At 47.7% G+C, this 140,332-nt stretch overlaps 5 protein-coding genes, 3 long non-coding RNA genes and 4 other non-coding genes across 21 annotated transcripts; 7 read left to right on the forward strand and 5 right to left on the reverse strand.

The window, feature by feature from the left end:
* The first annotated feature begins 1,022 nt into the window (after positions 1-1,022).
* LOC126062598 (uncharacterized) lies at positions 1,023-5,720 on the forward strand. The gene is made up of 3 exons (XR_007514099.1): positions 1,023-1,101; positions 1,426-1,573; positions 5,101-5,720. It is a non-coding gene; the product is annotated as an uncharacterized LOC126062598 (long non-coding RNA).
* Positions 5,721-7,763: 2,043 nt separating this feature from the next.
* On the reverse strand, positions 7,764-18,751 carry CYGB (cytoglobin). Its single transcript, XM_049861115.1, has 4 exons — positions 18,413-18,751; positions 12,976-13,207; positions 12,472-12,635; positions 7,764-10,226 (listed from the first exon to the last, which is right to left on the reverse strand). The coding sequence occupies exons 1-4, from the start codon at positions 18,724-18,726 to the stop codon at positions 10,193-10,195; spliced, it is 744 nt and encodes a 247-aa protein (XP_049717072.1). The 5' UTR covers positions 18,727-18,751; the 3' UTR covers positions 7,764-10,192.
* A 2,440-nt stretch (positions 18,752-21,191) lies between these two features.
* PRCD (photoreceptor disc component) lies at positions 21,192-37,689 on the forward strand. Its single transcript, XM_049860494.1, has 8 exons — positions 21,192-21,387; positions 21,766-21,834; positions 27,031-27,091; positions 27,438-27,508; positions 32,167-32,648; positions 34,439-34,670; positions 34,894-35,054; positions 35,863-37,689. The coding sequence occupies exons 1-3, from the start codon at positions 21,314-21,316 to the stop codon at positions 27,050-27,052; spliced, it is 165 nt and encodes a 54-aa protein (XP_049716451.1). The 5' UTR covers positions 21,192-21,313; the 3' UTR covers positions 27,053-27,091; positions 27,438-27,508; positions 32,167-32,648; positions 34,439-34,670; positions 34,894-35,054; positions 35,863-37,689.
* LOC126062715 (uncharacterized) lies at positions 22,866-40,594 on the reverse strand. The gene is made up of 4 exons (XR_007514121.1): positions 40,544-40,594; positions 31,270-31,546; positions 30,021-30,217; positions 22,866-24,911 (listed from the first exon to the last, which is right to left on the reverse strand). It is a non-coding gene; the product is annotated as an uncharacterized LOC126062715 (long non-coding RNA).
* A 95-nt stretch (positions 40,595-40,689) lies between these two features.
* LOC126062463 (uncharacterized) lies at positions 40,690-45,344 on the forward strand. 3 transcript variants are annotated; one of them, XR_007514062.1, is made up of 7 exons: positions 40,690-40,729; positions 40,876-41,115; positions 41,257-41,433; positions 42,018-42,113; positions 42,771-42,868; positions 43,384-43,474; positions 45,186-45,344. It is a non-coding gene; the product is annotated as an uncharacterized LOC126062463 (long non-coding RNA). The 3 variants fall into 3 exon arrangements; XR_007514063.1 differs by lacking the exon at positions 40,876-41,115 and having other exon boundaries at positions 40,695-40,729; XR_007514061.1 differs by having other exon boundaries at positions 40,702-41,115.
* LOC126063341 (small nucleolar RNA R38) lies at positions 41,862-41,938 on the forward strand. The gene has a single exon (XR_007514281.1). It is a non-coding gene; the product is annotated as a small nucleolar RNA R38 (small nucleolar RNA).
* On the forward strand, positions 42,613-42,689 carry LOC126063344 (small nucleolar RNA R38). The gene has a single exon (XR_007514284.1). It is a non-coding gene; the product is annotated as a small nucleolar RNA R38 (small nucleolar RNA).
* On the forward strand, positions 43,225-43,301 carry LOC126063342 (small nucleolar RNA R38). The gene has a single exon (XR_007514282.1). It is a non-coding gene; the product is annotated as a small nucleolar RNA R38 (small nucleolar RNA).
* Positions 44,995-45,074, forward strand: LOC126063345 (small nucleolar RNA R38). The gene has a single exon (XR_007514285.1). It is a non-coding gene; the product is annotated as a small nucleolar RNA R38 (small nucleolar RNA).
* An 815-nt stretch (positions 45,345-46,159) lies between the features above and the next one.
* Positions 46,160-67,891, reverse strand: ST6GALNAC2 (ST6 N-acetylgalactosaminide alpha-2,6-sialyltransferase 2). 6 transcript variants are annotated; one of them, XM_049860038.1, is made up of 11 exons: positions 67,649-67,736; positions 64,425-67,357; positions 64,200-64,301; positions 64,053-64,113; positions 58,196-58,370; positions 57,061-57,229; positions 56,507-56,645; positions 54,680-54,783; positions 52,811-52,894; positions 51,190-51,289; positions 46,160-50,387 (listed from the first exon to the last, which is right to left on the reverse strand). In XM_049860038.1, the coding sequence occupies exons 4-11, from the start codon at positions 64,104-64,106 to the stop codon at positions 50,220-50,222; spliced, it is 993 nt and encodes a 330-aa protein (XP_049715995.1). In that variant the 5' UTR covers positions 64,107-64,113; positions 64,200-64,301; positions 64,425-67,357; positions 67,649-67,736; the 3' UTR covers positions 46,160-50,219. The 6 variants fall into 6 exon arrangements, with proteins under 6 accessions (XP_049715995.1, XP_049715994.1, XP_049715992.1 ...); XM_049860037.1 differs by having other exon boundaries at positions 57,142-57,229; positions 64,421-67,357; XM_049860035.1 differs by having other exon boundaries at positions 64,421-67,357.
* On the reverse strand, positions 52,895-53,779 carry LOC126062462 (uncharacterized). Its single transcript, XM_049860041.1, has one exon. It carries the CDS (start codon positions 53,777-53,779, stop codon positions 52,895-52,897), a length of 885 nt encoding a protein of 294 aa, XP_049715998.1.
* A 27,767-nt stretch (positions 67,892-95,658) lies between the features above and the next one.
* Positions 95,659-120,317, reverse strand: ST6GALNAC1 (ST6 N-acetylgalactosaminide alpha-2,6-sialyltransferase 1). Of its 3 annotated transcripts, XM_049858796.1 has the most exons (10): positions 120,252-120,317; positions 119,578-119,988; positions 99,254-100,022; positions 98,312-98,480; positions 97,998-98,169; positions 97,625-97,763; positions 97,309-97,409; positions 97,035-97,124; positions 96,853-96,952; positions 95,659-96,558 (listed from the first exon to the last, which is right to left on the reverse strand). In XM_049858796.1, exons 2-10 carry the CDS (start codon positions 119,706-119,708, stop codon positions 96,364-96,366), a joined length of 1,866 nt encoding a protein of 621 aa, XP_049714753.1. In that variant the 5' UTR covers positions 119,709-119,988; positions 120,252-120,317; the 3' UTR covers positions 95,659-96,363. The 3 variants fall into 3 exon arrangements, with proteins under 3 accessions (XP_049714753.1, XP_049714752.1, XP_049714754.1); XM_049858795.1 differs by having other exon boundaries at positions 119,578-120,311; XM_049858797.1 differs by having other exon boundaries at positions 96,531-96,558; positions 96,740-96,952; positions 119,578-120,311.
* Between the last annotated feature and the right edge of the window lie 20,015 nt (positions 120,318-140,332).

The following is a 140,332-nucleotide window of genomic DNA, read 5'->3' on the forward strand; positions in this document are numbered from 1 at the left end:
TTTGAGCAGTGGCTTGAGTGAAGGGAGTGAGGGAGCCATGAGATGATGCAGGGGGAGCATTCCAGGCAGAGGAAATAGCAAGTGCAAAGGTCCTGGGGTAGAAACATGCAACCATGTTTGGGGAGCAGCAAGGAGGCAAGAATGAGGGCGAGCATGGGGGAAATAAGGCTGGAGAGATAAGCTGGGGCCAAATCACGCCAGCCTGTGGGGCCAGCCCAGGACTGTGCATTCTGTTAATGTGTAATAGGAAAACTTGGGAGGGTTTGGATGGGGCAGGAGGGCTGTCACACAGTGGAAGCATCCTCTGGCCGATGAGTGGAGAATGCCTGAAGGGGCTAACAGTGGAAGCTGGAGGCCAGTGACGAAGTTTTGCAGCCACCCAGGGAGAGATGATGGCTTCCTTCCCTGGTCCATTCAAAACTGGGGGCCAGCCAGAAATCCCTAGGAGGGTGACAGGCACGTATGTGCTGGCACCGAGTCAACCGCTCTTAGTGTCCTTGTGTGAGCTGAGCACAAACTCATTTACTGTGCGAGCTCAAGGGGGCTTCTTCCTGACCCCAAAGGAATCACAGCAAAACCAGTATGTATGACGTGATCTCAACCCAAACTCAACCAAACCCATTGCCATCAATTCCAACTCATATGATCTCGACTTACTGTGAAATATTGCATGCATATACATGTACATATACATGTATGTATATATATGCCATGTATAATTTGGGTGTGCATAGAGAAAAAACTGGAAGTACAAACCCACTGCTGTCGAGTCGAAAGTATATTTGTAACCAAATGGGGTTCTTGTCCTGTCCTATTAGCAGATTGAAATAAGGGAACAGAAAGTGGGTGTTTATTGTTTGCACAAACAAGGAGCAATGTGGGGCCTAGAAGCCAAAAGACCATCAGCTCCCTGCATTTATGTCCTCAAGTTCCCAGGGGGCAGGGATTGGCGCCTGACATCCGGAACCCCCAGCCCTCCCACGCCCAAATTGGAGATCTTGGTGCTGAGTCATGTGGCAAAGGAAGTTGCGTTGTGAGACATCTTGCTTTGCAAAGGGGCTCAGATTCTTCCCCTCCGGTGATGCTCATGTCCAGGGTCAGGTAAGGACACGGTTCCTTAGGTCCTCTGCATGCACCAAGATTCTGGCTTGCACATTCACAGAAATCCAGCGCCAAATTCAAATTACGGTGTAGTAGGGCCAAACCACAGCTTGGCAGGCTATGAGCGGAAGTGAGAGGAACGGCTCCGGAGCAGGGGAAGCCTGGTGGAGGCTTCATACGCACCAAAATATTAACTGGTTGCCATTGAATCAGTTCCGACTCATAGTGACCCTATAGGACAGAGTAAGTAGAACTGCCCGGCAGGGTTTCCTAGGCCGTAATCTTTACAAAAAAAAAATTTTTTTTTTTTTTTAATCTTTACAGAGGCGGGCTGCCACATCTTTCTCCTGCAGAGCAGCTGGTGGGTTCCAACTGTCAACCTTTCAGTTAGCAGTTGAGTGCTTAATCACTCTACCACCAGGGCTCATTCTAAAACATTAACCATGATCATCTCTGGTCAGAGGGAACCCAGGTAATTTCTATTTCTTCTTTGTGCTTTTCTTTCTCCCAAATTTCCCACAATGATCATACATTGTTTTTGTAATTATCCAAGAGCCCCAGGAATGCTATTTTTAAAATTACATATAAAAATTTAAAGCATCATAAATGTTTTAAATTGTACAAATTGGGGAGATTGGCTGAGGGCAATGGCTTGTGGGTGAGCTCTTTGTCTCTCCTTTCTTCATTTTCTGAAATGCGCTTACGTTTTATTTATTTATTTATTTTTATGTAATAAATTGGTTCTTTTAACAATGAACATTATTGCACTCTCCATTTTGGACTTAAATGAGGCGAAGGACTCATGTCCCCTCCCCTTCCCTGGATAGCTGCTCCCCACATCATAACCTACCCCTCTGCAGAAAAGGGATGGGGGAGGTGGAAGATGGGGAGGTGGGTTCCCCAGATCCCCAGTTGGAATCTGAAGTCTCTTTACCCACAGAAAAACAAAATGCAGGTTGTCGTTGAACTAGGGGGTTGGTTACTCAGACATCCCCACTGTGTCTGGGTAACACTTGGGGGCTGCTGTGGGCAGCAAGCCTGTTGTTCTTCCCTTGGGGAAATGTGGGCTGAACCTGTCCATCGCTCATCTTGTGAGAGACCCAGCGCTAGACCTGCCAAGGCTGCCCCTGCACAGTTATTTAGGGGCCCCCTGGCTCTCAAGGAACTTGCTGAAACTTGCTGCTCCCCAGGGGGAGAAAATTACGCTGGGTGCTGGCTGCTGGGTGCTGGCTGCTGGCTGCTTTCTCCCTTCAAGTTCATAGCACACATCTCCAAGAATCATGAACCATCCCCTCTGTATATGTACTACCACTTTGCATAGTAAATTCACTTCTCTCCCTGCTCCAAGACTTTTCTCACGTCCCTTCACCAAAGGTTCGGCAGTTCAAATACACTAGCCACTCTATAGAAACCCTATGGGGCAGTTCTACTCTGTCCCATGGGGTCGCTATGAGCTGGAATCGACTTGACAGCAACGGGTTTGTTTTTTTTGGTTTTCTCTCCTCAAGCCTCCTAAATACCCACATCCAGCGGTAACGACTCGTCCTTCACTGAGAGGCCTTCTGCCTGCGATGCCCTTGCCTGCCCTCCTCATGTCTCCCCCAGCCTGACCGGGTAGGCCCTTTAAGGGTAGTCCCTTCTTCTCCAGCACTTCTCTCCTGCACTCCTTCTCCACTGTCCCCTTCCTTCTCCTGGGCCCATCACCTGCCTCTCCAGGCCCATCACCTCACTGGTATCTTCTGCTGACTCCTCTTCCTCCTCTGCCCTGTGGCTCTCCTTCCCACCCCCACCTCCCCCCAGTCAGCCTCCCAGCCCCTCCAGCTGCCATGAACAGCCTTGCCCCAGTACCCACGAGACACCACCTTGCCATCTGCCCTTGCTCTTCTGGACTGAATAGCAGCCTGGCACAGCTGGCCACAGCTCCTGCCAACACTCTTCTTGAGCCTCCTCCCACTCGCTGGTGCTCCTCCCTCCTGCCCGTTGGAGGTTCAGTGCTCCAGGGCTCTGGCCTCACCCTTCCTTCCCATACCCTCTATTTTTAATTTAATGTTTAAGATGTAAAGATTATCTCAGGGCCATAGTTTCAGGAGTTTATCCAGGCTCAATGGCACCATCCACTTCTGGTCTCGTGGTAAAGGTCTCATGGTAATGGAGGTAGTTGTTCATGGAGGCAATTACCCACGCATTCCATGTCTCTCCTTGGTGATCTCATCCAATCCCAAATCTAGATCCCAGCACTGATGGCTCTGCTGGGCTTCAGGCTGGCATATCCAATGGCTCCCGGACATCTTCATGTTGAGTATGGACAAAGCAGAATGCTGGATTTTCCTCCTATCCAACTATTCTTCCCTGGTTTTTTCCCATGGAACATGGCGGCTCCCTTCACCATGTGAAGCCAGCCCAACACCCTGGATTCATCCTCAACTGCTCTTTCACTCCCTGTGTAATAAAGGATTTAGGCTTGCCCAAAGAGAGATCTGGCCTTTGTCCTGGCTCCTGGGAGGTGACCTCTAAGCCCTTGGAATGTCATGTCTGATAGGAGTATCTTTGTCTTGGTTTGCCTATTGGCCTTGGATCATATCAGATAATCTAACACTGTGATTAAGGGTGGTGGCATTGGGTCACAGCCCTCGGAGGGTTTGGATACTGAGGTCAGCCACATGGGTGGTCAACCAGGTTTACATGATTGATCTCAATGAAGACTTGGACCTTCCCTGGTTTGTCAGTACTAGATTGTGGGGTGCCCACTGGCTGAGGAGCTCAGACTGTCTTTGGGAGGTAACCTGAAGCCACTAGAGATTCTTCCACAGGAGCAGGGCCATTTTTGTTCCCAGTAGATGGAGCTGGCAGGGAGACTACTGCTGGGGCTAGGCCTGAAACAACTAAGGCCTGTACCAGGTGACGCAGAGGCCAGGGAAGAAAAGGACAGAAGGTCAGAATTGGGGGTAGAGGAGGGATCAATAGGACTTGCCTGCTGGTTCCTGTGGGGTGGGGTGTCATGACCATGCCTTTGGAGCTGGCAAGAAGTTTTCTGGGATAATGTCTCTGTGCTTTGCCAGAAAATATTGAAATTGACCCTTGGTGCTGGTACTGTAGCAGTAGCCATGTTCTGTATCATATGACCTGGCACCCTGGCTGTAGCTGATTGGACCACAAGAGGGCACCTGACACAGGGCAGCCAATGGCCTTAAGGTAGCCTTGAATGAGAGCTTTGTCCACTCAAAGGAACTGAGAAAAACTGGACCAAACAGCATCTCTCTGCCGGGGAGTTTGCGAGATTTTTCCTCGGTAATGGGGTGAAGTGAGGATGTTGAGAAGCCAGGCCAAGAGGGGCAGTCCCAGGGACTGGGCCCAGTGCCACTGCTGACGGGCATGAGATGACGGTGCCTGGAGCTTTGCTCTCCTGGTCTGCCGCCCAGTTCCCAAACCATCCCTTTGACCAGGGGGGCAGGTACTGTGGTTTTTCCTGATTCCTAGTGACCCCGAGCGACCCCGACTCATAGCGACCCTATAGGACAGAGTAGAACTGCCCCATAGAGTTTCCAAGAAGCGCCTGGCGGATTCGAACTGCCGACCTTTTGGTTAGCAGCTGTAGCACTTAACCACTATGCCACCAGGGTTTCCCTTCCACCACCAGATGAGTTTATAAGGGTTGACAACACAAGCTAATACATTGGGCAACTTGGAGCTTTACGTACAGTCTTTTTTTTTTTTTTTTTTTGGTAGAAGGTTTATTGACTTTTCCCATTTGGTTCAAAATATGGGAGAATATTTTGCTAAGTGCCCGTAAAACCCCAAAAACCCAAACCTGTTGCTGTTGAGTTGATTCCAGCTCATAATAACCCTATAGGACAGAGTAGAACTGCCCCATAGGGTTTCCAAAGAGTGGCTGGTAGATTTGAACTGCTGACCTTTTTGTTAGCAGTCAAACGCTTAATCACTGTGCCGCCAAGGCTCCAACTGTGAATAGGGGTACACTTTTTTTTTTTTTTACTTTAGGCTCCAATATGATCCTGGAGGGTGCTGCCCGCAACATGGTCTGAAACAAAAGCTTCCTTTCGTGAAGAAAGAAGGACATCAGATGGAGTTGGGATTTACGTGTACCAAAACTAGCTGGTTTTCAGGAACACAAACAGATATTTGTACACCAATGTTCACTGCAGCACTATTCACAAGAGCCAAAAGATGGAAACAATCTAAACGCCCATCAACAAATAGATGGATGGATAAACAAAATGTGGTCTATTCGTGCAGTTGAATATTACCCAGCCATAAAGACAAATGAAGTCCTGAGACATGCTACAACATGGGTGCGTCTTGAAAACGTTATGCTGGGTGAAATAAGTCACAAAAGAGCAAATATTATATGAATCAGTTTATATGAAATAAACAAATGTATAGAGACCAAAGTTTACTCATGGTTACCGGGGTGGGATTGAAGGGGGAAATGGGGCACTTAGGGGTTACTGAATTTCTGTTAATGGTGGTGGGACAATTTGGAAACAGACAGGGGCGATGGTTGTACAACATGACAAACATAACCAGTGTCACTGAGTTGTGCACATAAAAAAATGTTGAATTCGTGCCACTCAGGGACTCCGTATATATTTCTACCACAATAAAGGTATTTAAAAAGAAAAAAAAAACTAGCTGTTTTTAAAATGTAGACGTAAAGGTCCCAGACATAGTGGGAGAAAAATATCGAACAAAATTCAAACCCACAAAAAAAAGACCAGATTTATTGGTCTGACAGAGACTGGAGAAACCCCTACGGTATGGTCCCCCGACACCCTTTTAACAGTACTGAAGTCACATCTGAAGTTCACTTTCAGCCAGAGATTAAAACAAACAATAACACATGTAGTTCAACCATGTATACGAGACCAAATGGGCATGCCAGCGCAGGGGCAAGGAGGAGAAGGCAGGAGGGTACAGGAAAACCGGACGAATGGAAACGGGGAAGCAGAGACAGAAGAGGAAAGAATGTAGACACATCTTGGGGTTGGCAACCAGTGTCAAAACAATTTGTGTACTGTTTATTGATAAGCTCATTTGCTCTGTAAACTTTCACCTAAAGCACAATAATAATTTTTAAAAAATGTAGACTGAAGACCTTAGAGGAGAGGGGGGCAGCTGCAGAAACTGTGGACCCCAGCTACCCGTCACCGCTGGAGTCAGAACGGAGGTGGCCAGTGGTCAGCTGCAACCACAGGCTGGGAGTGGTTGCCCCGGAACTCTAGCAGGAATGAAAGTTTCAGGACTGCAGGCCCCTTTAAAATTGAGGAGGAAGGTGGGGCCTTGGGAGGCGAGGCTCCAAGAGGAAGGAAGGTAGCAAGGTCACGACCAGCTCCCGCAGAAGCGTCCTCGGGTGAAGCTCCCGTCGGGGCCAGCAGGGGTCGCTGTAGGGCCGCGCGCGGCCCGGACCGCTTTGGAAGGCGCGAAGCTTCCCACCCCAGCCCCCGCCCCACTCCTGACACCCCGTCGTTCACAGCCTGAGCACGCCGGGGATGGCTGACCCAGATGCTCAGCTCTTCAGCGAGAAGGCCATCTCTGAGCGGAGGGAAAGCACAAAGCAAAACCCCATACGTTGTTCCCCTGCCCACCCCTTGCAGCCCTCCAGGGACACCTGGCCCTGCCCCCGCCCCGCATCCCCTCCCTAGGCCTTGCTTCTCCAGCTCCGAGCAGCAGCCCCAGCCCTGGTCTGGGGCGAATGGCTCATTTCCAACGCCCTCAATCTAGCGGATGGGGAGAGCCTTTTGCAAGGGCTACATTCCAGAATGATTCCAGTTTTGACTGGTTCAGAGGCTCCTTCTCATCCACTCATGCCAGCTGAAGTGAAGTGGATGGGGGTGTGGGGGAGGGGGTTCCTCCCAGTGACCACCCGCGACCTCAGATGCCCTTTCTCCTCCCACGGTCCCAGCCCCAAGCCCTAGTCCAGCTCAGGCTGGGCTGGAGTTCACCCTCGGCCATGAGGCCTCCCTCGCAGGCCTCCTGGGTTGCCTCTACGGGGTTTCCCTTTGCCCTCCACCTCCTGAGACTGCCCTGGTTCATTCACCTCTCGGCCCCTTTCCACCTCTGCCCCTTCTCTCCCACGGCCCCTCCTTCCCTCCACGGCCTCCTGATGGCCTCCCAGTCACCATGTCCTGACCATCTCCTTGTCCCCAGCACCGGCACAGCTCAGTGGCATATCTTTTTCCTCCCCTGGTATCTGCCTGGTAAGGCAGGCCTCATTTATCCAAGTTGAGGTATAATTTATGTACAAAAATGTACATATTTTCAGTGTCAGTTTGATGATTTTCATGAATATATGCCACCATTTTTGTCTCCCCAGAAAAGTCCTTCCTATCCTTTTACAGTCAATAACCCCACCCCATCACCCGGCCCCAAGGAACGACTGATCTTATTTCTATAGGTAACTTTTACCTGAGGAGCCCTGGTGGCACAACTGTTAAGTGTTTGGCTGCTAACTGACAGGTTGGTGGTTCAAACCCACTCAGGGCCTCCCTGGAGAGAGACCTGGCGATCTGCTACCGTAAAGATTACAGCCTAGAAAGCCTCATGACTTTCTACTCTGTGACATGGGGTTGCTGTGAGTCAGAATCGACTCGATGCACTTAACAAGAAGTTTTATTTGTATAAATGGAATCATACAGAATGTAATGTTTTGAACCCTTATTTTAAATGAGGGTGACCAAGGCTCAGGAAGGTTGGGAGACATGCCCAAGGTCGAGTCTCACCCCCAGCTGGTGCGCTGTCTTGGACAGCCTTGCCCACACCGCACTCTCCTCTGGCAAGGATGTCCTGGTCTCACACAGCTCGCTTTTGGCCCGTGTGCTGGTCTTGCTTTCTAAGACTTGGATTTATTTATTCTTTGGACATCTCTCGATCACCTCGCCGTGCCAGGCCAGGAGAGGAAGGCGAAGCCTGCATTCGAGGACTCACTGTCTGGAAGACTAGCCTCGTCTCTGTGTCAGCTGTATGTTCCCAGGCCGGCCGGAGATCTCCCAGGGGGAGAGACTACTTCCTGCTTCTCCTGCAGCCCACCCGGGGGTGGTGACCTCCTGGTCCCTCCTCGGGGAGCTGACGCTGCTGACTGCTGCTTCCATCCTGAGGCGGGGGCTGGGCAGGCTATGGTGTGCAGGGTGGAGGGCTTGGGAGGGGGGTCTGGGAGCTGGGAGCTCAGAGAGGGAGTTGGGGGTTTATGGTTGATAATAGCTGGCTTCACTGGGGCTGGACTCAGCGTTCCCCATGTGGAAGTCCCAGGCTTAGGTCCAGAAGGTCCAGGCTGATCCTTGGCTTTATCACTGGAGTCCCTTGGTGGCACAGATGGTTAAGAGCTTGACTATTGCCAAAAGGTTGGTGGTTCAAACCCACCCAGAGGCGCCTCGGAAGATAGGTCTGGTGATCTGCTTCCAAAAGGTGGCAGCCTTGAAAACCCTGTGGAGCAGTTCTATCCTGCACAGACGGGGTCGCCATGAGTCAGAGGCGACTTGATGGTAACTAACGACAAAATCTCTACTCGGACAAACAGGGCCCTTCTGAAAATTTCTCCCCGATTCCTTCTTCACCGAGTCTATCCTCGGCAGGGAAGAGATTTCTAGGGCTAAAACTAAGAATCACCCGAACTTTTTAACAAGCACAGACCCACCCCACTTCAGGCTCCCAAACTCCAGCTTCTAGTCTCTGGCCCTGTGTTTCTGATTAAGCAGGTGCAGGGCCCCAGACTCAGAGAGGGACCTATGACCAGCTAAGGCTGAGACATGGGTGAGGGGTGTCGCCTTGGTTGGGGGAACTTTCAAGAAAAAGCCAGAGCCCAGGACTAAGGAGGGGAGACAGGAAGAAGACCAAGAGAACGTGCATAGATACGGGAAGAACAGCCTGTTTAATGACATGGTTGGGTCTGCTTACAAACATCAGAAACTACAAAAAGAGGACAGGCAGTTACAGGCATGGCTGCGTGAGGGAGACAGGCGGAAACACAGGCACTGTAGCCACAGCAGAAAACATCCTTGAGGACGGTGCACGTGACTCAGGGGCACACATGGGGGGTTCCCAACAAGGCTGATGCAGATGGGTGGACAGGACTGACTGTCACCAGGAGGGAGGCTGGAGGGGAGGCCCCTTGGCCTCTGGACCCACCATCCTGCAGCCTGGACCACCCCGCCCACCCCGCCCCCGCCGGTGCTCTTAGTGGCAAAGGCAGGAAGGGTTGGCCTCTGAGGTGCCTTCATGGAAGCCCCTGTCCCAGTTCCATCATCCTGTCTGAAACTTCAGACCCTCTGTCTGCCCTTGCCCACTGTGGGGCAAGTTGGTGAGCCAAATTCTTTTGTGGGGAGGGTCCTCAGGAATGCAGGAATGTGGAGAGCTGGGGCCATAGAGAATAGCCTGGGCTTTGCCTGCTGGTGGGGTCACCCTATCCCTGCTCATCCAGGTCCAGATCCTCTCTATGCTGATGGGGGACTCCGCCTTTGCCAGAACCCTCCATTCTCTGCCCAGATCACGGCCAGGTTCCCTTCCTGACCCACACACAGATGGGCAGAGCCGAGGCCCTTCAGGTGCCTCTGGGCCCTGCAGATACACATTATAGATATGTATGTGTGTATATATTTATATATATATATATATTATATTTATATAGAGATTGTATATAGAATATATCTGTATATACGGTAGATGTGTGTACATGAGACTATAGATAGGTGATGAGGCCTGCATGCCGGTCGGGCCGACAGATGCGGGGCTGGATTATTCCTGGAGCGGTTTCTAGACCTGCCCCTGCTCCCTGCCAGCCGCTCAGCTAGGTCTCGCTCTAATAGTGAGTAGAAAAGCTAAGAAGGGTGGGCCCAGCTCTGCCAGGAGGAAGGGCCCCCCACCCCACAGGCCTGCCGCTGGGGTCAGCATCTGGGCAGCCGGCGCCACCTCCAGGCAGCTCCGGGGACTGCGGGCGACGGCGGAGGCCCCCTTCTCGGAAGTCGAGTCAGGATTCCTCCTGCGTTCTTGGCACCCAGGGATGGAGGGTCAAGGAGGGTCTTCCAAACTCGGCCTTCTGCTCAAGGTGCTGCCAGGGAGGGGGGAAAGAGGAAGGGGAGTCCTATGGTCCGGAAGAGGGCACTGTGGCCGGTGGGCTGTGGACGAGATAGAAGATGGCCGTGATAGGTTACATGGGGCAGGGAATGGGGCCCAGAGACCTAGGGGGCAGGATCTAGGGATGGCACAGCGGGGCCCCAGAACACTCTGCAAGAGACCCAGCACTGTGCAGTTGAGGGCACACCCACCAGAGGCAAGTTCTAGTCCCCCTCCTGCTACACAGGGACCTCTAAGCCCCCGGCTCTTTCTCGCTAAAATGTGAGTGTTGGTTGCTCTGCCCACCTCCCTGAAGATCTAGTGACATGAACTGCAAAGCACCAAACAAATGGGAGCTCTTTTCCCACCCACTCTGCAAGCCTCCGAGGTGGTCTGTTTGCATGCCTCCTTGTTGCCTCTGTACACGCAACCCCCTTCGCACACCACATCCCCTCCTCCCCCCACAGTCCTGACTCCCCCACCCACATGAGCGCTCACACACCCTCAAGCAGAGACGGTCCAGCAAACAGTGGCGTCTGGCCCACCAGTGCCGCCCTGATAAGAAGAGTTGGATGGAGCCTTCTAGAACTCCATTCTTTAACTCCATCGTACCCATTAGGACCCTGGCCATGTGTTGGGGCCAGGCCAGGGGTCCAGGGAGACAAGCCTCCTCAGGGGCCCACACCTGTGTCCTCAAGAGGCCAGAGTCGGGGGTCTAGGGTGTAAGAGGATAACCTAAGAGTGGGGTGCCAGGCCCAGAGGGGCTGCAGCTGGGGGAGCAGGGCCCAGGCCAATCCCTATCACAGCCCATCTCCCTCCTTCCAGAGCAGCAGAGACCGGGGCGGACAGGAGATTCTGACCGTTTCCCAATGCTTGGGGCTTGGCGAGATCTAAGTCCCTGGGGTCCAGCTGGGGCAGGGGAGGGGGGGAGAGGGCGTCATGTCGGGGAAACGTTTCCATGTGTTTGTGATTCATGGGGGCCTGGCTGGGCCAGCTCTGTGGTGTCCACACCCCCCTCCCGTCCCTCTAGGCCCCTGTAAAAAGCCCTCTTCTCTAGAAGCAGGAAGTCTTGTCTCCTGCTGTAAACAAACGCATCCCTGGCAGCAGAGCCTAGCCGGGGGGAGGCAGTGGGAGGGTGAGCCCCCTCCCCTTCAGTCACCCTCCTTGGCCCTCGGCTGCCTCCTTCAGCTCTCCAGGTCCTGCTGGCGCCCTCCTCGGGCAGGTAAACACTCCCACCTGCCTCCCGTTCACTCTGCTTAGGGCCGACCAGGGCCAGCTGTGCACATCTGGAGCTGGCCTGGCTGCAGCCAGCCATTCCCGAGGCCCCCCTCCTGGGGGTGCCGATGCGGGGGCAGGAGCAGCTGGGGGCCAGTGTGGTCAGCGGCAGGAAGGTCGGGAGGTCTGGCCTCCCAGGCCGACCTCATGGGACCTCCCCTGAGGGGCTGGGCCGGGAGGCCTGTACGCAGGCAGCCGGGGGCTCTGGGGCCAGCATGGAGCTGGGGGAGGGGGCCCCGGCCTTTTCCATGGGAAACCACTGGGAACGTTTCTGGACAACATGTGTCCTGAGCTGCTGGCTGACCCCTGGTTCCCATTCCCGCCTCCGCTCCTCTGCTCCTGGGCTCTGGCTCCAAGTGCTCCTTCCTACTGGGCCCAGCCTCCGCCCCACCATTCAGCTCCCAGAACGGGCTGCCCCTTGGGGGCCCAGGGAGGCTGGAGTGTTCCCAGGCACCATGGCATCGGGTGGGGTGGTGGCGGCGGCCCTCTGCTCGTGCTCCAGGTCAGCTGGATCCCCAAGGCCAGTCACCCTCCTTAAACCATCTCCTGGACCCCCGGGGTCAGCCCAAAAGTGGACACTGCCTGCTAGTGTGCGAGTGAGTGACCTCCACGCAGGGCTGCATGGGCCAGCATCCACATGTGCACGTGTATGCCACTGCCTCGTGATGTTCCTGGCCCCTGTCCTTTGTCACTGGTCAGCCTTGGATAAGCACATAGCCCCATGTGATTGGTGCCCAGGGAGGAAGTGGCCTGAGCTGGCCTGGGCTAACTTGGAGCCTCAGGAGCAACCTTCCTGCCAGGAGCCCACTATGGTGCCTCTGCCCTGGTGGCCGTTGTCTTGGGGTGCTCTAGGGAAACGGAAATGTTGGCCTGGGGCTCCTGGCCCTGGACAGACCAGCACAAGCCCCTGGGTGAAGCAGCCTTGCTGACCATTTCCTATCTTGCTTGTTCTTAGCACCATCTGACCCCAGATCCGGCTGCCCCGACGTGGTCCTGCCCCAGTGGTGCCCTGCCCACCCGCCCCCTCCTCACATGGTGACGTTGGGGACCTGCTGTACCCAGCCCACTTCCTTGTAGGCAGCGGTCACATGGCTGTAGATGAGGCCACGCAGCTTGGCCCAGGCTCTCTGCGTCTCGGGCGGGAAGTCGTCGGCAAACTCCTCAGCCACCACTTCCAGAATGATTCCAGAGAGGATCTGGGGGCAGAGGGAGGAAGTGGGAGTGAGCACCTGGGCGCTTGTCCCTGGAAGCCCAGGGCCCCAGCACCCCGTCTGCCTCGCCTCTGGCAGAGGGGCTCTTTCAGGGCACACAGCCTGGTGGCTCAAGGAACAAGGCATGCTTAAGACAAGGGCTACCGGGCCCCAGCCCTCCTCCTGCCACCCCTCCCTATCGCAGCTGCTCCAGGCTAGGCAGGGCAGTCCAATGGTCACCTCTGCTGCCTGAGGGAGCCCTCCCAGCTTGTAGGCTGCTGGGAGCACTGGAGTGGAGCAGCGGAGTGGTGCGGCACAGGTTGGCAGCACTGGTCCAGGTACATACCTTGAAGTACACAGGCTCCACTTTGTGCTTGAGGGCGTGAGCTTTGCCCAGGAGGGCCAGCACGGAGGACACCTTGTCAGGGTCATGTAGGTTCTCCACGACTGTGTTGAGGGCCCCCATGATCCGGCAGGCGTGCTTCCGCAGCTGGGGGCTCCGCTCCATTTCCAGGGGCTCCACCATGTGCTTGAACTGGCTGAAGTACTGCTTGCTGGACGGGAAGTTCACAAAGAACCTGGTCGGAGGGAGGAGGGTGAGTGCTGAAGCAGGGGGCTGCTTGGACCCCACCCCAAAGTGACCAGGATAATGGAGGGCAGGGCTGAGGAGGCAAGAGCCTTCCCCGCTTCAGTGATTATCTTCACTGCTGTACATAGCTGCCCATCAAACACAGACCCTCCCTCTGGCCAAGCTGGTTTATATACAGTCCCTACCCAGGATCTGGACGTTTCCATCCACCAGACTTGCTGAGGCTGCCGGCTTCCTCTCCCAGTCCTTCTTCCTTGATTTTTTTCTTCTCTTCCAAACCCTACACACCCTTCAAGACCTGCCCCAGTCATAGCCCAGAGGGCAAGAGCTTGGGTTCTGGATTTACAGGCCTGTGTGACCTCAGACAAATTATTTAATGTTCTGAGCCTCAGTTTCCACATCCATAAAATGGGCATCTTTGTTCCTATCTCATGGGCTCTTGTGAAGATTAAATGAGAAACTGCATGCAAAGTCCTCATCAGAGTGCTGGACACATGGAGGCCCTTACATAGCAAGGTCACCTCGTTCTTTATAAGCAAAGAAAGGGCCCAGTCACTTGGCTAAGGCAGCTCAGTCAATGAGGGGAAGAAATGAGATCCAGCCCTCCTCCTCCCAGCTCTTCATCACCCTGCTCCCCTTGTTAGCCTGATTGGTTGATTTAATTAAAGATAACAATTGATTTTTACCTGCCTTACGAAGCTCTCTAATTACTTCATGTTGCAAAGTCTTCCCTCCCCAACGAGTCTGTGAACTTGGAGCAAGAACAGGTCTTCCTAGCTCTTGCCTCTTCCCTCTTTAAACCAAAACCAAACCTGTTGCCGTTGAGTCGATTCTGACTCATAGCGACCCTACGGTTTATCTTAAATTGTCTAGTTTCCCTAATATACCACTTTCATGAGGTTGCTCTCCTGCTCAGGAGCAGTTAATGACTCCCACTGTTTACCAAAGTCAAAACTCAACCTGAAATTCCAGGTTTCTTACAAACTCTCCCGCACACTCTTTTCCAGCAAGATGTCCACATTCTCCCTACACTCCAGGCATCTCCTCTTCAGCCCAACAGCTTTGCTCACTGTTAGGAAAACATCCCGTGCGCTGGTGTCCTCGACACAGGGTGGAGTGCCTTTCTTACTCTCTCTCCCTTGAAGACTTGCCTCCCCTGTCCCTGCCCAGGCTGGCCTGGTCGACTGCTTTTCCTCCAGGGCATCTGTCCCTTTCAGGTGTCCTTCCTGCTGCTGCCGCTTGTGTCTCAGACTAGTTACCACAACCCCAGGGCAGAGCCCAGGCCTCGTGTCCCCGACCCATGACCCCAGCCCAGGGTCTGGAGTGACATTAATGACATTGGCACCTCTCTCCCCACCGGGCCTCCTGTCATGTGAGGCGTATGCAGGGACTCAGTCAGAACTTACATAACTTAACTGAATCCTCAGAAAATACAGAGAGTGTCTCAGACCTGTTATTTCAGGCCGTTTCACACCTTTGGAGTGTTCCCCTTTGTGATCAGAGTTGATAATTTGCTAAACCAACCCTTTGGCCAGGACTCTGATCTGGGAGCTGGAGCAGATGCAGAGAGCATGTGGCCTGGGCTGTCCCTTCGGGTGACAAAGCTGCTCCTGGCAGGGGAGATTCGGACAGTGATCTGGGCTCAGTCCATGTGGAGACCAGAGAGGCCCCCCTCAGACGCTGAGTATGACCCTGGACAAACCACTTCACAACCCATCTGGCTGCAAAAGACAGGAGTCCCTTCAGCTCCAAACTTCACAAATGAGGCAACGCGTCTGAAAATGCACGGGATTGTTCTGGAGATGCATTGTAAAAGCTATAAAACCAAACCCACTGCCGTCAAATCGATTCCGACTCATAGCAACCTTATAGGACAGAATAGAGCTGCCCCATAGCGTTTCCAAGGCTATAATCTTTATAGAAGCAGACTGCCACAGCTTTCTCCTATGGAGCAGCTGGTGGGTTTGAACCACTGACCTTTTGATTAGCAGCTCAGCACTTAACCACTGCACCACGGGGGCTCCTTTAGAAAATAATAGTAACAATACAAAAAAAAAAAAAAAAAACCTGTTGCCATCAAGTAAATTCCGATTCATAGCAACCCTATAGGGCGGGGTAGAACTGCCCCATAGGGTTTCCAAGGAGCGGCTGGTGGATTCACCCTGCCGACCTTTTGGTTAGCAGTCGAGCTCTTAACCATAAATAAAAACATTTATTGAGCATGTACTGTATGATCTCATTAATCCTTGCAATACCCTTCTGGGGGTGGCACTGTCTTTCCCCACCATATTGTTGTTACGTGCCTCCAGTCAGTTCCGACTCATAGCGACCCTATGCACAACAGAACAAAACATGCCCAGTCCTGCGCCATCCTCACAATCATTGTTATGCTTGAGCTCATTGTTGCAGCCACTGTGTCAATCCATCTCATTGAGGGTCTTCCTCTTTTCCGTTGACCCTGTACTTTACCAAGCATGATGTCCTTCTCCAGGGAGTCTCCCCATCTTATGAATTAGGAAATTGTCACCCAAGGTGGCCCAGTGAAGTAGGCGGTGGCACTAGGAACGACCCAGAGAGCCCCTGCTTTACAAGATGCTGCGCCAGGGGGATCATTGCCTGGGACCCAGGCAGATCTCCTGCCTCCACGCCCAGCACCGCATATATGGGCTTGAGCAACGACAACCTGGGAGTCCCAGCCCAGGGCCCCTCACTGGGCCATGGGAAGCTGGGAGCCACGAGCTCTGCCCCTTCTCTCCCCTGTGCCTCTACTCCTGACCCCCCAGCCCAGCCTGTGCTGTCAGGGAGAAGCTTGGGGAGAAGCCAGTCTTGGGGAGTTTCTCAGCTCCCAGAGGCATCTGGACTTCCAAGAGAGCCAGAAATAGGCTTGTCTGAGTGTGAGGGGGAAGGTGTCAGAGTTACAACTGGGAGGGGAGCCTTCACAGAGCATGGGTGTTCCCTCACTGCCCCCTCCTCCCAGGCAGGGAGGTGTGGGGTCTGACTCAGACCCCTAAGGCAACTCCTCCACCTCTACCACCTTGGCTGCCTCCTCCTTGGCCTGCGGGCTGATGAGAGCTGAGGGCACTGGCCAGGCCTTGGAGGAGTGAGGGGTCAGAAGGTGTGTCTCAGGCTCTAAAGGGGCCTTGCCCTCCTGGATGTAAGGGTGATGAGGGAGTTGTAGCAAGACAGGGGGATGAGGACAGGAGCAAAGGATCTGGGGAGGGGAGACCCCCCCCACCAGAAGCTCATCAACCATGCTGTCAACCCTCCCACCCTCCCCACTGGCCAGGCCCTGGGCAGCCAACAGGAGACAGAAGAGATGGAAGGTGGCAGGAGGCATTGAAATGGTCCACACAGGGGTGGGGTCAGGTGAAGTACATGGGGGCGGGGGTGTCAGCAGGCCCTTTCTAATTAAGACTTGCCAGCTCTCTTCCGCTTTCTGGGATTAATGCAGGACCTCTGAGCACTTTGGTAAACACCCTCCAGCCCAGGCCCAGTCTCCCCTAAGAGTCGGGAGTGGGGAACTCAAAGGGGGTGTAGAGAGAGACAGGAAACCTTACCAAGGACTTCACTATCCAGATACAGCCCCGCCCTCAGCGTGCAGTCCCTTCTCCTGCCTCCCACCCCCTGCTCCACTCCTGGGGGCCTTCAGTGGTACCTCAGGAGATGGATCTTGGACCTGTCCCCTATCTGTCTTCCCTGGCAAATGGCAGGAGTTGAGACAAATGATCCCCAGAGGTCCTTTGGGCCTCTTCACTCTGGGGCCCTTGCCTTGCACAGGGCCCCCCACGAAGGCAGAGTGGTGTGTCTGCAACTCTGCTCCCCACTGCGTGTGGGGTGCTCACACGTGCGGGGCTGCATCTCTGGTGTCTGAAGGCTCCACAATCTGAATCCCCCTCTCGATCCCCACTCCCAGCCTAGCTGGGCTCCTGGGCCTGGGAGGACTGCGTGGGTTGCCCACATGGCTTCCCCCTTCCTCAGGGGCCTTCCTGAGCTCTTTTGAAGTGCTTCTCACTCCTTTTCCCCTAAAACTGTGTCTAAGTTGGAATCAGGGCATATCAGTATGGAGCTGGGTAGGTCCCAGGCCGCTTGGGGGAGGTGGAAAGAAGAGAGTGAGTGAGGGGGAGAAAGAGGAGCTGAAGTGGGGCCAGGGGAAACAGGGTATGCATTTCAGCAAGGCTTCCCCCTTATTTTCAAAGAATAAGACTGCCCTGCTCTGCCCCATATTTGAGGCTCCCCCTGCCAAGGACAGGGTGTGAGGGCGACCATGGGTGGGAGTCTCTCCGCCTGCACCCCAGGGACTAGCCCGTGTGGGAAGAAGGCACTGGTGTGTAGCTATTGTGCTTGGCTAGCTTGTGGGGCTTGGTGACATTAAGTATATAGGAATGGGGCGTGCGGCTGATGTGTAGGTGTGTGAAAAACCGTGTCACCCTATGTTTTTGGGTCCCTGAGGGGAGTGTGGTGCCTGAATGACCCCTAAGCCCAAGATAGGGTCTTTCCTCCCTGGGTAGGGGTTTTGGGCTGGGGCTCTGTCTCCTTCCACCCAACTCAGCGGGACTGTACCTGGAGGGTCTGGGGGCTTCTCCACTCACCTGTGCCTGGCCTCCAGCTCCCTGCTGGCCCACCCGCTCCAGGCTAAAAGGAGCAGCTGGGAGCCCTGGACCTCAAGATCTACTCCTGATTTCTGCTCCCTTGATCTTTGCTCTACTCTTCCACGAGGCTTCCAAAAGGGGCTGAGCTGGAGAGAGGGAGCTGCTCCCCTTTGCCCCTGTTCCTGGCTGAGACTCAGTATTCTCATCTCTAAAATGGGAGACCCGGCTAGTCCCATCTGAAGCAAGAGTAATATGTGTATGGGTGACGGCTGGGCTGGGTGGTCGGGTGAGGAGGTCGCTGGAGAGGAGGCACTGGCTGCCTGGGCAGGAGTTCTAAGACCCAGGAGAGAAGGATAGAGATGCTCTCCTTCCGCGTCCAGTTCCTCGTTCCTGGGGAGCCCCGCGCCCTGGAGCCAAGAAGGGCTCAGCCAGCACTTCACCCACCCCAAGGCAACCCACGCTGCCCGAGCCTCACCGGCCTGGCCTGGCCCCAATCGCAGCTGGGGAAGTGGCGATGGAGCTCGGACCCGGGCCGAGTCCGTCCGTGCCCGGAGCCGCTGCCGCGCTCCCTCTCCCGGGCCCGCCAGGGCCAGGGCGACACCTACCTCACCAGGATGGCCACCCCCACGTCCTCGCAGTTGGCATACAGCCGGGCCCACGTCGCCTGCACCGCCTTCCTCTCTGCCTCGGACAGCTCCTCGCTCCGCTCCCTGCGCTCGATCTCCATCTCGCCCGGCACTTTCTCCATGAGCAGCTGCAAGCCCAGCCCGGCTGGCTCGGCGGCGGCGGGGCTGGGGGCGCGGGGCCGGCTGCGTGCGCGGCGGGCGGGCGAGGGGTAGAGCGCGCCGGAGGGCGGGAGCGTGTCTGTCTGTGTCTGTGCGCGCTGGGCGTGAGTGAGTGAGTGAATGTGTGTGTGCATGTGTGTGTGTGTGTGTGTGTGTGTGTGTGTGTGCAGGGTATATGTGCGGGGGGCGGGGGACCGCGAGCGGGGGGCGGGGATGTGGTCTGGTCTGCAGGAAAAAGCCTTAAAAAAATAAAGACGCTCCAAATCCCCAACCGCGTGTCGCCAGCCAATTCGGGCAAGGTGAAGGCTGGGCGGGATGGGGGCGTCGCTGCTGCCGCCCGCCCTCCAGGCCGCCGCGGAGTTGGCCGCTGGGTAGGTGTGGCCGGTCTGCCGAGGGTCTCCGGAGCAGGGGGCGTTCACGAGGCGCGGGGAGGCGCCGAGCGCACAGAAGTGAGCCCCGGGGCGGGTGTGCACGCTTCACAAGGCCGGGCACTGATTCAAAGTCAAACACTGCCAGGCGTTCGCGCCGGGTCGCCCACCGCCGGCCCGAGGGACGCACACGAGCCTCCCCGGCAGCGGCCGCGGTCGGGGCTTGGCTCGCCCTCGTTCCGGGCCTCTCCGGATCCAGCGCTGGGCCCACGCGGACCCCGGGCCCCTCAGGGTTTAGGACTACTGCTGCAGGGATGGGGACGGCTGTCGGAAATGGACCACACCTCGGAACCTGGCCCTCAGAGGCCTGCGCCCCCTTTCCTTCCGACTAACACAACCCCCCACACCGCGGTGCTGGTGGACAGAGTCCGAAGGAAAGGCAGCCGGCCGCAAAGAGCAGCAGGGGGTCGAGAAGTCTTGGGGGAGGCGTCATTGCTGGAGATATCTCACCACCACCACCAAGGCCCCATCAGGGAAGGTCCTGGTGGGCCCTGCCCGGGGAGCAGGACAGATAAGGTGTGGGTGAGACTGGGCCAGAGTCCCCGGGTGCCCACCTTGTGAAAAGTCACTAGTGCTGGGGACTGCCAGGTCCCACTTCTGGCTGCAGGGTCTGAAATGGATGCCACAGCACTGGGCTGTGCCGTCCTGCCTGAGGCACCCTGGTGACCCTTGTTTTTCGCAAGACTGTATTCCGCAGCCTAAGCATTGCAAGGGGCTGGCTGCTCCTTTCAGTTCTGGTTGTGTTTATTTTTAAAATCCTGTTTCCAGGTAGAGAACTGACAGGTGCAGTAAGCACGGGCCCAGGCCTTTCGAAGCTCAGGGTCTGCTTACCTTAGTGAGAGTCCGGGTAGGAGGCCTCCAACCCCAGGAGAGGGGAGGAAAACCCAGTGCCTTCCGAGGAGTCTGGGAGGGGGTGGAGGAGAGGGGTGACTCAGGTTCTCAGATGGCTCTCAAACCCATGCCCTCCTCTCGGGCTGGACAGCCATGGCCATCTCAGGCCCCATGTTCCAGGCGGTGCAGGTCTGATAGTTTCCCAAAGCTAGCATGTTGGCCTTCAAGAGGATGTGGAAAGAAAGTAGAGCTCTTTCTATTCATTTTTAGCTCATCCTTTACAAATTTTATGTATGTTTTATGATATAACATATTTGCACAGTAGGAAAGTATATAACTTATAATACCAAACCCACTGCTGTTGAGTCAATTCTGACTCCTAGTGATCCTATGGAATCCCTGATGGCGTAGTGGTTGAGTGCTACCGGGACTAACCAAAAGGTCAGCAGTTCAAATCCGCCAGGCGCTCCTTGGAAACTCTATGGTACAGTTCTATTCTGTCCTATAGGGTTGCTATGAGTCGGAATCGACTCGACTGCGATAGCTTAGTGACCCCACAGGACAGAGTAGAACTGCCCCGTAGGGTTTCCAAGGCTGTAAATCTTTACAGAAGCAGACTGCCACATCTCCCGCACAGTGGCTGGTAGTTTCGAATCACTGACCTTTCAGTTAGTGGCTCAGCTCTTTAACCACAGTGCCACCAGGGCTCCTGATAAGTGGATGCATATATCTGTTTTGTGAGTGTACTTAAATTCCACCTTTTACTGAAAAGATGTGTCATCAGAACAGTTCAGAGAGGACTGTCCAGAAGATGAAACTGGACCCTGAGCTAGACGCCTGGGGCCCCTTGCTCTCTCACGTCTTTCTGGCCTTATCTAATATTCTCTTCCTCCTCCTCCCTGTCCCGAGGGCTCCACTGGGACACCAGTGTTCCCCCACCGGTCCCCCACACCACTCAGCTTCCAGTCCTTTCCTCCCCAGCCCTTGCAGATCCTTCTAAGGCCATCCTTCCTGGTTCACCTGTAAGTTAATGTGCCCCCAGCTCTTCTCGGGAGCTTTGCCTGATGCTTGCAACTCCCCGAGTGCTCTGCAGGTACCTTTAATAGCACCTCTGTCACTCTTGTAGGCATTTGTTGAACTTGACAGTGCAGTTGTCTAGACTGTTGGCCCCTGGAGGGCAAGCCCTGTGTCATTTGTATTAACATTCAGAATAGGTGCTCAGTGTCTGTTGAACGCATCGACTGAGGTGTGTTTACTCTGCCACTCAGGGAGGACCCTGGGCCCAGTGAGGTTAATCAGGCCTCACAAGGTCTGGTCGGCTGACCTGGCTAATCAGCTTGAGTTTCCTAATCCATCACCACCAGGAACCTTGGCTAGAGAGCTCGTCAGAGCTGGTGGGGGCCATTTTGGGCCCTCACGGAGGCCTTCTTCTGCAGGCAGGGTTCTGGCCTGGGGGTGGGGCATGTGCACCACCCTCTTCCTGCTGAGCACCTTGGCCATGCTCTGGCGCCGCCGATTCGCCAACCGGGTCCAACCGTGAGAAACTGCCGGGCCCATGGGCTGGGGCAGGGGTGGGGAGGAAGGGCTGGGCTGGGCTAGAGCCAGCCTGAAGGTGGCCAGGGGCTGCCTGGGCTCCAGGGAGGTTGGGAGGGTACTGGCCAGGAATCCCTGAGAGGCTCACTCTCAGAATGGAGACAGGTGGAGGTGCGGAGACTGGCGAACCAGGAGAACCGGAGCCTCTCTGTGTCTCAGCTTCTCTCTTAGTCCTGGAATAGGAAGAGGGGGCGTGGGGTTCTTGGAAGGCACTAGGGCCGAGGCCTCCAGTCCCACTGCAGAAGGTGGTGAGGTCTTGGAGAAGTAGGAGAGAAGGCGTGGGTGCTGGCACAGCTCTGCCTGCTGTTCTTCCTCCCACAGAGAGCCCAGCGGTGTGGACGGGGCAGTGGTGGGCAGCGGCTTGGAAGCTGACCTCCAGGCCTCAGGCAGGTAAGGCAGGGGAGAGGTGGGTGGGGGAGTAAGGCTACTGCAAAGGAAGCTATGGTGGCCCTGCTTGGGGTGCACACGTGGTGTATGTGTTCATGTGTGTGTGAGTATGTGTGTGCGTGTGTGCATGTGTGTGTGTACTGTATGCTGTCCAGGAGGTACAGGCCCCTTGCCCCAGTCACCCAGGTCCCTGTCTGCCTGGTAGGAAGGCTGGCTGTTTTCTCAAACTGGGAGCCCCAGCCCCCACTGCTGGACCAAAGCTGCTCTCCTTGCTTGTCTGATCTGAGCCGCGCACCTTCTGCTGGAAGGGGCAGGGGCGGCAGACAGAGGGACAAGGCAGATGCCTCTCTGCCTGGCTTTGCTTGCCTTCCCCTTCCCCTCCCCCATCGCCTCGACCTGCCCAGCCTCAGCGGCTCCACTGCCTGATCCTCCAGCCGGATTCGCTGTCCAGTCCCCAATGGAAGGCACAGGAGGAGCATGACATCATCAGCATCAAGCGCCATTGGCTGGTTGGCCCCTGCCGGCAGGACCAGGTCTCCTGTGGCCGGAAAATTAACTCTTCCCTGGGATGAGGCCATGCGGCCTTTGGGGGTGAAGTCTGGGCAACTTACAGGCTTTTCTGTCCCTGGGTGACCAGTGTTTTCTTGGATAGGGGCTCCTGTGGCCAAGAAATCACTGAAAACCCAACTCATATGCATTAAATAGGTGTCAGATGTTTTTTATGGCCTGTAGACCCCCGGAGAGTGGATGTCTGTCTGAAGAGTGACGTCACCTTATAAGCAAGTGTCTACTAGGCCCTGGGCATTTCTTCTTTACAGAAACAGAACAAAAATGATTACAGGCCCCCCTCAGGCTGCAGGGCCCCTTGAAGGAGGGTGTCCCCACACAGGAGCTCCAATGGCTGGGATGGTCGGCCCGCACGTCTGTGAACACCCGTGTCTCTTCCTGGGTGGGGAACCCGCCACAATGTATCCCTTAAATCTAAGGCCAAACCCGTTGCCATGGAGTCGTTTCCGACTCACAGCGACCCTATAGGATAGATAGAACCGCTCCACAGAGTTTCCAGGGAGCAGCTGGTGGATTCCAACCAAGCTTTTGGTTAGCAGCCAAGCTCTTAACCATCATGCCACCAGGGCTCCAATGTATCCCTTCCCAGAAAGCCCAGTGCCATCGAGTCGATTCCTTTAGAGGTACAGAAACTGGCCAACCAGGAGAACTTGAGTCTGTCTCCATATCTCAGCTCCTCTCTTCTCGGTCCTGGGATTCTCCAGTTACCGAGTGTCAAAAAGCCCCAGGGAGAAGCCCTGAACATGTACGAGAAACAGAGGCAATTCAGGAATACCCTTCCTCTCCACGGTGCTGTCGTTGTTAGTTGCCATCTAGTGGATTCTGACTCCTGACGACCCCATAAGTGCAGAGTAGAACAGCTCCAGTGGGTTTTCAAGGCTGTGACATACCCGGAAGCAGATCACCAGGTCTTTCGAGGCACCTCTGGGTGGGCTGAAATCTCCAACCGTTTAGCTAGTAGTCAAGTGCTTAACCATGTGCACCACTCAGGGACTCCAAGACTATCATAACAGTGCCTAACTGAGGCTAGTAATTAAATGGGCTGACACCTATAAAATAACCAACATTGGCTCATGGACAGGAGGCACTTGAATGTCAAGTTCCGCCTGGAGCTGGGCAGCCAGAGTCCAAATCCTGACTCCCCTCTAACAAGTGACTTTCGGCAAATAATGTAGCCTTGTTATATATATATGGAGCCCTGGTGGCACAGTGGTTAAGAGCTATGGCTGCTAACCAAAAGGTCGGCAGTTCGACTCCACCAGCCGCTCCTTGGAAGCCCTATAGGGCCATTCTACTCTGTGCTATAGGGTCGCTGTGAGTTAGGATTGACTTATAATGAATTTATTATATATATGTTAAACGGGGTTAATAATATAGCCTTATTATATGTATAGTAAATGGGATTAGTAGTGTAGCCTTATTATATATAGAGCCCTGGTGGTGCAGTGGTTAAGTGATACAGCTGCTAACCAAGAGGTCGGCAGTTCAAATCCACCAACTACTCCTTGGAAACCTTGAGGGGCAGCTCTACTCAGCCCTATAGGGTCGCTATGGGTTGGAATTGACTTGACAGCAACTTTTTGTTTGTTTGATTTTGTATGTGTTAAATGGGGTTAATAACAGAGTGGTTGTGAGGATTAAATGGGACATCATCCTTGTTAAGCACGTGCCACAGCATCTGTCAGTTTGTAGTGCTGTGGTGGCTTGCGTGTTGCTGTAATCCTGGAAGCTATTTCAAATACCAGCAGGGTCACCCACGGTAGACAGATTTCAGCAGAGCTTCCAGACTAAGACAGACTAGGAAGAAAGACCTGGAGGTCTAGTTATGAAAAAAAGATCAGCCAGTGAAAACTTTATGGATATAGCAGCAGAACATTGTCTGATAGAATGCTGGAAGACGAGCTGCTCAGGTTGGCGACGACAGGCTCAAACATAGCAACAAGTGTGAGGATGGCACAGGACTGGGCATTTAATTCTGCTACACACACAGTCGCTATGAGTGGGAACCAAACGGATGGCACCTACCAACTGCTCAGTAAATGTGTACTATTCTGGCTGCAGTTTTATACGTCATTAGTGTTTTATTCAGCTCTTTTACTTCATCATGTCTTCCTTTAGCTTCAGCTACTCTACATTCAAGAGCAAGTTTCTTTTCTGTCTTATTAATAACCTTTGCTTTCTTCACGTATGATGTCCTTGATGTCATCCCATAACTCGTCTGGTCTTCTGTCCATTAGTGTTCAATGTATCAAACCTGTACTTGAAATGGTCTCTAAATTCAGGTGGGATATGCTCAAGGTCGTACTTTGACTCACATGGACTTGTTTTAATTTTCTTCAGCTTCAACTTGAACTTACATAGGAGCAACAATGGTCTGTTCCACAGCTGGCCCCTGGTGTTGTTCTGACAGATGATATTGAGCTTCTCCATTGTCTCTTTCCATGGATGTAGTCGATTTGATTCCTGTGTATTCTGTCTGATGACGTTCATGTGTAGAGTTGCTGTTCATGTTGCTGAAAAAAAGAGATTTGCAATGAATAAGTTGTTGGTTTTACAAAATTCTAACATGCAATCTCCCATGTCCTTTCTATCACCAAGCCCATATTTTTTAACTACTGATCCTTCTCTGTTTCTAACTTTTGAATTCCAATCACCAGTAATTATAAATGCATCTTGGTTGTCTGACCAATTTCTGACTGCAGAAGTCAGTAAAAATCTCCAAGTTCTTCATCTTTGGCATTAGTGGTTGGTGTGTAAATTTGAATGAGGGATATCATTGCTGATGTCAGGTTTATCTTGGCTGAAAACAGAGAATACCAGAAAGATATTTACCTGTGTTTTATTGACTATGCAAAGGCATTTGACTGTGTGGATCATAACAAATTATGGATAACATTGTGAAGAGTGGGAATTCCAGAACACTTAATTGTGCTCATGCGGAGCCTTTACATAGATCAGGAGGCAGTTGTTCAAACGGGACAAGGGGATACCGCATGATTTAAAATCAGAAAAGGTGTGCATCAGGGTTGCATCCTTTCATCATACTTATTCAATCTGTATGCTGAGCAAATAATCCGAGAAGCTGGATTATATGAAGAAGAACAGGGCATCAAGATTGGAGGAAGACTCATTAACAACCTGCGTTATGTAGATGACACAACCTTGTTTGCTGAAAGTGAAGAGGACTCGAAGCACTTACTAAAGAAGATCAAAGACCACAGCCTTTAGTATGGATTACACCTCAACATAAAGAAAGCAAAAATCCTCACAACTGGACCAATGAGCAACATCACGATAAACGGAGAAAAGACTGAAGTTGTTAAGGATTTCCCTTTACTTAGATACACAATCAATGCCCCTTTACTTAGATACACAATCAATTTTAAATCAAGCAGCAGTCAGGAAATCAAATGACATATTTCATTGGGCAAATCTGCTGCAAAAGACCTACTTAAACTATTAAAAAGCAAAGATGTCACTTTGAAGACTAAGGTGCGCCTGACCCAAGCCATGGTGTTTTCAATCGCCTCACATGTATGCGAAAGCTGGATGAGAAATAAGGAAGGCCCAAGAAGAACTGACGCCTTTGAATTATGGTGTTGGTGAAGAATACTGAATATACCATGGACCGCCAGAAGAATGAACAAATCTGTTGTGGAAGAAGTACACCCAGAATGCTCCTTAGAAGTGAGGATGGTGAGACTTTGCCTCATGTACTTCAGACATGTATCTGGAGGGACCAGTCCCTGGATAAGGACATCATGCTTGGTAGAGGGTTAGCAAAAAAGGGGAATGTCAACGAGATGGATTGACACAGGGGCTGCAACAATGGGCTCAAACATAGTAATGATTGTGAGGATGGCATAGGACCAGGCAGTGTTTCATTCTGTTGTATATACGGTCGCTATGAGTCAGAACCGATTTGATGGCACCTAAAAACGTTTTATTCTTTCCCAGAAGACCAAACCAAACCCATTGCCATTGAGTTGATTCTGACTATAGTGACCCTATAGGACAGAGTAGAAGTTCCCCATAGAATTTCCAAGGAGCATCTGGTGGATTCGAACTGCCAACTTTTCCATTAGTAGCCAAGCTCTTAACCACTACACCACCTTGGAAGTCTCCATAAGCCTGGAGGGTTGGCAGAACAAGTGTCTTTTCTGTTGTTGATGGTTGGAGGAAATGAAAGAGCAGGGAGGTTTGAGTGACTAGTTCATGGCCGTCTGTCCAGTTTGTTGCAGGTATCAGGTCCCTGGCTTCCAAGCAACTCGTCTCCCCTACAAGAAATGGGCCTGGACCTCCCATCAAGGAGGAAAGGCCAAATCTGGGGACCATCTGGCCAAGCCTAGCTGGTGTGGCCTGGCCAGAAGGAAGCAGCTTGCCTATTAACTCCTTGGGACCCAGTTACTTGGAAAAATTGTCCTCACATCAAGGAGCTGCCTGCCGGTAGGGGCTTCCCACAGAGGGCTACCCTGGGGCAGTTCCACAGTCATAGATTCCAACTGGTTCCTTTGGTGCTCCTGCCCTCAATATTGGAGTGAGTTGCTAGGCATGGGGGTGGAGGAAGAGAGCCGGAAATGCTGGAGGGTCACCCCTTTGCATCCCCTGACTCCAGTGCTTTGCTCCTTTTAGGGAGAAAGAGCCTCTGAAGTAAGCCTTCATCTCTTCAGGTGGAGCTAAGCCCCAGGGGCAGGTAAGGCAGGGCCAGGAGCCGGGAGGGCAGAGGGCAAGACTGGGATAAGGAGGCAACAGCTATGGAAGACCTGGCCACGTGGGGGCAGAGCAGGGTGCCCTCAGCTCTTGAGGTCAGTGATGGAGGTTAGGAGTACAGGGTGGGCCCCTTTATTTACCATGTACCTTGAGCCTGAATGTTCCAGGCCACAGGGCAAGGGTTCATTCTCCTTACAAAGTCAGGTGTGGTCTTGAGCACATTCCAGACTGGGGTTGAGGGCAGTGCTCTGGGGTGGTCTCTGAAATAGAAGCCCTTCTGTTGTTTGGCATGGGAGAGTGTGACAACCTCTTGTGGTTTTCTGTTTCAGCTCAAGTCCCCCCAGGAGGACACTGTGGTGGCAGAAACAGCAATGAGAGAGAGAATGGGAAGACACAGCAGGTGAGAAGGTAGACTCCTCCCTTTACCCCATGGGCCTGCCCGTCTTCACTTCTCCTGGCTGGGGCTGGCAGGAGAGCCGAGCTGTGCCCATTCTAGCACTGAGCCCCTTTCCTTAGCATCCTTGGAGGCTCCTCTAAGGGATGGGGCCTGAGAAGGCCCCAGGGGAGGAACTCAGTGAGATCCATCAGCTAACTCTGAGGCACTCCAGCAGTCCCCGGGCTGGAGGCAGGTGCGAGGAGGAAGCCCGGAGACTCTAGAAACAGCCTATAGCTGTAGCTCAGTCTGCTAAATACGGACTTCCCATCCATTCTCTAATTTCATCCTCACCATAACCCATGAGACTGGTCATCTCCACATTTTATAAACAAGGAAACACTTAAGAGAGGTGAAATCATTTGCCAGTGTCACTGAGCTTGTAAGTGGACGACACATAGCTCCCATCTAGGCTCCAGAGTCCACGCGCATGACCACCATGGCGCCCAGCCTCCTGAAACCTATGCGCAAGTCTGTAGCTGCCTGGTGGAAGCAGGGGTTTACTGGCCTGGCCCTTATGAAACCTCAGCAGGTGGCCCAGCCCTCCCCCGAGCCCCCAGAGCTCATCCTGTCACTGGCTGCTCTGCCGAGATTGTCAGCAAGAGATGCCAGCTGGATCTGTAACATGTCTGCCTGCATCTGGGTGGAAGCAACTGACAGCTTGTCTTCTGAACATATTTTCTGTGTGTGTGTGTGAGCATGTGCACACACGTGCCAGCGCTCCAAATGGGGGAGGGAAGAGGCCTGACACTTGTTTTTGTCAGTTTGCTGACTGCTCAGTAAAGGCGCTGCCTCCCCTGCCCCCAGCTGCTCTGCCATTTCTCCCTTGGCACAATCCCGCCTGATCCTGAGCAGAAGTAAAAGCAGATTTCCGCTTCTGCTTCCCGAGATCCCCGCAGGCCCTACAGGCAGCTGCTCCCGATAGTCTCAGGAGCCATTCATCTTCAAAGTCCTCCAACACACCGGTGCACGGCTCTCCTGGCTGGCCCCTGCCCTTGAGGCAGCTGGAGATGGAAGCGTTCTCTCTGGAGAGCGACACCAGGCTGCCTCTGCTCCAGATCTGCAGGGAGGGAAGGAGGCGGCAGGAGGGGGAACCCGCTCAGGAGCGCCGGGAAGCTGCATCCTGCTGCCTGCCTACCTGCCTGCCCGCTGGCCCGCCCAGGGCGGGCTGTGGTGCTGAAGAGAAGCCTGGCTCCCCAGGCATTCACAGGCAGTTCTGTGGGAGCCAGACAGTCACTGTCTGAGAAAGTCAGGCAGGCAGGAGGCAGGGGACAGGTCTTGCCAGGGGAAGCAGCCCGTGCTTGTCACCATGTCAGAACCTGGCGGCCCACCTGGCGAGGACCATGAGTTTGTGACCACCTGTCTCAGCTCCCTCAGCCTGTTGTTCTCCTGAGAGAGGCCTCAGCCTTCCTGGTAACAGGACCATTGGGCTGAGGGCCAGGGGCACTGTCCCTGGGACCCCGTCTGTGTCCCTGATCCTATCTTGCAGTCATTCTCTGATCTGTTTGCCATGCTTCTGTCACCTCATCCTTGCTGCTGTTCTCTGCCAGTTCTGACTGCCTGCTTCCTCCCCCTGGTCTGTGGCAGTGCCAGGCCAAGGTCACCTCCCTGGACTGGGGCTGGCTTCCGGCCCAGACGGACATCTCCAGGGCTACAACCCTTGTCAGTGCTGTTCTAGGAACCTGTTCCGAAGATGGTGGCTCCTCCAGGGATTAGTTTCCAGATGAAGGGAGGGAAAGACAGAGAAGGGGCTGCTGGAGACAGGCGAGGCGGCCACCTGGACCCTGGCGGCTGGTGGGCCGTGTGGGCAGGGTGGGAGGCCCCTTCCTCAGGGTGCAGACTGCTTTGGTGGGAGCAGGTTGTTCACACCTCCCCACATGCCCATCCATGCGCCTCTCCTCCCGGTCCTCTCTCGCCCCAGGCTCTCAGCATGGTCTGCACATTTGCAGCTCCTGCTGCAGAAAGTTGCCTCCCTCAGCCCAGAACTCCGCTACCGAAGACTGGCCGGCGCCCAGGTGCCCCTTTGTTGCCCACTCTCTCCCGTTGCAGGGGTAGTGTGAAGCCCATGGTGACAGCAGGGTTTGGGGAGTCACTTAAATCCTATGACAGTATCCCCAGAAAGTCCCAGGCCTTCTCTCCTCCCGTGCCCTTGGAAGGAGTTGCTGCTTGGAACGGGAGCAAGGATGTCAGGGGCTGGGAGAGAGGGTGTGAAGGGGGACTAGCCAGCCAGTGGAGGCAGAGAGCTGGGTCTCCTTCCTCCAGGCCCAAGGTGCTGGCTGTAGGAAATAAGAATCGAGGAGCAAGGAGTCCAGAGCCAGAGCGCCTGTGTCTGAATCGACTCTACCACCTTTCCTATTCTGTGGTCTTGGGTGGGTTCCTGAACGTCTCTGTGGCTCAGTTTCCTCATCTGTAAAATGGAGGAGTACCTATCTCAGAAAATTGTTTTAAGGGTTAATTAGGTAGCATGATAAGTGCCTACCTCGCTTAGTAAGTGCTCGATATAGTGAGCTAGTATGCTTATTGGGCACTGTCAACTATGGAACCCTGGTAGGTTTAGAAGAGCTGATGAGCCATCGCCTTCCCACGCCTCCTGTCTGCTGTCTCCCCACATACACAGAAGCTGGGCAATCGGCATCTCTGATCTCTGGACCGGAGACAGGAGGGCTGAGAGAGGACCTGCAGGGAGAGAGAGGAGGAAGATTGGGGTTCCCTGAGAGCACTGTCCTGCCTCCTCTGCGCCCAGGCCCTCCCCTGCTCTGTGTCTTGAGTGAGTCTCAGCTCATGGAGGAGACAGGAGGTGGCTGCCCTCATGCTTTTCCATCCTGTCTGAATGTCCCTTTCACGGCTGCTAAGAGCCTGAGTGACAGGGGCAAGGGTGCCGGAGCTACGGGTGGCCAGGGACAGCAGCAGGAGCAGGGCGATGCTGTCATCTGCTCCTTCTGTGGCGGAGAGTGGGGTTGCTGCCAGTCTCCCCCGGCGATTGGAACATGACCAGAGAACCAATGATGGTGGGGGCAGGGAAGTGGCATAGCAGCTGCAGCAGCTGCCCAGCCTCCCCGGGGTGCAGATGTGCACACAGGACAGATGTGCGCACAGGACAGTCTGGCTCAGAGCACACAGCAGTGGCCCCCAATCTGAGGCCTGCATGGCATGAGAGAGGCACACACCACAGGACCTCAGTTGCCAGGGTTCCTCAGTGGGCGCTTCTCTATTACGAAGAAGCCCAAGACCTTGAGCTAGAGGAAGAAATGCTTCTTTGGGAGTCTGGAAAGGAGAAGGCAAAGCGACGTACACTGAGGTTTACATTAGTGCAACGATAATGACACTCATACTGCTACTAGCAATGGTTAACGTGGTAGTTATGTGCTAAGCACCGTGCGAAGGGCTTTGTTTACATGCATTGTCTCATCTAAGGGGCCATAACTGTTGTTATTCTCATTGACCCAATAAGGAAAGTGAAGTTCACAGAAGTGCAACAGCTGCTCAAGGTCACTTGTGGCCAGCAGTGAGGCCAGAACGTGCACCTGGAGACCTGAGTCCAGAGCTGGTGACACCATTCCAGCAGGGAAGACCCCAGCCTGAGAGCTGGGCTTGCAAGCCGTCTCCAAGGGCACAGGAACGCGAGCTAGGGGGGGCCTGGTCCCGTGGCTTGTCCCATCTACTCTCTCTTCAGAACTCATCATTTCAGGGGAGACCAGACTCTGGGCCCTCAAAAGGCGAAAGCTCACCTGCGGTTGAGGGCGTAAAGAGCTGCCTCTCCAGGTTTTATCAGTGGCCAGGATGCGCTGCCCCAAAGTCAATGCCAGATCAGGTGGTGTCACTTAGTCACTGAGGCCACCACTCCACCCTCAATCAGGGGCAGAGCCCTGGGGAGTGGAGAGGGTAGTGACTGGTAGCCCAGAGAGAGAAAGGAGTTTGGGGAGGAAGGCTTTTTTGTGTTTGCAGGAGGAGGGTGTGGGGCTTCGGACCCAGGAGGTGCCTTCCAGAGGTGTCCACTGGCTTGAGCTAAAAAAAAAAAAGCAAGCCCTAGTACCTAGCAAAATCCGCCAGGCGCTCCCTGGAAACTCTATGGGGGCAGTTCTGCTCTGTCCTCTAGGGTCGCCATGAGTCCGCAGCGACTCGACGGCAGTGGTTAGTACCTAGCAGCTACAGACCCGCTCTGTGGGATACATGCGCCCCCTAGTGGGGAGTGAGGCTAAAGGGTGGATGTGGAGAAAATAAAAAGAAAAAGATTAGCAAACTACAAAGCTGTGAGCCTAGGTTGGAACGGCCAGTCCTGTCCATCCGTGAAAACATACACACACGTGCACACACGCACACGCCATTTAATACCACATGCACAGGCAGAAGCTATTGGAGCTAAGCATTAACAGAAGTCATTTAATTTTACATCTGCTCGATTATTTAACAAGCATGTCTTGGGAGTCTACAATGGACGAACACTGTTAAGTGCTAGGAGTGATACAGGGATGAGGGAGACAATCCCTGTCCAGCTGACTGGCACAACAGAATGACCCTGGCAGAGGAATCCCAGACTGCCAGCTCAGCCACTGCCTGGTCACGTAACCTTCCTTCCTTTCTCTGGACCTGTTTCCCCATCCAGTAAACATGTGTTGAACCCACAGGATGTAAAGGAAGCGACCATCCTCAGGAAGAGAACTGTCAAGCAAGCGAAGGAGATGGACCAGATGACCTCTAGCGGCCCCACAGATTCTCCCAATTAAGAGGCTATAGTGGATGGTGTCTGGAGCTGCTAACAGATTTACTGGCTCAGCAAACGTGCAGTGTCTGCGTGCCAGGCACAGTGACTACAGAGATGGGTTAAGACCGTCCTGCCACAACAAACAGAAAATTGAACAACGTATAAGGCACGGACACTTGACAGCAGGCCACACATAGCCGGTGACCCCTACAATTGCCGCAGCTTCTGCCTGGACACAGCTCCCTGCCTTCTGCGCGGGAAAGGGATGCCCAAGGGGACCTCGGCAGTCTTGCTAAGTGAAGAAGACAAACTTACAGTTCCAGACAGTGTGGTAGTCTTAAGGACATACATACAAACCAATGGAATCCCAAAACAGATGCGGCCAGGTAATCCAATGGCGAAAAGGTGAGTCTTTTCAACAGGGCCCAAAAAGCAGTAACCGTAAAACAAATATTGGTAGGTTGGACTTTATCAAAATGAAACTTCTGCTCTTGGAAAGACTGAGAGAAAATATTTGCCAAACATACATCTGAGAAGGAGCTTGTATTCAGAATATACAAAAAAACCTTTTGCAATTCAATAAGAAAACAACCTACTTAAAAAAGAGGAAAACGTTTTTTTTTTTTTTTTTAATTCTGCTTTAGGTGAAACTTTCATCATTATGAGTCTCCACAGCAATGGGCTTTTTTGTTTAGGTCAAACTTTACAGAGCAAATTAGTTTCTCATTCAACAATTTCTACCCAAATTGTTTTGTGACATTGGTTACAATGCCCACGATGTGTCAGCACCCTCCCCTTCTACACTCCAATTCCCCGTTTCCATCCGCCCATTTTTCCTGTCCCTTCCTGCCTTCTCATTACTGCTTTTGGGTAGGCGTTGCCCTTTTGGTCTCGTATACTTGATTGAATTAAGAAGCACATTCCTCACATGTTTGTTTTATAGATCTAGCTAATCTTTGGCTCAAGGATGAACTTCGGAAGTGGCTTCAGTTCTGAGTTAGCAGGGTGTGCAGGGGCCATAGTCCCAGGGGTTCCTCCAGTCTCTGTCTGACCAGTAAGTCTGGTCTTTTTTTGTGTGTGAATTTGAATTTTGTTCTACATTTTTCTCCTGCTCTCTCTGGGACCTTCTGTTGTGATCCCTGTCAGTGAGATTGGTGGTGGTAGCTGGGCACTATCTAGTTCTTCTGGGCTCAGGCTGCTGGAGGCTGTGGTACCTGTGGTCCATTGATCCTTTGGACTAATATTGACAGAAAAGGTTTTAATAGTCATTTCATAAAAAAAAAAAAAAAATACACACGTGGCCAATAAGCACATGGAAAGATGCTCCACATCTTTAGTCATCAGGGATGTGTAATTCACAACCACTATACATATAAGGGTCGCTATGAGTCGTAATAGACTCAACGGCACTGGGTTGGTTTACTGGGTTATACATCCACTAGAATAGTTAGGATTAAAAAGACAGACCATAGTAAGTGTTGGCAAGGATGTAGAACAACTGTGAGGCTCGTACATTGCTGGCAGAAGTATGAAATGTTACACCCACTTGGGAAAACAGTTTGGCCGTTTCTCATAAAGTTATCCATGAGGAATGAAAAGTTAGGTCCACAAAAAGATCTGTATAAAATTGTTCACAGCAGTTTTATTAATTATAGCTCCAAACTGGAAACCCAAATACTCATCGACATGTGACTAGATAAACTAATTATGGTTTATTCATTCAACGGAATAACACTCAGCAATTAAAAGGAATGAACTACTGATATAAGCCAGGTCTCTGGGTGGAGCAAATAGTTTGCTCTCGGCAACTAACCAAAAGGTTGGCGGTTTGAATCCACCCAGCAATGCCAAAGAAAGGCCTAGCAAAACAACACTGGGTTAACTGAGACAAGCTAGACACATGCAGAGTACCTACTGTATGATTCCATTGATATGAAATTCTAGTGCAAGCAAAACTAATCTACAGTGACAGAACCAGAGACTGATGGTTGCCTGGGGTCAGGTTTAGATACAGAGAGTGCCTGTAAAAGGGTACAGAAGGAACTTTTTGGGGTGATGAAAATGTTTGCAAACTTGATTGGGGTTGTGGATACATGGGTGTATACTTTTATTGAACTGTACATTTAAAATGGATACACTTTATGGCATGTAAATTATACCTCAAGTTGACATAAAGTGCTTAAAAAAATTTTCAGGAATGAAGACCTGACCTTTGTCTTGCTCATGGCCTAGAGGAAAACCATGCAAGTGAATCATCATAAAACGGTGAAATGAGTGTTATGAGAAGTATGTTCAACGTTTTAAGAGCTTCTCTTCACTGAGCGCTGACCTGTGGCAGGCCCAGTGCTAAGTGCCTTGCATACACAATCTTACACAGTCCTGCGAGGCTGGGATGCGCATCCTCACCCTCATTTTACAGCTAAGAAGGTGAGCCTTAGATTGAGATCAAGTGATCTGCCCGAGACTACTCCGCTACAGTCAGCAGTGCAGGGGCCGTAACCCAGGTCTGCCTGACTGCAAAGCACAGACTCTCTTCTGGTTCTTCCGTTCCCATTCATCTGGTTTCCCTGTCCCCTGACATTCTCATCTTTGTTTTAAAGTAATTATTGACTTTTTGGTCTCACAGAGGTGATTTTTTTTTTTTTTAAAGGAGAGAAGTATTTAAGTCCATTTTAAAGTAATAACTTTATTAGTGGCATCAGCTCTGTCCAACAGGCAAGTGAAATGTGTTGCTCTTCCTCCTCGGCACTGCTGGTAAGCACAGAGAAGAACCCAGCCCGACTCCAAGGAGGTCTACTCGCATCCAGTCAGGTACCTGTTGTTACACTTCTCCTCCTCCAGAAAGCTAAAGCTGCACTCAATGACCCCAGATTTCTGCTGGACAGGATTTACGCCACTGTGTCAGGGTTCTGAGGAATCTCAGGAAAAAAATTCCACCATTTTCATCACGGGCTTTCCATCTGGATGAACTGAAAATACCAGGGTTAGCAAAAAACGATCCTCATTCATAGTGTATTTTTTCAGGAAACATAGCCTAGTGACTGGAAACCCTAATGGCATAGTGGTTAAGAGCTACGGCTGCTAACCAAAAGGTCGGCAGTTCAAATCCACCAGCCACTCCTTGGAAACCCTAGGGGGTAGTTCTACTCTATCCTATAGGGTTGCTATGAGTCAGAATCAACTTGACGGCAACAGGTTAGCATAGTGGTTAAGCCCATAAATTTTTAAGCTGGGTCGTCTGAATTCAGATCTCAACGCTTCCACTTACTATTTACTTGACCCTCTCTGCACTTCAGCGGCAAAATGGGGCAGATAATGACAGGTCTGTTGTGAGAGTCCGGTGAGAGCGCATATCGAAGGGGCTAAGAACAGCGCCTCATGCTGAGTAAACACTTAGCAGATGTTAGCTGTTATTACTTCAGAGAGGTAATTCGCACTCATCAGTTCATTTTCTTTACTTTGCCATGTCCTAGCTCATACTTCCAGGGAAAATGTCAGTCACTTCGGACAGAATCACTTAAGATGGTTTGACTCTAACAGAACATTCAACTTAAAATGGCTTGAACAATAAGATGATTTATTTTTAAAGTTAACCTTTTTTATTTCCGTATAATTGTAGAAACAGCAGCCTGCCACCTGACCTGCAGATTTTGGGATTTGGCAGCTCCCGCAGTTCTGTGAGCCAGCGGCCTGCTGTCTGACCTGACGATTTTGGGCTCATCAGCTCCTGCAACCACTGAGTTGGAAGAAGCCTCCAGCCTGACGTCTGACCCATGGATTTGGGGACTTGCCAGCCTCCACAACTGCGTGATCCATTTCCTTGAATTAAATCTCTCTCTATATATTTACATTTATACACATTTCACTCGTTTTGCTCCTCTAGAGAATCCATGCAGCTAAGAGATTTCTTTTTTAATTGAAACTAAGATGGCATTGCTCTTAAGATGCAGCCCACATTCAGAAATATTAAAATGTAAAAAAAGGTCTCCAAATCAAAATGAGAAGTGCGAAAGTAGGCGGCTTGGCGACTGGTTATTTCAGCAATTCAGCAGCCATCTTCAAGGACTCATTTCTTCTTTCTACTTTGCCAGCTACAGACCTTTGGCTCCTGCTTCGAAGCAAGCCTCACGGGTACAAGATGGCTGCAGCGGCCTCAAGCATCACATCTTCACAGTGTCCCAAAACCAGGGAGAGGCTGCTCCTTCGCTGGCCTCTTTATAAAAACAAGAAAACTTTCCCAAAGTTTCCTGGCAGACTTGCTCTTAGGTTTCCTTGGCTATAATTGCATCATAGATTCTTTCCTCAAACAATTCCCGGCAAAGGGAATAGATTCATCATGTGTGATGCAGACTAATCAAGATTCTTCCCTTGGGCCTGGGGAGGGACTTGCCTCCCTGAAGCACACGGCTGCCCAATAGCTGCACAGAATCTAGGTTCTGCTCGTAAGACGGAGGAAGGATGGCTGCTGGCTTGGCAACAAACAGCTCCCGCCATGAGGATGAACTTCCTGTGAAATCACTGGGGCTACCGCTCTAAAAGTAAGCAGCCAACTACTTGGGATATTACCTACCCTCCTTCACATTTTTATTAATAGAGTGAGATTCTTTTCCAGGTTAAGAAATTAACTTCGATATCCCAGAGTCTCTATTTTCTATGACTGTGAGTTTCGGATACCATGTCTTAAATTCTACCGGTGAATGGAAGACCATGAGCTGACTGCCCTAACACAGCAGGCCCATCTACCTAGACTGTCCCTTTGCACTCAGAGCCTGGGTCTCTAAACAGCCGGGAACTCCTGCCCTGTTCAGCTTGTGATCTGCTTCTGTCACTTAACAGTAATTGTGTGACTCTTTCTTTCCATGTCAATAAATACAGAGCTGCACTTGCTGTGTGGAATGGCCATATAGTAATTCCACTGTACGTACAACTCAAGTGTACTAGGCCTCACCACTAATGAGTGCAGACAAGATCAGAAAACATGGACGCTTCAGTCTCCACACTGTGGAGCCCAGGCCTGCTCATTCAGGATTTGGAGGGCCTCTGCTTTGCAGTCTCCCCAGTTATCTGTGGATTGCCTAAGCACTGTGCTCATACGTGCTTAGGCACAAGGCTTTTTAGGGTATTTTGCTCCAGCCTCTTGGCCCCTGCCTGGCTGCCCACAGCACCTGCATCCACCCTGGGTCTGCAGCTGTTCCCCTGAGCACAGCCGGGCTCTGCAGGTGAAGTTGTGCGCTGTTGGGTGCCACAGGGCCACTGTGGCCTACGCGGAGTGAGGAGCTATGAAGACTGGTCCTCACTGCACACTGAGTACCAACAAGTCAGGGCCGAAGATAGCCCTGTTGGAGCCCACAGCCTTTCACCAGTCAGCTCCTGCAGGTGATGAAAATGTTCTAAATCTTGCCTGGGGTTGAGGTTACGTGGGTGTATACATTCAGTGTACATTTAAAATGCATGCAAAAAAGCTGACTTAAAAAAAAAACAAAAAACCCAAGAATGAAGCCCTGATCCTTGTCGTGGTCATGACCTTGTGGAAAAGCCAGACATGCAAGCAAATAATCAAAAAACAGTGAAATGAGTGTTACAAGAAGTATGTTCAACGTTATAAGAGCTTCTCCTCACTGAGTGCTGACCTGCGTCAGCCACAGTGCTAAGTGCTTTGCACCACAATCTTACACAGTCCTGCGAGGCTGGGATGCGCATCCTCACCCTCTTTTTACAGCTAAGAAACTAATACCCTCACCCAACTCTTCCTTCCATAGAGTGGCTCAAAACTGTGGAACCCTTCACCCCTGAAACCAAAAGCCCCCATGAATATCAACTTATATATGTGATGCAATATCATTTAGTGATGAAAGCCAGATCCTAAAGGCTAGGATCAAATCCTGAGTCCACCAGTTACCAGATCTGTGGACTTGAGCAAGTTACCTACTCTTTCAACACGCTTCCATTTCCTCATCTCTGATGTGAGGGTAGTCATGGTAGTTCACAGTGCAGTTGTGAGGACTAAATGGGTTGATATGTTTAAAGCATGCAGGAAGTCCTATGAAGTAATGGCTCTCATTATTTTGCCTCTAGCAGGTCATCTGCCCAGTCGTTTCACAAACAACTTCTGGGAAATGCCACACTTACAATTCTCAAACGAAAGGAACTTAGTTTTCAGGAAGATAACACATTCTTTTAGTATTATACGAAATAATTTGTCTTCCAAGGTCAGACAGAGAAAGCTAAGGGTCCGTTTCATAAGCTAGAAGTTACCACTAGGTGAGTGAATGATTATTTGCTGAGCACTTGCCGTGAGCAGAGGCAGAATACCAAACTGGGCACTGCTGGAAACTTAAAAAAACCAGAAGACGCTTCTCTTGATCACAACCAAATAAGAGAGATAAACATAAACAAATGTGGTAACTCGAAAACAGCTTTCTGCAACATAAAACCAAACTCCTTGACGTCAAGTTGATTCCGACCCACGGCAACCCTAGAGGACAGAGTAGAACTGCCCTGTAGGGTTTCCAAGGAGTGGCTGGTGGATTTGAACTGCTGACCTTTTGGTTAGCAGCCAAATCATTTAACCACTGCACCACCAGGTCTCCATAAATTAGCTTTCCAAACCGGAAAGGACCGTAGTCGGCAGGATACAAACCTGCGGGGGGTAAATCCCTACAGATTTCTAGTCTTACAACATATTCCACATAAAAAAACCAAACTCATTTCCGTTGAGTGGATTCTGACTCATAGCAACCCCAGAAGACAAAGTAGAACTGCCCCATAGGGTTTCCAAGGCAGTAATCTTCCCAAGGGCCCCTGGTGGTACAGTGGTTGAAAGCTTGGGTGCTAACCAAAAGATCAGCACTTCAAATCCCCCAGCTGCTCCTTGGAAACCCTATGGGGCAGTTCTACTCTGCACTATAGGGTCACTATGAGTTGGAATGAACTTGACAGCCATGGATCAGTTTAATCTTTAGAGGAGCAGATCGCCAGGTCTTTTTCCTGCTGAGCTGCTGGGTGGGTCCGAACCACCAACCTTTTGGTTAGCAGCCAAGTGCTTAACCATAGCACTAGGGCTCTCTAAATCTGTTGCCATGGAGTAGATTCTGACTCACAGTGACCCTGTAGAACTGCCCCATAGGGTTTCCAAGGCCATGATCTTTATGGAAGCAAGCGAACTGCCACATCCTTCTCCTGCAGCGCAGCTGGTGGGTTCGAACCTCCAACCTTTCAGTTAGCTGCCCAGCACATTAACCATGTGCCCCACCAGGGACTTCCAGTTTGTGGTCCAAACCCATTGCTGGCAGGTTCAAACCGCTGTAGCAGCTGAGCGCTTAACCACTGCGCGACCAGGGCTCCTATATCGCATATAACTCTAGTTTCCGTGGAGCCGATTCCGACTCATAGTGACCCTATAGGACAGAGCAGAACTGCCCCACAGAGTTTCCAAGAAGCGCCTGATGGATTCGAACTGACGACCTTTTGGTTAGCAGTGGTAGCACTTAACCACTGGGCCACCAGGGTTTCCACAATATTACATATAAAAAAAAATTACATATAAAGAGTGATATAATCCAGACAAAATGCCACTTGCCACAGGGAGATCACGGTTAGAGGGGTGATGAGAATGGGGAGGGAGTAATGCTGAAAACGCTCTGTGGACTTGCAAATTTAAACTCATTTCCAAATACATGTCAATTCTAGCCCTGAGTCTAGTTCTTTTGTCCTATTATTGCAAAAATGAAGGCAAATAGGTAGTCTGGAAAGTAACACTCACAAAGTAGCAGTGGGTGTTACATCATTCTGTTCTCATAATTTAATTTGCTGCTTTTTCCCCTCTTCGGAATTAAAAACACACGGCACCGGGTCCCTGAGGTCCGAGGCTCCCACCCCGCCTTCAGGGTCGTTCAGGTCCGCCTTGGGGTCAACGCGCTCCCGGGCGCCCTCTGCCGCCCGCCACGGGCCGCCACAGCCTCGCCTCTCTTAAAAGTAGCCGAGGGGGACGCTGAACAATTTTCTCGCCACCACCCTTCCGCTCACTAACCCGACCGACCACCCCAAACGACCCCTCCTCGACCCAAATAGAATCCACAAAGATCCGACAACGAAATTCAGCCGGGCCTTCGCTTCCTCATCGGCCCCCTCCCCCTCGAAACTTCTACGCCTCCCCAGGACCAATCTCGCCCAGGGCCAATCTCCAATCAGCAGCTAAATGACTCTCGGGCTGAGGCGAACCTCTGTCTTCGCTTTCTAACGTCCGCAGCCCTTCACAGTCCCCAGATTCTCAGCATCCCTTGGGGTGGCCATCGTCTTACCCCGGCCGGGAGTCCTCTTAAGGAAGCGGCAGCCCTCGGCGGCGGACTGTTTTGAACTGCATTTCCCATCAGGCCTCCTTAATATCGCGAGAGCTACTACGAGACTGCCGGAAAGACTTCCGCGCAGGCGCAGTCTCGCGTTCTTTCTGCGGCCCGCCGCGTGGCTGGGAGTCATGGCGGCGGCGGGTAAGCTCAGTCTTAGGGTGGCGGTAAGGCTGCGGAGATGGGAAATGGGATCGCCCTTGACACGGCGCTAATCCACTTGCCTTCTCAGAGCCTCCTCTTCCTCAGAGGAGAAATGGTGGCGATAAGGCCGATCTTCCCCCTCCTAGGTAACTGGGAGAATTAATGAGATACTGGATGAGAAAACGCGGCCCAGGCGTCGAGGGCTGATGTTATGTGGAGGCAGGGAGCGAGCTCAAGTCCGTCTCTGACGCCAAAGAGCCCCTTTTGGGAGACGGGCTGCAGCCTGTGCGATCCCCTGTGCCTCCTGTGTGCTGTCTACCCTGGCCGCCCAGTGGGCGAACGATCTGAGAGTGCAGTTTTTCATGCAGCATCGGGAGTCTTAACAGGTGACTCTTGCCTTGAGGACAAGCCCCAACCGTTAGCTTTTCTGTAATTCTACAGATAGGAGTTGGTGGGACAGTGGACCTTTCTTACAATCGGTAGTTTTACAGCGAGGCTTAACGTGCTCATTTTTTTCATCTCCACAGGCCTTTTTTTGGCATCTGAAGAGATGGGGAGAAGCAGAGCTGCGGGTTAAAAATAATGGAGAAACCCTGAAAATGAGTACGAATGGGTGCCCCTGGACCTGGGTGGTCACCAAAAATGAGGAACTAGAGCTGGCGTGAAGGCCTGTCGTAAATATCTACCTCATACTTTGTTCAGAAGTAAGTTCAAGTCTCCAAATACGTGTTCACAGACAAATCAAGTTAGGGATGTGTAACAAAACTGCCAGAATCTTAGCATCCACAGAACGCTAATTCTTTTAATGGTAAAAATGGGAAGGGTTTGTCCCAGTGTAGTTTGGGGCCACCTAGGGTCCCTGGGTGGCGCAGACAGGTAAGCATTGGCTTACTAGCAGGCCTGGTGATCTCCTTCTGAAAGGTCGCAGCCGTGACAACTTTATGGAGCAATTCTGCTCTGTAACACAGTTGCCATGAGTTGGAATTGGCGGCTAAATTGACCCACTGATGGAAAAAATGGGTTCTTGGGTGTCGTTGTTTGAAACAAAAATTGATGCCACCCTGTAAGAGCTGAAAGGGACATTTGGGAATTAAGTCTTGGTTTGCGGATATTTAGAAATGTTTGTTACTGGCTGAGCTGAAGATGATTGAAGTTATCCCTGTCTGAAACGACTTCTTTTGTGAGGAGTTCTGATTCTCTGAGGCTCAGCTTTTTAATACCAGTCTTGAGAATGAGCACATCAAGGTTGTTCTGCAGAGTGAGGTTTGTTATCCTTTTTCTCTTTTAGTTAAAGTTGCTGACGGTGGCTCTGAAAAAGCCACATGAAAACCATCACCTTAAGATGTTGAGTATAAGAAGCTTCGTGGTAAAATACCTGTAGACGGTAAGATTTTGAGCTCTTTCCCAGGTTTGCATAGGTTAGGGTCCTTTTAGGAGTTCCTGGGTAGTGCAGTCAGCTAAGCACTTGGCAATAACCGAAAGGTTGATGGTTTAAACCCACGCAGAGGTGCCTTGGAAGACGGGCCTGGCAATCTGCTTCAGAAAGGACACAGCCTTGAAAACTTTATGGAGCAGTCCTACTATGTAACACGGGGTTGCCGTGAGTCGGAATTGACAGCAACGTGTTTTTGGTTGTCACCCTGGTGTCACAGTGGTTAAGAGCTCAGCTGCTAGCCAAAAGGTCAGCAGTTCGAATCCACCACCTACTCCTTGGAAACCCTATGGGGCAGTTGTACTCTGTCCTATAGGGTTGCTATGAGTTAGAATCGACTCTACGGCAAGGGGTTTGGTTTGAAACAAAATGGATGCCACCCTGTAGAGCTGAAAGAGGTGCTTGGAAAATAAGTCTTGGTTTGCTGGGATTTAGAAATGTTTGTTACTGGTTGAGCTGAGGATGATTGAAGTTATCCCTGTCTGAAACGACTTCATTTGTGAGGAGTTCTGACTTGCTGAGGCTCAGCTTTTTGATACCAACCTTGAGAATAAGCACTTCAAGGTCATTTCTGTAGAGTGAAGCTTGTTATCCTTATTTCTCTTTCAGGTTAAATGTGCTGACTGTGGACTTTGAGAAATTCACATGAAAACTGTCACCTTAAGACGTTGAATATAAGGAGCTTCGTGATAAAATACCTGTAGATGGTAAGATTTTGAGCTCTTTCACAGGTTTAGATAGGTTAGGGTCCCTTTAAGAGGCCCTGGGTGGTGCAGAGAGTTAAGCATGTGGCTCCTAACTGAAAGGTCGGTGGTGGTTTAAACCCACCCTGGAGCTACCTTGGAAGACAGGCCTGATGATCTGCTTCTGAAAGGACACAGCCTTGAGAACTTTATGGAACAATTCTACTCTGTAATGCAGGGTTGCCATGAGTCAGAATTGATGGCAGCAGGTTTTTGGGTGTCACTGTTTGAAACAAAAATGGATGGCACTCCATAGAGCTGAAAGGGACATTTGGAAATTAAATCTTGGTTTGTGGGGATTTAGAAATGTTTGTTATTGGTTGAGCCAAGGATGATTGAAGTTATCCCTGTCTGAAATGACTTCATTTGTGAGGAGTTCTGACTTGCTGAGGCTCAGCTTTTTGATAACAAATCTCTAGAATAAATACCTCAAGGTCATTTCTGTAGAGCGAAGCTTGTTATCCTTATTTCTCTTTTAGGTTAAAGGTGCTGACTATGGACTTTGAAAAATTCACATGAAAACCTTCACCTCAAGATGTTGAGTATAAGGAGCTTCGTGATAAAATACCTGTAGGTGGTAAGATTTTGACCTCTTCCATAGGTTAGGGTCCCTTTAGGAGTCCCTGGGTGGTGCAGATGGTTAAGCCCTTGGCCACTAACCGAAAGGTTAGAAGGTTGAACATACCCAGGGGCACCTCGAGAAAAGGGCAAGGCTTAGAGGGTTCACTTGCCCAAAGTTACACAGCTGATTAATGCCAAAAGGTGGGGTTGAACCCAGATCTGTGTGAAGTCTGGCTCATTTTGGCTGTCTGTAAATAAGCTGGGCTCTCCATCGTAGTCATGGCTGTGTAGTCAACTGGGAACCCCCCCAGCCCCAACATTTGGCAGTGTTTGGAGACTTTCTTGGTTGTCATAACTGGAGGGGGGTTGTTACTGGTATTTAGGGGGTGCTGCGAAATATCCTACAATGTATACGACAGTCCCCGCAACAAAGAATTCTCCACCCAAAGTGACAGTGGATCCAAGGTTAAGAGCCCCTGTATTAGACCAACTCCAGAGATCTGGGTTCTGCTCACGGCTCTGTTAGCAAATAACCACACCAGAGCCTTAGCTTGTTTTGTAAAATGGGGATGATGGATTGAGTTTAAAAAATCTGTTGACTTCAAGTAGATTCCGATTTATAGCAACTTTGTAAGACAGAGTAGAACTGCCCCATAGCGTTTCTGAGGAGCGGCTGGTAGATAAAATCTGTCAACTTTTTGGTTAGTAGCCGTAGCTCTTAACCTCTGTGACACCAGGGCTCCCTTGGATTGGGTTAGTGGCTTCCAAACCTGGCTACACGTCAGAACCACATTTCTGGGCCCCACCTCCTTGGAGCCTTGGGGGAGAATGGCTCTGAAGCAGGGCCACTCCAAGAGCAGACGTGTAGGGATGATCAGATGACCTGATCTGCTTTTAGCGTGAGGATTCCATTACAGCAAGATTACAGTGCTGGCAGTTTTTAAGTAGCTCTCACGGCAGATCTATAATCCTCTGTCTTAAAAACCTGAAGGCCACATGTTTGGTCTGCCCTGCAGGGTATTTTTGTGCACAGGTGAGTGAAGAAGTGACCTTGTATGACGTCACTAGCTCTTGGCAGCAGCGACTGTTTGTGCGGCTGGTCGTCAGCAGGCTGGCAGAGATGATGAGAACTGCACCGTCGGGCATTTTCCTGACACCCTGGAGCGCGCGTACTCGTGGCTTCCAGGTGCTCTGTGCCGAGTGGCCCCATCTGAAGGGCAGGGAACTGTGGCTGTGCCAGGTCTTTCGCCCTTGAGGAATTGTGTAGTCTAATAAAGTAGGCAAGATTGAGAGTTTTCATGAGGAAAGTAAAGCAAAATTTGAGTAAAGAAAATAGTTTGCATGTAGTTTGGCTGCTAACCAAAAGGATTGCTGTTCAAATCCACCAGCAGCTCTTTGGAAACCTTATAGGGCAGAGCTACTCTGTCTTATAGGGTCGCTCGCTGTGAGTTGGAATTGATGGCAGTGGGTTTTTTGTTTGTTTTTGGCACTGAGGATGCCAGTACTGTGGGCTGGCAGGTTGGTGGGAGCTGAGTTGATGATGATACGAAGTTATCCCTGTCTGAAGACAGAGGTGTTTGTGTGTGGAGCTTGGCTTTCTGAAGCTCAGTTGCACACGTTTGTTTTTAGGAAATTCAGGCACGATCTTAAAGAGTTACTTGAGAGTTATCTGAATGGATCTTGAGTAGATTTTTCTTTTTTAACTTCTGTTTCTCACCAGGTGCAGTTTGGGCCACCACTTCTGAGGATGAACCGCATCCCTCAGGAGGAGAAGCAACTAGCTGCAGTAGGGTCTGCCACCCTGGGCCGGGAGCTGAGCCCTGAGACTGGAGCTGAGCCAGATGTTGCTCCTGTGCGGAAGCAGAGAGGGTCCAAACAGGCATGGGTGGAGCATTCCTTTTTTTTTTTTTTTTTTTTTTAACTTTTATTAAGCTTCAAGTGAACGTTTACAATTCCAATCAGTCTGTCACATATAAGTTTACATACATCTTACTCCCTACTCCCACTTGCTCTCCCCTTCTTGAGTCAGCCCTTTCAGTCTCTCCTTTTGTGACAATTTTGCCGGCTTCTCTCTCTCTCTATCCTCCCATCCCCCCTCCAGACAAGAGTTGCCAACACAATCTCAAGTGTCCACCTGATATAATTAGCTCACTCTTGATCAGTGTCTCTCTCCCACCCGCTGACCAGTCCCTTTCATGTCTGATGAGTTGTCTTCAGGGATGGTTCCTGTCCTGTGCCGACAGAAGGTCTGGGGACCATGGCCACCAGGATTCCTCTAGTCTCAGTCAGACCATTAAGTTTGGTCTTCTTATGAGAATTTGGCATCTGCATCCCACTGATCACCTGCTCCCTCAGGGGTCCTCTGCTGTGCTCCCTGTCAGGGCAGTCATCGATTGTGGCCGGGCACCAACTAGTTCTTCTGGTCTCAGGATGATGTAGGTCTCTGGTTCATGTGGCCCTTTCTGTCTCTTGGGCTCTTAGTTGTCGTGTGGCCTTGGTGTTCTTCATTTTCCTTTGCTCCAGGTGGGTTGAGACCAATTGATGCATCTTAGATGGCCGCTTGTCAGCATTTAAGACCCCAGACGCCACATTTCAAAGTGGGATGCAGAATGATTTCATAATAGAATTATTTTGGAGCATTCCTTTTGTCTTTCCCTGCCCTGGCCTTGGGATTTATGCCGAGTGGCAAGGAGACCTTGAGTTGGGCTTGTTTTCTGTGCCAGGTTTGCCCGAGGCAAGTGAGATAATGCCTGTGATTTGTAAGCTTTGTGTTTACATCTGTTCCTAAGAAGCCATAGCTTGTGTTGTTTAGCTACTTCTGTCTGAAAATCGTGACTGAGGGAGAGTAATCCATCCAGAGGGTTAAGGGTCAGGCCCTGCACTCTTAAAAAAAAGTCCAGGCTTTCTAAGGGGTCAAATTGAATGGACTCCCACGAGAATTGTAAATCCCCGGTTGAGTGCATCATTCATCTGAAATTTGGAAACCAGTGGGTGGCTGCCCTCTTGTCATGCTCCAGGCCCCTAATTTTTAGCTCTGAGGGCATAGGCTACGTGCAGTGGTGGGCAGGGAACCCTAGGAGATGGCAGAAATGGTGGGTGACCAGGCTCTGGTTTATGCTGTTGTTGTGGAATGAAGGGTGTTTGTTTCACATTGCAGGGAAACGAATGAGCTCTTGGAAGCTGAGATGGGAACGTGGAATGTAGGCCAGCTGTCGTGGTGAAGGTGCCCGTGACCCTCTGACCCCCACCTCAGGAGAAGGTGTCGTGGTGTTGGCAGAGCGATTCAGTTGCCAGGTGCTTTGTTACTGCACAGGGAGCTCTCCTGAGAAATGTCTGGCTCTGCTGGCGCGGGGCTGCTCCTAAACAGGAGCATGTGAACAGCCAAGTGGCACTTGGAGGGCTCTGGCTTTGTTTCCATGTAAATGCCAGGCCTGAGACGGGCACAGAAAGATGGCTGTCTTTTCTCCTGAAGTTGTGGGGCGTGTGCCCACTCTAAGGTCACAGTTTCTGTTCGATCACCAGGGGGCTGTGTTTGGGCCAAGCTTTCATGAGCGTGAAAACTGGCCCCAGCAGCTTCCTGCCTGCAAGTGAAACAAAGTGGAAGGGCATACCAACAGTGAGAAAATCTGCTTCCCCGGTTCCCCTCTACTGCTGAGTAGACTTGACTGCTCACAGATGCCTCATCAACCTTTAGGTTTGACTTTAAGGCTTTGCATCTCGAGGGGCTCTGCGGGAGACCTGTCAGGGCTCCCTCAGCACTGGCTCCTACAGGCTGCATTGTGGAGCCACCCTGGGATGGCACCAGCTTGCTCTGAGGCCACGTGATGGTGCCTGGACTGTGGGCCCCTCTCCTTAGCGGAGGCATATGCGTCACACAGGATTGGTTGGAATGGGTGCTCCTAAACTGCCCTTTCCCCTAACTCCATCATCCTTTGCATTCAGCTTTCAGCTTTGAATCAGTTGACCATTATTTCAAATTGTTGTTCTTCGGCTTTACAGGTCGTGGCCTCACTTTGGACTGTGTGCCCCTTTGTGCTGTGACTCCAGGCACAGGACTTGTGCTCCTGGCCTCAGACCTGTTCACAGAGGTAACCGATTCAGCTCTGCTACTAACAGCCAGAGGAACAGGGAGAATCATTCAGGAGCTCTGTGTGCTTCATTTTCAGAAGTAGCCAAGGAGTTCAGCAGTGAGATCCCAGAAAGTCATTGGCAGGTAGTGAGATAAGGGCCTAGCTGGGTGTGTTCTCACAGGTGGGGAGGACAGGGGGATTGTAAATGGAGGCTCAGGAGTTACCACATATGTACTCTGTTGGAAGAAGGCTGTAGGGGGAACAGGTGCTCAGCCTAGAGAAACATTTCTGGAGTGGATTTTGAAACACAAATAAAAGTTTTTTTTTTAACCTGACTTACTAGCATAGTGGTTTTCAGGCTCTGCCGGAGGTTCTCGGCAAGAGCATTATATCTTGCGAGTCAGCACACAGATTTCTTGTCGTGAGTGAAGTTTCACAGAACACTTAATCCCAGTTCCACAGAATATAATCTGATGTTGTGTTTTGCCGTTGAGTCAGCCCCAACTCATGGCAACCTGTGCACAACATCACACTGCCCTCTGGTCCTGCACCATCGCCATGATTGGTTGCGGATCGGACAGTTTCGTTGTGATCTGTAGGGTTTTCATGGGCTGATTTTAGAAAGTAAATTGCCGGGCCTTCCTGGTCGGTCTTATTCTGGAAGTTCCACTTCATGGCAACACACAAGTGCACGAAGTGCCTTGGCTGGGAATTGAACCTGAGTCTCCCTGCATGGAAGGCGAGAATTCTACCACTGAACCACCAGTGCCTCAAATTGATTTTTCTGTCCTAGTGGTGGGTTGCAACCCACACATATGGCCCTAGCTCTCTTATTTCAGATCTAATAAGGGTTGACAGAAGTCCTGTCTGTATCTGCAGATTTGATTGGGAATGGGAAAAGTCAGAAAGTGTGGGTAAGGAGGGGCCAGGGCTCCTACATCGGGGCAATGTTGGGTTACAAAGCAAAGCAGATTCTTCACTAAAAAATCATTCTGTAAAATACTAGGCTACCCTGTTTGTCAGAAGGAAATAAATTGCCCACATTCGCCTTTTTTTAAAGCAGGTTATTTTATCCAGAGGAACATACTAGGCACTGCCAGCTTCAAGACAGAGGGACAAGTTGGTGATGGCAAGTAAAGCCGGTCTGAGAGGCCCTGACCTGATGCCAGTGACCCTTAAGTCTACCAGTGCTGCCGAGTCAGCTCTGTCTCATGGTGACCCCATGTGTGTCAGAGTACAGCTGCTCCTTAGGATTTTCAGAGGCTGATTTTTGAGAAGTAGAACATCAGGCCTTTCTTACGAGGCACCTCCGGATGGACTTGAACCTCCCACCTTTTGTTATCTTAGCAGTCCAGCATGTTAACTGTTTGCACCACCCAGGGACTTTGAAGGCATCAGCAGGTTCCTCTAATCTGATTCCTGCCCTGGAGGCAGCAGGGGGCCATGGTTTGTTTCCCAAGTAGCTTGTTCTAGTAATTAAAACCCAAGTGTCCATTGTGTTTATCAAATTTCTCTGAATCCCTAAAGCAGCAGTGTTTTTATCTTGGTGACCAAGTTCATCCTTTAAGTGTGCTAATAAAATCACTCTTCCAAGGCCCGATCCTGGGTCTTGGGAGGTCTCTTGCCTACTACTAGCCTGACAGACCTTCTGCAGTAATGTACGGTGTAGCCCCTCAAGGTGTCCAGAGCCACCAGTCACCAGGACAGATTCCCAGGACCTGGTGTACACTCGTGGCGTGAGACAGCTAAAACCTCGACTGAAAACCTACCTGTCTAAAATTATTAAACTGCCTTACTTCCTGAGCTCAAATTTATTGATGCCTAAGGCCAAGGGTTCACCATCCACTAATGTCATACTTTAGGTGACAAGGTGGTAATGCCCCTTGAGTGGGATTTTCTTCTGGCAGACAGGTTTCCATGCACTGATCCTCTTCAAGTACCCAGAACCCACCTGGTTCTTGAATTCTAGACACCCTGCTTCCTCTACATCCCCAACACAAGGACAAAATGGTCATTTATTTCATCGTTTATGCAGTTAAATCTAGTCGTGAATTACATTTTGCCAAATTCCATTTCTCCCACTTTCTCATGCAGGGAGTGCGCTTCCCCTACCCGTAGATCAGAAATAAGTTGACCATGTTCTCAAAGACTTGAGTTGTCGAAGAATCACTTGGGAGTTTCTGTGTGAGATTTGAAATGTTGACTTGGCTAGCGGGAGGATTTTGCTGGGAAGTGTGCATTTGCCTGTACTGCTGCTTGGTCTTACTCTTAGATACTTGGTACTTGTACTTGGCACTGCTGGTAGGTACTTGGTACTGTTGATCTGCCCGGAGCCGCTTCACTGACGTTCCTAAAGTAGCTCACTACCAACTGCCTGCTTTGAGATGCTCAGCTAAGGTAGACCGCTCCTTGCTGGTGGGAATGCCCTCTTCTCCTGGGAGTGTTCTGTGGGAAGCGGTTCATTTTTCTTGGCCAAGGTTGGGATGTCCATCTCGGGGGAGAAGATCAGGTGTCCCACGTGGAACAGGCCTCCGCGACCTTCGTGAATCCGCCTTTTAGGTCCTTTGTTGGGAAGAAGGGGAGGGTCATGGGTGTTGGAGCCCCTTCCTTAGGCTGAGAAGATGAAAGAAAGGCCCAAGAGCCACAGCTCTGCAGGGGGAAGCAAAGGACTGGGGGGCTGGGGCTCAGCGCTGGTACAGCCAGATGATGCCGGCCTTGTGCAGGTCCCCCCACAGGGCGGCTTCCAGATGCAGGTCGTGGTTTGCATAGAATATCAGTGGCTTCTTTATTCGGTCGAAGTAGTGGTCAGAAAATTTCCGGTAGTTCCTGGTGATGAATCCGTAGGCGCTAACCTGTGTGAGGACAGACAGCAAGTTAGCATTTACTGATGTTCTCCAGATGCAAGTGAAGTGACCAATTCAGAAAGGCACAGGGTCAGGGAGACCACAAATGTGTCCCTAGTCACATTGCTGGTGAGTGGCAGAGCTGGGTTTTGAACCCAAAGCCATGATCATGAAGCTCAAGGATGAAGACACAAGCCCAGGACTACCTCTTCCTACCCTAGGGAGACTCCTGCGTTAAAACGGGGACAGGTGGGGGGCCTGAGTCTGAGTGGTGTGTGGCCTCTAGCTCTTGTAATGCTTTTAGTGGGGGTGACTGCCTTTTCTTGAAAATTCGCTTTTCAGCCTCTCTGCTCCCCCACAATGCATATGTCAGTTGCATTCACATACACTTTTCAGGTTTTGTGTGGGGAAGGCTAAGCCTACTTACCGCCCAGCCCCAGCTCTAGAATGCCCCCATAAAAGGATGGCCCTGCTCAGTTCTGTCAAGAGGACCTTGCTTTCAGAAGAGCAGTCTGAAGGGTGGATAATTTGTGCCTTCTGCGCACAGAGTGGCTGCTTTGGGGGAGAGGGAGTGAAGGAAGGAAGTGCGATTGGTGGAGGCAGGAGAGGAGGTAAGGTGGGCCTGGGAGCTGGCGCCCAGAGGACCCTGACTGCTGGAGCAATCAGCCCTGGCACCCCCTCCAGCTCCTTTAGCTGGGGGGTTCTCTGCCCAGAGGGGAGAGGCCCAGAGTCCCATGTGTAGAGACAACAGGCCTCATGTGCGGGATCAAATTAGGTCCTGTGGATGCCTGAAAAAGGAGAGAACTTTTACCTGATCACAGGTATGCAAAGCTGTCAGTAGCATGAGGGCCCCAGTACTAGGCATATATAAGTCTCGAAAGTTAGTGTTCATCAACTCTGATTTCAAAAACCTGGAAGCAGAGAGAGAGATTAAAACACCAGAAAGACGTGTAGACACACTAGCTCGGTGGTTGTGCCCGTTACGCTTTGCCAATTCACACGGGCTGGACAACCTCAAAAACTGGCCCTTCTGGCCAACCAGATTCCTTGTTTGGGGGGGATAAATTCAGGGGAATGGTATTTGGTTAAAATTAAACCTCTTGGTAAGGGAGTGGGGATAAGAAAGAGCAAGGGGACAGCCCACAGGGGCCACAGGGAAGGCCTGTTCCCTCCTTCTCATCCTGATTTCCTCCAGCAAGTCTGACCCCAACCCCGCTCACTGGTTCCTCTGCAGCACCCCATGTGCTGTGTCTGGGGGTGCTTGCCTCCATGGCCTACAGCAGGGTTTCTCAGCCTTGGCACCGCTGGCATTTGGGGCTCGATTATTCTGTGGTGGGGCTGGCCTGGGCATTGTAAGATGTTTAGCAGCATCCCTGGCCTTTACTCAAGAGAGACACTCCACCCCCATCATGACGACCAAATAGTGTCTTCAAAAAAAACCCATTGCTGCTGAGTCAGTTCTGACTCGTGGCAACCCCATGTGTTAGAGAGTAGAACTGCTCCATAGGGTTTTCCTGGCTGTGATTTTTGTGGAAGCAGATCATCAGGCCATTCTCTTGTGGGACCGCTGGGTAGGTTCAGACCGCCGACCTTTAGGTTAGTAGTTGAGAGCGCAAATCGTTTGCGCCACTTAGGGACCTCTAAATATGTCTCCAGAAAAACCCAACATGTCTCCAGGCATGGCTAAATGACCCTTGGGGGCAAACCCCCCCGCATACACACAGTTGAGAACCACTCGTCTACACTGAGCATCATCGTTGGGCCCCCTTGCTGGCTCTTGATAGAACTGGTGAGAAGCCCTGCTGGAGGGAGGGAAGGAGGGGAGTGAGATCTGGCTGTTTGACCCCCAGGCTCCCCACCATGGGTCCCCTTGGGCTGGCTCTGTTCGAGCCTAATTTGTTGTTGTTAGGTGCCCGGTTAATTTTTGACTTACGGCAATCCCATGTGACAGGGTAGAACTGCCCCATAGGGTCTCCTAGGCTGTAATTGCCAAGTCTTTCTCCTGTGGAGGGGCTGGCGAGTTCAAACTGCCGACCTTTTGGTTAGCAGCTGCGTGTTTAACCATTGCACCCTTGGGGCCTAAAGGGGATGACAGCTCTGCCTCCAATAGCCGGGGACTGCCCTACACCTTTTGGTTTCCTGTACCTGGCCTATGCCTTTGTAAATAAACCTCCAGGTGTTATCCTGAGCTGAGTTTTCCTGTCCATCCCCTGCTGACCCCGCCTGATACAACACCAGCTCCATCAAGGAAGTACCTAGAAGTGTGAAATGAAATTTTCTGAAGTGGACTCTCCTTACTGGTCGTAGGACTCAGGGCTTGTGGGAAGGGCTGTAGTAACCAGGCCGGTGGCTGAGGGTGTGGACTGACTTGAGGGTTGAACCAGGGCAGCTGGCCCTCCTGCTCCCCACCCTCCCGCCTTCCCCCACTGTACCTCTCTGTCAGGTAGCGGATGAAGTCTGGATGTAGCAGCTTGAATTTACTGGCAGAGGCTTCTGGTCCAAAATAGGTCTGAGGCCTAGGAGCCACGAAAGAAGTGGACAGTGCGACCAGAACCCATGTCATATGTGGGCCCATGGGACATCGGGGTCAAGGCTAGCGAGGGGAGCCGGCGCCGGACAGCCCGGTGGGGACGGGGTTGGGAGTGGTAGCGGGAAAAGGGGGTGTAGAAGGTGGCCGGCAGCACGGTGGGTACCACGTGCGGCTTCCCCCTCAGCAGGACTTCTGTGGGCGGTGAGTAGGAGAGGGAGGATGGGGGCGTGAAGAGGGCAGGCGGGGTCGGGTAGGTGCAGTTGACCGGAGGGTGGTGGGGAGGAGGTGGGAGCAGAGGGAAGTAGAGGGAGTCTGGGGGTGGGGGCGGGGGTGGGGGCGGACAGGGGAAGGAGCAGGGAAAGCAGTGGTTCTGGGGAAGTGGTGCGGTAGGGGGCTGGAAAAAGGGGGGCTCCTTCATGAAGCGGGACACGTAGGGGGCAATGAAGGATGGGATGCCCCGGATGGGCCCGATAAAGGAAGCCGAGCCGGTGGGGCTTTGGGAGGGGGACCTGGCGACGGGCATAGAAGGGGCTTGGGGGGGGTTTCTAGAGATGGATTTTAAACCCGTTTGGGAGGGAGACTTGGAGGGGGGCGGAGTGGGGCCTTGGGCAGACCCTCGGGACACGTGTTGGACATGGGGACTGCGGGTCAGGGAGGAAGCCCGGGAGGAGGGCTGGGAGACAGTGGGGGTGGGAGGGTGAGAGGGCTGGCGGGAGGAGGAGCCCCCCCGGGTGGGGGATGGGGACGGGGATTGGGCTAGGCCACCAGAGCTGGAGCGCTGCTGGGTGGGAGTGGTGACGATGTTGTTGGACCGGGACTGGGAGGGGGACTGGGTGGGGGACGGATTAGGGGTGTGGGAAGGGGAGCTCATTGGTGTTGGGGAGGCTTCTGGTGCACCCCGATGGCTCTGAGCGAGCTCCCCCTAAGAGCCTGGCCGCACGTGTCACAAAGCCCCCCCTGGTCACAGGGAGCAATTGTTGGGTAATCACCAGGGCTGGGTGGGGCCCTGGCCTGGCTGTGAGGACCCCCTCCAAAGCTGCTCTTTGGGGAGTGGGTGGGCTGTCCTGAGAGCACTGAGCTAGGGGGGCTAGTCAGCTTGGCAGCAGGGGCGGCAGAGATTCCTGGGACCTGATATCAGGACTGGAAATGCACGGCCTCCTACCGCAGGGGGAAGTTTCAAAAGAGCTGGGCCCAGGCCGGGCAGTAAGGTGGGAGAAGACAGACAAAGTGTCCTTTGTTCCCACGTGCATTGTCCTTCTCCCGTTTCACCGCTACAGCCCCAGGAAGGAGGCCACGAGGATGAGTGGCACAGACCCTGGCCCCTCCTCTTAGTTGCCAGAAACTCTGTGCGCACACCCAGTGGTGGGACAGCCCTGTCTGTGGGCGCTGCCTGCCTGAGCCCCAGTGAAACCGGGGGCCAGGCTGGTCACGTGGACAGCAAGCAGCCTGAGCAAAAGATCCAGGCCCATGTTCTCAGCAGCAACACTGCCCCTCGAGCCCACCTCATCAGGAGGGTTCCTGGGGACATGGGGTTACCTGGACTGTCCTAGGGGCAGAAAAAAGGGCATCGTTCCCCAAAGCTCTGTTGAATTCGTCTTGGGGGTTTCCCCACCTGCCTAGAGAAGCCCCCTGAGACCGTGACCTTTCTTCCCTGCTGCTCTTCACCTACTTCTCCGCACCTCACAGGTCCTGGGAGCAAGGGGGTGACTGCTGTTTTACCCAGCCCCTGTTCCACATTATCTCAGCACCCCACACCCATTTGGCTACTCACTTGTCTCCTTTATCAGTGCCCTCCGGGACAGGCACACCCAGAATGGCTGATCTCAGCATCACATAGTCCCGGATGTCTGAGGGGATGAAGATATAGTGAAGGTCCTGTCAGGGCAAGAGAGACATTGAGCCCTGATGGCTACAAGACCACGTTTAGCTCGGAGTGGACAACCCTTCTCCTCCCAGCTCTGCTACCTGGCTTGACTGGATAATTTCCCTTGGGTAATTCCCACCCTGAGGTGCTGTGGTGGTTTTGAAACATATTCACAATCCTTTGATAGTTCTTCCTGCAAGGGGTGAAGCATAATGGCCAACCCCTTGTGTGTGGACTGGACTTGGTGGCTTGTTTCTAATAATAGAGAAGTGGAAGCGATGGTGTGTGACTCTGGAGACTAGGTCATTTACGACCTAGGCACTACAGCTTCCTTACACTCTCAGATCACTCACTCTGGTGAAATTAGCTGCCCTGTGGTGAGGACTCATATCCTTTAGAGAGGCCCACACGGTGGTACCTGTGAGTGCGCCATCTTGACTCCAGCCCTGGTCAAGCCTTCAGATGACTGCAGCTCCCACCAATCCTGACTGCAACCACTTGAGAGGCCCTAAGCCTAAACCACTCCCCTGAGCTGCTCCCAAATTCCTAACCCATAGGACCTGTGAGATAATAAGTGTTTGTTGTTTAAAGCTTTGACAGATTGGGGAAATTTGTTAGGTAGCAGTAGATAACTCCTAGAAGCACTGTGGCCACGCCTGAAATAAAGCTACACCCGTTCTGTCCTGTCATGAGCTAAGAGAGGTTTCACGGTGAGGGATTGGTGGCATAGACACTATGTCTGCGACATGCCTGAATTCTGTGGTCAGTTGGGAAATTTCTAGAACACTCAACTCTGGATCCATCCAGTACCATAAAAGCCCTTATCCTGGTTTCTTCCCAACCATACATATGGTGCCCAGAGCACTCAAGAGGGGAGGCAGGGTGTGATATTAACTGGTTGTGGCTAAAAGAAGCTAGAGGCCAGCAGGCAGAGGCTCAAATTCTGGCTCCCCCACTCACTAACTGTGACCTTGGGCAAGTTCCTCAACCTCTTTGAACCTCAGTGTCTGAACAACAAAATTCCCTGCGCAGGGCTGTTGTGAGAATTCAGAGACCACACCTTCTTCTAGTGGGGAAATGGGAACAACCCTAGCTCTGAGGTCAAAGGGGCCTGGATTCTAATTCTAGCTGTGTGACTTTGGATACATTCCCATACCCCCCAGAGCCTCAGAGACTAAGTCATAAAAGGGCTGCAGCTTCTTGGCTCTCTCTTGGGTCACTGGCTCTGGGTGAAGTTAGCTGCCATCCGCAACTCTGTAGCCCTGACTTGGGGCTGGACATATGTTTCTCGAACAATTCTGGGAAGATTGGGCACTCAGTAAATACCCTTCCCCCTGTTTGATCTCCCCAAGAACTGTGAACTCTGGGGTGGGCATTGGGGTTTGAATCCTGGCCTGACCCCTTATTGCTGAGCAAAGTTGGACACCAGCTCCTCACTGGTAAGCTGGGGTCAACACGCTATATATAAAGTGCCTGGCACACACAGCGTTCAGCCAGTGTTAGCAATCCACACACATGCCATGCTCCAGAAGAGTCCTGTCCTCCCTGAAACAGCAGGGAGTCTCCGACTAGGCCCTCCTTCCCTCAGTGACTCCAAAACATGTAGCCAAGATCATGGCACAACCTCCATCCACAGCCCCAGGTTCATGTCCCCTGTGGCCCATCCCACAGAAGGGGTTCCAGGAACAAAGGCGCCAACCATCGATGACAATGGTGTGCCATCAGAGGACTCACCTGTCTTTGTGGCACGGAGGTGAAGCCCAGCTTCCTGTAGGAGATGAGGGAGTTCTTCATCGTGTTCACAGTGAAGCCATAGAATGAGGTCCTAGTGCCCACATCATCCTCAAAGTCTTTGATCACGGCACCATTGAGTCTAGTGGAAACAGACACCCACCAGGCTCTGTGGTTACATTGTCTGTTTGTCCTTCCAGCTCCACGGTTCCCCTGTGCCTGTCCTCGTGCCCCTATGTGGACCACTCCCACTGCCCCACTGGCCCAGCAGCACCAGCTCCGAAACTGACTCCTTCAGACCTCAGGGTCTCCCCGTGAAGTGGGTAAATTTGGCCCTAGCCACTCCTTCCTCAGGGTCTCCTTGGCCTGCCTGCAGGGTCTACTGTTGGCATTTTCCTTTGTCCATGCTTGTCTGTATTGCCAAGCTGGTTCCTAAGAAGGCTGGTGCTACCCAGGCCTATGGCCCTCAGAGAAGATGCTCTCCAGGGGCTGGCAGAAGGCCAGCTCTCTTCCCAACTCTTCTCTCCCACCTACTCCCTGGCCCCTGCCCCCCATACCTGAACACATAGTCATGGGCATCGATGTTCGGACCTTGGCGGGAACCATTCAGTATCCCCCCGTTTCCCACCACGGCACACCTAATGCAGTCTGGACGCAGCTCCTTGGAGGCCGCAAACAGCTCTGCGTTCTCCGAGCCATTCAAAAGGTTCAAAGTAGAGGCAATGGCTGTGGGTGTAGGACAAGGAGGGCCAGAGAGGAGTGTCAAGAGGCTCATCTGGGGCCTTGCAAAGACCACCTGGTTGTGGTGCTCCAGCTCACCTGTGGCCTGAGCAGAAGCCACTCAGAGCACGGAGGGTAGGTGAGAGGATAAAAACTGTAAAAAGGAAGGTGGGGGAGGGGGCGCTTGGCTGGGCTCTCAATTTCCTCAAGAACTCAGAATAAGAGTCCTCTCAAGCCTGTGTGGAAACCCTGGTGGCTTAGTGGCTAAGTGCTACGGCTGCTAACCAAAGGGTCAGTAGTTTGAATCCACCAGGCACTCCTTGGAAACTCTATGGGGCAGTTCTACTCTGTCCTGTAGGGTTGCTATGAGTCAGAATCAACTCGATGGCACCAGGTTTGGTTTTTGTTTGGTTTTCAAGCCTGTGTATATTCCAAAAGAAAGTAATCTGAGGAATGGGGTGAGGTGAGGGCGGGGCAGATTTAACATGGAGGCTGGGAGGTGGGGTGGTTTCCACAGCAGTACAATGAGCAAGGCTGTTCGAGTCCCCACAGCCTCTCTCCTTGGCCACCTTTTGTGCCAAACCAAACCAAAACCCAAACCTATTGCCGTTGAATCCACTCCAACTCATAGCGACCCTATAGGAGAGAGTAGAACTGCTCCACAGGGTTTCCAAGGAGCCCCTGGTGGATTCAAACCGCCAGCCTTTTGGTTAGCAACCACGCTCTTAACCACAGTACCACCAGGGTTTCCAGGAAGGTCCCAGAATGGTGAGAGTCACTCCACAGGGGCAGCCCTGGCCCTTCTCACTGACCCCCTCAGAGCCTGAGGTAAGCTGAGCCCAGAGTCAATCAATTGCTCTGAGAGGAAAGCAGGGACAGGGAGGTCCCTATCACTAGTGCTGTGAGGCTAAGAACAGGAGGCAGGGATTAGCTGAGGTGGAAGAGTGTGGGGGCAAGACGATGTGAGGCTACCTTGGTGGGAGAGCCCCTGCCAGCCATATGGGGCTTTGTGCTGGCTCAGGCTGTCCCAGAGCTCCTGCGTGAAGGGGCGCCCCCACAGCAGCACTGGGGTAGAGAGATTAAACAGCCTCCGGAAGTGGGGGTGCCGCTGAATGGCGAAGTGAAGTGGGCAGCGGCACAGCCGGCTCTGTGGGTGAGAAGAAAAGAGGGCTTAGTACAGTTAAATGGGGGAAAAGGCAGGTGGGGAGCCTGCCCAGGAGCCCAGAGACCCCACAGGAGAGCTGGGAGGGAGAGAAAAGCCGCTCACCCCCCTCCAGGCTTGGCCGCCCCAGGATCAGCGAGCAGAGCTCGCCTGCAGTCCAGTGGCTCAGTGAGGGTCAAAGAACTTTCTAGATCTACCCTCCCCAGCCTTTCCTCAAGGAGTCCTGCTGGCACAAGTGATTAAGCATTCTACTGCTAACCCAAAGGTCGGCGGTTCAAACCCACCAGCCACTCTGCAGGCGAAAGATGTGGCAGCCTGCTTCCATAAAGATTTACAGCCTTGGAAACGCTATGGGGCAGTTCTACTCTGTCCCATAGGGTCACTATAAGTCGGAATCTACTCAACAGCAGTGGGTTTGGTTTGGTTTTTGGAGCCCTTCCCCTCCTGAATGCCACATCCCTGTGGCCTGATGGCTCTGGCCTGTCATACTCCTTCACCTCATACTTGGGGAAACTTTGGGGTATTCTCCAGTGAAGGGGTATGACCCTCCTGCCCTTCAGCAGAGGAGTCCAGGTCAGCCCGTGTGATACTAGCTGTATGATTCATATGTGAGGGGGCTGCTGGGGAGGTTCATGACAGCCTTTCTCCTATCGGTGCCTCTGCACACAGGGCCCTTAAGGGAATGTGAGGTCCTGTAATCCATCATTTTGGAATCCCACACACCCTTGGTCTGTATAAGGCTACTGTTACCACTAAACTGTGCCCTTTGTTAAACTGCCAGTGTCATCAGTCCTGGTGGCACAATGGTGAAGAGCTCAGTTGCTAACCTAAAGGTCAATGGTTCAGACCCACCAGCTGCTTCTTGGGAGGAAAGACCTGGCAATGTGCTCCCATAAAAATTACAGCCTAGGAAGCCCTATGATGCAGTTCTACTCTGTCCTATAGGGTCACCGTGAATAGGAATCAACGGCACACAGCAACAACAAGGGTTTCATCAAAAGACAATGCAGGAAATAGCTGCACAGTCGTTTCTGCTCTAATGTGATATAAGAAAAGAGTACCTAAAAATCACTGCACTTTGCAAAACTGTGCAGTCAAAACCACAAGGCTTGTGGTGGAAGTGGGATTAGGGACACAATACTCAAAAACTTTGCCAGTGACCCATAAAACCTAACAATAATACCACAGTGCAGTGCAGTGAATTACTTAATATGGCCCTTCTAGCCATAGTTTTGTAATTCTCATCAAATGACTGGGTGGGACTATGCAAATGAAGTGCTTGTGGCCTACCAAGGGGCACATGGCACTCTTGTGGGGGTGGGACCATGTAAATAATGTATATAAAACCTAACAAAGGAATCAGTCAGTTTTGCCATCCCACTAGACTTAAAATGAGCCATCGCAGAGGTGGGAAGGGAGGCTCTTACCACCACCAAGAATGAAGAGCCAAGAGTGGAGCATGTCCTTTGGACCCAAGATCCCTGCACTGAAAAGCTCCTGAACCAGGAGGCTGAGAGAGAAAGCTTTAGCACTGAAGATGGTGAGAAATGGTGGTAGAGAAACAGTGGCAACACAAACCAGGAGACCAGTAGGAGACTGGCAGGGGACAGTGCAGTGGGCTTCATGGCCCATGGAGAGAGAAAACTGAGTGCCTTCAGGTAAGATATTTGCTGGCAGAGTAGGGTGCCTCTGGGCACTTGGTGGAGCTAGGTTTGCCGACCAATGGAGCTAGAGCTGAGTACCTTCAGGCTGAGGCTTACTGGCAGACTGGGGTGCCTTGGGACACTTATTGGCAGAACTAAAAGAGCTTTGTAATACTTGCCCAAGCAGGGTGGGGGCCAAAGGCCAGGGAGAGGCATGCGTATGGCTGAGAAGAGGCTGTCCGGATGGAAGAACTGTATCCTGAGCGTTCGTGAATCAGAATTGTAACCCGTTACTTCCCTAATAAACCCCATAACCATGAGTACTGTCTGTGAGTTTGATGTGGCTGTTGCAAGGAATTATCCCAGCAGAGAAGTAGAAAGTCCCCCGAGAGGGATGGTTGGTGTCCGAACTGGTAAAAAGGTTGGAAGGTGGAGGCATGTCTGACCTCTGCTCGTAGGAGTCGGCTTTGGGCTGTTGGCCTTGATTCTCCTTCCTCCTTGTGAAGTTAGAGAAGGTCAGACGCCCTGACACATCGTTTTTATAGTTGGCATCAGAAGGGGGATTTGTCACAATGGCTCCAGATTTATGGGAGCATGGAACTTTGTTAGAGAAATAATGAAGGGGTGTGGGAAGTGATATTTCTGATTCTTAGATAGCTACTTTGGTTGTTGTCTCTAATGACTAAAAGCAAAGTAAGAGATGTTATGCTGCAGCTGAGGGAAGAAAAGCTGCATCTGGAATGGGTTGGCACAAAAGCCAGGCCAGATAAGCAAGATGATTGATAGGAGGTCAGGGTCTACTTGTTCCAACCAGCCAGAAGCCTGAATCCATATGCATATGAACAGTAAGATAGTCAAGGGGTGGAGAAGATGAAACTGGAATGTTTTAAAAAGGGTTATGTGTTTACTTGAATGTACTCTAGATAGTGAATGTTTCTAATACATAGTGTTGTAAAGCAGACCTAAATATATGATGGAAATAAATATTGAGTATTATAGATAACAGAGAGCATGTAACTCCGCCTTCAGCCAATACTTGATTGGATATGCTAAATGGGGAGCTAGGATTTGTCTGAAAGAAACACAGCCTGTTCATTTCAATGCAGTAGCCTTGTGTATACCTGAGCCCCACCCTAACTCTTTGGAGTCAGGAAATTTGCATTTGAAAGGACACACAAACCCACCCAGAGCTGCTGAGAGAACAGGAAATTTGCATTTGAAGGAAGGATCTGCGGAGACAAAAATGACTGTTCCGCTTTTTGAATTTCGAGCAAGCAGTTTGCCTTTCATGCATGGAGGCAGGAAAAGTTTGGTGGCCATCAGAAGAACCTCCCTTCTAGGGCTGGAAGTTAAAGGGAGCCAGTGAGTAGACAGCTTGGTAAGCTCACTGTGGTGACCACTTGGGTTCACTCAATGAGTGGAAATAGGGGAAGTGCTGCAATGAAGACATGGGCTGAGTTTAGACATGTTCCACTGGCAGCTGTAGATCTAGCCCACAGGGGCCTGGGGATGAGAGAGAGAAAGGGCTGGCTAGTCAGAAGTGCAGGGAGTCCTGTGGACTCCTGAGCTTACAGGTGGGACCCACTGACTTGACCCACGGGGGCTGGGGATGAGAGAGAGAGAGAAAGGGCTGGCTGGTCTGAAGTGCAGGGAGGTGTGTGAACTCCTAAGCCTATGGCTGGTACCCATTGTGACCCAGCTTGGATGGCTTGGGATGAGCTGACCAGAATATGACTGAATGAAAGATGTTTGACACCATGAGCTGGTGTAGATTGCTGCAGTTTGATGGCTTGCTCTGGGCTGAACTGTGCTTATGGATGCAGATCCCCAAAGTTGCAAACTGAACAGAAGACTCTTAGACCAAGGAACATGCTTGTCTCCTCAGAGTACTAGTTTGATAGGGATAAACACTGGCTATTTTTTTATCTAAAATGGCGGGGCAGGGGGAGGGGAGATAAAGGCATGAAGTGGCTGGCTTACATGCTTTCTTGAGTGTGCTTACATTAAACGAGGGGGGCAAGGGAGGGCTTCCATTGAATAGATTCCTCTCTTCCTAATGGAGCTGGGGAAGAGAAGGTGGGGGAAGACATTGACAGGATTATGTGATTCAGTTGTGAGTGCTGATTGTTAACAAGGTTAATTGTGATTGTAAAAACTGTAATTGTAGAAGCAGGAACCGGGAAAGGGGAGACTAAAAGGGTAAAAAAAGGGAGGCGCTGCTAAATTGAAGTACAGTGGCCGAACCTAAGGTTTCTTAAAGGTTTTGCTATGCTGATACCTTGAGAGAGACTCTGAGGGAATAATCTCAGTTCAGTTAAACTTTATCAGAGGCCAGAGAGGGCGAAGCTGAGATGACTTTTGGAGAACCTGACTAGATCAAATGGATACCTGCAGCAGCCGTGAATGGCTGGTACCTGAGTAACCTTCCTCTTAGGACCCTGCCCTACTGCAGGACTAATTGTTAAGGACTGTTTTGGACTGGCGAAATGACTGGGAGAAGGAAGTTAATCCTTCAAGTATGAAAGGACCAAAGGCTAGAAGAGCAAGGAGTGTCCTGCAGTACCATGAATTACTTAATATGGCTCTTCTAGCCATAGTCTTGAACTCCCACCAAATGACTGGATGGGGGTATGCAAATGAAGTACTTGTGGCCCACCAAGGGGATTGGATAACTTGCTAATAATGTAAATAAGGTGCATGGCACCCTTGTGGGGGGTGTTGTTAGGTGCTGTCGAGTCAGCTCTGACACATAGCCAACCTACGTACAACAGAATGAAACACTGCCCAGTCCTCACAATCGTTGTTATGCTTGAGCCCATTGTTGCAGCCACTGTGTCAATCCATCTCATTGAGGGTCTTCCTCTTTTTTGCTGGCCCTCTACTTTACTAAGAATGATGTCCTTCTCCTGGGACTGATCCCTCCTGATAACATGTCCAAAGTATGCGAGACGTAGTCAGGGGGTGGGACCATGCAAATAAGCAGTATGAAACCCTACCAAGAGAACTGGTCAGTTTTGCCATACCGCTAGCCTTAAAATGAGCCATCCCAGAGGCAGGAAGGGAGGATCTCACCACTACCAAGAAAGAAGATCCAGGAGTGGAGTGCATCCTTTGGACCCAGCATCCCTGAGTTGAGAAGCTCCTGGAACCAGGAGACCAAAAGAGAGAGCTGTGACACTGAAGACAGTGAGAAGCAGCAGCAGAGAAACAGTGGCAGCAGGAGACTGGCAAGAGATGGTTCAGTGGGCATCCTGCCCCATGGAGCTACAGCTGAATGCCTTCGGGCCAAGGCTTACTGGTGGAGTGGGGTGCCTTGGGACACTTGGCAGTGGCCTAGGGGCCACAGAGAGGTGTGCCTGTGGGCACAGCTGAGAAGAGGCTGTCCTGATGGAAGAACTGTATCCTGAGCAGCCCTGAACCTGAACTGTAATCTGTTACTTCCCTAATAAACCCCATAACCCTAAATATCGTCTGTGGGTTCTTTGTGGTCATTGCAATGAAATATCGAACACAGCAGAGAAGTAGAGAGTGCCGTGGGAGGGACAACTGGTGTTAGAACTGGTAAAAAGGTTGGAGGGTGGGGGCACGTCTGACCTCCTTCTCATAGGAGTCAGCCTTGGCCTGTTGATCTTGATTCTCTTTCCTCCTTGTGAGGTTAGAGGATGTCAGAACCCCCTGCCATGCCATTTTTACACACAGTTATTAAGTGGTTAAGAAATACATTCTATAAAACCCATGGCACTTTATCTTGAAAAAGACCTGAAGTGTGCTGATGGAAGTGGGTGTCAGAAGGGCGGCGACCTGTGAGTTACTGGGAAGTGGTGGAAGGAGAGTTGTCTGAAATCAGGCACTGAGTCGTAACGCCAGCTACGGAAGGATGCAGTCATAGCACACGCAGTGAACTGAGGTAGGTGTGTGTTTGTGTATTCCACAGTCTTACGAGGATGTTCTCATTTGTTCATTCCCCTCCTCCCCCGCTGAATTGAGGATGCTGAATACTGCCCTAGAGTAGCGAGCACTGTACCTTTCTTGTCCCGAAATTCAATGCGCTGGATCCAAAGAATGCTTGCGATGTCATTGTATCCCTGGGGGAGAAGACAGAAGTAGAGCGAGGGTCTGAATGGACCCTATCCGGGACTCCCACCTGCCCCTTAGGGTCTCCTGGACTGACCCCTTTAGCTCTGGGGCTGACAAAGTCCATCCACATGAGTCCAAAATTGTCTTTTCCCTGGATGCTCTACATCTGTGCTCGGTGACTTGCTCACGTCCCTCTCTTGAGGCACACAAAATACTGTCACTTTACTATGTCCTGCCCTGAAATCAAACCCTTCAGCAAGTGGCAAGACTGGGGAGTTCATAGGAGCAGTGAGATAGTCATTAAAATATGGTTACCCACAAGGAAAACCACCGTGTGCTCTGGAATTGTGAACATCTGCGGGGTCTCCTGTGGTCTGGGTCATGGGGCAGGGTGTGGGCTCTGATGCCTGCCTCTCCGGGTTTGTATACTAGCCGTGCCACTTGACAGCTCTGTGATCTCAGGCAAGTTACTTAACTCTTCAGAACCTCACTCTCCATCTGTGCAGTAGGGGTAATCGTAGCGAGCTCATCTGATTGACAGGGAGGGTTCAAAGAGAGAACTGATGTTATCTCATATAAAAAGTGCTCTCTCAATGTCAGCCATCCTTACCTAAAGGAGGAAGGGAAGGAATTATAGTAAAATCTGTGAGAACCTGAAGTTGATGGGACTGCCTTCTTTTTCAGGGTCTCTTCAACAGGGTCCCGTCTTACCACTTTTCTATTGCTCACTTTACTGGAAAAATATCTGAAGTTTTCCTTCTCTGGCAGGTTTCCGCCTTACATGGGTTCTGCCTTCCGCAGGTTTTTACTGTACCTTGTTGTCAGGCACTATCATGAGCGTAGAGTAATGGGGTTAATGTTACTGACCCTCTCCCCTTCCCCCACTCCCAGGCTCTAGGTGGCCCCTGCATCGTGGCAGGGGGCAAACAGAAAGGAAGGAATGGGGCCCTTGCCTATTCAAGAGGGTGGTCTGGCTTCTCCTAGACCCCTTCCCTCTCCCCAACACCCACAAGGGAGCAGGAGGAGGATTTTGGAATGTCAGTTTCAAGGGAGACAAAGGCCCTTTGTCACTTGTTTCTAGATGCTGAGGCAGGCTGAGGAACCAGGGGGCCTGTGACCTGTCTCCCTTCAGTAGGACTCTGGAGGGGTGGGCCAGAAAGAGCAGCTCAGGTCCCCTCCCCAATCCCAATCCCTCCGTTCCCCTGGGACAGGCCACCGCTTCGTTCACCTGGGGCCGGCCACCGTGTACGTAGCCACTAACCCCGAGATCCTCACCATGAACACAGCATGACCCCTCGGCAGAGGAGCCAGGGCTGGCTGCCGTGAGAACAACTGGGAGCTTTTGACACACCAATGCCCAGGCCTCCCCTCTGAGATTGGATCTGATTGGGCTGGGCTGGGGGCTGGGCACCCCCCCGCCACCCAGTAATTCTATGGTGCAGTGAGGCTTGAGGGTGTGGCAGGAATGCTGAACTGGGCGGGGTATCTACAAGAGGAGGGGCATTGCAGGGGAGGTGGTGGGGACCTTCCCCAACATTCAGCTTTGCTGCCCCGGCCTCCCCCAGCCTCAGCGAGACCTGACGTGTCTCCAGAGCCACCTGCTTTCAGGGTCTCCACCAGCCCCTCACCCTGCCATCCTTCCAGCCCCTCCCTCGGGGAAGCCCGAGCACTTCCAGCCTGAGCCCTGCACTTTGAGCCTGGAAGAGAGTGGGGAGGCGGGCAGTCATCTGCACCCTTCCAGGAAGTCTTACCACCCCGAGGAGAAATAAGGACAGTGTAGTGCACTTTTCCTAAAGCTAAATTCACTTAGCTTCGCTTGGTCATATTCTTAGTAATTCTCTGGCCTTAAAACGTCCTTTCTTTTATGAAATAATGTTTACAATAGACGGCAACTGGTAGTCCTATGTCAATCTTAGGCCTCTCTCTTTTTTTCTTCTCCTTAATTTTACAAGTCTAGAAACCCCGGTGTCAGAACCAGTGACCCATGAGTAAATCCCCAGACTGGATTCCACTCTAACTGGCAACTAAGAGCCCTGTCCTAGGGCTCAGAGACTCCATGGATCCTATCCCCACCACTCTGTGGCTTCACGCACTTGTCACTGTAGCCACCCAAGTGGTTCAAAGTCCCTCGCTCCGGATGGTCACACAGCCTACTGGCCTGGAGGGAGTCCGCCTGGAATGCCATTCCCTCCTACCTTGCTTCTCTTCTGGACTGAATACCCACCTTCTCCATGGTGGCTGTGTCCTGACCTGTCCCCCTGGGGCTTAAGCTACAGTGCAAGCACTACTGAGAATCAACAAGGAAATGGGCAGGTGCTTGGGTTGTGCTTGATTTTTAAAAGATGAATTTTTTAAAAAGCTTTGTAGAGGTATAATAGCCGTACGTACAGTAAACCTCATTAAAAGTTGTATTCAATATTTGGAAAGGATGTGTACTTGATGTTTTTAAACATTTTAACAAAGAATTGACACTTTCTTAAAACACCTAACCCTTCTCAATCCTTCTCATCATGAGATTTCTGACTCCAAGATTTAGTAACTTCAGGTAGCACGGGCTAGAACACCCTTTGGACTCAATTGTCTGTAACTGTGTTTCACATTGTTTTGCAACTCTGGGTGCAGATTTGAGCCTTGTCTCCAGAGACAATGTACTAATTTTGTTTTCATCGCATTGTGCCTGGAACAAGATTGGTGAGGCATCAAGAGTGTGGCCTGAGAAAGGAGAGGCAAGTGGCTGTGGGCACGCGTGGGCACGCTGGGGACCTCCTGAACCCGCCTGGGATATGCTTGTGCTTCCCAGAAGGAAAGCCACATCCTCCTGAGGCTTCTTCTGTAACTGCAACCATCACCAGCCAAAGGCAGACTCTCGGGTTTCTCCTCCTGGGGCGCAGATGAAAGGAAGGAGCACTGGGCAAGCAGAAGGGAGGGGAGCCTAGCAGGAGGAGGACTTGGACTGAGCCCAGGATCAACCCCAACTCCCTGGGGAGTCCTCCCAGATGGTGCTTAGCAAACTAAACAGGAGCAAACAGCGCCGGAGAGAAAGGCTCGGAGAGAAGGGAGCGGGCCGGACAGGTCAGAAACCAGAGCGAGCCGGGAAGGCAAGCCTGGCAGGGTACCCGCTAGGGACTCCGGCAAAGTTGGAAATCGGGAGACTTGGGCCCCTGCCCTAAAGAATAAAGCCTGGAAATGTGACGTTGCCAAGGGAGGGTTCCCGATCCACGCCGGACTGTTGTTTATCTGACGCATGTGACCCTGCCAAAATTGGAAAAAGAAAGGGCTGGAGTCAACTGCGTGAGGCTGTCAGGGCGCCTCACCCATGCGCAACGCGACAGAGCCCTCTTGGACTCGGGCAGAGGCTGTGGGATCCGACAGCGCGAGATTAACGCCGGCGGAGGCTCTGCGGTCACAGGGCCGCCGCCCGAGCCCCCGTGGCGTGCTATCCCCAGAGGGACTGACACCGAGGGCGCACCGAAGGCTGCGGGCAGCCGGCGAACTCCCGGCTCCTGCTTCCGCTCCCTGTCGGGTCTCAAGCGGACGCCCTACCTGGCTCCGGCCGGGGTCGCGGGGTACGGCCCCACGGTCGAGGAGTACAGGGCGAAGAGGATCCCCGAGCAGGCGGCGGCCAGCAGGAGCAGCAGCCAGAGGCGCCGGCCGAGCGTGAGCCCCATGCAGCTCCGACTGCTGGGCACCCGGGCCGCTGCCTGCACGCCCGCTGCTGGCCGGGGCGGAGGGGAGGGAGGTCCCGGAGGCCGTAGCGGGCCTCCCGGAGGTGCCGCCCTGCCCCGCCCGGCCCGCCCCGTGTCACCACGGCGCCTCCTGGCCCCGGTAGCTCTTTGGGGGCGGCGCTGCGGGGCGGGGAGCCGGAGTGCTGCCCCTGCACCCGGACCGCCCTCTCCCGGGACCGTCGACAGCGGGGGCCCTCCCCCTTCCGCTCCAGCCTGCGCCCAGCCCTGGTCCACGGTGACGGGGAACTGGGCCCGGGGAGACGACGCCACCTGCCGCAGTGGCCTCGCACGGCGCGCTCGGGCAGGGTCCCTCGCGTCCTGACCCCGGGCAGATGGGGCGGCTGCCCGCCGCGCTCCCCTCAGAAGGACCCTCGAGACCTGTCAGCGTGGACCTTGGCACCTCGGGTCCTTCGAGAACGCGGGCGGGCGGAATGCGGCTCTGGTCATCAGGACAGCTGGGAGGGGAGACCGCAGAGTGGGGACGAAACCCGATGGCCAGCCCTAGGGGCCGGTAGGAAGCCTATGGATGGGGCGCGGGAACTCAGACGGTGCGCCCCTTCCCTGAAGTCGGTCCTGGGGGGCGGGGCGTTCCTTTTACAAAAGGGGGCCAGCCTGGGGTCTCCGCATCGCCGGGAAGGACTGGGGAGCCCAAGTTCCTGAGGCAGAGGCCTTGGGTACAGAGTGGGAGGGCTGGGAGCGGCAGAAGGGCCGGGGTGGAAGTCCAGGGTCTTAGACCTGGAAAACCTGTGAAACACCCCAGATCCCCAGCTGTGAGGAGTCTGCAAGGAGGAGGGGCCTGGCCTAGCCACATGCTTTCAGCTATCACCTGTTTGTCAGGTATGGGAGCAAGTCTGGGTGCAGCAACAGGTACCTGTCCAACTGCAAGGCTTCCCAAAAAGCTTTCTGGGGCTGGCAACTGAGGTTGGGAATGGGTGGGGCTGGTGCCTGAGGTCAGGAATGAGACCTTCAGACCCTGTTCTCTTACCTCAGTTACCAGTGAGCAAGGTCCTGGAAGGGCACTGACACACACAAGGGCTGAGCAGTGAGGCACACCTTGCTACTCTGCTGATAGGTACCAGAACCAGTTGCCAGTGGAGTGGATCCCAACTCATGGTGACCTCATGTGTGGCAGAGTAGAACTGTGCTCCACAGAGTTTTCAATGACTGACTTTCTGGGAGTAAATTGCCAGGCCTTTCTTCTGAGACACCTCTGTGTGGACTCGAACCTCCAACTTTTCAGTTAGTGGCTGAGCACAATACTGTTCGCACCACCCAGGGATTCCAGCTGATTGGTATTATTTAGAATTTATGGTTTTAAGTCTTTCAGTTTCAAAATTTATGGCTTTCCGTCACCAAAATCCCTGTGGATGTTACTTAGTCCTTTTTCAGCACCTTCTCCCATTTTCTCAACGGTGAATAAAACCTCAAACCCTCTCCCTGAGCTCCTAAATCACACCCCTGCCCTTCACTCTCAGTAAATTCCTTATCTTCTGCTTCACGGACAAAAAGAGAATCACTAGCTATTATTAAATTCTTTGACGTTCCATCTTTAAAAGTACAAACTTGGCCACCTCCACACCCAGCCTCTACCCACCTAGACTCCAGCTTCAAGGGGGCACTCTCCTCCTGTGGGGAGTTGATCCCTATGATGCTGAAAGTTGTATGTCAGTTTGGCTGGGCCATGATTCTCAGTAGTTTGGCAGTTATGTAATGATGTAGTCTCCTCCATAATGTGATCTCATGTGATCAGCCAATCTGTAAGGGGAGTTTCCTTGGGGGGGTGTGGCCTGCATCCAATATGTATAAGAACATTCTAGCAAAGCTCAACTGCTCGCTCTGCATCCTGCATCCAGCTCATCATCGTCTGACCTCTGGCTCTTGGGACTTGAGCCAGCCATCTTGTCTGCTGATCTTGAGATTCATTGGCCTCCACTGCCTGTGAATCAGCAGCCTACCATCTTACCTGCTGATGTTGGGTTTGTGAGCCTCTGCAGTCATGAGCCAGCAGCCTGCTGTCTGACCTGCCAGTCCTGGGTTTGTGAGCCCCTGCAGCTACGTGAATCAGATGCCTCCAGCCTAAATCCTGACCCATGGACTTGGGACTTGCCAGCCTCTACAACTGCAAGAGTCATTTCCTTGGGATAAATCTCTCTCTCTTTCTCTCTCTCTCTATGTACACTTCACTGGTTTTGCTTCTGTAGAGAACCCAGCCTAGGACAATCCCCTGCCTGCGTTCATGATGTGGGCCCACCTCCAATGCCATGAATGGCAATACCCACTTGGACCAAATTCTCCCATCCCTCTTTCTGGAGTTCTTTCTCCAACTCCTTCAACCTAACAGGGCCCCCAGCCTCTCCATCCACAATTTTCTCCCAGCCTGTCAGCCCTCTCTTGGCAACTTTCTACCCAGCTAGGCAGGACCCCATGGTCATAATCTGGGCTACTCTCTCATCAGTAATGCAGATTCTCTTGTGTCCCTGGCTTTCTACCCAGCACAGTTCCGACCTGGATCCATGCTCTTATCTGCCCAGGCCCCTTATGTGCCCCTCCCCACGCTGCCTACTCCAGAGTAGAAGGTACCACTATAAGTTCAGCCTTAGCAGGCTTCTCCACTCTAGTCACATCCTTGGTCAGCTCGGCTCCCATCCCACTCTCAACAATGATTCCAGAACTTTACCTCTTCCTCAAGCCTCTTCTTCTCCCTGCCATACTGCTGAGAAAATGGAGACTGTCAGAAGTGGACTTCAACTTCACATGCCCCTTCTGTCTTCTGTCAAGAACTGTGAAGGGTCTGAGATTTCACCCTACTCCTAAGCCAGCAGATGGGCTGGTCATAGTTTCATGAATGCTGGCAGAAGACACAAGACTCCTGGGTCAGAGACAAAGGACTTTATTACTCACAACACAGAAAGTAGCATGAGCTTCATGTTTGTGTCACTTGTCCCCCAGCCCCATGAGGACAGTGCAGAGAGCCCACGTCAATGCTGCACAGGAAGTGGGTTTGCATTAAAGCTGTGAAACCCCAAGCTCAGGGGACCAGAATATTTTAGAGTGGGCAGCAAGCAATCCTGCCCTTTGCCCGGGGGAGGGGAGGGAAGATATTATCTTATTATACTGGACAGTAAGAAAACCTATAGACTGCTCTAGAAGGAAGCATTATCTCTATCTTTCAAGGCTATTTGCAATACAAACATTCTTGAAAAGATAATCTGGCTTTTTTTAAAAGAGTTATCTATATGAGATCAAATGGTCAAGTGTAACTCTAAAACATAGATGAGAAGCTTAGGGGGTAGTGAGTCTAAGTCAACAGTGATGAAAAAATACGGGTAGAGATAGCTAGAGTGGTGATACAAGGTGAAGAATGTAACCAATGTTGTTGAATCATAGATGAAGAAACTGACGAATGGATTATGTTCTGCTGTGTATGTCATTGTTGTTGTTAGGTGCCATCCAGTTGGTTCCAACTCATAGTTACCCTATGTACAACAGAACAAAATACTACCTGGCACTGTGCCATCCTCACAATCATTGCTATGTTTGAGCCCATTGTTCCAGCCACTGTGACAATCCATCTCCTTGAGGAGCTTCCTCTTTTTTGATGACCCTCTACTACTTTACTGCACATGATGTCCTTCTCCAGGGACTGGTCCCTCCTGATAACATGTTCAAAGTACATGAAAAGAAATCTTGCCATCCTCAGTTCTAAGGAGCATCTGGCTGTGCTTCTTCCAAGACAGATTTGTTTGCTCTCCTGGCAGTCCTTGGTATATTCAATATTATTTGCCGACATCATAATTCAAAGGCATCAATTCTTCTTCGGTCCTCATTATTCATTGTCCAGCGTTCATATGCATATGAGGCATTTGAAAATACTAAGACTTGGGTCAGGCACACCTTAGTCCTCAAAGTGACATATTTGCTTTTTAACACTTTCAAGAGGTCTTTTGCAGCAGATTTGCACAATAAAATATACCATTTGATTTCTTGACTGCTGTTTCCATGGGCATTGATTGTGGATCCAAGTAAAATGTGCTGTTAGTGGCGCAGGACCAGGCAGTGTTATGTTTTATTGTACGTAGGGTCACTATGAGTCGGAACTGACTCAACAGATCCCAACAACAACAACAAAGTGACAAAGAAGAGCCATTAATTTGGGAAGATATACATAAAGTTTTTTTGTTGTTGTTAAAAAAAAAAAAAAGACAGTCTGGAACAAAAGGGCAGTTAGTGCCCCTGCTCTCAAGATTTTGCAGAAATGCAACAAATCCGTTGAGAATTGGCTCCCAACAAATTCACGTACATCCATTCTCACCTCCATCCCTCCTTCCAGTCAAAACCAACCTTTCTGCTGTGTCCTCCCATGCCCTGGGATCTCTAGTAGCCATCTCCTCTTTCTCTACAGGGTTTTGATCTCAGCCTGTAAACATGCCCCAAATCCCTCACTCTAAAAAGCAAAGCAAAACAAAGTGAAACCAACAAAAAAACTCTCTTGAGCTGGCACCCTCCCTGCTACTCTACTCTCTTTTCTCTTCGTCCAGGCTCTCCATGGGGAGAAGTTTATTCTGTCTCCAATTCTCACATTCACTTCATCTGGCTTCCTTGCCTGCTACATAGTGAAACTGTACCCACTGAGGTCATTAGGTGTCTTCATCATTCCAGACAGAGAGGACGTTCTCCAGTTCTAATCCTGCAGGATCTGCCTCTGAACATCACACTGTGCTCCTCGTTCCCTCCACCTTGGAATGCTTTGCTTTTGTGGGTTCAACAGCCAGCTCTACAGCAGTGGATCCTCAGTCCTGCCTATTGCCGGGCCAGATTCCTCTCCTCAGCTGCACACCTACTCAGCTGGGTAAGTGGCATCACTGGAGACCTGGATTTCCTAAGGGTCCCTCACCCGCTGAACACTTCCTCTTCCTCTCAAACCATTTCTCCTCTGTATTTTCTCTCTCAGTGGTCACCCAGCCTGAAGCCAACATTTATGGCTCTCTTCCTTTACCCACCAAACATAATCATTCAGAAATGGTGCCCATTTTATCTTCCAAATTGGGGATGGCAGGCAAGCCAAGCTCCTTACACCAGATAATTTGATTAATACCTAAGATTTTTGTCTTTTAACTTTTACTTATTTACGAATTCACTTAGACAGTTCAGTTACAATTTTAAAAAGAAATGGAGAAAGAATTGAATTGTTAGGAAATTGAATTAAATAGATTTTTTTTTATTGTGATGAAATATATAGAACAAAACATTTGCCATTTCAATCATTTTTACATGTACGACTCAATGACGTGTTCTCCATGTTATACAACTCTCTCTGCTATCTCCAAATATTTCCATCATCCTCAACACAAACTCAGTACCCCTTAAGCAATAACACCCCATTTCCCTTTGCCACCCGCCTCTGGTGACCACTTATAAATATTGGTTGCTATCCATTTACCTATTCTAGATATTTCATATCAGCAGGACCATATGGTATTTGTCCTTTTGTGTCTGGCTTCTTTGACTCAGCATAATGTTTTCAAGGTTCAACCATGTTATAGGATGTGCCAGAACTTCATTTCTCTCTATGACTGAATAATATTCCATTGTATGGATTTAACACATAACCCATTGTCATTGGCTGATCCATTGAGGGACACTTCGGTTGTTTCCACCTTCTGGCTATTGTGAATAATGCTGCAATGAACATTGATGTAGACGTATCTGTTTGAGTCCTTGTTTTAAATTCTTTTGAGTATAACCCTAGGAGTGGAATTGCTGGATCATATGGTAGTTCTCCACTACATGTTTGTCAGTTTGTTGTACTGTGGTGGCTTGCGTGTTGCTGTGATACTGGAAGCTTTGCCACTGGCATTTCAAATACCATCAGGGTCACCCTTGGTGGACATGTTTCAGCAGAGCTTCCAGACTAAGACAGACTAGGAAGAAGAAACCGGCAGTCTACTTCTGAAAAAACTGGCCAGTGAAAATGTTATGAATAACAGCAGAACATTGATAGAGTGGCAGAAGATGAGCCCCTCAGGTTGTAAGGCACTCAAAAGACAACCGGGAGCCACCATATCCCTGACACCAAAACAAGGTAAAGACATCACACAAAAAAGAAAATTACAGACCTATATCCTTCATGAACATAGATGCAAAAATTCTCAACAAAATTCTAGCCAATAGAATTCAACAACATATCAAAAAAATAATCCACCACGACCAAGCGGGATTTATACCAGGTATGCAAGGCTGGTTTGATATTAGAAAAACCATTAATGTAAACCACCATATAAATAAAACAAAAGACAAAAACCACATGATCTTATCAATTGATGCAGAAAAGGCATTTGATAAAGTCCAACACCCATTTATGATAAAAACTCTCAGCAAAATAGGAATTGAAGGAAAATTCCTCAACATAATAAAGGGCAGCCAACAGCCAACATCACTCTAAATGGAGAGAGCCTGAAAGCATTTCCCTTGAGAATGGGAACCAGACAAGGATGCCCTTTATCACCGCTCTTATTCAACGTTGTGCTAGAGTTCCTAGCCAGAGCAATTAGGCTAGACAAAGAAATAAAGATAGGCAAGGAGGAAGTAAAATTATCTCTATTTGCAGATGACATGATCTTATACACAGAAAACCCTAAGGAATCCTCCAGAAAACTACTGAAACTAATAGAAGAGTTTGGCAGAGTCTCAGGTTATAAGATAAACATACAAAAATCAGTTGGATTCCTCTACATCAACAAAAAGAACATCGAAGAGGAAATCACCAAATCAATACCATTCACAGTAGCCCCCAAGAAGATAAAATACTTAGGAATAAATCTTACCAATGGTGTAAAAGACCTGTACAAAGAAAACTACAAAGCTCTACTGCAAGAAACTAAAAAGGACGTACTTAAGTGGAAAAACATACCTTGCTCATGGATAGGAAGACTTAACATAGTAAAAATGTCTATTCTACCAAAAGCCATCTATACATACAATGCACTTCTGATCCAAATTCCAATGACATTTTTTAATGTGATGGAGAAACAAATCACCAACTTCATATGGAAGGGGAAGAAGCCCCTGAGAAGTAAAGCATTACTGAAAAAGAAGAAGAAAGTGGGAGGCCTCACTCTACCTGATTTTAGAACCTATAATACAGCCACAGTATCAAAACAGCCTGGTACCGGTACAACAACAGGCACATAGCCCAATGGAACGAATTGAGAACCCAGGTATAAATCCATCCACATATGAGCAGCTGATATTTGACAAAGGCCCAGTGTCAGTTAATTGGGGAAAAGATAGTCTTTTTAACAAATGGTGCTGGCATAACTGGATATCCATTTGCAAAAAAATGAAACAAGACCCATACCTCACACCATGCACAAAAACTAACTCCAAGTGGATCAAAGACCTAAACATAAAGGCTAAAACGATAAAGATCATGGAACAAAAAATAGAGACAACGTTAGGAGCCCTAATACAAGGCATAAACAGAATACAAAACATTACCAAAAATGACAAAGAGAAACCAGATAACTGGGAGCTCCTAAAAATCAAACACCTATGCTCATCTAAAGATTTCACCAAAAGAGGAGAAAGACCACCTACAGATTGGGAAAGAATTTTCAGCTATGACATCTCCGACCAGCACCTGATCTCTAAAATCTATATGATTCTGTTAAAACTCAACCACAAAAAGACAAACAACCCAATCAAGAAGTGGGCAAAGGATATGAACACACACTTCACTAAAGAAGATATTCAGGCAGCTAACAGATACATGAGAAAATGCTCTCGATTATTAGCCTTTAGAGAAATGCAAATTAAAACTACGATGAGATTCCATCTCACCCCAACAAGGCTGGCATTAATCCAAAAAACACAAAATAATAAATGTTGGAGAGGCTGCGGAGAGATTGGAACTCTTATACACTGCTGGTGGGAATGTAAAATGGTACAACCACTTTGGAAATCTATCTGGCGTTTTCTTAAACAGTTAGAAATAGAACTACCATACAACCCAGAAATCCCACTCCTTGGAATATACCCTAGAGTAATAAGAGCCTTCACATGAACAGATATATGCACACCCATGTTTATTGCAGCTCTGTTTACAATAGCAAAAAGCTGGAAGCAACCAAGGTGTCCATCAAAGGATGAATGCTTAAATAAATTGTGGTATATTCACACAGTGGAATACTACGCATTGATAAAGAACAGTGACGAATCTGTGAAACATTTCATAACATGGAGGAACCTGGAAGGCATTATGCTGAGTGAAATTAGTCAGAGGCAAAAGGACAAATATTGTATAAGACCACTATTATAAGATCTTGAGAAATAGTGTAAACTGAGAAGAACACACACTTTTGTGGTTACGAGGCGGGGAGGGAGGCTGGGAGAGGTTTACTTACTGATTAGTTAGTAGATAAGAACTACTTTAGGTGAAGGGAAGAATAATACTCAATACACGGAAGGTCAGCTCAACTGGACTGGACCCAAAGCAAAGAAGTTTCCGGAATAAACTGAATGCTTCAAAGGTCAGTGAAGCGAGGGTGGGGGTTTGGGGACTATGGCTTAAGGGGACTTCTAAGTCAATTGGGAAAATAATTCTATTATGAAAACATTCTGCATCCCACTTTGAAATGTGGCGTCTGGAGTCTTAAATGCTAACAAGCGGCCATCTAATATGCATCAATTGGTCTCAACCCACCTGGATCAAAGGAGAATGAAGAACACCAAGGTCACACGACAACTATGAGCCCAAGAGACAGAAAAGGCCACATGAACCAGAGACTTACATCATCCTGAGACCAGAACTAGATGGTGCCCGGCCACAACCGATGACTGCCCTGACAGGGAGCACAACAGAGAACCCCTGAGGGAGCAGGAGATCAGTGGGATGCAGACCTCAAATTCTCATAAAAAGACCAGACTTAATGGTCTGACTGAGACTAAAGGAATCCTGGCGGTCACGGTCCCCAAACCTTCTGTTGGCCCAGTACAGGAACCATTCCCGAAGACAACTCATCAGACATGGAAGTGACTGGACAATGGATAGGAGAGAGATGCTGATGAAGAGTGAGCTACTTGTATCAGGTGGACACTTGAGACTGTGTTGGCATCTCCTGTCTGGAGGGGAAATAGGAGGGTAGAGAGGGTTAGAAACTGGCAAAACGGTCACGAAAGGAGAGACTGGAAGTGCTGACTCATTAGGGGGAGAGTAAGTGGGAGTATGGAGTAAGGTGTATATAAGCTTATATGTGACAGACTGACTTGATCTGTAAATGTTCATTTAAAGCTCAATAAAAATTATTAAAAAAAAAAAAAAAAAGACAACTGGGGAAGAGCTGCCTCCTCAAAATAGAGTTGACCTTAATGGTGTGGATGCAGTCAAGCTTTCCGGACATTCATCTGCTGATGAGGCATCAAAATGAGAAGAACCAGCTGCAAACGTTCATTAATAATCAGAATGTGGAATGTACGAAGTATGAATCTAGGAAAATTGGAAGTTGTCAAAAATGAAATAGAACACTTAAAGATAGATATCCTAGGTATTAGTGAGCTGAAATGGACTGGTATTGGCCATTTTGAATTGGACAATCATATGGTCCACTATGCCAGGAATGACAAATTGAAGAGCAATGGCATCACATTCATTGTGAAAGAGAACATCTCAAGATCTATCCTGAAGTACAACGCTGTCAGTGATAGGATAGTATCCATATGCCTACAAGGGAGATCAGTTAATATGATTATTATTTAAATTTACCCACCAACCACTAAGGCCAAAGATGAAGAAATTGAAGATTTTTTCCAACTTCTGCAGTCTGAAACTGATCAAACTAATCAAGATACATTGATAATTACTGGTGATTGGAATGTGGAAGTCGGAAACAAAGAAGAAAGATTGGTAGTTGGAAAATATGGCCTTGGTGATAGAAAGGATGCCGGAGATTGCATGATAGAATTCTGCAAGGCCAACGACTTCATTGCAAATACCTTTTTTCAACAACATAAACAGCAACTATACGCATGGACCTCACCAAATGGAATACACAGGAATCAAATCAACTACATCTGTGGAAAGAGACAATGGAAAAGCTCAATGTCATCAGTTGGAGCAAGGCCAGAGCTGACTGTGGAACAGACCAACAATTGTTCATACGCAAGTTCAAGCTGAAGAAAATTAGAACAAGTCCACAAGTGACAAAGTATGACCTTGAGTATATCCCATCTAAAGTTAGAAATCATCTCAAGCATAGATTTGACACATTAAACACTAACAACTGAAGGACCAAACGAGTTGGACCAAATGAAACTTGCTCTTGAATATCGAGTAGCTAAAGCGAAAAGGAGAAATGATGAAGTAAAATAGCTGAACAGAAGATTTCGTAAGATAGCTTGAGAAGACAAAGTAAAGTATTATAATGAAATGTGCAAAGACCTGGAGATAGAAAACCAAGAAGGAAGTACACGCATGACATATCTCAAGCTGAAAGAACTAAAGAAAAAAATTCAAGCCTCGAGTTGCAATATCGAAGGATTCTACGGGGAAAGAAATTTTTTTAATTGTTTTTTATTATTGGACTTTAGATGAAAGTTTACAGAACAAATGAGCTTCTCATTAAACAGTTAGTACACACATTGTTTTGTGACATTTGTTGCCAACTCCAGGACTCCCGCTTTGGTTCCCTATTACCGGTTTTCCTGCCTTCTCCTGCCTTCTAGTCCTTGCCCCTGGGCTGGTGTGCCCTTTAGTCTCGTTTTGTTTTATGTGTCTGTCTAATCTTTGGCTGAAGGGTGAACCTCAGGAGTGACTTCATTACTGAGCTGAAAGGGTATCTAGCGGCCATACTCTCAGGGTTTCTCCCATCTCTGTCAGACCAGTAAGTCTCATCTTTTTTTTATGAGTTAGAATTTTGTGCTACATTTTTCTCCAGCTCTGTCTGGGACCCTCTATTGTGATCCTTGTCAGAGCAGTCAGTGGTGGTAGTTGGGCACCATTTAGTTGTGTTGGACTCAGTCTGGTGGAGCCTGTGGTAGTTGTGGTCCATTAGTCCTTTGGACTAATCTTTCCATTGTGTCTTTGGTTTTCTTTATTTTCCCTTGCTCCCGATGAGGTGAGACCGGTGGAGTGTCTTAGGTGGCTGCTCAAGAGGTTTTAAGACCCCAGACGCTACTCATCAAGGTAGAAAGTAGAACATTTTCTTTATAAACTATGTTATGCCAATTGAGCTAGATGTTTCTTGAGACCAAAGTCTCCACAGCCCTAAGCCCAGTGATTCAGTCCCTTAGGGAGTTTGGATGTGTCTATGGAACTTCCATGATCTCGCCTTGGACAAGTTGTGCTGTCTTCCACTACAGGGAAAATATTAAATGATGTAGGAAGCCTCAAAAGAAGATGGAAGGAATATACAGAGTCACTGTACCAAAAAGAATTGGTCAACATTCAGCCATTTCAGGAGGTAGCATATGATCAAGAACCAATGGTACTGAATGAAGAAGTCCAAGCTGCACTGAAGGCATTGGCGAAAAATAAGGCTCTAGGAATTGATGGAATACCAATTGAGATGCGGTGCTGGAAGTGCTCACTCATCTATGCCAAGACATTTGGAAGACAGCTACATGGCTAACTGACTGGAAGAGATCCATAGCTGTACCCATTCCAAAGAAAGGTGATCCAACAGAATGTGGAAATTATTGAACGATGTCATTAATATCACACACAAGTAAAATTTTGCTGAAGATCATTCAAAAGCAGTTGCAGCAGTACGTCAACAGGGAACTGCCAGAAATTCAAGACAAATCCAGAAGAGGACATGGAATGAGTGCTGTCACTATTGATGTCAGATGGATCATGGCTGAAAACAGAGAATACCAGAAAGATGTTTACCTGTTTTTATTGACTATGGAAGGGCATTCAACTGTGTGGATCATAACAAATTATGGGTAACATTGAGGAGAATGGAAATTCCAGAGCACTTTATCGTGCTCATGCGGAACCTGTACATAGACCAAGAAATGGTCATTCGAATAGAACAAGGGGATATTACATGGTTTAAAATTAAGAAAGGTGTGCGTAAGGGTTGTATTCTTTCACCATACTTATTCAGTCTGTATGCTGAGCAAATAATCTGAGAAGCTGAACAATATGAAGAGAATGGGGCATCAGGATTGGAGGAAGACTCATTAACAACCTGATATATAGGTAACACAACTTGCTTGCTGAAAGTGAAGAGGACTTGAAGAACTTAGTGATGAAGATCAAAGATCACAGCCTTCAGTACGGATTACACCTCAACATAAAGAAAACAAAAATCCTCACAACTGGACCAATAAGCAACATCATGCTAAATGGAGAAAAGATTATTGAAGTTGTCAAGGATTTTGTTTTGCTTGGATCCACAATCAACGCCCAGGGAAGCAGCTGTCAGGAAACGCAATGACGCATTTCATTAGACAAATCTGCTGCAAAGACCTCCTTAAAGGGTTAAAAAGCAAACATGTCACTTTGAGGACTAAGGTGGGCCTGACCCAAGCCATGATGTTTTCAATTGCCTCATATGCAGGTGAATGCTGGACAATGAATAAGGAAGGCCAAAGAAGAATTGATGCCTTTGAATTATGGTGTTGGCAAAAAATATTGAATACATCACTGACTGCCAAAAGAACAAACAAATCTGTCTTGGAAGAAGTACAGCCAGAATACTCCTTAGAAGCAAGGATGACAAGACTTCTTCTCACATATTTTGGACATGTTATCAGGAGGGACCAGTCCCTGGAGAAGGACATCATGCTTGGTAAAGCAGAGGGTCGTTGAAAAAGAGGAAGACCCTCAAGGAGATGGATTGACACAGTGGCTCAACAATGGGCTTTAGCATAGCTCTGATTGTGAGGATAGAACAGGACTGGGCAATATTTCTTTCTGTTGTACACAGGGTAGCTATGAGTTGGAATCGACTGGACAGCACCTAATAACATCATGGTAATTCAATGTTTAACTTTTGGAGGAACCAAGGAAATTGAATTTCTATTCAGATTTTATTATTACAAATATAGACAATTCTATGTTTGTGGTAAGGAATAGAACAAGCGGGAACAAATCTGCTGGGGGACAGGGCTGTGGCTATACTTTCAGCTGACAAGATGGTGTATAGTGCTGTGGAGAAACTGTGTATGTATACTCAGTAACCTCTGTGACCATACTAAATGGACTCAGAGCCAAATATTTATGATAAACTCATCTGTCAGCTGTGCTTTTGGACTGTTTGGAATTTGCTTAAAAATCATTAAGCCTGGACTGGGGGAGGAGAGTTGGTGGGAGAGATACAGATGAAAGGAGATTGGCTGTAAGTTGAAAATTGTTGTAGCTACATAATAGGCACACGGGGGTTCATGTCACTATTCTCTCTGCTTGTGTAATGTTTGGAATATTCCATGCCAAAAAGTTAAAAAGGAGCCCTGATGGCGCAGTGGTTAAGGTACTCGGCTGCTAACCAAAAGGTCGGCGATTCGAAACCACCAGCTGCTCCGAGGGAGAAAGATGTAGCAATCTCCTCCATGTTGTTGTTGTTGTTGTTGTCAGGTGCCATCGAGTCTGTTCCGACTCATAGCGACCCCATGCACAACAGAACGAAACACTGCCCAGTCCTGTGCCATCCTTACACTCGTTGTTATGCTTGAGCTCATTGTCGCAGCCACTGTGTCAGTCCACCTCGTTGAGGGTCTTCCTCTTTTCCACTGACCCTGTACTCTGCCAAGCGTGATGTCCTCCTCCAGGGACTGATCCCTCCTGACAACATGTCCAAAGTATGTAAGACGCAGTCTCGCCATCCTTGCCTGTAAAGAGCATTCTGGCTGCACTTCCTCCAAGACAGATTTGTTCGTTCTTTTGGCAGTCCATGTATAGTCAATATTCTTCGCCAACACCACAATTCAAAGGCGTCAACTCTTCTTCGGCCTTCCTTATTCATTGTCCAGCTTTCACATGCATATGATGTGATTGAAAATACCCTGGCTTGGGTCAGACTTACCTTAGTCTTCAGGGTGACATCTTTGCTCTTCAACACTTTGAAGAGGTCCTTTGCAGCAGATTTGCCCAATGTAATGCGTCTTTTGATTTCTTGACTGCTGCTTCCATGGCTGTTGATTGTGGATCCAAGTCAAATGAAATCCTTGACAACATCAATCTTTTCTCTGTTTATCATGATGTTGCTCATTGGTCCAGTTGTGAGGATTTTTGTTTTCTTTATGTTGAGCTGTAATCCATACTGAAGGCTGTGGTCTTTGATCTTCATCAGTAAGTGCTTCAAGTCCTCTTCCCTTTCAGCAAGCAAGGTTGTGTCATCTGCATAATGCAAGTTGTTAATGAGTCTTCCTCCAATCCTCATGGCCTGTTCTTCTTCATATAGTCCAGCTTCTCGGATTATTTGTTCAGCATACAGATTAAATAGGTATGGTGAAAGAATACGACCCAGACGCACAACTTTCCTGACTTTAAACCAATCAGTATCCCCTTGTTCTGTCTGAACAACTGCCTCTTGATCTATGTAAAGGTTCCTCATGAGCACGATATAAGTGTTCTGGAATTCCCATTCTTCGCAGTGTTATCCATAGTTTTATCATCCACACAGTCGAATGCCTTTGCATAGTCAATAAAACACAGGTAAACATCCTTCTGGTATTCTCTGCTTTCAGCCAGGATCCATCTGACATCACCAATGATATCCCTGGTTCCACATCCTCTTCTGAAACCGGCCTGAATTTCTGGCAGTTCACTGTCCATATACTGCTGAAGCCGTTTTGGAATGATCTTCAGCAAAATTTTGCTTGCGTGTGATATTAATGGTATTGTTCTATATAATTTCCACATTCGGTTGGGTCACTTTTCTTGGGAATAGGCATAAATATGGGTCTCTTCCAGTCAGTTGGCCAGGAAGCTGTCTTCCATATTTCTTGGCATAGACGAGTGAGCACCTCCAGCGCTTTACCTGTTTGTTGAAACATCTCAATTGATACTCCATCCATTCCTGGAGCCTTGTTTTTCGCCAATGTCTTCAGAGCAGCTTGGACTTCTTCCTTCAGTACCATCAGTTCCTGATCATATGCCACCTCTTGAAATGTTTGAATAGTGACTAATTCTTTTTGGTATAACGACTCTGTGCATTCCTTCCATCTTCTTTTGATGCTTCCTATGTCGTTTAATATTTTCCCCATGGAATCCTTCACTATTGCAACTCGAGGCTTGAATTTTTTCTTCAGTTCTTTCAGCTGGAGAAACACCAAGCGTGTTCTTCCCTTTTGGTTTTCCATCTCCAGCTCTTTGCACATGTCATTATAATACTTTACTTTGTCTTCTCGAGAGGCCCTTTGAAATCTTCTGTTCAGTTCTTTGACTTCATCAATTCTTCCTTTCGCTTTAGCTGCTCCACGTTCAAGAGCAAGTTTCAGAGTCTCCTCTGACATCTATCTTGGTCTTTTCTTTCTTTCCTCTCTTTTCAGTGACCTCTTGCTTTCTGCATGGATGATGTCCTTGATGTCATTCCACAACTCGTCTGGTCTTCAGTCACCAGTGTTCAATGCATCAAATCTATTCTTCAGATGGTCTCTAAATTCAGGTGAGATATACTCAAGGTCATATTTTGGCTCTCGTGGACTTACTCTGATTTTCTGCAGTTTCAGCTTGAACTTGCCTATGAGCAATTGACGGTCTGTTCTACAGTCGGCCCCTGGCCTTGTTCTGACTGATGATATTGAGCTTTTCCATTGTCTCTTTCCACAGATATAGTCAGTTTGATTTCTGTGTGTTGCATCTGGTGAAGTCCCTGTGTATAATCACCGCTTATGTTGGTGAAAGAAGGTATTTGCAATGAAGAAGTCGTCGGTCTTGCAAAATTCTATCATTCCATCTCCGGCATTGTTTCTATCACCAAGGCCATAGATTCCAGCTACTTACTGACCCTTCTTCTTTGTTGCCGGCTTTCGCATTCCAATTGCCAGTAATTATCAATGCATCTGGATTGCATGTTCGATCAATTTCAGACTGCAGCAGCTGATAAAAATCTTCTATTTCTTCATCTTTGGTGGGTAAATTTGAATAATAGTCGTATTAACTGGTCTTCCTTGTAGGCGTATGGGTATTATCGTATCACTGACAGTGTCGTGCTTCAGGATAGATCTTGAAATGTTCTTTTTGACAATGAATGCAACACCATTCCTCTTCTGGTTGTCATTCCCAGCATAGTAGACTATATGATTGTCCAACTCAGAATGGCCAATACCAGTCCATTTCAGCTCACTAATGCCTAGGATATCGATGTTTATGCATTCCATTTCATTTTTGACAATTTCCAATTTCTCTAGATTCATACTTCATACATTCCAGGTTCCGATTATTAATGGATGTTTGCAGCTATTTCTTCTCATTTTGAGTCGTGCCACATCAGCAAATGAAGGTCCCAAAAGCTTTACTCCATCCACGTCATTAAGGTCGACTCTACTTTGAGGAGACAGCTCTTCCCCAGTCATCTTTTGAGTGCCTTCCAACCTGGGGGGCTCATCTTCCAGCACTATGTCAGACAATGTTCCGCTGCTCTTCATAAGGTTTTCACTGGCTAATGCTTTTCAGAAGTAGACTGATGGGTCCTTCTTCCTAGTCTGTCTTAGTCTGGAAGCTCAGCTGAAACCTGTCCTCCATGGGTGACCCTGCTGGTATCTGAATACCGGTGGCATAGTTTCCAGCATCACAGCAACACGCAAGCCCCCACAGTACGACAAACTGACAGACACGGGCCTCCATAAAGATTAAAAAACCAAAAAAACCCAAACCAGTTGCCAATGAGTTGAGTACAACCCACAGCCTTGGAAACCCCATGGGGCAGCTCTACTCTGTCCTATAGGGTTGCTATGAGTCAGAATCGACTTGACAGCAAAGGGTTAAAAAGTTCAAAATTTTTCTTTTGCTTACATCTGAAATGTACTTCATTAGATTGTTTTAAAAGCTAAGGTCATCATTAAGTTGAGTTAAAATATAAAAAAAGTAGATACACATATTTTTCACTGAAGACAGTCTTTGTATTATGGTTTTACAAAACAAAGAGATGAAAACTTCAAAGGCTCAATGTTCAGAGACAATCATATGTAAAGCATCTTTGTGAAAATATCTTTTCATTAAAATCAATTTATTTCTCAGTATCTGAATTGGCATGAATTTCAAGCAAGTTTCTAATCAAAATTTATTAGAAGTTCCAATTATGTATTAAGGCCTTGGTTTTGCCATTTCCATTGGAACCATTTTTAGATGATTAATTTATTTTATGGGGAAAAAAAAAGCATGATGAAAATTGTTCCAGTTGTATTTCAAGAATTTAAAAAGAGATAAATTTATGCAATGAATTGAAGCTCAGTAGAAACTGAGTTTGCAAAAAATAAATATAGTTGATGAATACTTTTGAGTATGAGCTGGGCTGTTCCGGATCAGTCAGAATATGAATCAGCCCTTGTGATTCACACAATTAAGCCTAATGCTTTTCAACATCGAAAAAGTTTCTTTCTAATATTCTTTTCTATAGACATTAATGAGAAGATTTTCTCCAGTTGAAATGTTATTTTTTCAGAAGTGAGAAGCTAGCTTTGACAATGGATCATTTGCCTACTCGGATCACAGTGCAGTTGATGACATTTTGTACAATGATAATTGGTCTTGCTAACAATAGGAAACAAAAATGTTTAAATTATGAAAGATGAAACAATTTTATCATTCATCTTGATTGTGCTGCTATAATATTGTCTTTACTGTAATCCATTCAATATTTCTACACAAATCTTGGTGACTTTTTATTTTTCTATCCATGATGCTTAAAACTGTCCACAGGGTTGTTTTTTGTTTGTTTGTTTTTAATTAGTTTGGCTTCCAAATTGAACCCTGTTGCCATTCCGATTCTAAATATTTTCAAGCCTGTGCTCATCCCTCCGCCTCTACTTCCACTGCCCCGTACCCACTTGCATTATCATGGCCTCCCAAATCCACCTTCCCTTCTGCTAGCTGCCTGTGAGATTTATCCAAAACGCAGATCTGACCACATCTCTCTTCCGCTTACAAAGTCTTAGTGCGTCCATACCACCGACAGTATTTTCTGAAGTGTGAAGACACATGTTCAGGCAAGCCCTGTGCCCCAGTTCGAGAAACACTACATTAGAAATTAAAGTATGCCAGTTGAGGAGATTGCTAAATAATCATAAATACAACTGTAGACACTAAATGTACAAGGTAGTGCTTGATTCTAAGGGCCCAGGTGACCAGGAAGGCTTACATTAAACTTCGAAAGAACAGACTTAAAATAAAAGCGCTAGGCTAAGCATTCCTCTTAGGTCTTTGGATAAAGATGGTGGATTGAACATATGCATCTCATTTTGTCCCCTTCTGGAACTCCACTAAAATGATAATATAGGGATACTTTAAACGCATGGAAACCCTGGTGGCATAGTGGTCAAGAGCTATGGCTGCTAACCAAAAGGTCGGCAGTTCGAATCTGCTAGCTGCTCCTTGGAAACCCTATGGGGCAGTTCTACTCTGTCCTTTAGGGTAGCTATGAGTCAGAATCGATGGCAATGGGTTTTGTTTTTTTTTAAAAGCATAAACCCACAAGGTTGTGGAGGAGAAGATTAGAGACCACAGCAGCACAGTCCCGGAAACTGAAAGCCGATTTGCACGCTTGAGTTAGCTAGCTGAACGCTAAATGACTTAGTGGGGAAAGCCAAGAACGAAAACAGTTGGCACTACAGAACCTTCCAAAGGCTCAGGAATTTTTGGATCTTGTACCTCTGGAAATAGGGTGAAGGGGTGAACTGTAAGCACTGCTTACACCTTGGGTGACATAGGAGCAGTGGCACTTGTCGCCTGTGCCTTGGCAGGGAGTTACTGGTGTGCCGTTTGTCATCTCTTTTCCACAAACGTGGAAACCATTATTTCTTATATCTCTCCTTGAGATGCCCGAGACACCAGACCAGACTGCTAAGGAGATACAAAACTATAAGCAGGCCAAAAGAGAATGACTCATTCAGGGGGAATGCACAACAAAAAGGAGCCCTGGTGGCACAGTGGTTAAGAGCTCGGCTGGCAACCAAAAAGTTGGCAGTTCAAATTCACCAACTGCTTCTTGGAAATTCTATGGGGCAGTTCTACCCTGTCCTATAGGGTCACTGATTTAGGAAATAAAATTGGAGCCATTATCCCGTCCTTCAGCATGAAGAATGTGACCCAGCTGGAGCTGGACTCACAAGGAGTCCTCCCACCTGAAACAAGTAAAAATCTAGACAAAATATATGAAACAATGGTTTTCCAGACAACAGGCAACAAACAACAGTGAAGCATAGAGATGGGAAAAAATGAAGTGAGCCTCATGATTGTTCCAACTAATGCCTTGAGAGTTACCAGGCTGTGGAGGAGACACCTGAGGGGAGTCCAGTGGGCTCACTGAGTCCAAGTTGGCACTCCAGGGAAATCAAGAGAGCCCTGGTGGCCACCAGCTTGGCTGCTAACTTAAAGGTCGGTGGTTCGAACCCGCCAGCTGCTCTGAAGGAGGAAGACTTGGTGATCTGCTCCTGTAAAGATTATAGCCTTGGAAACACTACAGGGGCAGTTCTACTTTGTCCCATGGGGTCGGTTGCTATGAGTCCAAATTGACTCCATGGCACCTAACACCAGCAACAACAATGTAGTTTGCAAGACAGAGCACTAGAGAGGAGAGGCTGAACATAGATGGAGAGCAGGAGAGGGCCACCCTCAAATATTCAAGCTGAGTACTGATCTGCATGGATGTGAGGAAACTATCAAGGCTGGGGAGAGAGATCTACCAGAAGGCATTAGAGGGACTAGTAACTGTCCCATCAGGTACTCATAATTCACAGGGCATTGGGTAGAGTACTCAGGAGGGTCTTGCCTCAGTAATGGAGAATAAGTACTAGGTCTAATTTAGGAGATAATTTTGGAGTCATTATTCCCTGTCCTAAAATGTGACCCACCTGGAACTGGACCCACAATGACTCACAAGGACACATCAACTGGGCCCTGAGGTATAAAGACAATAGCCAGAGCCATCTTGGAAAATATCTTTTAGGGAACTTTTCACATAAACAAATCATAAAAGGGCACAAATGATCCGAATTCTTTCCACTCTTCTCTTTTTTTCTATTAGCATTTAGTGAATTGTAAAATTTGTTGGACCAATGAAGGCCCTCCTGACATTACTGAAACCTGTACCAGTGATTGCTAAGAAAGACAATTCAAAATGTAGGATCACAATTTCTAGCCAATCTGTGAAAGGATGAAGCTTTCAATGGTTCTGCCCATTTGTAATGTTTATACTGATAGCTCTGTAATGTTCCTTGGATTCCGGCAGACGTGGCTGTAGCAGCGTGCTTGTCCCTTTCCCCACTCTTGCTTATTCTATAATATTTCCTTGGATTTGGGCAGAGGTTATCTCTGGCAGCATGCTTGTCCACTTCCCACTTTTGCCTTTTTGAATATAAGCCGAATAACTTTTTGCTTTACTAAACTTTGTGATGTTTGTACCCTAGAACAGCTCTAGACTAAACACCGCTCTGGTACCACTTAACAATTTTAAGAGCCAGACTAGAAAGAATCAAACTGTTTCAAAGTAACTTAACCGCGTCCCAGAAAGAGGTACATTTTTAGGACTAAGCTGAGGCATCTGTGAGGCCACCGCAAGCCTCTGAAGAGTCAGCAACCTTCGGCGCCACCTCAGCGCCCTCGAAAACCGCCTTGCTTATTGGACAAGGCTCCCCGTCAATCACCGGGGGGTGGGGCATTGAGGCTCGCCTCCAACAGTGGACATCCGGGACTTTTGTCTTTGGCCGCCCCAGGAAGGGGCGGGAACCAATTGCTAATCCTCTCTTTATTGGCTGCACGTTTGAGCGACAGTTCCCTCTTCCTATCGTCTGGAAGATTCGAGGCAGCTGAATTTCCCGCGCTAAGGAACTCCAGACACCCAAAGGTCCCTCTAGAGGGCTTTTTTCAGGTGTGGGGATTTTCCGAATCAGAATGCGAGATGTTTACTATACCTGAATTTAAAACCAGTCACTCTAGTCTCTTTGTCTTAATTTCCCTTTCTCTAAACTGAGATTATAACCACCCAGAGTTTTTGAGTGTGGCGGTTTTGCTAAGACTTCTGGATCTGGCAGGAAGATTCTTGTCGGGTTTCTCAGATGCTAGGTGTTCTCACCGTCCTTTAATGCTGGTGAGAAGTTGAGTAACAGCGGATTTGTAAAGGTTCTGAATTCTGCTTACACAAGTACAGAGAGAAATAGGTAACAGGGCGTACGAAGAAATGTGGACTTGGGATCATCTCTGAGAATCGCTGTCGGCGACTGAGTTAGACTTTTCATTTGCTCATGGCTTTAATATTTGATAGGTTGATGGCTGTCAAGTCACGGTGCCAATAAGCAGAGATGAATGAATACTTCACACACACACACACACACACACACACACACACACACACACACACACACACACTAGTGGATATCATTTTCTCAGTTTTATGTTTTTCCTTTCACTCAGTTGGAAAAAAAACAACCTTGACGCTTGCTGCCACCAAACAAAATTAGTGACCAGGTGATCAAAACAATATGAACAGAAAAACGTGGAATCAGCCTATCATGCTTAATTTCTTATTGTTTTTAAAGGACTTGCATGTGCCTGGTTGTGGTTTTATATTTCATCCCAAATGTTTTATTTTTTCTCGGAAGCATCGTGTCTCTTGATGGAATTCAATGTGTCCATATTTCTGGGTTCTGGTCAGCTTGGGGTGGGTGCCTTTGCGACATTCACAGATCATGCTTTTAACCAGTGTTTGAGGTGAGGGTGGGGGAGAAGCTGTAGTCTTGGCATATGACTCTTCTTGCCATTGATGTGATAAAACCCATCTGAAAAGACCACCAGGCACTTGTCTGCAGTTTGGAAAAGTTAGGTTTATTAACTTACTGAAGCAAGGAGCACCTCACACCACAGAAACTGTGGGGTGCCTCACTGCACAAAGGACGGGGAGCATTATTATAGGATTTGAGGAAAAGATGGAATTTAGGTAAAGTTTAAATGAAGCAGTTTGTTGGTAGGCTCAAAAAAAAAAAAAAAAAAAAGACGGTGAGTAAAGGCCTGGGCTGAAAAGAGACAACTCAGGGTTCTGTTTATCTGACAAAGTTAAGGTAAATGTAGATTGTCGTACCCAAAAACTTTTTATTTGAAGTGCTGCACCTGGGTTGGAAATTGGGGCTGCTTCTTTGTCCAAGTGAACCACATGTTTCAGATCCTCCAAGCAAGAGTAGGACGTTCCGTTCTCAGTGTGATTTCCAACAGCAAAGTTTCTAATAGTCTAGGATTTTAGGAGACAAGATTTCTCAGCGCTATGTCCTCGATGTTAATTAACAAAACCACTTTTTACAGGTTCACAGATGAAAAGCACGTCAGCAAATAAGCAGGTGATCCTATTAGCTTATCCCTGTAGGCTTCTAATTCTTAGAAGCAGTAAATACAGATAGAAGGGTTGAGCATAGTGGAGGTGTGGGAGAAGGAAACCAGGCTGACATGACCTGAATTTGAATATTTGTTTATCATGTTTCAGAGATTATTTAATGTTCTCCTTTAGGTACAAACCACCTGAGGGGCAGAAGAGCAATTTATAGACCAGGGAAGAGAATTTGTGGAAGGATGATATCCAGTTTTAGGTTGAAAGGGTCAACAAAAAAGAGGAAGACCCTCAAAGAGATGACACAGTGGCTGTAACAATGGGCTCAAACCTAGCAACAATTGTGAGGATGGCACAGACCAGGCAGTGTTTCATTCTTTTGTTCATAGGGTTGCTATGAGCCGGAACTGACTTGACGGCACCTAACAACAAGATCAACAAGAAACAACAATTTTAGGTTGATCTTGACTGACTGCATTAAAGTGATAAATTTTTGTTTCAATACTCTTTTGCTTTGTTCCATAGTTTTTGTGTAACATGTTCACCTTTTCGCTGCTTCCTAGATAGTTTTTAATTTCAGTATATATTTATTCTTTGGGCTAATCCGCTACTAGTGCCTAAGGCTATCCCTTCACACTTACTCAAAGTCTTTTCTTCTATACTTGTGCCCTCTTTTTCCTACATCAGCCATTTTTGCCTTTCTACTAGGTCATTTCCATTGTATACAAACCTACTGTAAAACAACTTACCTTCAAACCAAACCCAAACCATCTCCTGATGACACACTCTAATTCAGCTACCTTTCCATCTCTCAGCTCTCTTTTATGGTAAAACTCTTTATTATGGACAATTTCTAACATAAAAATAGAATAAAAGCAGAGAAAATTGGATGACCAGACCCCATGGTTTTACCCATCCCCCAATTTCAGCAACTATTAACACATAGCCCATTTTATTTTATCTCTATCCTCCTCCCTGCCCTCCCTCCCACTTTCTGGGTTATTTTAAAGCAAATCCCACATAAATAATTTTCCAGATATGGGATATAAAATCAAGAGGCATCTGACCTAAAATAAAATGACTGAACTAATGCTGAGGCTCAGTGTAACCTTTCACACAGATTCAAACTCTGGTGCTTAGGAACCAACCCTGCCTGAAGGAAACGCTTCCCTTTGTGGTCAGGCTGAGGATGTGAAAGCTACCCATCTGCAACCAAGCCTTATGGAGTCTTTTGGTGTTAGATCTCCCCATGAGATCTTATGCTTTGAGTGAGGTAAACCCACGTGTCTGTCAGTTTGGCTTACTGTGGGGGCTTGTGTGTTGCTGTGATGCTGGAAGCTATGCCACCAGTATTCAGATACCAGCAGGGTCACCCATGGAGGACAGGTTTCAGCTGAGCTTCCAGACTAAGACAGACTAGGAAGAAGGACCCATCAGTCTACTTCTGAAAGCATTAGCCAGTGAAAACCTTATGAATAGCAGTGGAACATTGTCTGACATAGTGCTGGAAGATGAGCCCCCCAGGTTGGAAGGCACTCAAAAGATGACTGGGGAAGAGCTGTCTCCTCAAAGTAGAGTCGACCTTAATGACGTGGATGGAGTAAAGCTTTTGGGACCTTCATTTGCTGATGTGGCACGACTCAAAATGAGAAGAAATAGCTGCAAACATCCATTAATAATCGGAACCTGGAATGTATGAAGTATGAATCTAGAGAAATTGGAAATTGTCAAAAATGAAATGGAATGCATAAACATTGATATCCTAGGCATTAGTGAGCTGAAATGGACTGGTATTGGCCATTTTGAGTTGGACAATCATATAGTCTACTATGCTGGGAGTGACAACCAGAAGAGGAATGGTGTTGCATTCATTGTCAAAAAGAACGTTTCAAGATCTATCCTGAAGCACGACACTGTCAGTGATACGATAATATCCATACGCCTACAAAGAAGACCAGTTAATACGACTATTATTCAAATTTACCCACCAAAGATGAAGAAATAGAAGATTTTTATCAGCTGCTGCAGTCTGAAATTGATCGAACATGCAATCCAGATGCATTGATAATTACTGGCGACTGGAATGCGAAAGTTGGAAACAAAGAAGAAGGATCAGTAGTTGGAAACTATGGCCTTGGTGATAGAAACAATGCCGGAGATGGAATGATAGAATTTTGCAAGACCAAGACTTCTTCATTGCAAATACCTTCTTTCACCAACATAAACAGGGATTACACACAGGGACCTCGCCAGATGGAACACACAGAAATCGAATTGACTATATCTGTGGAAAGAGACAATGGAAAGGCTCAATATCATCAGTCAGAACAAGGCCAGGGGCCGACTGTAGAACAGACCATCAATTGCTCATATGCAAGTACAAGCTGAAACTGCAGAAAATCAGAGCAAGTCCATGAGAGCCAAAATATGACCTTGAGTATATCTCACCTGAATTTAGAGACCATCTGAAGAATAGATTTGACGCACTGAACACTAGTGACCGAAGACCAGATGAGCTGTGGAGTGACAAGGACATCATCCATGCAGAAAGCAAGAGGTCATTGAAAAGACAGGAAAGAAAGAAACGACCAAGATGGATGTCAGAGGAGACTCTGAAACTTGCTTTTGAATGTCAAGCAGCTAAAGCGAAAGGAAGAATTGATGAAGTCAAAGAACTGAACAGAAGATTTCAAAGGGCCTCTCGAGAAGACAAAGTAAAGTATTATAATGACATGTGCAAAGAGCTGGAGATGGAAAACCAAAAGGGAAGAACACGCTTGGTGTTTCTCCAGCTGAAAGAACTGAAGAAAAAATTCAGGCCTCGAGTTGCAATAGTGAAGGATTCCATGGGGAAAATATTAAACGACATAGGAAGCATCAAAAGAAGATGGAAGGAATGCACAGAGTCGTTATACCAAAAAGAATTAGTCGATATTCAACCATTTCAAGAGGTGGCATCTGATCAGGAACTGATGGTACTGAAGGAAGAAGTCCAAGCTGCTCTGAAGGCATTGGCGAAAAACAAGCCTCCAGGAATGGATGGAATATCAACTGAGATGTTTCAACAAACAGGTAAAGTGCTGGAGGTGCTCACTCGTCTATGCCAAGAAATATGGAAGATAACTTCCTGGCCAACTGACTGGAAGAGACCCGTATTTATGCCTATTCCCAAGAAAGGTGATCCAACCGAATGTGGAAATTATAGAACAATATCACTAATATCACATGCAAGCAAAATTTTGCTGAAGATCATTCCAAAACGGCTTCAGCAGTATATGGACAGGGAACTGCCAGAAATTCAGGCTGGTTTCAGAAGAGAACGTGGAACCAGGGATATCATTGCTGATGTCAGATGGATCCTGGCTGAAAGCAGAGAATACCAGAAGGATGTTTACCTGTTTTATTGACTGTGCAAAGGCATTCGACTGTACGGATCATAAGAAATTATGGATAACATTGCGAAGAATGGGAATTCCAGAACACTTAATTGTGCTCATGAGGAACCTGTACGTAGATCAAGAGGCAGTTGTTCAGACAGAACAAGGGGATACTGATTGGCTTAAAGTCAGGGAAGATGTGCGTCAGGGTCGTATTCTTTCACCATACCTACTTAATCTGTATGCTGAACAAATAATCTGAGAAGCTGGACTATATGAAGAAGAACAGGCCATGAGGATTGGAGGAAGACTCATTAACAACTTGCATTATGCAGATGACAAACCTTGCTTGCTGAAAGGGAAGAGGACTTGAAGCACTTACTAATGAAGATCAAAGACCACAGCCTTCAGTATGGATTACAGCTCAACATAAAGAAAACAAAAATCCTCACAACTGGACCAATGAGCAACATCATGATAAACAGAGAAAAGACTGACATTGTCAAGGATTTCATTTGACTTGGATCCACAATCAACAGCCATGGAAGCAGCAGTCAAGAAATCAAAAGACGCATTACATTGGGCAAATCTGCTGCAAAGGACCTCTTCAAAGTGTTGAAGAGCAAAGATGTCACCCTGAAGACTAAGGTAAGTCTGACCCAAGCCAGGGTATTTTCAATCACATCATATGCATGTGAAAGCTGGACAATGAATAAGGAAGGCCGAAGAAGAGTTGACGCCTTTGAATTGTGGTGTTGGCGAAGAATATTGAACATACCATGGACTGCCAAAAGAATGAACAAATCTGTCTTGGAAGAAGTGCAGCCAGAATGCTCTTTACAGGCAAGGATGGCGAGACTGCGTCTTACATACTTTGGACATGTTGTCAGGAGGGATCAGTCCCTGGAGAAGGACATCACGCTTGGCAGAGTACAGGGTCAGTGGAAAAGAGGAAGACCCTCAACGAGGTGGACTGACACAGTGGCTGCGACAATGAGCTCAAGCATAACAACGAGTGTAAGGATGGCACAGGACCGGGCAGTGTTTCGTTCTGTTGTGCATAGGGACTCTATGAGTTGGAACTGACTCGACGGCACCTAACAACAACAACAACAACATATGCCACGTGACTGGGTTGTCCTAGGAGACTATGGTCCTGCACCTTTGAACACTGAAAACCAATCTCGAGAGTTGTTTGGTTATGTCTAAGAAGTATCAGTAACTATTTCCTCTATGTGGTTTATTATATAACCGAAAAAACAAAACCCAGTGCCATCAAGTCTATTATGACTCATATCGACCCTATAGGACGGAGTAGAACTGCCCCATAGAGTTTCCAGGGAGCTCCTGGAGGATTCAAACTGCCGACCCTCTGGTTAGCAGCCATAGCACTTAACCACTATGCCACCAGGGTTTCCATGTTTATTATATATGTGGATATATATGCATGCACACACATACCTGCATGTACATATGCCCATAGATACATCCATTTGTGTACACATACGTACCTACATATTCATACCCATTCACATATACGCCTATATACATATTTGTGTAAACACACGCATGTTTTTTAGTTGGTGTTGTTACAAAATTTTATTTGTTGTATCCTTTACCAAAAATGTCCTTTTCTCTTGTGCACTTCTCAGTGACATCATTTACCTTGGTCAAGCTGTGTGCACTTTACCCACATTCAGTGCTACCATTCCCATCACCCAAAATAACCAGTGTCTACTATCTCAAGAGTGCTTTCCCTACTCCCCTCCTCCCAACCCCGGGAACCACCAATGAGCTGTGGTCTCTGTACATACATTTTTGGCTCTGTATATGTTGGTCTCTCTTTATATTGTTTTTGTCATCTTATGAATCGTACAATCATACAATATTTGTCCTTTTGTGATTGACTTATTTTAAAGGATAATTTTTAAAGGGGTAAAATCATGACTTTCATACAAATATAAAATGAACGCATGTCAAAGATTTTATTGAACTCATTAATGAAGGAACCAGTAGGATGTAAAAACTAGTTCAAAGGGGAATCCAAAGAACAGACACACATGTAGGCAATCAGGAAGGCCAAAATGAATTTGCAAATAGACGCAAAACTGGTCACTATCCACAGAGCAATAGTAAATTGCGTCTTCATTGTACAAACTTCATTTGCATCTTCATGGACAAGAATTATTTATATTACATCAGTTTTCTACAACCCACAGAGCTGTAAAATATCTCAAAAGTGCAAGAGCCTCTACAACCAGATAGGGTCTGAAAGGCCCTCTAGACAACCTGTAGTGAAATTAAGCAGTGTCTTCAAGATTTTGCAACTAGCAAGTAGAAGACCTGGGACTCAAGTCCAAATCTTTATGTCTCTATCAGTTCAGATGCTTTCTACTGTATCAAATGGGTCTTGGACAGTGAGGATGCTTCCCAGCAGAAATTTGTGGACTTGACCACTTATCACCTCATTTTGCTGAAGATCTCTGGTCTCAGGAATCAGTCCCTGTGGCAAAAAGACTCTCAAACCACAATACATCATTTGTCTCTTGAGTGAGACTCCCCCTCTGTCCAGTGTTCTCCCAGGTGTCGTGAGCATTCTTGTACCAGAGAAAATGGTACGAGAGCCTCAAGGCTCCCAGCACGCACTGTTCCTTGGAAGCGTTGAAGAGCAAATTGCAACCTCAGTCAGTTCTTGACTTTGGAAGTTCTGGGCGCTGGTACAGCCAAATTATACCTTCGTCATGTAGCCGCTTCCAGAGTGCTCGCTCTAACTTGAAGTCGTGGTTTGCGTAAAAGATCAGTCGCTTCCACGTCTTATCATAGTAGTGATCAGAGAAGCGCTCATGGCCCTCGGTGATGAAGCCATAGGCACTCACCTACACGAAAGTTGGAGGAGAAGGGCCTGCAGTTACTACCTCCTAGGCTGCTTCTCATGGGCTCTGTGTGCATGTGTTGAGCGAGGGGTCCCCCTTATTCTGTTTCCATCCCTTGGAGTCTGGGTGCAGGTCTCAATGTACACGCACTCATACGCACCCACTCGCACACACCCACACTCACCTCCCCCTCCAGGAGGCTGTGCATGCAGCCCAGCCATTGTTGCAGGCTGAGCAGGCCCAGGAACAGTCTGCACTGTTTCTCCAGGTCCCTCTGCTCCTGAGGCAGAACCTTACCCGGTCGCAGAGCTGAAGGGCAGTGAGCAGCAGGAGGGCTCCCGTAGTGGGGCGGTATATTCTCCAGTGGGTAGTGTCCAGGGTCTTAGACCTCAAAAACCTATGAAACACCCGAGACCTCCAGCTGTCAAGAGTCTGCAAGGAGGAGCGGCCTGGCCTGGCCCCATGCTTTCCACTCTCACCTGTTCTTCATGTATCTGAGCAAGTCTGGGTGCAGCAACAGGTAGTTGTCCAACTGCAAGGCTTCCCGAAAAGCTTCCCGGGGCCGGCGCCTGAGGTTGGGAATGGGTCATTCAGGCCCAGTTCTCTTACCTCCTAGGGCAGGCCGAGCAGGGTCAGGGGCACGACTGGTGATAATGCCCCATCATCGGCCGATGACTAAGGCTGTCCCCTTGATAGCTGAACCTGTCACAGCTCAGTGGGGGTGGGGGGGGTCAGGGTGAGGGCAGTGGGTACCTGAACCAGTGAAAGCTATTTCCCAGGGTCTGATTCAGAAGCAGGGCTTCCAGCCACTCATAGTCCCGGGTGCCTTCCAGGAAGTGCAGGTAGCGGATGTTCTGAGGACCAAGGACAGGGAGTGCGCCAGGAGGACAGCCTTCTGGACCCCATATTCATCTCTGGCAGGGTCTGGTTGCCTTCCCTGCTCTTGCTCCCTCCTTTGAATGGAGCTTGCACCAACTAGACTCTAACACACGGTGTCATCTCTCTTTGTCACCTATGTGCTCTCTTATCCAAAGTCTAGGTATGACCAGACCCCTTGCTCTTTGCTCACCTTCCCCATAGGCACGCTCTGGAAGCCCAGGTTGCCCAGCAAATAAAGGGACTGGACCAGGGAGAAGGCGGTAAAGCCGTAGAAGGACGTCCGAGTGCCCACATCCTGTTCATACCCCTTAATGACAGCTCCGCTCAGTCTGTACCAGAGAGACAACAGGAGACAGAGCCCATGAGTGGAGGAAGGTGCTAGGGCAGGAGAGGAAGGAGAAGCAGGAAGGCAGCCATCGTCGTATGCTGAGATTCTCTGGGGAGACTAGGAATCCCACCTTCCAGATGCAGGCAGCAGAGGTGTGGACTCCTCCTCAGTTCTCAGAAGAGCCCTAGCCCACTGGAGAGGGGCAGCAGCGGGCGCAAGGGGTGGGACTGCTCACCGGAACACATAGTCGTGGCTGTCTATCTCCCGGCCCATATGGGAGTTGTTCAGGATGCCCCCGTTGCCCACCACGGCACAGCTGATGCACTGGAACTCCCCGGCAGGGAGGCTGGCAAGGAGCAGCTGCTGCTGGGGCACTGGGGGAAACCGACTCACGACCTGCTGTACCACTGGAATGTAGCGGGGGGTGTCTCCACTCAGCCTGGGAGGGACCAGAAGCCGGCCCATCGTTTCTCCCAGGGAAGAGACAGACAGCCTGCTGCCCTCAGCCCTCTCCTAGTGCACACAGCCTCCCCTGGGGCCAGCACTCACAGGAGTAATTGAGCTCCATGAAGCCAAAGGGCGGTGCGAAGTGTTCCAGGCGTTCCCACTCGCTCTGGGTAAAGCGTTTGGAGTCCAGGAAGAGGGTGAGGTTGGGCAGAAAGAGGTGCTGGAGCCACTGAGACTGGGAGGCTTTGATCTTCACAGAGTCAGGACAGTACTATATGGAGGAAGGGAGGGTCAGGCAGGGTGAGGCTGGGGGGTGGGGTGTCACCGACCAAAGGATGGGGTGCAGGGAGCAGAGCGCAGGCCTCCAAGCTGGGAAGGCAGTGCTGCAGCTCCCTTTTCCTTCCTACTCCCAGGGCCTGCGGAACCCCTTCCATTGCCCAGGCCCACCATGGTCCAGTGTGCAGTGGGTCCACGTGGCTGCACTTAATATGGGTGTAAACATACACATTTGAATGCTTCCCACCGTGAAAGGGAGCGCGAGGAGGCACGTGTGTGGGTGCATGGGGCCAGCCTGTTTTCTTAAGGTTGGAAGGGAGCAAAGGCTGTGGAATTGGTTCTGCAGGAAAGACAAGGCATTACTAGGGATTGGGGCTGGGCATGAGGCTGGTGCTCTTGTCTGTTAGCCCCCGTTTACCACCATCCTGTGACCACCGCGTCCCCCCTTACCAGAGGATGTCAAGCCCCAGAGCACATCCTGATGGCCCCTCCAGGCAGACTCCATGGCAGGCCCCTTCTCCCTCATAACTCCCCGTGCTGTCCTGGCCAGGGCTCTGGGGTCTGCCTCCTCCACCCCCATTTTGGCTTTCATAGGAAGGAAGGACAGGATGAGAGCAGGATAGGGCTGAGCTCTGCTTCATGATGAGCATGGGAACAAGGCAAAGCCAAAAAGCAGTGCCTGGGAGGAGAGGGAGAAGGTGGGCTGCCTCCCCAGATGGGCTTCAGAGCAGAAAGATGACAGGGTAAGGGGTTTTGGCAAACACTCACCGTCTGTAGCCCCCCCACTTCCAAGCTATAATTTTCTTCAAAATCCCACCGAGGCTCAGACTTGAAGTTGGTGGCCTTCAGTCTCTGAGCTCTTGGTATAGTGGGACTCTGGGAAGGGGGCCTCTCATTGGCTGGTAGACCTTTTGACTGCACCTCTGGTTTGGTTTTTGTTTGAGCCCTGATGCTCACTGAGGTCCTTTTCTTCTGGACAACTGCTGGGGTAGTTCCCTTCTTTCTACTCCTCTTTGAGAGAAGTCCTCCTTGTACTCCTGCTGAGGTGTTCGGCATCATGCCCTGATCTCCTGGAGTGAGTGTCTTTGCTGTGGTGGCCCCTTTGTCCTGATGCTTCACGGGCACCTTCCTTGCGGTTGTCAGTTGCTTGTGCTGGCTCTCTCTCCCTCTAGCTATCTTCATGTCCTGACTCTGCAGTGAGGGTTTCCCTGTCCTCTCGACGGTCGTCCTTTTGTCTTGGCTTCCTGGTGATAATGTCTCCACCATGGTTTTCTTTTTTCCCGGAGTCTTTGGTAACCCCATCATTGCTGTGGGGGGCACTCTGATCTGCTCCCCAGGTGAGGCCTCTACCGCTGAGTCTTTCCTGGGCTTCTCTGTTCTGTTCTCTTCAGCAGCATGGCCTGCACTCTCGTGTTGCTTGCGGAGCACACTCTTCTCTTGAGCTGACTCTACACGGGCGGTTGTCCTCCTTCCCACTGTGGGTGCCTGGGAATTCGCTTCTGGAGAACGTTCTTTAATATTCTCTATATCTTGATACCTAGGGGCAGAGATAGTTTTTTATAAAGGCTGAAGATCATAAAAACAGGTTAGAAGCGTAGCTAGTACTTATTCCTGGGTCCTAGGCAGACTTCAAACCTGTCTTCATAGGAGATGAAGGGAAGAGATACCACCATCCACTATCAAAAATTAATCTTTGGCAAAGGGTCTGGAAACTTCCCTCTGACCAATCAAGAAACTTGGCAATGTCTTGGGGATTGGGGTTCCACTAGTTGGTGCCAAGACTGGAGCTTACGTGCTTACTGTACTCTGCCAACCACCTGTGCTTACTCCTGTGTGGCCCCAGGGTACACGCTCATTCTGGATTGTAAATTCTGCAGTGAGTCTGTGTGACCCTGGTCCTGTCACCTGATATCTATGTAATTTCAGTTGACCTTTTTTAAGTGAAGTGGAGGTAACAAAGGTAAATTTTTCACAAGGAAATGGAAAAGACATATTCATGTCAAGACCTACAACCACCAACCTTGAGTTTGAAAGGTCTGCCTTAAGGATTGAAGGAGCCCTGGTGACACAGTGGTTAAGCACTCGGCTGCTAATTGAAAGGTTGTTGGTTCGAACCTACCAGCTGCTCCTCGGGAGAAAGATGTGGCAGTCTGCTTCCATAAAGATTACCAAACCCGTTGCTGTTGATTCTGACTCATGGCGACCATATAAGACAGGGTGGAACTACCCCACAGGGTTTCCAAGGAGTGGCTGGTGGATTTGAGCTGCTGACATTTTGGTTAGCAGCCAAGGTCTTAACCACTATGCCACCAGGGTTCCTCCATGAAGATTAGAACCTTGGAAACCCTATGGGGCAGTTCTACTCTGTCCTATAGAGTAGATATGAGTCGGAATCAACTTAAGGGCAATGTCGTCATTGTGTTGTTAGGTGGCATTGACACAGTTCCAACTCATAGCGACTCTATGTACAACAGAATGAAACACTGCCTTGTCCTGCGCCATCCTCACAATCGTTGTTATGCTTGAGCTTATTGTTGCAGCCACCGTGTCAATCCATCTCATTGAGGGTCTTTCTCTTTTTTGTTGACCTTCCACTTTACCAAGCATGATGTCTTTCTCCAGGGACTGATCCCTTCTGACAACATGTCCAGAGTATGTGAAAAGTAATCTCACCATCTTTGCTTCTAAGGAGCATTCTGGTTTGGGCAATGGGTTTGGTCTTAAGGATTTATTTCAGGCACTATAATGAGTCAATGTGCCCTTAAAAACAAACTCTTGCTTGTAGGTACTGTGAGGAGAAAGAAATACATATATGTGTGTGTGCGTGACCGGGGGGGGGGGGCGGGGGGGAGGGCGGGAATCCTGGTGGCGTAGTGGTTAAGTGCTACGGTTGCTAACCAAAGGGTCAACAGTTTGAATCTACCAGGTGCTACTGGGAAACTCTATGGGGCAGTTCTACTCTGTCCTAGAGGGTCGCTGTGAGTCGGAATCGCCTTGATGTTACTGGGTTTGGTTTTTGCTTTTTTTTTTGTGTGTGTGTACACATTGACATATGCATACATACATATACCTATAGAAATATTAGTCTTGTGTTAGATGCTGGAGATGACCAATGAAAGGCATGCTTCCCAGTCATAAGCAACGAAAACTCTAGTGAAGAGACAGCCCTGTAAAAAGTAACTGCACTGCAGCCAAATGTGTGTCCACCTAGGGGGACGTGTGAGATCAGGAGAGCATGAAGGACGGGGTCTTGATCTATCTGTTTCAAGTTTTTTTAGTAGAAAGCTTTAAGGATGAGTCTCACTCTGCTCCTCTCTGACCTAAGCATCCAGTTTACACTCCAAGCTGCATGGATCCCAGAAGCCCAGCTGTGCACCGGGTTCCTTTAGCAAACAAACACTCTTGTTATTCTGTTGAGCCACCTGGTAGATTCACCCCTCACCCCCACATCCCCCAACCTCAAGGGACCGATCAATGTTTCCTTCCATCCTAAAAATCAAACACCTATGCTCATCCAAGGACTTCACCAAAAGAGTACAAAGACTACCTACAGACTGGGAAAAAGCTTTTAGCCATGACATTTCCGATCAGCGCCTGATCTCTAAAATCTACATGATACTGTAAAAACTCAACTGAAAAAAGACAAATAACCCAATTAAAAAATGGGCAAAAGATATGAACGGACACTTCACTAAAGAAGACGTTCAGGTAGCTAACAGATACATGAGGAAATGCTCACTATCATAAGCCATTAGAGAAATGCAAATCAAAACTACAATGAGATTTCATCTCACTCCAACAAGGCTGGCATTAATGCAAAAAACACAAAACAATAAATGTTGGAGAGGCTGTGGAGAAATTGGAACACTTCTACACTGCTGGTGGGAATGTAAAATGGTACAACCACTTTGGAAATTGATTTGGCGCTTCCTTAAAAAGCTAGAAATAGAACTACCATACAATCCAGCAATCCCACTCCTTGGAATATATCCTAGAGAAATAAGAGCCTTTACACGAACGGATATATGCACACCCATGTTTATTGCAGCACTGTTTCCAATAACAAAAAGATGGGAGCAACCAAGGTGCCCATCAACAGAGGAATGGTTAAATAAATTATGGTATATTCACACAATGGAATACTACGCATCTATGAAGAACAGTGAGGAATCTGTGAAACATTTCATAACATGGAGGAACGTGGAAGGCATTATGCTGAGTGAAATTAGTCAGATGCAAAAGGACAAATATTGTATAAGACCACTATTATAAGAACTCAAGAAATGATTTAAACAGAGAAGAAAATGTTCTTTGATGGTTACGAGAAGGGGGAGGGAGAGAGGGTGGGAGAGGTGTATTCACTAATTAGATAGTAGATAAGAACTACTTTAGGTGAAGGGAAAGACAACAGACAATACAGGTGAGGTCAGCACAACTGGACTAAGCCAAAAGCAAAGAAGTTTCCTGAATAAACTGAATGCTTCGAAGGCCAGCATAGCAGGGGTGGGGGTTTGGGGACCATGGTTTCAGAGGACATCTAAGTCAATTGGCAAAATAAAATCTATTAAGAAAACATTCCGCATCCCACCTTGGAGAGAGGCCTCTGGGGTCTTAAACGCTGGCAAGTGGCCATCTAAGATACATCGATTGATCTCAACACACCTAGATCAAAGGAGAATGAAGAACACCAAGGACACAGGTAATTACGAGCCCAAGGGACAGAATGGGCCACATAAACCAGAGACTACATCAGCCTGAGACCAGAAGGGCTAGATGGTGCCCGGCTACAACCAATGATTGCCCTGACAGGGACCACAACAGAGAATCCCTGAGGGAGCAGGAGAGCAGTGGGATGCAGACCCCAAATTCTGGTAAAAAGACCAGACTTAATGGACTGACTAAGACTAGAAGGACCCCTGTGGTCATGGCCCCTACACCTTCTGTTGGCCCAGGATAGGAACCATTTCCAAAGCCAACTCTTCAGACAGGGATTGGACTGGACAGTGGATTGGAGAGGGATGCTGGTGAGGAGTGAGCTTCTTCGATCAGGTGGACATGAGACTATGTTGGCATCAACTCCCTGGAAGGGAGAAGAGAGGGTAGAGGGGGTTAGAAGCTGGCAACATGGACAAGAAGAGAGTGGAGGGAGGGAGTGGGCTGTCTCATTAGGGGGAGAGCAATAGGGAGTATGTTGCAAGGTGTATGTAAGTTTTTGTGTGAGAGACTGACTTGATTTGTAAAATTTCACTTAAAGCACAATAATGAAAAAAAAGTTTCCTTCCAAACTCATGTAGCTCTCTTCTGAGAATTCTGATAAACAGGATTCTCCCCACCTAGTAACATTTCTTACAATGTAGCTATTTGGCCAGCAGGCACCTCATTGTGGTTGTGACTGGGAGACAGGTGGGGTCGTTTACATTACACATCTCTAGCCGCTCAGCATGGACAACCGCTTGTTGTTGGGTGTCGTCTAGTTGATTTTTGACTCCTAGCAACCGCATGTGATAGAGTGGAATTGCCCCATAGGATTTTTCTAGGTTGTAATCTTTACAGGAGCAGATGGCCAGGCCTTTCTCCCATGGAGCTGCTGGGTGGGTTCGAACCACCAACTTTTCAGTTAGCAGCCGAGTGCTTAACTGTTGTGCCATGAGGGCTCTTTATGAACAGCTAGTCGTCTGCCTAAGATGTGTGGTGCTGGGCCTGAAGAGACTTCTTTGTGGAATCCCACCTAAAGGCAAGGGTGGCCCAATGACTCCTTGAAGAACTCTCCTGCCTGCAAATGCTACAGTTTACTGGTGACTCATTTAATTTTTACAAGAAGTCACAGCAATGACTCAGGTGGCAACACAATTATGTAATTAAGTTTCATTTCCATGCCCTATAATTAAACACATTTTAGGACTGCTAGGGACACACCTAGGACTGCTAGGGATGAGGGTGTTGACAGAAGCATTTCTTTATTCTTACACATGGTATTTACTGAATGCTCAAATTGTGTCCACATGCTGAGTGCTCGACACTTGTCCTGTTTGTACCCAATGTGCCAACCAAAAGGTCGGCAGTTCAAATTCACCAGCTGCTCCTTGGAAACCCTATGGGGCAGTTCTACTCTGTCCTATAGGGTTGCTATGAGTCGGAACAAACTTGACAGCACCTAACAACAACAACAAGCCCAAAGAGGAGCCCTGATGGTGCAGTGGTTAAGAGCTTAGCTGCTAACCAAAAGGTTGGCAGTTCAAATCCGCCAGCCCCTCCTTGGAAACTCTATGGGACAGTTCTACACTGTCCTGTAGGGTCACTACAGGTTTTGGTTCAGTCCAGAGAGGAACAGAAAAATCAGTCATGATCACATCTAAAGTGTAAAGCAGCTTAATTTCATAATGCTGATCTAAAAATAAAAACCATTGTACTTTACATATAAATTCATCATTAACAGGGAGCACACAGCTGTGTCCAACTAATAAAATAACAAACAAAAGAATAATCGTCTGGCATCCTCCTCCCTCAATATTCTCAAGGACGTATCACCAAGGGAAACTGGACGTAAAGAAACGACAAAGGGCTCAAAATTCCGTTTGTGTCCGTAGCCATGAAACAACCGAGTCTTCTGTAGAAAGTTGGCAAAGGAGAACAGTGTTTTCCCAAGAATATAATACTAGTGATAATATGAGGGAATGCTGACGTTGTTGACTAGGATGTTGAAGAGGTTGCCAAAACTGATATTCAGGAGTGATCCCCTTACATCACGGACTGACACAGTGATTGCAACAATGGGCTCAAACAGCAACGATTGTGAGGATGATGAAGGACCAAAGGCAATGTTTTATTCTGTTACGTCTGTTACGTATAAGGTCACTTTGAGTTGGAATCAACTCAATGGCACCTAACAACAATAACAAAGAAAACAAAGAACCCATTGTTATCAAGTTGATTCCGACTCATAATGACCCTATTATTATAGGACAAAATAGAAGTGCCCCATAGGACTTCCAAGGCTATAATCTATGTGGAAGCAGATTGCCACATCTTTCTCCCCTGGAGAGGCTGGTGGGTTCTAACTGCCAACTTTTCAGTTAGCGGCCAAGTGCTTAACCACTGTGCCACCAGGGCTCCTTGAGGAAATGCTAGGGAGGGTAAATCTAGAAAGTTCTTTGACCCAAACTAGGCCGTTGGGCTGCAGGTCAGCTCTACTTGCAGATCCTGGGGTGGGTCACATTTTCAAAATTCCCCACCAACAAAGGGGTCACAGCTGTCTTCGAGCTGCCCTTGGCCCAAGTGAACTGACTGTGGGCCATGTTTGAAAATTCAAAGTTTTGCATCCCTAGGATATATAAATGCGTACACAAAAACAGCTTGCTCAGGGCCTGGGTGTGAGCACCATCGTGAGTACTAAGGAGACTAGGGAAGATCAGGAATAGGGCTGGGTGGGGCCAAGCTAAGAGGTAACAAAATGTTTGAAACAAATCAATGGCAAGTATAGGTCAAGAACTACAGACACAGGGAGAGGCTTGTGCCCCAGTGGCTGGGAATTCTCACTCCCAAGCCCAGATTTTCTTCTTTGGGGATAATCACACATAAAAATAAAATGTGTTTCAAGAGTTATCCCAAGTTCATATGATATTTTCATTCTGGCCTTTTTGAATAATGATCTTTGGGGGAAAAAAAATAACATCCCTCTCCTGCTAATTCCCCTCCCCCCAAAAAAGTCTTCTACTGAGAAAGAAGAGAAAGGACAAGAGAACAGGGTAAAATGGGCAACTTTCTGTTCTCCTTGGGCAGGAACAGCCCCTCTGAGTCCCTCTGTGAAAAATCCTGAAGCGTTGGAAACACCCAGTAACTTCATTGTTTTTACTTGCTGTTGACACAGGGAGCTATTAGAGCAAGTTGGGACAGCCTCCTGCAAGGTGACATGAGGGGCAGCCCTTCTGCATGCTGTTATTGTCACCTAGCCATGACTTAACTTCTTGAGCTCCACTGGCTTTACACAATTATCTGAAGTGTTAAATTGAGTCAGAGAAAACTAATTTCTTGGCACCTGGCAAATGGGCAATGGAGCATACTAGGCTGGTAGAAAGATTTGAGTTCTAGCCCAACCCTGCCACTAACTAGCTGTGTGATCTTGAGCAACTTAAAGAACACTTTGAGCCTCAGGTTCCTCATTCACTAAATGAGAATCTTAATACCTGAGGATTTTACAAGCCAATGGATTAAAGAGCTTTGGAAAACACTATGTTATACATACATGTTTTTGTTAAGTGCCATCGAGTCATTTCTGACTCATAGCAACCCCATGTACAGCAGTATGAAATATTGCCCGGTCCTGTGCCATCCTCACAAGCCTTGTTATGCTCGAGCCTGTTGTTACAGCCACTGTGTCAATTCATCTCATTGAGGGTCTTCCTCTTTTTCACTGACCCTCTACTTTACCAAGCATGATGTCCTCCTCGAGGGACTGGACCCTCCTGATAACATATCCAAAGCACTTGAGACGAAGTCTTGCCATCCTTCCTTCTAAGGAGCATTCTGAGTGTACTTCTTCCAAGACAGATCTGTTCGTTCTTCTGGAAGTCCATGGTATATTCAATATTCTTCACCAACACCACAATTCAAAGGCATGGATTCTTCTTCTGTCGTCATTATTCATTTTCCAGCTTTCACATGCTTAGGGGCCATTGAAAACACCATGTCTTGGGTCAGGTGCACCTTAGTCCTTAGACTGACATCTTTGCTTTTTAACACTTTAAAGAGGTCATTTGCAGCAGATTTGCCCAGTGCAATGCGTCACGTGATATCTTGACTGCTGCTTCGATGGGCATTGATTGTGGATCCAAGTAAAATGATATCCTTGACAACTTCAATCTTTTCTCCATTTATCATGATGTTGCTTATTGGTTCAGTTATGAGAATTTTTGTTTTATGTTGAGGTATAGTCCATACTGAATGCTGTCGTCTTTGATCTTCATCAGTAAGTGCTTCAAATTCTGTTTATTTTGGCAAACAAGGTTGTGCCATCTGCATATGGCAGGGTGTTAATGAGTCTTCCTCCAATCCTGATGCCCGGTTCTTCATATAGCCTAACATATGTAGGCTACTGGAACTGGGTTAGGTGTTAACACTCTGTGACGCTTAGCAACAGTTAGACTCCCAACCAGCTCCCCTTTGGGTTCATGTGCCCAAAAATGAAAATCTAAACGGATGACAAGCTTCAAGGTCATAGGTAAATAATATTTTATTTACAGCACTTAGCTACTTAAAGTTGAGAAGTCAAGAAATAGCAGGCTAGGCATGTTATTTAGAAATAGGCAGTTGCCTCTGTGAACCAGGATTCTGGAGTAGGGGGAACACAAGGGAACTACTCTATTTTCATATAAGCTTGGTAGTACTATTTGACTTAGAAAAGATTATAATTAAAAATTAAAGGGAAAATCCTTGAAAAATAAAAGAGGCATCTAATTGAAAATTCTACGGGAATTTGAAAGCACAATGCAACTAATGCAGCAAATATTCATTGAGTGGCCATTACATGCCAGGCATTTAGAGCTACCTGTAAATGGGATTAAAAATTCAAAAGCCATGATCACCGACCTTGAGAAGGTCATGGTCTAACAGGGAAACAAACATGAACATAAATAACCGCAATAAAGAATTATGGATACAAAGACATTAGTGAAATGTGTGGGAGGCAGTGAGGGTAAGAACTAGGGAGGCAGGGATTGGCCAGTTCTGCTTGGGTAAGGGGGAGCTTCAATATGGAGGTGATTCTTAACCTGGGACATTTTCTCCAGAGCCTTTCTTTTGAAATAAGTTTTCATGAATTGCTTTTCTTTTTATAAATGCAATGCGTGCTCATTACCAAAAAAATAGAAAGTGCATCTAAGAATAAAAGGATATAAACCTCCTGCAATCCCACCCACTCAAAGACATCTACTATAAGCACCTTAGGGCATACTCAACCAGATCCCTTTTCATGCCAATTATGCTTACAAATGGAGCCCCGGTGGCAAAGTGATTAAGAGCTACTGCTGCTAACCAAAAGGTTGGCAGTTTGAATCTGCCAGCCGCTCCTCCGAAACCCTATGGGGCAGTTCTACTCTATCCTGTAGGGTCACTAAGGGTTGGAATTGACTCGACGGCAGTGGGTTTATTTTTTTTATACTTACAGATGGGGTTGTGTAACATTTTGGAATGCTATTTGATTTTTCCTCCCTGTATTTTCTCCCTTCCTCCATTGGTGTTCCACCCTCTCACCTCCTTAGAGTTAAGATTTGGGTTCATGTTCATTGCCTCTGTGGAGACCTGTGGCAAATACAAGCTGGGAAAAACAGAATACCCTGCAAGACCTTCTGGTTCTTTTCCACCAATACCTAAGCTCCCAAGTGGGCTTACAATATCTTGGAGAAGTTGGGAGGGGGGAGACTTTTCTACTTCCTACCACCACTAATCCCCTCATTAGAAAGATTTACTTCGATTGGGGAGTGAGAGGAGGAGGAGGAAGACAGAAGAGGGAAGAAAACAAGGGAGTGACCTCTGGGTCCCAAGGTCAGAGGATACCTGCATCCTGCTTCCTGGCAGTGTCCCAAGGACCTAACAAGACCCCTGAAAGGAAATGGCTGTATGCTGTCCGTAGGGAGACGGGACATTAGATAGCGTCACAGAAAATTCTCACGCCTAGGCAGGGTTGGCCTGAAAAGACTAAGGAGCAGGGACAAGGGATGACCCTGCAGCACCTCGATGGCCCAGAGTCACCTGCCCTCTCCCATGCCTGGGACTGCATCCGGTGTCCTGGAACCTTTACACTATCCTGGGGGCGGGGCGAGAGGAGGAAGAAGAGCCGAGGTTAAGTCTTCCAGCAGCTTGGTGGAATGTGTTCTAGAATAAGATATCAGGAAATTACAGAAAAATAAACTTAGATTTCTTACACCAAAAGATAATGAAACAAAAAACAGTCTGTATGCCTGATTTTACAGTTCACTCTTAATTATCATCTCAAAACTTAAAATGGGCACAGACCATCCAAAATATAATCATACGGTTAGGAAAGAAAAGTAGGCAGAGACATGGTCTTAGATTGTACCTACACATAAAATCAAAACCAAGCCCACTGCCATCTAGTCAGTTCCGATTCATAGCGACCCTATAGAACGGAGTAGAACTGCCCCACAGAGTTTCCAAGGAGCGCCTGGCGGGTTCGAACTGCCGACCTCTTGGTTAGCAGCCATAGTACTTAACCATTATGCCACCAGGGTTTCCACCTACACATAAGTGAGCAAATTTGAGGCTGGGGCGAAAGTTTTTGCCAGTTTAATGTACTTGGGTTTGTCTTAAGGAAATCTGAGAGGTGACCTAGGCTTGAAATAATTGAATTGTCTTTAAATCTTTCCTCTTTAATCCTTCCAGGATCCTATTTGTTGCCAAATTCAGCTGATCTGATTTATTCTCAGCCCTTTCTTCCTATTCCCACTGTCACCACACCTCCCCCCCGCCCCAATACAGTATGGACTGAAAAACAACATCATGATAAATGGAGAAGAAATTGAAGCTGTCAACGATTTCATTTTACTTGGTTCGAAAATCAATGTCCATGGAAGCAGCAGTCAAGAAGTCAGATGACATACTGCAGTGGGCAAATCTACTGCAAAAGATCTCTTTAACATTTTAAAAAGATGTCACTTGGATGACTAAAGTATGTCTGATCCAAGCTATGGTCTTTCAACCACCTCATATACATGCGAAAATTGGACAATGAAAAAGGAAGACAGAAGAATTGATGCTTCCCAACTGTGGCATTGGCAAAGGATATTGAATATCCCATGGACTGTCAAAAGATTGGATAAATCAGGCCTAGAAGAAATACAAACAAATGCTCCTTAGAAGCGAGATGGCCAGACCAACCACTAGAAAAAGACATCACGTTTAGTAAAGTAGGGGCCCAGCGAAAACGAGGAGAGCCCTCAGTGAGACGGATTGACACGATAGCTGCAGTAATAGACATAGAAAGCATAACAACGATCAAGAAGATGGTGCAGGACCAGGCAATATTTCATTCTATTATACATAAGGTCACCATGAGTCTTAGCCAACTCGACAGGAACTAACAACAACAATAAACCATCAAAATAGGTTCTATCTATCCTCCCTGAACCAAAAAAAAAAAAAAAAAAAAAAAAATCTGTTGCCATTAAGCCAAATGCGACTCATAGTGACCCTATAGGACACAGTGGAACTGCCCCATAAAGTTTCCAAGGCGGTAATCTTTGCAGAAGCAGACTGCCACATCTTTCTCCCGAGGAGTGGCTGGTGGGTTCCAACCATCGAACTTTCGGTTAACAGCAGAGCACTTAATCACTGTACCACCAGGGCTCCTTCTATCTTTCCTACGCCTCCCCAATCCATCCTGTAATCTACTGACAGAGAAATCTGTGCAGAGCACAACTTTTACCAAGTTGTTCCCTTACTCTGAATTTTTTTTTTTTTAGAGAATAAAGTTTAAACTTTTTGGCATGTTACTGAAGGTCACTAACTCATTCTTTCATGGAGAAGCACGCTGTGAGAGCCCTATCAGTGTTTGTTAAACCAAATCGGCAATCAATCTCCCGTTCCTGGACACGTCCTGTCTCTTTCCATTTCTGTCCGGTTGCTTTTGGTACTTCCTCCCCTTGCAACATCCCTGCTTGCTGAAATGTCACATGGCCTTCAAGGCATGGTACAAATGCCACCACCTCTGGGATGTTCTCCTTACCCTGTCCCCCACTGGAGATTCATCTTTTCCACTTGCTCCCATTGCACTTGTCACTTTTGACTTTGTTGTGGTTATTATTATTAATAATTAATATTATTAATTAATACTAATAGCACATTTTACTTGAATCCACAATCAATACCCATGGAAGCAACAGTCAAGAAATCAAACAACATATTGCATTGGGCAAATCTGCTGCAAAAGACATCTTTAAATTGTTAAAAAGAAAGATGTTACTTTGAGAACTAAAGCGAGCCTGACCCAAGCCATGGTGTTTTCAATTGCCTCATATGTGTGCGAAAGCTGGATGATGAATAAGGAAGACCGAAGAGGAATTGATGTCTTTGAATCATGGTGTTGATGAAGAATATTGAATATACCATGGACTGCCAGAAGAATGAATAAATCTGTCTTGGAAGAAGTACAGCCAGTATGCCCCTTGGAAGCAAGCATGGCGAGACTTCCTTTCACATATTTTGGACATGTTATCAGGAGGGATCAGTCCCTGGAGAAGGACAACATGCTTGGTAAGGTAGAGGGTCAGTGAAAAAGAGAAAGGAAAACCCTCAATAAGATGGATTGACAAAGTGGCTGCAACAATGCGCTCAAGCGTAACAAGGATTGTGAGGATGGCGCTGGACCGGGCAGTGTTTCGTTCTGGTATACATGGATCTCTAGGAGTAGGAACCAACCCGACGGTACCCAACGACACAGCAGTAGCACATGCACTTATTTACTTTGTACAGTTCTGTCTCCTTGGCTATAAGTTCCTTGGGAATGGACACATATCAGGCAGTGGAAGAACCCTGGACCTAGGTCTGAATACTCATTTTGTTACTTCCTGGTTGGGTGGAATTAGGCTTAACCTTCTTTTTTGAGCCTCATAGTCTTCTTTTTTGGAAAAGAATAAAAGTACTCATCCTGGACGACAAGGGTGAAGTTTAGAAATGATGCAGGTAAAGCCCCTGGGGCTGGCGTTATCGTCTGGAAATCCTTTGAAGAGCTGAAATGATACTGACTGGGACAATGACTGTTGTGAACCATGACAAACTACACAGGGTGTTGGCGTTTACAAGTCCGTTTTATTTCCGATTTGATTGCCACCCTCTGTCCAGTGTCTGAAGCTTCACACTTAGTCACTTTGGCCTCTCATTTCTTCCAACCCTCTTCTGCACACTGTCTCTTGTTTTCCCACGGCTGCAACCATACCAGGTCCTCAATCCCTTGGACAGCGCTTGCCCACCTCCTCCAGCCTCCTGGCAGGATAATCTGCATGTGACATTTGCCTATCCCCCACACTGACTGCCCTCCTGATCAGGCCCCAATGGTGCTTCATGCCTCCTTCCAATTCATTCTGCTTTTTCCAACAGCCTAATCACCTTAAAACATCACTTGCAAGAGGCCACCACCCTGCCTAAAAGCTTGGAACAGCATCCTGCGGCCCCGCCCCTCTTGAATGTCCTTCCAGGCTCCCTGAAGTCAGCCCCTGTTTCTGTGAGGCCAGTTCTCCTGTGGCTCAGCAAAGCTGACACCCTCCTCTGAGGCCAACTTCCTTGTTTATTTTGTATTGCTCTCTGCACACACGCCTGTTCCTGAACACTCATCCGAGCCGTGCCTTCCTCTCGTCTTCCAGATTCCCTTTGAAGGCTTCACCAGACACAAAACCCTCTCCTCAGGGGCGTTTCCTGCCCGTACTCCCTCTCTCTGTCACTCTGTGGCGCTCTCTGTCACTGGTTCTGAAATGCAGTTGTATAGACAATTAATTAAGCAGTCTCAATTGGGCCCAACTCCTCTTCCTTCAGATTTCAGAACTCTATAGTCACTTCTAATTATTAAAACGCAGCCTAAAAAAAAAAAAAAAAAAACATGAAAGAAAAAAAAACACATAAAAATTCAGTTTAGTTCGTTTTAAAGCTCCATGTGTCCTATTGGTTCAAAGCTCTTTTCCTATCCCCCCTCAGCCAGGCCACAGCTAAGACTCTGGCTGCTGGAGAGGGGTGCCGGGGTTGGGGGCTTGGAAGAGCTGGAGAGAGGGCCAGTGAGAATCACAGTCAGGCACCAAGAAAAGCTCCTGGCCCTTTTCAAGGCCTAGCTCTTCTGGCATTCTTAAGGGGCCACCTGCATGGGGAGATATGGGGGCCCCGGCTCACACTGAGGTTCACTCAGCCGGTGTCTGATGCTGGGGGCCACTGCTGATGTGGCGGTCGGCACAGTCAATAAGAGTGGGTTCGTTGAGGTGGGGCTCACCCCTCAGGAAGAGCCTCTCTGGGACCATGTCTCCTACTGCCCCCTGACAGCAGTCAATACCCCCAAACACTTTCCTATACTGATGTCCCATTAACTTGACTTGAGCAGCTAGCTGGGCCTCACAGGGCTCTGGTCCCTCCACTGGGCCACAGGAAGTGCTATCTCCTCTTCCACAGGCTCCTGGGCTAGGAAGAGCTGGGATGAAGCACTTCACACCAGGGACAGTATTCCAGCGGCCCACTACCTTCAGAAATCTCTAGACCAGAAACATGCGCCAGTCTGATCAGATTCAAACTTAGCTCCGGGACAGATGGCATCCGCTGGGGAAGGAGACACAGGCGCCGGGCCTCCAAGTGATTCTCCTGCAACCCACTCCCACCCCGACGTGCCTCTCAGGAACACTGTAATCCTCTGAGCGTCTCTCCTCATTTTGTTTTAGCTAAACTGAATTGGGTTTTTGTCAGTTGCAATGAAGAGTTCTAACAAATACAAACCCACATTCACCCCAGACACAAAAATAAATTTCAGATGGATTAAATGTTTAAGTTTAAAGAAATAAAACTATGAAAATATTAGTAGAAGAAAATTTGTATAATTTTGGAATGAGATGTTGCTGTGTGCCATTGAGTTGATTCTGACTCATAGGACAGAGTAGACCTGCCCCACAGGGTTTCCTAGGCTGTAGGAGCGGATCGCCAGATCTTTTGTCTCCAGGAGCCTCTGGGTGGGTGTGAACAGGCGACCTTTAGGTAGGCGGCCTAGTGCTTGACCTTTGAACCACCCAGGCTCCTTTGAGATGGGGACAGTTTCCTAAAAATTGTATAAAACCCAGTAAAACCCAGTGGCCATAAAGGAAAAGATTGAAGATTTTATCTGTATAGAGTTACTTCTTTATGACATAAGATGTCATAAACAAAGTAAAAAAAAAACAAAAAGACTGGAGAAAATATTTGAAATTTTATAACACATATGACAGAAGTGAATTGCTGTTGCTAGGTGCCATTAAGTAGGTTCCGACTCATAGCCACCCCACGTACAACAGAACAAAACGCTGCCCGGTCCTGCACCATCCTCACGATTGTTTTGATGTTTGGGCCTGTTCTAGCCACTGTGTCAATCCATCTCATTGAGAGCCTTCCTCTTTTTTGCTGACCCTCTACTTTACCAAGCATGATGTCCTTTTCCAGGGATTGGTCCCTCCTGATAACATATTCAAAGTAAGTGAGACAAACCAAAACCAAACCTATTGCCATCAAGTCAGTTTGGATTCATGACAACCTAAAAAAAATTTTTTTTTTTTTTCGAGAGGAGGGTTAATAAGGACAAGGGTTAGTATCCTTAATATACAAAAAAACTCCTACAAATAATTGAATTTTTAAAAGAGCAAAAGATACGAACATGTCATTCACGGAAAAAAAAATACAAATGATTAATAAACATAAAAAAATTTCCATATTCACCAGTGGTCTGAGAAATGCAAATTAAAAAGAGAAACCTGCTTTCGGCAGATCTGTAGAACTTAGAAACATTAATGGTATCCTGTGTTGGCAAGGGGCGGGGGTGGGGGGAGGGAGGGAGAGCTAACTTTCACCCTGTTGTCTATAGCCTTTTCAGAGGACAATTGGATGGTATTCATCAACATCTAATGTGAACACACCAATTGTCTTGGCAATTCTACAAATCTACCCTTGCACCAGTGTAAAAAGATATGTGACGAACCAGTGGTAACCCAAGAGCTAATCCATAGGCACTGGATCCACTGGATTGGGACCGGTTAAAGAAAGGAAATCCATTCTACAGCACACTATAAACCAAAACCAAAACGAAAAACCTTTCGCCATCGAGTCGATTCCAACTCATAGCAGCCCTATTATAGGACAGAGTAGAACTGCCCCATAGAGTTTCCAAGGAGCAGCGGGTGGATTCGAACTGTCGACCTTTTGGTGAGTAGCCATAGCTCTTAACCACGGTACTACCAGGGCTCCATAGCATACTATACAGACATTGAAAAGAAGGGGTAGGTCTCTACTTTCCAGCATGGAAGGATGTCCATGATACAGTGTTGATTAAAAAAGTCAGCCTAATTTGACAAAGTCCAACACCCATTCATGATAACAACTCTCAGCAAAATAGGAATTGAAGGAAAATTCCTCAACATAATAAAGGGCATTTACACAAAACCAACAGCCAACATCATCCTAAACGGAGAGAGCTTGAAAGCATTTCCCTTGAGAACGGGAACCAGACAAGGATGTCCTTTATCACCGCTCTTATTCAACATTGTGCTGGAGGTCCTAGCCAGAGCAACTAGGCTAGCCAAAGAAATAAAGGGCATTCGGATTGGCAAGGAAGAAGTAAAATTATCTCTATTTGCAGAGGACATGATCTTATACACAGAAAACCCTAAGGAATCCTCCAGAAAACTACTGAAACTAATAGTTCAGCAGAGTCTCAGGTTATAAGATAAACATACAAAAATCAGTTGGATTCCTCTACATCAACAAAAAGAACATCGAAGAGGAAATCATCAAATCAATACCATTCACAGAAGCCCCCAAGAAGATAAAATACTTAGGAATAAATCTTACCAATGGTGTAAAAGACCTGTACAAAGTAAACTACAAGGTACTACTGCAAGAAACTAAAAGGGACCTACATAAGTGGAAAAACATTCCTTGCTCATGGATAGGAAGACTCAACATAGTAAAAATGTCTATTCTATCAAAAGCCATCTATATATACAATGCACTTCTGATCCAAACTCCGAAGACATTTTTTAATGTGATGGAGAAACAAATCACCAACTTCATATGGGAGGGAAAGAAGCCCCGGATAAGTAAAGCATTACTGAAAAAGAAGAAGAAAGTGGGAGGCCTCACTCTACCTGATTTTAGAACCTATTATACAGCCACAGTAGTCAAAACAGCCTGGTACTGGTACAACAGACACATAGACCAATGGAACAGAATTGAGAACCCAGGTATAAATCCATCCACATATGAGCAGCTGATATTTGACAAAGGCCCAGTGTCAATTAATTGGGGAAAAGATAGTCTTTTTAACAAATGGTGCTGGCAAAACTGGATATCCATCTGCAAAAAAATGAAACAGGACCCATACCTCACACCATGCACAAAAACTAAGTCCAAATGGATCAAAGGCCTAAACATAAAGTCTAAAAGGATGAAGATCATGGAAGAAAAAATAGGGACAACGTTAGGAGCCCTAATACAAGGCATAAACAGAATACAAAACATTACCAAAAATGACAAAGAGAAACCAGATAACTGGGAGCTCCTAAAAATCAAACACCTATGCTCATCTAAAGACTTCACCAAAAGAGTAAAAAGACCACCTACAGACTAGGAAAAAATTTTCGGCTACGACATCTCTGACCAGCACCTGATCTCTAAAATCTACATGATTCTGCTAAAACTCAACCACAAAAAGACAAACAACCCAATTAAAAATGCGGCAAAGGATGTGAACATGCACTTCACTAAAGAAGACATTCAGGCAGCTAACAGACACATGAGGAAATGCTCTCGATCATTAGCCATTAAAGAAATGCAAATTAAAACTACAATGAGATTCCATCTCACTCCAACAAGGCTGGCATTAATCCAAAAAACACAAAATAATAAATGTTGGAGAGGCTGTGGAGAGACTGGAACACTTATACACTACTGGTGGGAATGTAAAATGGTACAACCACTTCGGAAATCGATTTGGCGTTTCCTTAAAAAGCTAGAAATAGAACTACCATACGACCCAGCAATCCCACTCCTCGGAATATATCCTAGAGAAATAAGAGCCTTTACACGAACAGATATATGCACACCTATGTTTATTGCAGCACTGTTTACAATAGCAAAAAGATGGAACCGACCAAGGTGTCCATCAACGGATGAATGGATTGATAAATGGAATTATTAATGGCTGTAGAACAATGGAATACTACACATCGATAAAGAACAGTGATGAATTTGTGAAACATTTCATAACATGGAGGAACCTGGAAGGCATTATGTTGAGTGAAATAAGTCAGCTGCAAAAGGACAAATATTGTATAAGACCACCATCATAAGAACTTGAGAAATAGTTTAAACTAAGAAGAACACAATCTTTTGTGGTTACAAGAGGAGGGAGGGAGGGCGGGTGGGAGAGGGTTATTTACTGATTAGATAGTAGATAAGAGCTACTTTATGTAAAGGGAAGGACAACACTATCAATACAGGGGAGGTCAGCACAACTGGACTAAGCCAAAAGCAAAGAAGTTTCCCGAATAAACTGAATGCCTTGAAGGTCAGCAAAGCAGGGGCAGGGGTTTGGGGACTATGGCTTCAGGGGACATCTAAGTCAGTTGGCAAAATAAAATCTATTAAGAAAACATTCTGCATCCCACTTTGAAGCGTGGAGTCTGGGGTCTTAAACGCTAGCAAGCGCCATCTAAGATGCATCCATGAGTCTCGATCCACCTGGATCAAAGGAGAATGAAGAACACCAAGATCACAAGGTAATTATGAGCCCAAGAGACAGAAAGGGTTACATGAACTAGAGACTACATCATCCTGAGACCAGAAGAACTAGATGGTGCCCGGCCACAACTGATGACTGCCCTGACAGGGAACACAACAGAGAACCCGAGGGAGCAGGAGAACAGTGGGATGCAGACCCCAAATTGTCATAAGACCAGACTTAATGGTCTGACTGAGACTGGAAGGAACCTGGTGGTCATGGCCCCCAGACCTCCTGTTGGCCCAGGACAGGAACCATTCCTGAAGCCAACTCTTCAGACATGAATTGGACAGGACAATGAGTTGGAGAGAGATGCTGATGAGGAGCGAGCTGCTTGCATCAGGTAGACACTTGAGACTATGTTGGCACCTCCTGTCTGGAGGGTATATGGGAGGGTAGAGAGGGTTAGAAACTGGCAAAACGGTCATGAAAGGAGAGACTGGAGGGAGGAAGCAGGCTGACTCATTAGGCGGAGAGTAAGTGGAAGTATGTAGTAAGGTGTATATAAGTTTATATGTGAGAGACTGACTTGATTTGTGAACTTTCACTTAAAGCACAACAAAAAAATTAAAAAGTTCAGCCTGTAGAACAGTATGTATGACATACATATGCTGTGAGGGCTTGTATAGTATAAAGGCAATGAATGCCTTTATGGGACCAAAATGCCTAGGTTTGAATCCAGGCCCTGTCACCTAGTAGCGATGTGACCTTGGGAAACTTACTTAAACTGTCTGTGCCTCAGCGTCCTCCTAATACTGAGGATTAAATGAATTAATGTACACAGAGCATTGAGAATAGTGCCTGGCCCGTAGCAAGTGCTGTAGAAGCGTTAATACCGTAATAGTATAACCGTTACATGTACACCAAAGTGCTGAGGGGACAGTGAGGAGACCCTCACTTCTTGCTTCACCCTTCTGAATTTTTTTCAAATTTATGAGAGCATGTATTAATTTCAAGTTTTAAGAACAGTGAAAAAAAATCATAAAAAATTTTTTTTGAGGAAAGAAAAGGCTTCCTCCCTGCTGAAGATGTGTTTATTTTATAAGAAAAGTGGTCCAGAAGGCTCCTTTGGAAGATTTAACCTGGGGCTCAGGATTTAAGCTGCCTCCCTAAATAGGAAATCTCTCGTTTTACTGACAAACTTTTTTTGGGGGGCGGGGGGTGTGACTTAGAAATGAATGGAACACACAGGATAAATCTCCCTTTATAGGATACAGGAATGGCACATAAGAACTAACACTAAATTTGCCCTATTACAGTCTCATAGGGGGAAGTAGTCCTGGTTTCTAACTGTGCCCTCTGAAGACCCATGGAATCCTTCTCAGACTCCAGTCCCAAACCCACCACTGCCACTTCCTCTCTATTCAAGCCCCATGGCCTCTGGGCTTCTGGGCTTCCCCTACCACTTCCTTTTCCCCTGTGTCTTCCATTTGCTCTCCTTTCCCAGTGGATCTTGACCACAGTCATGACCCTGACACTCACATGTGGACACAGAGGCACCGTGGGACTCCCAGCTCCCACCCCAGGCTACAGTTTCTCAGTTCCCTCTAGTGAAGTATAAGGAACTTAGAAAGGGTCAGAAGCTTACCTAGAAGGCTTTGTGTTACGTTCCTTAACAAAGGTGGGCAGGGTGAAGAGGAAGACGATCAGCGCAGCCAAAAGCAAGGGCCACTGGACAGCCTGGCCCAGGCAGCGGCATCTCCGTGGGAAGGACCTCATAGTGGTGAGCTGGACCCTTGAGGAATTTTCTTTATATCCTGGGGGCTTTGATGCAGACAGCAGATAGTTCCACCACTCAGGTGTCCTGGCCAGGAGCACACACCCTTTGTCTCAACAGGGAGCCACTCTGGTGGCTATCATTCGCTGCCAGGAAAAGAAGGACCCGCCTTCAATGCTTTATGAAGGTTCATAGGCTGGCCGGCTGGCATGGCTTGAAGGGAGAGAAACTCCTTTTGTTCCAACAAGTTCACTTTGTTTTCTTTGTCTCAGAAGCAAATTTCTGGATGTAGAATTTTATGAGAAACATACAAACGTTATATGAAACCAAACTTTCATCAGGGTCCAAGCCCTTGGGAACCCTGGGCGAGGGCATGGTCTAGAAGAGGCTTGCACTGCCTCTACACTCAATACAAATTTTCTAAGAAAACTACAAGAAGTCCCTTGGGTTTGAGTCTCCTAGCAGTGTTCCCCTACAAGCCCGTCATGCCCCCATAGGCTGGAGCTGCCCGGGGCAGCCCAGCCCAAGAACAGTATGGCCCCTACCTAGGAGCAGGACGGTGAACAGCAGACTGCCTGGATCCAACCTAGACCCTGCAACTTAGGTAATCGTTGCTACTGTGGCTTCTTTTCAGCTGACTTCACTGATTTGGCAAGAATATCTCACTTCCAAGTATTTGGAGTGGCAGTTCTCAAACTGGGTACACATTAGAACCACATTAGAACCACTTAGGGAGTTTTAAATAATCTCAGTGGTTATGTAATGGGGAGGGGGCAGAGCTTGTACTTGGGAAGAGGAGGGGGGTAGTGACATTCCTCAATTAAACAATCTCGAAGAGACAGGGGGTGGTGACATTCCTCAATAAGATGGTCCCTACATAGTTAAACTTTAAGCCAAGGAAATGATCTTTACAGGGGTCTTTGATTTGATAAAGTCCTTAACTTGATAAGATCTCTAACTTGGTAATTAAATCTTAAGCCAAGGAAATAGTCTTCAGTCTTATCCTGGCTTTTAAATGTTAATAGAGACAAATCAAGAGGAAAAAAAAGAGTATAAAACCCTAAGAAAATGACTATGAGGCACTCAGATCCTTTCTCTACCTGAGTAGTCCACTTGACACTTCCTAGTCAAGTGTACTTTTACTACTAACCGTCTGCTTGCTAATAAACCTCTGCTCACTTGGCACTGTTTGTCTCAGTGGTTGAATTCTTTCCTACACTGAAGAGAAGAACCGAGGCTATTCTCCGGTAACACATTCTGGTGCTGTGACTCAGGCAACAAGCTTCCTCCTCCTTCATCCGGAAAGTGGTGAGTTCACCTCAGAGCGCGGGCTCTTTCTTTCCAGCCCAGCGCCAAGGTATCCCTATCTCTGTGTGTGTATGTGTGTGTGCGTTTTCTTTCTTCTTGAGAGAGAGGTCTGAGAGGTGCTAGAAAGATTTGTATGTACTTGGTCTGACTATTAACAAGAATACGGTAACAATGAGTGTCTGATTCTTTCAGACTTCCGAAGAGTCACTCCCTCCCTTCGCTTCCCAGAGGTGTCTGAGTCAATCCTGAGACATGCAGGCACGTCATAAGGATATAAACCAAAAACCAAACCCACTGCTGTCGAGTCGATTCCAACTCATAGCGACCCTATAGGACAGAGTAGAACTGCCAGATAGTTTCCAAGCAGCGCCTGGCGGTTTCGAACTGCCGACCTCTTGGTTAGCAGCTGTAGCACTTAACCACTACACCACCAGGGTTTCCCCTAAGAACTAAAAAAAAAAAAAAAAAGGATATAGTGACCTAAAATAATGAGTGTCTGATTCTTTCAGACTCCGAAGAGAAGAGGCACTTCCTCCCTCCCCTTTGCGGAGGTGTCTGGGTCAATCCTGAGACGTCCAGGGGCCTGATAGAGACTTCCAACTTCACTTAATTAACAATCAGGCTTGTCCGAGGAGAACACATAAGGAATGGTCATCCAGTGCTCTGAGCTCCCTGTTTGTCTTAGACAATCAGGAGAGAAACCAAGACACATAAGAGAAGTGCTAGCTGACTAGAAGGGTCGCATTCTCTAGGAGTCCCACTCACAAAGCAGCACATTTTTGACCCAGGACACCTGACCCCCACTAACCTCAGCAATAGTCATGCCAAGTCGGCAAGTCTCTTTAAGGGACCAGCCACCCATTTACCTATTGCACCTCTCAGCCCCATTCAACTTCTGGCTAACCTACTTGTATCTATATCCTCCGTGTGTGCTTTGCAAAAGGGATCAGTGCTGTATTAGTGACAGGCTAAGGGATAATTGTTCCAGCGAAGGACCTCTCTCGCTTTCCTGTTTATATCGCCATTGTGAAGCTAAACACAGGTGGCCTTTCCTTGATTAGCTCCTCCTGCTCTCATGTTATAAAAGAATGAATAGGTCACTCTGGTCTGCCTCATTGAATCAAAAAATCTTAAGGTTATTCATCAGACTAACTAAAGTTATATCTGTTACCCCCCTTACAAAGAATTTGAATGTCCGAGAGTATACGAAGAAGTGGGCTGATTCCCTCTTTCAGTCCTGATTCTCTCTTTCAGTGTGCAAGAACAGTTCATAAAGTATACAGAGAGGGGCAAAGAGAGGGGCAAAGATGAAAAACGGGTTTGCTGGTTCTGCAGAGAAAAGGAAGGGAAGGGCCCAGAAAATAATAAGGTTACCCCCCCCTTGGGTGTGGACAGAAGAGGGGCTCCCACAAATGCTAAATCATCTCCTATGCCCAATTCCAAGGGCCCCCCTAGATTATGCAGTATGTCAGGGGTCGAGAAAAGGTGTCAGCTTCAATGGATAGTAAAGTTTGACGATAAAATGAAGGCTTCCCAGACACAGGCACAAAAGACCCCCACCCTAAAATGGCTAGCAGGATATGCGATAGTTTCTTGGCAGAACAAGGACATCAACAAATATACAGGTTCATGTCCGGCCAAGACGGCAGACAGAGACAAGAACAAGGACCCCTGAGACAGAGGCAGCAGGAAGTTTCTAGGCAAGAAACTTCAGGGTGGGCTACACAATAAAAAAAAAAATAAGACTAGTTAATTCTGGAAGCCCAGGCCTGAGAAGGGATGCCTTCTCCGGGCAGAGATTTAACATAGCGGGCACAGGAGACGTCCTACCCCCTATGACTCACTCTGTTCCTTTCCAGATGGGAAACCAAAACTCAGTACCACCGGCTTCGCCTCTGGGATGTATCCTCAAAAATTGGGACAGGTTTGACCCTCAAACCCTGAAGAGAAAGAGATTAGTCTTCTTTTGTAACACCACGTGGCCTCAATATAAATTGGGAAATGGACAGATTTGGCCACAACAGGGAAGTTTGAATTATCATATGATCCTTCAGCTAGATCTGTTTTGCCAGACACAAGGCAAATGGACAGAAGTCCCTTATGTCCAGGTTTTTATGGCCTTAAGGGAAAATCCAGAACTGTCTAAAAAGTGTAAGATAGACCATCGTTACAAACCAAACAATAGACACCTTAGACCCAAACCCTACCAACCCTGCAACCCCATCCTTAAATACTAAAGACATGTTTGTTCCTCCTACTCCTCCCTACTCCAATTCCTTGCCCACAACACCTTCACCACCTTACCTGTGCCCCCTTCAAGGAGTGGCTGGCCCTAATAGACCAGTCAGGGTACAGGTTCCCTTTTCAATGCAGGATTTAGGAAAACTAAAAACAGAGCTAGGAAGTTTCTCTGATGACCCTAACAACTACATAGAGAAATTTAAGAACTTAACACTCACCTTTGGTTTGGGTTGGAAAGACATAATGGTAATCTGTAACCAAATACTTGCCCAGGGAGAAAGATTAAATCTCACTGAGGCAGCCAGACGATTTGCAGATGGGCTATATATACAAAACCAACAGGCCTACCCCATGGGTACCGCCGCAGTCCCAGGCATAGACTTGTGATGGGATTATAATACCCAAGGAGGGAGACAGGCGAGAGACCACATGTTAGTGTGCCTGGTTGAGGGAATGAAAGCTTGCAGGAAAAAACCTACCGATTTTAATAAATTGGCCACCATAGACCAAGGGCCCCAAGAAAATCTCATGGCCTTCCTAAAACCAAACAAAAACCAAACCCGGTGCCCTCGAGTCGATTCCGACTCATAGTGACCCTATAGGACAGTGTAGAACTGCCCCATAGAGTTTCCAAGAAAGGCCTGGTGGATTTGAACTGCCGACACTTTGGTTAGCAGCTACGCCAGCAGGGTTTCCATGGCCTTCCTAGAAAGAATAAAAGAAGCCCTCTTAAAATATACCAATTTAGACCCAGGATCCCCAGAAAAACTAGCCTTAAAGGATAGGTTTCAACTCTAACTGCTCCAGACATTAGGTGTCAACTTCAAAAACAAGGGCTAGGACCTCAAACTCCCTTAAATGAGCTGTTGAAGGTCTCTTCCTCAGTCTTCTATAATAGAGACCAGGAAGAAGAAGAAAGACTCCGAGAATAGGAGAAAAAGGATGAGAAGAGACAGGCCCGTCTCCTAGCCTACCTATAGGGCAGGAACCACCCGCCGCCGGCAGGAAGACCCAAGGATACTCCACCCAGCGCATGTCACAAATGTGGCCAACTTGGCCACTGGAAAAGGGATGGCCCCCAAAACAAACTGCCCCAGAAGCCCTGTCCCAATTGCCAACGGCATGGCCATTGGAGGCGAGAGTGCCCTGAGGGTCGAAGGACTCCCAGGCTCAATCTTCAATAGAAATGGCCTTAAGCTGATGGGACCCTGGGCTTCAAGAGGCTCCCAGAGAAAACACCGAGAGCATCAACATTGGTGCAGAGGAGCCAAGGGTCACTTTAGATGTAACGGGAAGGTCAGTAACTTTTCTTTTGGACACAGGAGCCACCTTTTCCATACTAACCTCCTATTGAGGACCCCTTTCTTCTAACAAAAGCACGGTTCAGGGAGTAGGAAGGAAGCCCAAGGTAAAATATTTTACTCCATCATTATGCTGTCTGTGGGGTGCAACAAGCTTCTCACACCAATTTTTAATCCTCCCAGAATGCCCTGTCCCACTTCTAGGGAGGGACATATTAAGTAAAAACTCGAATGATCTTCTCAACACAAGATCTGACCCTTAACCAAATAATGACCTTACAAATTAACAGAAATAGAACTTACATAGATATAGATGAACAACAAGAGTTAAACCCCCAGGCATGGGCTACTGAGATACCAGGATGGGCACGTAATGCCACCCTAGTAATGGTAATGTTAAAAGACTCCAATAAATTTCCAAGAAAAAAACAAGACCCCATTAACTTAGAAGCTAGGCAGGGATTGCAAAACATAATTACTACCTTTGTAAAGCACAGGATATTAATACCCTGCAACTCCCCTTGCAATACCCCCATTCTCCCCATTAAAAAGAAAGATGGGAGATATAGGCTAGTACAAGATCTTAGGATCATTAGTGAGGCTGTAATTCCTCTCCATCCTGTGGTCCCTAACCCTTACACCATCTTCAGAGAAATACTGCTTAACACCCAATAATTTTCTGTTTTAGACTTGAAGGATGCATTTTTTTTGCATCCCTTTAGACCTGGCTTGTCAGTTTCTTTTTGCCTTCAAATGGTCTGACCCTGCTGGTCACAAATGACAGCTAACATGGACAGCTTTACCCCAAGGGTTCAGAGACAGTCCCCACCTTTTTGGCCAAGCTTTGGCATAAGACTTAAAAGACCTAATACTTGAGAGGGGTGGGCAAGTTGTTCAATATGTTGATGACCTGCTCATCTGCTCCCCCACAGAACAATTAGGACGCCAACATATTATTCAAACTCTAAATCACCTGGCAGAAAAGGAGTACAAAGTCTCAAATGAAAAGGCCCAACTTTTACAAAAAGAAGTAGAACATCTAGGACTAAGGCTGGCCCCAGGAGAAAAATGATTATCTCCTCAACGAGTTTCAGCCATAGCAAACATCCCCGAGCCCACCACCACAAAACTGCTCAGATCCTTCTTAGGTTTAACAGGCTTTTGCAGGCTATGGATTCTCAGATACGGTGAAAAAGCCAGGCCACTATTTAACCCCCTCAAAATAAACAATCAACAAGGAACTAATGAATTAATGTGGACCAAAGAGCAGAGATATACCTTCGAAAACCTAAAAAAGGCCCTCCTACAAGCTCCTGCCTTCAAAAACCGAGGCCATTCTCCGGTAACAGTTAGGCAGCACCCCAACCAATTAAACCAGGATTGTTGGGGGTGGGGTCCTGGCATCGCTGGTCTTTGAAGCTCCACAGATGATTCCAATGTATAGCCAAGTGAGAAGCCCTGACCTATAGGTATTGGGTTTGCCATACCCTGCAGTGTTTTAAATGAACGAGTTTCCACTATACAGAACACTGAATGGAACCTGGTGCAAAGAACACGCTTGCTGAACTTTCTATAGAGTTCTGTGACCTGCAACTTTCCTTTCCTGTGCAGAGCAATAGGGAAGGAGGAAACGGGAAAAGCAGAGGCATCTACCTCTGCGATGATTACAGAGACACCGTGAACTCACCACATGAAGGGCCTGGGTCATACACAGTACCACGAACCATGCATTTGCCATTGCTGTTCTGCCATCCCTGCTTCCATCTGAAATCCTAGCCATCAGAGCAATGGAGAGTGGGAATGAGGGCTTGCTCAGAGCCAGGCGCTGCAAAGGTGTGGCATGTATGGATGTGACACTCTAGAACAAGGAGCTACCATTGTTCCCATTTTACAGCTGAGGAAAGCACCTCAAGGGTGAAGCACCCTGCCCAAGATAGCAGACTACGTGTTGGCTTGGGGGCCAGGGGTGCCAGCTGGAGATTGCATTCCTACCTTTAATTACTCTGAGGCAACAGTGCTCCTGGGACATCGTTAATTCTACCTTGATGTGAAAAATATCCTTAACGCTTGGGGAAAAATCAAGGCCAGTTGTAGGAAAACGAGAACATTCAGAAAAGCAGTGCACCATAAAGTACTGTGGGTTAATCATTTAAAAAATATTGCTTACAGTAGTTGAACCACGGGGGTGTTTTCAAGCAGAGGAGGTATGAAAATTGTAGCTTGGAAGAATGGGGTTTGGAGGTTTGAGGAGCTGCTTCCTTGCCCATACCTGGCAGCGGGCCGGCCTCCTGACGCACAGCTGCCAGCCACGCTGTACCTGACGCCTTTGGCCTTCATCCAGGTCATGTACCAATGAATGCCTAAACCACCCTTCCCAAGGAGGATGTAAAAGGTAAGAACCTGCTTCTGAGTCGCTGAGAGACATACAGACAACAGATAGGCTTCCTGTTTCCTAGACCTGACAGTGCAAGTAATGCAAGGCTCAACCCCAGTGAATGGACTGGGAGAAGGGGAGAAATCTTAGTAGTGAATCAGCCTCTCTCTCCCTGATCGGGCCTGAAGTATTCGTGATCTATAAACATTTCTGAGTAGACCTATGTCAAGTTGTAACTCTGCCCTAACTGACCCCTTACTCCTACATCCTTGGCACTGTGCAATTATCCTACCCTGGTGCCGGCTTGCAATGCTAAGCAGACAATGTGCACGGGGGAAGGGCTTTCCTTACCCGCAGTCTCGGCTTCACTCAGCCAAGTGTCTGTTGCATCTCGCCCTGTGTTCTGAGGAGGCCCTGGCTATCAGGGTTCTCCCTGACTTCCACAGAGCATGAAGATCCGGGTGTGTTGCAGGGTACAATCTGTGTTTCTCATCACTTAGGGGTGGGCTGAACTAGGAGACGTTAGAGCCCGCAGATGGGGGCGGGTCACCCAGAGCTCTGGTTTTCTGGTTCTCAGGTTCTGGCCCCATGCTGTGTAGCACATGCCTTCACAGAACATGAGAGCCAGAGACACACGTGTTGGTGGAAATTGGTTTTTCCACCGTTTTCCAACATTATCCCAATTCTCAAGTTTAGGAACTAAACAAACTAACCAAAACTAAAGCTTCTGGCTTAGTCCCTTCTTTACGCCAGCCAACAGGTGTGTGAGATAGGAGTTGTTGCACGATAATTCTGGAATGCAGATAAGAGTTGTTAAGATAATTTTCAGAAAAGGGTAAAATCATAACCCTCATACAGATATGAGACATTAGTGCGTGTTAAAGATTTTACTGTGCTTATGAGGGAACCAGGCAGGTATTACAACTGGTTCAAAAGATGTGTGCTGAAGCACAATTAACATGAAGTAAATGCATCTTAGGAGCCTGGTGGCACAGCGGTTAAGCGCTTGACTGCTAAGTTCGGCAGTTTGAACCCACCAGCCAGTCTATGGGAGAAAGATGTAGCAGTCTGCTTCTCTAAAGATTACAGCCTTGGAAACCTTATGGGGCGGTTCTCTGTCCTATACAGTCGCTGTGAGTCAGAATCCACTTGATAACAATGGGTTGGGTTTGTTTTTTTAAGGGTGTGGAGAAGAAGTTATTGCTTAAGAGGTACTGAGTTTCTGCTAAGGGTAATAAAAAAATTTGGAAAAGTGAGTGGTGAGGGTTGCATATTACGGAGAATGTAAATAATATCAGTGAAGTGTTAGCTGCCCTTAAGTTGGCTCTGACTTATGGCTACCTCATGTACAATAGAATGAAACATTGCCCAGTCTTGAGCCATCCCCATGATCTTTGGCATGCTCAAGTTCATTGGCGCAGCCACTGTGTATTTTCAATACCTTCCAACTTGGGGCCTCATCTTTCAGTACTATATCAGACAATATTCTTTTTTTTTTAATTTTTTTTACTTTAGATGAAAGTTTACAGAGCAAACAAGTTTCTCATTAAACAATTAATACACATATTGTTTTGTGACATTGGTTGCCAACCCCGTGACAAGTCAACATTCTCTCCTTCTCCCCTTCTCCCTTCTCATCCTTGGGTTCCCCATTACCAGCTTTCCTGTCCCTCCCTGCCTTCTTGTCCTTGCCCCTGGGCTGATGTGCCCATTTAGTCTTGTTTTGTTTATGGGCCTGTCTAATCTTTGGCTGAAAGGTGAACCTGAGGAGTGACTTCATTACTGAGCTATAAGGGTGTCCAAGGGCCATACTCTCAGGATTTCTCCAGTAGGTCTAGTCTTTTTTGTTTGTTTGTTTGTTTTTTATGGGCTAGAATTTTGTTCTACATCTTCCTCCAGCTCTGTCCAGGACCCTCTATTGTGATCCCTGTCAGAACATTTGGTGGTGGTAGCCGGGAACCATCTAGTTGTGCTGGACTCAGTCTGGTGGTAGCTGTGGTCCATTAGTCACTTGGACTAATATTTCCCTTGTGTCTTTGGTTTTCCTCACTCTTCCTTTTTCCAGATGGGGTGAGACCAGTGGAGTATCCTAGGTTTCCCCTTACAAGCTTTTAAGATCCCAGACGCTACTAATCAAAGTAGAATGCAGAACATTTTCTTCATAAGCTATGTTTTGCCAATTGAGCTAGATGTTCCTCAAGACCATGGCCCTCACAGCCCTCAGCCCAGTAATTCAGTCCCTCAGGGAGTTTGGATGTGTCTATAGAGCGTCCATGACCTTGCCTTGGACAAGTTTTTCTGGCTTCCCCAGTATTGTGTACTGCCTCACCCTTCACCAAAGTTACCACTTATCTCTTGTCTATTTAGTGTTTTTCCATTCCCACCCCTTCCCTCCCTGGTAACCATCAAAGATTGTTTCTTTTTGTGTGTAAACCTTTGTGTGAGTTTTTATAGTAGTGGTCTCATACAATATTTGTCCTTTTGTGACTGACTTATTTCACGCAGCATAATGCCCTCCAGTTTCATCCATGTTGTGAGATGCTTCACAGATTCATCATTTTTCTTTACCGTTGTGTAGTATTCCATTGTGTGTATGTACCATAATTTATCCATTCATCTGTTGATGAGCACCTAGATTGTTTCAATCTTTTTGCTATTGTGAACAATGCTGCAATGAACATGGGTGTGCATATGTCTATTCGTGTGATGGGTCTTATTTCTCTAGGATATACTCCTAGGAGTGGCATTCCTGGATCATATGGTATTTTTATTTCTAGCTTTTTAAGGAAGCACCATATCGTTTTCCAAAATGGTTGTACCATTTTTTGTATTCCCACCAGCAGTGCATAAGAGTTCCAATCTCCCCATAGCCTCTCCAACATTTGTTATTTTTTTTTTTAATTTGTGCCTGTAATGTCAGGGTGAGATGGTATCTCACTGTGGTTTTGATCTGCATTTCTCTAAGCTGGACTATATGAAGAACGGGGCATCAGGATTAGAGGAAGACTTGTTAACAACCTTGTTATCCAGATGACACAACCTTGCTTGCTGAAAGTGATGAGGATTTGAAGCACTTACTGATGAAGATCAAAGACCACAGCCTTCAGTATGGATTACACCTCAACATAAAGGAAACAAAACAAAAACCCTTACAACTTCATGATGAAAGGAGAAAAGACTGAAGTTGTCAAGGATTTCATTTTACTTGGATCCACAATCAATGCCCATCGAAGTAGCAGTCAAGAAGTCAAAAGGCACACTGCAGTGGGCAAATCTGCTGCAAAAGACCTCTTTAAAGTATTGAAAAGCAAAGATGTCACCTTGAAGACTAAGGTGCACCTGACCCAAGCCATGGTGTTTTCGGTTGCCTCATATGCATTCAAAAGCTGGAGAATGAATAAAGAAGACCAAAGAAGAACTGACGCATTTGAATTGTGGTGTTGGTGAAGAATGTTGAATATACCACGGACTGCCAAAAGAATGAACAAATCTGTCTTGGAAGAAGTACAACCAGAATGTTCCTTAAACAAGGATGGTGAAATTACGTCTCACAAACTTTGGACATGTTATCAGGAGGAATCAGTCCCTGGAGAAGGACATCATGCTTGGTAAAGTAGAGGGTCAGAGAAAAAGAGGAAGACCCTCAATGAGATGGATTGACACAGTGGCTGCAACAATTAGCTCAACAATAAAAACGATTTGAAGATGGCACAGGACAGGGCGGTGTTTCATTCTGTTGTGCATAGGGTCACTATGAGTCAAAACTGACTCTGTGGCACCTAACAACAACAACAGCAATGGCTAGTGATCTCTAGCAATTCCTCATGTGCTATTAGCCGCCTGAATGTCTTCTTTGGTGAAGTGTGCATTCATATCCTTTGCCTATTGTTAATTGGATTATTTATCTTTGTGTGGTAGAGGTGTTGGATTTTCCTGTAGATTGTAGAGATTAGATCTTTGTTGCATTTGTCATAGCCGAAAATTTTTTCCCAGCCTATAGGTTCTATTTTTACTCTTTCGGTGCAGTCTTTTGATGAGCATAAGTGTTTAATTTTTAGAAGATCCCAGTTATCTAGCTTATCTTCTGGTGTTTGTGTATTGTTATTTATGGTTTGTATCCTGTTAACACTGCATATTGATGAAGTAAAAGAACTGCATAGAAGATTTCAAAGGGCCTCTTGAGAAGACAAAGTAAAGTATTATAATGACATGTGCAAAGAGCTGGAGGTGGAAAACCAAAAGGGAAGAACACGCTCGGTGTTTCTCAAGCTGAAAGAACTGAAGAAAACAATTCAAGCCTCGAGTTGCAGTAGTGAAGGATTCCAGGGGGAAAATATTAAACGACGCAGGAAGCATCAAAAGAAGATGGAAGGAATACAGAGTCGTTATACCAAAAAGAATTAGTCGATATTCAACCATTTCAAGAGGCATCTGATCAGGAACTGATGGTACTGAAGGAAGAAGTCCAAGCTGCTCTGAAGGCATTGGCAAAAAACAAGGTTCCAGGAATTGATGGAATATCAATTGAGATGTTTCAACAAACAGATGCAGCGCTGGAGGTGCTCACTCGTCTATGCCAAGAAATATGGAAGACAGCTTCCCGGCCAACTGACTGGAAGAGATCCATATTTATGCCTGTTCCCAAGAATGGTGATCCAACCAAATGTGGAAATTATAGAATAATACCTTTTTTATCATTAATATCACACGCAAGCAAAATCTTGCTGAAGATCATTCCAAAACGGCTTCAGCAGTATATCAACAGGGAACTGCCAGAAATTCAGGCTGGTTTCAGAAGAGGACGTGGAACCAGGGATATCATTGCTGATGTCAGATGGATCCTGGCTGAAAGCAGAGAATACCAGAAGGATGTTTACCTGTGTTTTATTGACTATGCAAAAGCATTTGACTGTGTGGATCGTAATGAACTATGGATAACACTGCGAAGAATGGGAATTCCAGAACACTTAATCGTGCTCATGAGGAAACTTTACATAGATCAAGAGGCAGTTGTTCGGACAGAACAAGGGCATACTGATTGGTTTAAAGTCAGGAAAGGTGTGCGTCAGGGTTGTATTCTTTCACCATACCTATTTAATCTGTATGCTGAACAAATAATCCGAGAAGCTGGACTATATAAAGAACAGGGCATGAGGATTGGAGGAAGACTCTTTAAAAGCCTGTGTTATGCAGATGACACAACCTTGCTTGCTGAAAATGAAGAGACTTGAAGCACTTACTAATGAAGATCAAAGACCACAGCCTTCCGTATGGATTACACCTCAACATAAAGGAAACAAAAATCTTCACAACTGGACCATTGAGCAACATCATGATAAACGGAGAAAAGATTGACGTTGTCAAGGATTTCATTTGACTTGGATCCACAATCAACAGCCATGGAAGCAGCAGTCAAGAAATCAAAAGATGCATTGCATTGGGCAAATCTGCTGCAAAGGACCTCTTCAAAGTGTTGAAGAACAAAGATGTCACCTTGAAGACTAAGGTGCGCCTGACCCAAGCGATGGTATTTTCAATCACATCATATGCATGTGAAAGCTGGACAATGAGTAAGGAAGACCGAAAAAGAGTTGACGGCTTTGAATTGTGGTGTTGGTGAAGAATATTGACTATACATGGACTGCCAAAAGAACGAACAAATCTGCCTTGGAAGAAGTGCGGTCAGAATGCTCCTTAGAGGCAAGGATGGCAAGACTGTCTCTTATATTCTTTGGGCATGTTGCCAGGAGGGATCAGTCCCTGGAGAAGGACATCACGCTTGGCAGAGTACAGGGTCAGCGGAAAAGAGGAAGACCCTTAATGAGGTGGATTGACACAGTGGCTGCAACAATGAGCTCAAGCATAACAACTTGTGTAAGGATGGCACAGGACTGGGCAGTGTTTCGTTCTGTTGTGCATAGGGTTGCTATGAGTCAGAACCAACTGGACAGCACCTAACAACAACAACAATGCCGCATCTTAGGGCTTCTAGAGTTGACCCTATTTTTTCTTCTATGATCTTTATAGTTTTTGGTTTTATATTTCGGCCTTTGATCCATTTTGAATTAGTTTTTGTATGTGCTGTGAGGTAGGGGTCCTGTTTCCTTTTTTTGCAGCTGGATATCCAGTTTTGCAGGTACCATTTGCTAAAAAGACTGTCTTTTCCCCATTTGATGGATCTTTGTCAAAGATCAGGTGACCACAGGTGGATCGATTTACATCTGGGTTGGCAATTCTGTTCCATAGGTCAATGTATCTGTCATTGTACCAGTACCAGGCTGTTTTAACTACTGTAGCTGTATAGTAGGTTCTGAGGTCAGGTAGTGTGAGTCCTACTTTATTCTTCTTCAGTAGTGCTTTGCTTATCTGGGGCCTCTTCCCTTTCCATATAAAGTTAATGATTAGTTTTTCCATCTCTTTAAAGAATGCTGTAGGGTTTTCATTAGCTAATTTTTGGAAATATATGGCCAGGCCTTTCTTCCTAGTCTGTCTTAGTCTGGAAGCTCCGTTGATAACTGCCCACCATGGCTGACCCTTGTTGGTATTCGAAATACCAGTGGCCTAGCTTCCACCATCATAGCCACATACAAGCCACCACAGAAGGACAAACTGATCGACAGGTGGTAGAATGTGGCTACCAGAAAATGGAAAATCACACCTTGGCTCGTGCGATGTATCTATGGGACAGTGCAGCTCTAGAGGCTGGCAGATGCTGTCACTCCCCTGGGCCAGCTGTGGGCAAAGAGGGGGAGTGGCTTGTGTGCTTCAAATCTGGAACTATAAAGGGAATTCCTGTGAAACGCTGGTGGAGGTGGGCCAGGGTGGTGGTGGCGGTGTCTCCTTTCTCTCAGGCCTGCCTGGCACCCAGTGGGTGGAGGCGAGACGGGGCAGGGCGGGCTGGCTGGGCAAGGAGGGCTGGCCGCGCCCTCAGATTCTGTGTTCCGTGCAGAGGAGCAGGGTGCCATGTTTGCCGGCAGTATGAGCGAGCTTTGAAGGCTGGAATAGGCAACTGCAAGGAACGGAATAATAGTTTTCTCCAGCTCAGAAGCAAGATTTGAGCTGTTTGGGACAGCAGAGACCCCACTGCCCCGGCAGGTGGTGAGTGCAGGGTGGGCTTACGGGCTGCTTCACACGAAGGCTTGCTGTTGTATTGGTATGACAGTTGAGTCATCGTCACATCACACCTTAGTGTCCTGGTGCTGCTGCCACACAGATGCCACAGGTGGGCGGCTTTAAAAGACAGGAGTTTATCATCTCACATTTCCAGGGGCTGAAAGTCCACATCAGGGTCTCACCTGCGTCAGTTCCTTCCTTGATGGCAGCCCCAGGCGTTCCTCGGCTTGTAGACTTCCTCACGTGGCATCTGTCTTCCTCCATGTGTGTGCGTGTGTGTATGTAGGTGTGTGTACGTGTGTGTCTGTGTGCGTATGTGTATATGTGTGTACGTGTATGTATGTGTGTGTGTGCATGTGTGTATGTGTGTGCACATGTGTGCATATGTGCGTGTGTATGTGTGTGTATGTGTGTTTGTGTATGTGTGTGTCTGCGTCTATGCTGCTCTTTTTATAACTCAGAAGTGATTAAGTTTAGATCCACCTTACACTGGTCTGACTTCATTAACATAACTAAAGAAAAACTATTTCCAAACATGATCATATCCACAGGTACTGGGGTTAGGGTTTCAACATATTTGGGGGGGGGGCATGATTCAATCCATAACACATCAATTTAGATTTTTATAACAGTTCAACATTTTGGAAGCCCTTTCATTTCCTTCTCCCCAAACCCTGTGAGCCGGTGACATTAGCCCCATCCTGCAGATGAGAAAACTGAGGCTTAGACCCTGTGAGCAGGTGACATTAGCTCCATCCTGCAAAAGAGACCACTCAGTGACCCTATAGGACCAAGTAGAACTGCCCCATAACGTTTCTGAAGCTATAAAATATTTATGGAAGCAGATTGCCACATCTTTCTTCCAAGGCTGATGAGTTCGAGCCACCGACCTTTTGGTTAGCAGTTGAGCACTTAACCACTGTGCCACCAGGGCTCCTTTGTATATACATGGTCTTATTTCTTCCCTCTAGTAACCCAAGCCACCACTTGTGTGTCAGTTTGTCATACTGTGGTGGCTTGTGTACTGCTGTGATGTTGGAAGACATCCCAGCAATGCTTCAAATACCAGCAGCATTGCCCATGGTGGACAGATTTCAGGTGAGCTTCCAGACTAAGACAGACTAGGAAGAAGGACCTGACAATCTACCTTTTAAAAAAATGGCCAGTGAAAACCTTATGAACACCAGTTGAACATTATCTGATTTAGTGCCAGAAGATGAACCTCTCAGATTGGAAGGCACTCAAAATATGACTGGGGAAGAGTTGCCTCCTCAAAATAGAGTTGACCTTAATGGTGTGGATGGAGTCAATCTTTTGGGACCTTCATCTGCTGATGTGGCATCAAAATGAGAAGAACCAGCTGCAAACATTCATTAATAATCAGAATGTGGAATATGCAAAGTATGAAGCTAGGAAAGCCAGAAGCTGTCAAAAATGAAATAGAATGCTTAAATGTAGATAGCCTAGGTATTAGTGAGCTGAAATGGACTGGTATTGGCCATTTTGAATTGGACAATAATATGGTCTGGAATGACAAATTGAAGAGGAATGTCATTGCATTCATTGTGAAAGAGAACATCTCAAGATCTATCCTGAAGTACAACGCTGTCAGTGATAGGATAATATCCATATGCAAAGAAGGAAGACCAGTTAATATGATTATTATTTAAACTTACCCACCAACCATTAAGGCCAAAGGTGAAGAAATTGAAGATTTTTACCAACTTCTACATCTGAAATTGATCAAACATGAAATCAAGAGGCATTGATATTTACTGGTGATGGGAATGCGAAAGTTGGAAATGAAGAACTACTGGTAGTTGGAAGATAAGACCTTGGTGACAGAAACGAGGCTGGAGATCGCCTGATAGAATTTCGCAAGAACAACAGCCTACTCGCTGGAAATAACATTTTCAACAATGAAAATGGTGACTATACATGTGGACCTCACCAGACGGAATACACAGGAATCAAATCGACTACATCTGTGGAAAGAGACAATGGAAAAGTTCAATATCATCAGTCAGAACAAGGCTAGGGGCCAATTGCAGAACAGACCTATACAAGTTCAAGTCGAAGCTGAAGAAAATTAAACAAGTTCACAAGAGCCAAAATACGACCTTGAGAATATCCCACCTGAATTTGAAGACTGTCTCAAGAATAGATCTGACACATTGAACACTAATGACTGAAGACCAGATGAGTTGTGGAATGACATCAAGAACAACATATATGAAGAAACCAAAAAGTCATTAAAAAGACAGGAAAGAAAGAAAAGACCAAAATAGGTGTCAGAAGAGACTCTGAAACTTGCTCTTGAACGTACAGTAGCTAAAGGAAATGGAAGAAACGATGAAGTAAAAGGGCTGAACAGAAAATGTCATAGGACAGCTCAAGAAGACAAAGTAAAATATTATAATGAAATGTGCACATACCTAGAGTTAGAAAACCAAAAGAGAAGAACACGCTCAGCATTTCTCAATCTGAAAAAACTGAAGAAAAAATTCAAGCCTCGAGTTGCAATATTGAAGTATTCTGTGAGCAAAATGTTGAATGACATAACCCATTGCTGTCGAGTTGATTCCAAATCATAGTGACCCTAGAGGATGGAGTAGAACTGCCGCATAGGTTTTCCAAGAGCACCTGGTGGATTCGAACTGCCAATCTTTTGGTTAGCAGCCAAAGCATCAAAAGAAGACGGAAGGAAAACACAGACTTGCTGTACCAAAAAGAATTGGCTGGCGTTCAAACATTTCAGGAGGTAGCATATGACCAAGAACCGATGGTACTGAAGGAAGAAGTCCAAGCTGCACTAAAGGCATTGACAGTATACCAACTGAGATGCTTCAACAAACAGATGCAATGCTAGAAGTGCACACTTGTCTATGCCAAGAAATTTGGGTGACAGCTACCTGGCCAACAGACAGCTGTATGGCCAAGAGATCCATATTTGTGTACACTGCAAAGAAAGGTGATCCAATAGGATGCAGAAATTATCGAGGAATGTCATCAATATCAAACGCAAGTAAAATTTTGCTGAAGATACTTCAGAAGCGGTTGCAGCATTACATCGATAGAGAGCTGCCAGAGATTTAGGCCAGATTCAGAAGAGGACCTGGAACAAGGAATATCATTGCTGATGTCAGATGAATCTTGGCCGAAAGCAGAGAATATGAGAAAGATGTTTACCTGTGTTTTATTGACTAAGCAAAGGCATTCGGCTGTGTGGATCACAACAAATTACTGATAATACTGCGAAGATTGGTCTTTCAGAACACGTAACTGTGCTCATGTAGAATCTTTACATACTTCAAGAGGCAGTCATTCGAACAGAACAAGGAGATAGTGTGTGGCTTAAAATCAGGAAAGTTGTGCATCAGGGTTGTATCCTTTCACCATACTTATACAATCTGTATGCTGAAGAAAATAATTCAATAAGCTAAACTATATGAAGAAGAACACAGCATCAGGATTGGAGGAAGACTCATTAACAACCCGCGTTATGCAGATGACACAACCTTGCTTGCTGAAAGTGAAAAGGACTTGAAGCACTCACTTACTGATGAAGATAAAAGACTACAGCTTTCAGTATGGATTACACTTCAACATAAAGAAAACAAAAATCCTCACAACTGGAACAATGAGCAACATCATGAAAAATGGAGGAAAGGTTGAAATTGTCAAGGATTTCATTTTACTTGGATCCACAATCAATGCCCACAAAAGCAGCAGTCAAGAAATCAAACTACGTATTACATTAGGCAAATCTGCTGCAAAAGATCTCTTTAAAGTATTGAAAAGCGAAGATGTCACTTTAAGGACTAAGGTGTGCCTGACCCAAGCCATGGTATTTTCAATTGCTTCATATGCATGCAAAAGCTGTACAATGAAGAAAGAAGACCAAAAAAGTATTGAAGCCTTTGAATTATGATGTTGGCAAAGAATACTGAATATACCACGGACTGCCAGAAGAACAAACAAATCTGTCTTGGAGGAAGTACAGCCAGAATGCTCCTTAGAAATGAGGCTGGTGAGACTTCACCTCATGTACATGTTAGCAGGGTATGCAATGAGTTGTATCTGTTCAGCCGTATAAAAGGTCAACATTTCTTTGTGTCTTTGCAATCTCTCTATCAGATTGCCTGTGATATGCGTTGCAGTTGGTTTAATGCTTATCCAATAGTAAAGCTGTTTTCTTTCCTTCTACTTTTGTGGAGAGGTTTTCTGGGTTGGCAGGAGGCTTTATTTTTAATTATATTTCCCCAACGATCCACCTGTGCCGGCACCTTTGTTGAAAAGACGATTCTTTCCCCATTAAACTGTCTTAGCCCCTTTGTCAAAGATCAATTGACCATCAATGTCAAAGGGTTTATTTCTGGATTCTCAGTTCTATTCCTTTGATCTATATGTCTTTCCTTATGCCAGTAACCACACTGTCTCGAGTATTGTAGCTTTGTATAAGTGTTTTGAAATCGGGAGGTATGAGTTCTCTAACTTTGTTCTTTTTTTTCAAGATTGTTTTGGCTCTTCTGGTTCCCTCTCATTTCTACATAAATTTTAGGATCCCTTTGTCAATTTCTGCCAAAAAAAAAAAAAAGCCAAGTAGAGTTTTGATAGGATTGTGTCGAATCTGTAGATTAGGGAATATTGCCATCTGTTATGGGTTGATTTGTGGCCCTCCAAAAGATATGTTCAAGTCCTAACCCCTGATATCTGTGAATATGACCTTATTTGGAAATAGCATCTTTGCCAATGTAATGAGTTAGCATGAAAGTCATACTGGCGCAGAGTGAGCCATAATCCAATATGACTGACGTCCTTAGAAAAAGAGACACAGAGACAGAAAGATATACAGGGAACACGGCCATGTGAAGACAGAGGTAAGAGACTGGAGTGAGGTATCTACAAACTAAGGAACACCAAGGATTGCCAGGAACCATCAAAATGTAGGAACAGGCAAGAAAGGATCTTTCCCTAGGGCCTTGAGAGAGAGGATGGCTCTGCTGACACCTTGATTTCAGACTTCTAGCCTCCAGAATGGTATGACAATTGAGTTTGTGGTACTTTGTTAGTCCCGGGAAATAAATACACCATCTTAACAATATTGAGTCTTCAGATCCATGAACATGGGATGTCCTCCCATTTATTTTGACTTTTTATTTCTTTCAACAACGTTTTGTAGTTACAGGATACTTGCACTTTTTAAGTCCAACTTATTGCTAAATATTTTCATCTTTTTGTTGCTATTATAACTGGAATTATTTTCTAAATTTCATTTTTGGAATGTTCATTGGTAGTGTATAGAAATGCAATTGATTTTTTCATATTGATTTTGTATCCTGCAACCTTGCTGAAAGGAACCCTAGTGGTGAAGTGGTTGAGTGGTCGGCTGCTAACCAAAAAGTTGGTGGTTCCAACCCACCAGTCACTCTGCAGGAGAAAGATGTGGTGTTGTAGTCTACAGACAACAGGCTGAAGACCTCTGCTGGCTCACAGTGTTGCAGGGGCTGATAAATCCAAAATCTGCAAACCAGGCAGCAGGCTGGAGGCCTCTGCTGGCTTACATCCCAAGAACTGGTGATCAGGGGATGAAAAGAGAGTAGGGTTGAGAAAAACAGAGTGAATTTTGCTAGAACATCCATTTATATACTGGAAACAGGCCACACCTGCAAGGAACTCCCCATCCAAATGCTTCGCTGCTCACATCAGGTCACAAAATGGAAGGTGATTACATAGTGTCTGCCAAACCACTGGGAATCATAGCTTAGCCAAGTTGACACTTAATAGTAACCATCACATGGGTCAATGTGCTTCCATAAAGAGAACAGCTTTGGGAACCCTATGAGGCAGTTCTACTCTATCCTATAGGGTAGCTATGAGTCAGAATTGACTTGATGGCAATGGGTTTGGTTTGGGTTGGAACCTTGCTGAACTTCTTTACTAGTTCTGACAGTCTTTCAGTGAATTCCCTGGGATTTTCTGTATACAAAGTCATGTCATCTGTGGAACCCTGGTGGTGTGGTGGTTAAGAGCTACAGCTGCTAACCAAAAGGCTGGCAGTTTGAATCCACCAGGCATTCCTTGGAAACTGTGTGGGGCAGTTCTACTCTGTCCTATAGGGTCGCTATGAGTCGGAATCGACTCGAAGGCAATGGGTTTGGTTTGGTTTGGTCATCTGGGAATACAGTTTTGCTTCTTCATTTCCAATCTAGACGTCTTTTATTTCTTTTTTTGCCTAATTGCCGTGGCTAGAACCTCTATGTTCTATGCTAAATACAAGTGTTGGGAA

This window comes from Elephas maximus, chromosome 19 (assembly GCF_024166365.1).
Source record: "Elephas maximus indicus isolate mEleMax1 chromosome 19, mEleMax1 primary haplotype, whole genome shotgun sequence".
NCBI classification, from domain to species: domain Eukaryota; kingdom Metazoa; phylum Chordata; class Mammalia; order Proboscidea; family Elephantidae; genus Elephas; species Elephas maximus.

What these genes read in the sequence shown, in the direction of transcription:
- CYGB (XM_049861115.1), bottom strand. Translation starts at nt 18,726, where the DNA reads ATGCACACACACATTCACTCACTCACTCACGCCCAGCGCGCACAGACA. An exon ending in TGGAGCCTGTGTACTTCAAG is followed by an intron (nt 12,636 to 12,975) that starts GTATGTACCTGG and finishes CTCTGCCCCCAG; the next exon opens with ATCCTCTCTGGAATCATTCT. An exon ending in CAGGTCCCCAACGTCACCAT is followed by an intron (nt 10,227 to 12,471) that starts GTGAGGAGGGGG and finishes TCTCGTCCACAG; the next exon opens with CCCACCGGCCACAGTGCCCT.
- PRCD (XM_049860494.1), top strand. Translation starts at nt 21,314, where the DNA reads ATGTGCACCACCCTCTTCCTGCTGAGCACCTTGGCCATGCTCTGGCGC. An exon ending in TTCGCCAACCGGGTCCAACC is followed by an intron (nt 21,388 to 21,765) that starts GTGAGAAACTGC and finishes TTCCTCCCACAG; the next exon opens with AGAGCCCAGCGGTGTGGACG. An exon ending in GACCTCCAGGCCTCAGGCAG is followed by an intron (nt 21,835 to 27,030) that starts GTAAGGCAGGGG and finishes TGCTCCTTTTAG; the next exon opens with GGAGAAAGAGCCTCTGAAGT.
- LOC126062462 (XM_049860041.1), bottom strand. Translation starts at nt 53,779, where the DNA reads ATGAGCTCCCCTTCCCACACCCCTAATCCGTCCCCCACCCAGTCCCCC.
- ST6GALNAC2 (XM_049860035.1), bottom strand. Translation starts at nt 64,488, where the DNA reads ATGACCCAGACCACAGGAGACCCCGCAGATGTTCACAATTCCAGAGCA. An exon ending in CCTCCGTGCCACAAAGACAG is followed by an intron (nt 54,784 to 56,506) that starts GTGAGTCCTCTG and finishes TTGCCCTGACAG; the next exon opens with GACCTTCACTATATCTTCAT. An exon ending in GGCACTGATAAAGGAGACAA is followed by an intron (nt 52,895 to 54,679) that starts GTGAGTAGCCAA and finishes CGTGGCTCCTAG; the next exon opens with GCCTCAGACCTATTTTGGAC.
- ST6GALNAC1 (XM_049858796.1), bottom strand. Translation starts at nt 119,708, where the DNA reads ATGAGGTCCTTCCCACGGAGATGCCGCTGCCTGGGCCAGGCTGTCCAG. An exon ending in AGCCACGACTATGTGTTCCG is followed by an intron (nt 97,764 to 97,997) that starts GTGAGCAGTCCC and finishes TCTCTGGTACAG; the next exon opens with ACTGAGCGGAGCTGTCATTA. An exon ending in AATAGCTTTCACTGGTTCAG is followed by an intron (nt 97,125 to 97,308) that starts GTACCCACTGCC and finishes TCCCAACCTCAG; the next exon opens with GCGCCGGCCCCGGGAAGCTT.